The following is a 144179-nucleotide window of genomic DNA, read 5'->3' as shown; positions in this document are numbered from 1 at the left end:
AAACTGACCAAAGTTTCCCTACTTCTTCTTGATTAACTTACTTCAACTTTTCTAAAATCTTTTGCCATCACCGTAAGGGGGGACAAACCAAAATTGCCAACAGTGAGACGGGCAATGCTGCAATTCTGCATCCTCTAAGTCGGTGGGGGTTCTCATTTGCAAAGCACCGAGCTACCTCCCTTTTACGCAGCTGGTTATGTGAGTTATGCTAAATATGCAGACATATACTTGCAACACTATTTCAAACTTTTGAGTATATTATGCAATAAAAAAAAATTGATCATATCAAACATCAGCTAAAACATCAGCTATCCAACGATGCAATGCAATGAAAAATTCAGGTGGTCTAGAACCTGTAGTGATTCAACGATAGAACAAGTCTTGATGAGAGCAATGAGCTATACAACAATAGAATGCTAAATATTTACAGCTTTTTGTCTCCCAGTTTGGAAATCACAATCCGTTTCTAAAGCCCCCAAAAGTTTTCTAAATCTCAAGTTGGTAGTGGGTATTGATCGCTGATTATAAGGTGGAGTTGCGATGAGAACTTTAACGTTCGGGTAGTAACATCAAAGGATATTGAAGGCAAACAATTTTGTGGCATTTCTTTGTAAAGGAGGTAAGCAGTTATGTCTTTAGCTTCTGTTACGAGAGTAGTTACTATCTGTAAAGATGGAATAACAAATTGTTAAAAACTTCTGGTGCGAGTTATGCGCTGATCCTCCATCAGTATTCGATGAATCTGGTTTCAGAAGGGAAGAAATCTTGTATCGTTAAAGTGCTATTATCTGAAGCAAAAGGTTCATCCACCATCACAGAACGAACAGCTGGTGTCATATATGAGGCAGGGAGAAGCAAAGGGATGTAAGTGGACATTTTCAAGTTTTGAATAAAACGCGTTTAAAGACAAAATCCTAGATAGGCTTTCATTGATTTTCTTTTCTAAATCATGCTGTATAGAAGCAACTACCAGATCTACTAGTACCATCTCTTGCCCCCAAGATAGAGGAGGGGTTCACCAACCATTTGTACTGGTTATCTCCAAATTTTTAATTTGCCACTTACATCCCTTTGCTTCTCACTGCCTCATATGTAATAGATAGGAGATACCTGCTTGATCATTTTTTTGGTAATGATCTGTAAGCTTCAAGGAAATATGCCAGCAATGCAGGGTCAGGTAACTTGTAAGTATGGGAAAGCTAGTGTCATTTTTGATGGATGCAAAGAAAGCACCACAGAAATATAAAGTACGTCCAATTACAACAGCCAAGCCTTCTGCTCTAGAAGACTTTCTGCGTCTCAAATCTTGTGCTTGCTCTGAGAGGTTCATTGGATATAGTGAATGTTTGAAAAGTCTGAAAGTGCACTGAAGCGCTCAATTATATGCACAAACTGTGTTAGACATATCTGCAACAATAACGATTTTGCTGAGGATCTAGATTCCAAAAAACATCTTGATAACGAAGTCTTTTTGTTACAAGCTTAGAAGAAATCATTTGAAAGCAAAACACAGTTCAGCGTAATTTTTCTGGCCATTTAGTTAAATGTGCACCATCAGAGGGGGCGGGGGGGGGGGATAGTATTTTAGTATATAATTTCGTTTTGGGAGGTGAGCTACTGTTCTTATGAGGTGGACAGTCCTGATTTAATGCATTTTAGATTTGATTGAAATAATACTTCTAATTGAAAAAAGGGGGGGGGGGTGAGGATTTATTTTATTTTGCGGAGGGGGGATGCTGTAGCTTTGAGAGGAGGTGCACCATCGATCTTAGAGGATGGACACACTCGATTTCTAACTTTAACTTAGCATAACATAATGTTTCCATATGAAATTTATGGAGGGGGGTTTCGGGGGGTACTGCTTCGTTTTACCGGGATAAGGGGGCTCTGTAGCACTGGCGAGTTATATCATCCCTCTTGGGGGTCAATCACCTTTAATTTCATGCTTTTAAAGTTAGTATAACATATTATTCTCACTTTAAATTTACTCTAAAAATTCTGGAAAAATACCCAAAACGGCAATTTTTAGATGCCCCCCATTCCAAAACCCGACGCACAATGGGGTGGGACTTTTTACCTGTTCTTATTGGGAGGGTAATAAACAATTTGCACCAGGTTTAGCTTTTTTTTTTTTTTTGAATGTTTGGGTCCGACCCCCTATTTTTACTGTACTATAACGTCCTACATTCGAAATTGCAAGTGTGCTGATGAAAAAAAAAGGGGGAGGGGGACAGGAAAGTTTCATTGCCACACAGACTGTGGTATTGAAATGCTTAAGGGTTGCGTTCTTTTTGAAGACTTAGTATCTCTATCTCCCTCTCTCTTTTCTTGAGGGGGGTAGGTGACTCAGCAGCTCTTAGGGGCTGGATCTTTGATGCATCTGTATGGATTGTACGAAATTTGAGATCATATAAAGTGGGTATACAGTCAGTAGATCTACAGTAGCAGTTACTTTTAAAAAATGCTGAAAACATTATTCAAACAAAAGTTGCCCCCCCCCCCCCCAAAAAGAAAAAAAAACTGGTTGAAACCAAAGGCGGGGACTGGCCAATTGTTCCAGAAAGGATTCACATGTGAGAAATAAAAGTAAATAAGAAAAACAATAAAAAATCAATCTGAACTATATTAATGCAATTGACTATTAAAATCAAGATTATTTATCTAAGTATTGCATGAATGTTAATGTTTAGAAATATGTAATAATTTTCGGTGCGTTATAAAAAATGTCTTTGGTTGGAATACTGTTTTAAAATTAAAGGTTCATCGGTAGGGCCATCTTAAGAGATGACAACTACCCCGAGGCCGAGTATTTGCCAGCGCGGGGGGGGGGGGGGGAGGCTAACCAACTTCGTTTCTTGGGGGGGGGGGGCTCCCCTCGTCACATCTCACGCAATGTTCGATGAACATGTTGCTATAACGAACACTTTTATTTGGACCAAAATGTGTGAAATCACATTTCTTGTAATCCCCTCCTTCCCCCTTGAGATTAACTGTCAAAAGTTCATGAACCCCGAACCCTCCCTCCCTACCCCTTTCAAGGGTGACATCATTTGTAAACTTGTAAACGGCTCCTTAGGTTTGCTCTAAATCACCAAAAAAACCGCACTAACAATTGTTTTATGAGAAAGGACCGACTCCCCCCCCCCCTCCCCCCTGGATAGCGCTAGTCACAATTTTTTTATGATCATGTAGGTTTTTAACAAACAATCATATCGCACCCGGCAGGGAAAGTGACACAATTCAAAACTTGGGAAAACCGTACCGGCTATTGATTTAAAATCTAAATTTAATGCTCTTTCTCGACACAAAAATCGCAAAGTTAGCTCGCCTAAATGGTGCGGGGGGGGGGGGGCAATGTGCGATATGTTGAACAACTGAATAAGTTGACTATAGCAAAGTTTCTTGCTAAAAATTACGCCTTTTACATTCAGAGTCAAGGACGGATCCAGAGACTATTCAAGGAGAGGGCGATTGATTTCACACCCATACTCTTTTCTAAATTCGCAAACCTCTGCCCCCCCCTTCCAAACACCATGAAAGATCGTCACATTTCAGTTATTTTAGGAGGGGGGGGGGAGGACTTCCTTTTCTACAAAATTGCGGAGAGGTGTACCAAACCCCATCAAAGGTGTCCAATAAAAAAAAGTCTAATAAATTTCTCTTCTTTTCTTGGGGGGGGGGGAGGAGGGGGGAGGGGACTTCAATTTTCGAAACTTTCCTGAGAAGAGCCCTTGAACCATAACCCTATTTAATATCACTAAAATCGTCTAAAATTGAGTTTTTGGAACTTTGAAATACTTCCTATATAAAGTTCGGATCCCTATCACTAAAGTGTTAAGATATGTGCTACAATTTCATTTTCCAGACAGCAAGAGCTTCGTAAAACTATTGAAGATAGGCTAAAATAATTTTCAACTTCAGTATCAGAAATATAAGGTGGAAGAGTTCTGCATCTCGACTCAAGGAAGGGACGATCGCCCCTCCCTTGTATCCGTCCTTGTTCGAAGCTGTACTAGAATACGGGCAACAAACTTTTGCCTATTTTATGATCCTTACACGTAACGCTGTTCCGTAAAAGTACCGGAAGAACTGAATTACTTTTAGAGTAATCGAAAAAAACTTGAAAAAAAAAATATATATATATATACTTTTTTCTTATTTACAAAAATAAATAGGTCAAAACTGCAACATCAAACGTTGTTTCAGGCACTTATTCAACTATTCTGTAGATAATCATATTGGCATGTGAAAAGCTTTAATTTTTGTTTTGTTCCTTTTTTCATTTCTGAAGAATAAAAGCCATATTGAAAAAAAAAAAAATAATACTAAAGTATTGAAATGTGTCACACAAAGTGCAGTTTACCTACTGTGGCTTCTAAAATTGTTGGTTCGATTCAAATGCGTGTGGTTTAAAATGAAGTGCCTAGGAATTGAAATAGTAGTTCAATACTTTTTTATACTGTCTCTACATAATTACATCAACCCAACATTTTTTTTACAAAATATTGATTGTTTGAAATGGGCCAAAAATGAGATGACAGAGAAATACTTTCAGAAAAATTCGAAATTAAAGTCGTCTGTCGTTTTCTTCGTTGATTATTTTTTCAATGCAATGATAGTTAAAAAATCGTTTAGTATTAATTTTTGCTTGTTTACTTCACAAATTCTACGTAATTATTTTCAAAATGGCTCGAATTCACAAAGTAACAACAAACGCAATTCGAAAATGTATTAATTCTTCATTATATTCGAAGTAAAACAGTTCGAAATATTGCAAAAGTAGTTCATTTATTCCATACTACTGTGTAGTACTTAAAAAAACACTTTAAAGAAGAAAATTGGATCGAAAATAAGGTGATAAATGGTTGACCAACAAAGTTAACAAAATGCGATCAGAGATTTATAATTAGAAAATGCGTGAAAAACCCACGTTTGAGTTCTGTGAAAGTTTCAGCGTAATGAAATGAAACATTTTCGTTCCAATTTCACCCGTAACTGTTCACCTTGTGTGCAGAAAATGTTTAGTTAGTGTGAAAAACAGAAACTTTAGGATTTCCTTTGCAAAATCAATGTTAAATTAACCCGAAACGTATAGATATACACTGCAAATCTTAAAATACTTTTAAGTCGAACAATTGTCTTTGTAGCACACCTTTTTTTCGAGAGAGAAAGTGGGAGATGATTTCTTAGAAAATTATAGAACACTCATCTTCTTCCAGTGCGATAACGATGGCCAACTGGCAACCTTTCTCAGTGTTGGTCTGAAGCCTCATCCCCAAAAGACGCATATGGAATCTTCCGATACCACGTGTTGGGGGCGTGGCCAAGTCTCAACTGCTGAAAAACGGACAATAACTCTATTCCCTCCCTCGTTTCCTAACTTTTCTCATTCCCATTTACAGTGCCATGTTGTTATGGTTCGAGAAATCATCGTTTCTTCTGTTGTTGTTCTCAATTTTTCGTGCTTCCAAAACGTAAGTACAACTATTTCATGTCTACTTTTCGTATTTTTAAAGCTGAGATTCATTATTTTTTACTTTAAAATCAATTAATTTTAGGGCTGCACTTGCCCCAGAAAATTATACGACTGGGAAAGTGCGGCCCGAAAAAAAAGGGGCAAGTGCAGCCTCGCATTTTTTGGGGCTGCACTTTCCCATTAATCTGGCAATGTTCTTTTATGACAGGATATAATTTGCATGTAACGATTTAATGAAGCAATGTAATTAATTTTTAAACCCTGCATCATTGTCTAACTAACAATAAGTGTCACTAGTCTATATTGCTCCAATTTTTTTATATTTTTAGTAAAAATGGTGCGGAATTACAAAAGAATAACGTCAAAAGTTGGCTCCTGCCCGTCGGGAGGAACTTTCTGCTGCTTTAGAAGCGATACGTTCAGGTACCCTAACCTGTAAAGGTGCGAGCCGGCATTTCAAAATATCGCGGGCAACATTACAGGATCATCTGAAAGGTCGGCGTGGAGTGAAGTCCAAAACGATGGGCCGGCTACCTGCAATATCTGTTGCAATAGAACACATGATTGCCGACAATCTGAGGCACTGACGTTAGCGAGATCCAAGACGACGACATTGTATCAATCCTTCCAAATCCCTCTTCAGATCGTAGAGGAAATTTGGTATTCCAAGTAACGTTTTCAGAATATAATATAAATTAAATTGTTAATTACTATACCAAGTGTACTTGTACAAAAAAATATGTTCAAGTTCGCCAAAGACATGTTACCTTTTGTCATTTGTATAGTTTCCTTTTGTATTATTAAGTTAATATTTTATAAGTTCGTTGATATTCAAGTTTTAAAGATTATTCCTTGATATGCAAGTTTTGTTTTTGTTTTTTTTTAAGCTTATTAACATAATAAAAGCTATCTTTCATGTTCCTTATTTAATTTAAAATAAAAACTTCATAATTTTGTGTAATAATCCATTGTTCCTTGAACGTTCTTCATTTTACATTGACAGGCTTCGTTAGGAAAAATGTAATTACTTCCCAATGAATAGGTGAAAATAAAAATAAAAAAATCGTTTTTAATTAGGAAAAAATACTCTATTGATTGCACTTGCCCCTTATTTCCTCAAACGGTTTAAAAAAAAAAATTCAGATAGGTGATGCCCCACTTTTTATTGAGAAAGTGCGGCCCTAGAGCACAATAGTTTAAGAAAAAAAATTCATTTTTTTTACCTGCAATGATTTTAACAGCTTCATGTCTTGGGAAACACACTAAAACAGGTAATATACGAAATAAAAATTAAAAAATCTGTATCAAGTCTTGTAATGTCTAGGCCTTAATAAAGTCGAACTGTACAATTTAAGGGCTGCACTTCCCCCAACTCACCTTAATTGCGTTATGAGGGCGGAAAATTCACGTCAGAGAATTTACAATTTAAAAATATCAATTTTTTTAAGAAAAAAAAAACACTTTTTGTGAAGATATTTCTGAAATGAAACGTTTATTTGAGTTTTAAACGTTAACAAATACAATTAACATCAAAAGAGTAATACAACCAATGATTTTAAAAAATATAACAAATTTAAAAAAAAATGCCATTTTTGGTGTAGGACCAAAAATGGCAGCCAGGGGGGTTTGGGGGGGGGATTTTGGAATGTCTCCCCTTTCTAAAATAATTGTATATACAGTAAAACCTGTAAAGTTGACCACCCTTGTAAGTTGACCACCTGTCTATGTTGACCGCTTTTGTCAGGAACGGAATTAGCCCTATCTCATATAATGAAGGAAAACCTCTGTAACTTGACCACCTCTCTATCTTGACCACTAATGTACGCCAAATTTGGTCTGGAGTATTGTAAAAAACCCTTTGTAAGTTGACCACTTGGTTTATTTTTTTTAACTTTCTTCAGCATATTATTTTATTATTTATTTATTTATAATAATAATAATAATAATATATATATATATATATATTTTATAGCTTTCAAAGAATGTTTTTAATGCTTTGATGACATACTAGCATTTTACTAACTAAACAGCAGCATAAAGCTTATGCTGCTTTTTATTCTCCAAACTTGTTTTTCATTTGTTGTTCTATTTGAGATAACTTTTTGTACTCTGTTCAATGAAAATAGGTGTCAGTAGAAAAGTTCAAAGTCTTTTCTTTCGGTTTCAATACATTGCGGCAACACAGGAATTCTGCTAAAAAGAGCAGGCCCGGATCTATACATTTTGGGCCCCCTGGCAACAAAATATGTAGGGCCTTTCCCTAGTGGCCAGCAGTGTCTATTTGAAAAGCGAATAAACCTCAGTGCTAGTTTTTTTTTTTTTTTTTCTATTTTTTCATCAATTTCTAGGGCCCCTCGCACTGCGGGTACGCAGATCTGGGCCTGCTAATGAGTAAAGTTACATGTTTCTGGTGCAAGGGATTAAGAGATAAGACATTTTAATTTTGCCTTTATGAACTGGGAGAGTTGAGCTCTTTGCGCTATAAGTTTTACGTAAAAAGGCTTCAAAAAGAAAGTTAGTGGAACTTGAGATTAATAAAAAGTATGAAATATTAAAAGTAATTGAAAATGGAGAAATCCAGAGAAAATTAGCTGGCATATATGGAATTTCTAAAACTACAGTGTCTAATATAGTTAAAAACAAGGGAAAAATAACAAAAGTATTTGAATAGTATTTTTAATTATTGTTTCACTTTCAATAATGTTAAACAATGAAAGTGGAGCTGAACAGAAAGAGTAAGGGTGAATTCCTCAGAAAATGAATACATGGTGCAAGAAATGACAAAAAAAAAAAAAAAAAAAACATTACCGCCCTTTATAAGTTGACCACCAAAGTACTGCACCGCGGGTGGTCAACTTACACAGGTTTCACTGTATAATGTCTGCAAACATGCCAAGTTTCAAAATTTTATCACAAAATGCAGTTTTTCCCCCCGTATCCCCCTGACTACAAGCATTTTAACTGCATCAACTCCGCTACAAAGTTACTGATATAACTCTTTTGGCTACCAGTGTCGTAGATAGTTCTCACAAAATACCTTTTATTATTGTTATTAACACATACGATTTAAGTTTGCAAATATACTCCTTTTGAACATGAATTATTCGCTAACATACTGTTTTCAACCGTTTTATCAGAAGCATTGTGTTTTGTTTTATCTTCATCGTTAGCCTTCTTATAAATTACACATAACCAATGAATGTCCCTTTTTACATAATGTGCACACAATTTTTGCTTTGCAAAACTTGGATAAGTGTGATCCTTTAAGACATTTAAAACAACACTCTCTTTTCATTAAAATATGTTTCTTGTCATCTAAATCTAAATTATAAGCATATTCGCAATCATTCGGGTCGTGTTCTTTACTGCAAAAAACGTAAATCAATGGCTTTTTTCGTGTTTTCATCTCTGAATTAATCAATTCCGACACCGTTGAGAATCTTGGTTTTTCCTGTCGTAATTTATTGCTCTTTTCTTCCACGTTATATTTACGAGATGTAAATGAGTCCCTTTTGGGCCCCAAGTTACGAGTAGACACTTCAGGCTTACTCGTGTATACATTTGCACTTTCCAACGCACGTAATTGCTCTCCCAAAAATTCCGTTAAGTCTTTGATATTGTAATTGCTACTCGTAACTTTTTTCTTGAAATCAAAAACTAAGTCATGAGAAAATTATTTCAAAAGCATTGGGCACATCATGGCACTATAATTCTCGGAACAAATTCCCAGCGATTCTAAACTTCTTATTTGGGTCTGAAAATCATCGTTCAGCTTTCGAAAAGCTTTCTTTCGTTGGTACGCTTTAAAGACGGCAAATTCATAAGATTATTAATGTGCGCGTTTATCAAAATATCTTTTAGGGCGAAGCGATCACTTAATAATTTTACGGCTTTACCGTAATTTTCTGCTGATATAGAAAATCCTTCAATAGTTCTTAATGCTGTTCCTCCAAGATGGGTCTTTAAGTAATTAAATTTGTCTATTTCGTCCAAATGTTTATTCGCGTGAATTGCGGTTTCGAAAGAGTTACAAAACGTTAGCCATTGGCTTACGTCAATAAAAAATTTCGATATTGTAATTTTTGGCAGCTTAACAGTTTCACGATAGCGAAAACCTGTTCTAAATTCTTTGTTATGTACGGGTGCTATTTCTGTTTTTGATATGTTTTTAGCATTACTGTATAACGTGCCCAAAAACTTATTTGCTCTAAATTACCACAAGACAATTTTTTCTCGATATTCTTTAGTTGTTGGAAATTCCTTTTCCAAGTCCTCACTGCTGAAAACAGTTTCAAGTTCGTTGTCTACTTTGTCGGGCCTGATTACAAAATAGGCCTTGGCCTAGGGCCCCCAATTTTAAGGGGGCCCCCAAATGGCCAATTTTTTTTAACCAATAGCTGAAACTGTTTTCGCCAATGGCTAAAATTGTAATGGTTGACTACACAGGGGCCCCGAAAAAGCATATGGCCTAGGGCCCCCTGATATCTTAATTGGGCCCTGGTTGCCTACTGTTTTTAGAGAGAATCCCATTTTTCATTCAATTGTTCGAGCATTTCTTCTATTTCATTTTCATCGGTTGCCGTTTGACGAAGTTCCGCTTCTAATTTGTTTATGTACTTCCTAACCGATGCCTTTAGAAAACCCCTCTTACTTTTTAATGTAGATAGTCCTTCTGCCATTGTTGCGATTCAGAGTTACATGTATAATCAATTACCAAGTATGTTTTTCAATAATATTCCTCAAATATATCATTTAATTTTCTAATAAATATTATTATTTCATATATTTCAAATTTTATTCAAGCGTATCCCGGCAGGGAGGCCATAATTTTTTGTCGGACCAAATTATAATTCAAAAGGAAAAGCAAAAGCTCACCTTTTCATTCCTGTGTCCAACTTCCTTTTGAACCCGGGGCGCTTGAAACTCCTTTGAAACCGTTCTGTAACACACATATTAGTTATGTAATAGTGGAAAATCACTAACGCCTTTAATTAACTAAGTAATTTATTCTATTAACACACAAACTAACACACAACTACAAATGAAATCACAACACTTAACTAAACAAATATTACAGACAAGACATTTTGCTGCTACACTAGAGCGTTCCTTTTGATACTCTGGAAGTTCTTTGTCTATATGTTCACTAGTGGTGCCACAGAGAGTCTGGCCTTGACCCTGCGATTGCGCAATTGCATGTGAGAGATCGCTTTCGCAATACCGATCATTTGGATAGACTTTATAAGTGCTCAACTTACCCCATCAATGGGATACGCTGAAAAATTTTGACTTTTTGCATTCCGACAGCCGTAGCTCTTAAACGTGTTTTATTAGCAATAAGTTACTTGTTCACTTTTGAATATGGATACATTACTAAGCCATCAGGTTGCGTAACAATTAATTGAGACTAGGACTGGGCGATATCAGAATTTTAATACCGCCATATATCGCCCTTTAAATACAGATATTTTCGATATATCAATATATTCACGGAAGAATTCAAAATTTTTCGGGGGAGGGGAGTGCAAAGGTAACTTAAGCAAAGGTTCTGTGTATATTATATCGAAAAATGACAAAAAAGCATTTCCAAATATAATAAATACAATTGTTTCTCTAATTCAAAATTCTTTTTTTTTTTTGGGGGGGGGGGGTGCAAATAGTATATTTCAATGCACGACAAAACGAAACAATTGTTTCTCTAATTCAGCGGTTCCCAACCTTTTTCTCTTCGCGAACCCCTTGGAACAGGCAAGAAAGTTCGCGAACCCTCTGATGTTGAAATTAGTAACATGTAAGAAACAAAAAAACAGCATGTTTGCTTTCCATTTTTTGCAGCATTTGATTGCAATAAACAAAAATATAATTGTAAAATATCATTAAGTGCAAACATTGATAAAAAGTTAAAACTACATCTACAAGAAAAATTATAAACAAGAAGTTTTATAAACCAACTATTTTTTTAAGCATACTTTAAATTGGGGAAAAAATCCTTAATGCGAAATTTGTGGCTGTTTGACGGAACAAAGAAACTGAAAGTTTGGTTCAATGTCTGACAGTTTGAGTCTTAAATCAGGCTCTGCATTCAATCTGCTTCGGTATTTATCTTTGAGATAAGTATAGGAGGAAAATCCTTTCTCGCGCAGATATGTTGTACAAAATGGTAATAAAATCGAATTGCTTTTTTGGACAAAACGGTATAGTCATTTCTTACACTGAGCCAGAAGTCAATTAACGAGAGCTCTTTAAAGGTAGTTTTCAATGAATTATCACAGGATAACTCGATAAGCATTTCCTTTTCAAGTAATGTCAGGGTGTTCTCTAAGCATGGGTTTCCTTCAAAAGGATTGCGTATCCAGTTGTTTGAGAGAGGGACGTTACGCCTATTAGGAAAATACTCGTCAAAAGTTCACATAAATTTCTTTTAACGCTTTCATCAAGTTTCATTGAGTTTTCTGATAAAAAACTACTAAGAGAAGTGAAACAAGAAAACTCACCCATTTCCAGGCATTGGATCCAGAAATTCAATTTTTTTACCATAGCTTCAATTTAATCATATACAACGAAAATATTAACAACTGCACCTTGCAAGGATAGATTTAATTCAATTAATTTTGAAAAGATGTCAGCTAAATATGCAAGCCTTTGCATCCAAAGAGGATCGAATATGCAAGTGGACAAGTGAAATGGATGATCAACAAAAAATGCTTGGACTTCTGACTTCAATTCAAATAAGCGTGTCAAAATTTTGCCACGGGAAAGCCATCTAACTTCTGTGTGAAGAAGTAAAGTAACATGAAGGCTTCTCAATTCCTCACAAAGCGCGTGAAATAGACGGCAGTTTGTGGCACGTGATTTTATGAAATTTACAATTTTTACCGCATCATCCAAAGTAGCGGATAATTCTGCGGGAATACGCTTACATGCTAATGCTTGTCTATGAATGCAGCAATGAGTCCATTCAATTTTCTCGTTGATCTTCTTTACTCGCACCACAAAGCCAACAAATTTTCCTGTCATTGATTTTGCACCATCCGTGCACACACCCACACACAAAGACAAATCTATTCCATTTTCTTCAAAGTAACTGTTGACCAGTTCGAAAATTGCTTCTCCAGTTGTGTTGGTTTTCAAAGGTTTTGCAAATAGTACATCTTCTTTAATTATATCGTTAAAAATATACCTAACATAGACAAGTAATATTGCAGCGTTTGCTACATCAGTCGACTCATCAAGCTGGATCGCAAAATTATTCTCTTTTATTCTATTCACAAGTTCTTTCTCCGCATTGCTTGCCAAATCAGTAATTCTGCGTGATACTGTGTTGTTTGATAGCGGAACCAGGTCAATTTTTTTTGCTGACTTTTCTCCCAGCATACACTTAACAATATCTTTAGCACACGGTCCAATTAAATTTTCTGCAATTGTATGTGGCTGTCCAGATCTTGCAATTCTATAACTGACTCGATATGAAGCTTCCAAGGGCCATTTTACTATTTTGGTTGCATTCTAACAGGAACGTAGAGACGCTACACTTTTTATTATATTCGATAGGTTTGTCCTTGTGTGTCGGATGCTTTGTTTCGAGGTGTCTTCTCAGAAGTGACGGTTTCAAACTGCTGTTCGCTAGAACTTCGTTGCAGAGAAGACAAAGCGGTCTAGGTTCCGACTCTTCTCCAGTAAAATAAAAGCCCATTTGTAAATAGTCACTGTCATATTTTCGCTTTTTTCCTTTTTTCTCCCCTAGTTCACTTTTCTGTTTAGTCGAAGGGAGGCGGCAGTTCATTACAGCTATCTATTTCAATATCCTGTGTTGATTCGAAAGTTACTGCTGATGTTGAGGGTTGATCGATTGACTGCTTGTCCATTTGTCGCTCAACCAAACTACCAGTTTTCAACCATCGATCCATAACAGCAGAAAGTTATTAAATCATAAAAATTACCAACACGATTATAACTTCACAAACAGAGTAGCAAGTTCACGTAGCAAAACAAATTGCAAACAAAATCACTTGTTTTCAAGCATCTCTAAAGTATCTCTAAATACGTCTGTTAACAACTATTTCCCCAGAACTATGAGCATGCTGATGTTATATATTTTTGAAAACGAACAGATGGGTAAAATCCAGTAATAAATTTTAAGTTTGGAGCCTTTTGCTTTTATGTCTGCTATTCGATGACTGAATTCGACGGAAATTCCCGAGTTATACTTCAACCAGATTAGAAATAATACCCTATGATGCATTGTTTGAGAATTCTTTATTTTTTTCGACATATGTATATTATGTATATTGTTTGATTGACTCCACGCGATGGCGCCTTTTTAAGGTCATCGTGATCCCCGCCACAGCTTAATACAACGTTTCTGCATGGCGACTCGCAATAAAGGAAGGATATCTCTTTTTGTTGTCTATCGAAAAAAAAAATGAGAAAATTTCTTTTTAACCAAGATTATAACACTGCTGAAAGATTTTTTTTTTTTTTTTTTTTTTTGAGTTTAATACAAGAGTCTGGCGCGTTTTCAAATTCAAAAAAAAAAGTAACTATGTGTGCAAATTGAATATTTTATAATTTTTTACCAAACTAGGAAAAATCCGCCATTGCACCGAAATTTTCGCGAACCCCCTTCCTGCACCTCGCGAACCCCTGGGGGTTCGCGAACCACCGGTTGGGAACCTCTGCTCTAATTCATAACTTTCCTAGAGGGGAGGGGGGAGGGTGTGCAAATAGCATAGTTCAATGCACGACAAAAGTATTTCGCAACGAAAATCTTTCAATTTGAGCAGTCTCAATAATTTGAATATATACTTTGAACTACATTTCGTATTGACTTCTTAAATAGTTTATTTTTAGTCATTTAATAGCTCTTGCTTTAAGACTTTTTACTTCTTAGTTGAGTAAAATTGAGTAAAATACTAATAATAAATCTTCAAAGAATGCAGCTATAAATTTTGGAAAACAATGAAATATACCTTTAAATTAATTAAATGTAATTAGCTGCATTACCCGGCGTTGCACGGTCTACCTCGAAAATAAAAGTTTTTTTCTAGTGACACATATTTAATAATCAGGTTTAAAAAAGAAGGAAAAAAATAGCATAAACATTTCCCGTCAATGTGTAGAAAGCACAATTTTGTGACTCAAAATTTAAATTTTAGACATCAATGGATTTTTCTAATACTTCTGGATTTACTGGCGAAACCTCCCAAGGTGGTCTCCACACACCTCATTGGGACGAAAAAAATGTATGTGAATTTCTGAGCATCAAAGGACCGCTGTTGCCATGTTTGGAAAAAATCCGACGAAAACTGGATTTGCATAAGGAACCCCCCTCCCCGTGGGGTGTATTTGCACCCTCCCCCCTTTCCTCATAAGTAGGCGAAAAACCCTATAACAATTCCTGACCATCAAAGAACCGCTGCACAGAGGGGTATTTCAGATAAAAAGCTGGCCAAAAGTCAAAATGTCAACTTTACCGTTTGGTGGTGGGCTTAAGTCTCGAAACAAGTGAATAAACATGCCATCATGTGGAAGCGTTCTTTTTTCATTGAAACTATCCATAAAAATTTGCCAGCAGTCGGAACTTAGCACTTTGATGATTCGTTTGTCTTTGTGTACGACGTTCGAGATTTTTAATAAACCTTCACCGCCTTATTTTTCACGTTAAAATTATGTTAGAAGAAAAAAAATATTATGTTTTGGCTGGGTGAAGGTTTGTATTGTATTATTTATCAATTTTTACTTTTAAAGACTTAATATTTTTTAATGCAATTTCTTAAGCCTCACAAAAATGTCATCCATTTTTTTTGAAATTTTTTATGTAAATGGTTTTAAACATTTTGTACACATTTGTACTGCTTCTAAGTTATACTCTATGTTGCTTTTGAATGTCTAATTTGATAGTCTGCAACACAAGTTTGCCCGAAAAAATAATAAAGCTATAAAAATAGCACATTATTGTTTTCATAATTTTGAGCTTATTCGATTACTTTTAGGTTCTTTGGTTTCAGTCATGTGTACGACTCAAAATTAACTAGAAAATATAATAAAAGACAGTACACAAAGGCTGTTTGATGCAAAGTTTAAGCAAATAGAAATGAAACTAGCTGAAATTATATATTTCTCTTATAAAAATAATATCGAAATTGAAAAATATCACCCCGTTTTACAGGTATTTCTGGGTCTGACTTTGAAGTCAGTCCGTAGCATCAAATTGTCTTTCTGTAGTCAAATTTTCAATATCCTGTAGTTGCTTTCAATTTATGCACCTAACTGAAACTTGTGAACTCGAAAATAACCGAAAAAAAAAGAAAATTTATGAAACTCATTGTTTGCTCTATTTACAGCTTTATTATTTTTTTGTGCAAACTTTTGCTGCATATTGTCAAAATAGACAGTATTATAGGAAAACTTGGAAGTAGTACGAATGAGAGCAGAATGTTTAAAAACAGTCACTTACCAAAAAAAGTAAAAAAAGGGGGTAGGATGTGTCTTTGTAAGGCTTGAAGAAAGGCATTAAAAGAAATAATAAAAATATATATATACATATAAATTGATGAATAATGGAGTACAAACCTTGCTCAAGCCTTTCCATAGTAAATGTTTCTTCTAATATCACTTTTAACGCGAAAAATAAGACAATGACGGTTAGTTAAAAAATTTTAATGTCCCAAACAAAGACAACCGAATAATTAAAGTGTTAAGTTCCGACTACTGGTGTAAATGTTTATGGTTAGTTTCAATGAAAAAAGAACGCTTTCACATACTGTCATGTTTATTTACCTGTTTTGATACTCAAGACCGACAATAACCAGTAAAGTAGACAATTTCGAGTTTTGGCCAGCTTTTTATCTTAAATACCCGTCTGTGCGCTGCGCCAAATTTGACAAAGATCCGACGAAAACTGGATTTGTATAAAGAAGTCCCCTGTGGGAGGGAGAGTTGCCCCCATTGCGAACGAAAACTACCCTAAATGAATTCTTGAGCATCAAAGGAGTCTGCAAAAGAGTTGAGCCTGCAAAAGTGCAACTTCAGTCTGCAAATTTTTTGCAAACATCCGAATTAAACAGGATTTGCATAAGGAAAATCTCCTTGGGGTGTTTTCGCACCCCACCCCCATCCCTCATAGGTATGCGAAAAACTCCCTATGAAAATTCCTAAGCATCAAAGAATCGCTGATCCAAATTTGGCAAAGATCCGAAGAAAACTGTGGATTCGTAAAAGGAAACAGTGCCGGATCTAGGAAGTTTCCGTGGTGGGAGAAAACTTTAAAATGCCGCCCCCACACACACATATCCATCTTGCTTTAGATGTTTCTATCAAGTTGTATTTTAGTATTTTTAACCGACTTCAAAAAGGAGGCGGTTATCAGTTCATACCGTATGTATGTTTTTTTTTTTTTTTTTGTTTGTCCACTCATAGCGTCTCACCCAGTGAACCGATTTTGATGATTATTTTTTTAATGGATAGAGGATGGCTCAACTTAGGTCCCATTACTTTGTCTGACCATATTTGTTCTTTAGATAAAAAGTTATGGGCAAAAAACAGTAAATTTCCCTATTAAATGATTAAAATCATATTGTAACGAAGTTCGCTCTTTTCATCCGTGGATAACGGTGGCTCAGTGGTAGAATTCTCGTCTCCCACACGAGCAACCCGGGTTCAAATCCCGACTAGGACAAAGTGAATTTTACTAAAATTTCGTTTCTACTGTTTCCCGTATTTTCTCGAATGTTCTATTAATTTCTGTATCTTTTCAAGTTTGGAAAGTTCCAACACTTTTTCAAGTTGTATATAAGGAGATGTAACGTTCATTCGTGGTTCTGAATAAAGATCTCGAGTTGAGAGTAACGAGTATTCGCTTCATTTGGCTTTCACATTGTCTTCGCTATCTTCATCTACGCGACAATATGAACTCATTGTTATAAAAGTTTGGTGCCATATAACTGTAACATTAATAGTAATTGTAATGATGATTTTGAATAAAGGCTTTTCTAAAGCAATACAGTGATATAGAGCCGCACTTCTTACTAGGTAACTTCTTACTTTTACTGAAATATCTACATTTACACTAAAAAGAATGAAGTAAAAAAATTTTGAAAAAAAAATAGAACCGACTTCAAAATTACTCTAAAAAGTGAAAAATAATTAAACACCATCGATAATACTTTTAAACATAATTTTTGAAGTTGGCGCAAAAACAAAAAGTAAAATCCATCGTAACCAAGCTTCGTTCATATTTTTATCAAAAAATCACCCAAACTTAGGAACGAAACATTTATATCGTTACTCAAATATGCTGTCATCAATGCGTAATGCATGTGGTAGTGAAGAAACTGGACCTGGTTAAATTTATACTTGTAGTTGAGTTATGGCTGTGAATGATTTTATCGATCGTTTTTGCGCCAACTTCAAAACTTATGTTTAAAAGTATTATCGATGGTGTTTAGTTATTTTTCACTTTTTAGAGCAATTTTGAAGTCGGTTCTATTTTTTTTTTCAAAATTTTTTTATTAATAAACTGTAAAGTACGAAAGGATATGATTAAAAATTTACTTGATACTTAGCATGTCAGTATGAAAATTATTTTTGTTAAAACGGAAATATACCGTAACACAAATTGCAATTAAACTCCCACTCCCCTTTTTCCCGAAAACGAGTTCAATATTCAGATACGGGTGTTTTACTTTTAATCTTCTAGTTTTCTTCCCTTAGTCCAGGATCTCTGACAGCTCATGTGTAGGAAAATTTGAGTAGGGAGATTCTTTTCAAAATGTGTAATTGGTGTCCTATGAAGTATTTTGGACATCTGCCCCCTCCCCCCCCCCATCTGTTAGATTTTCCAACGTCATCAAAGATAGCGGCAGTCCGCTGTCATAAATGCTCGTATGCCGTATCTGTTATTTCTTAACCGATTTGATCGAAAATTTAGTCAGTATGTTACAATTAGTGTTTTTAAGGTGAATTGCAACGCGTTTTAACTATTGCTATAAATTAATGACTATTTATTTGTTTTTTTGTATAACACTTCTTTTTTTACAAATAGTAAAAAAAAAAAAGAATGCAGATACACTCAGGAACATTGAAAATAGTGCCCCTAGAAAGAAGAAAGATACAAGCCCTTTGGGAGTCCAGGTTTGTGCGAAACGCCGAAGACGCACAGGTTCTAGACCGCAAAAAAAGAAAATAAAGGGGAGAAAAAAAAATTAATTTGAATTTTGACATCTTGAGTTCAAATTATGTTTTTCGCAATCACGAGTGTGTGTATGTAGGCGTGTGTGTTTGTGTGTGGGGGTATGTGTTTGTGTGTACGGGTTATGTGTATGTGTGTATGAATGTGTGTGTGGGGGGGGGGGTATGTGTATGTGTGTGTAGGCATATGTGTTTGTGTCTGTGTGCAGGCATGAACGTGTGGGTAGTTGTGTGTATGTGTGTGTGTGTATGTTTTTGTGTGTGTATGTGTGGCTGTCTGTATGTATGTATGTGTGTATGTGTTTGTGTAGGTGTGTGTATGTGTTTGTGTAGGTGTGTGTGTGTTTTTGTGTGTGTATGTGTCGGTGTCTGTATGTATGTTTTTGTGTGTGTATGCGTGTGTGTGTTTGTATGTGTGTATGTGTTTGTGTAGGTGTGTGTAGGTGTATGTGTGTGTATGTGTTTGTGTGTGTGTAGTTGTGTATGTATGCGCGTGTGTGTAGGACATTGATGCAACCTGGAGACGGCTTTCGCTATAGGAGCAGCATCGTGAGGAGCCCATCGACGGGTGATGGTGCGGAGGGTGGCGGTGGGAAAAATCAAAGGAACGCCAAAAACAGTCAAGTGAGAACGATAAGCAATCGTGATTGCTCAACAAAAGATAAAGAAACCGAAGTCGCAAGGGCGCACAGAAGGGGGAGGGGGCGCACCGGCCTGTGGGTCGGAATTTTGCTTAGGCGGCGGTTACCGGCCTGCGGGTCGATTAGCTAGTCCGCCCCTTGAAGCACCACTCGAATTTGCCGCTCCCTGAAGTTGCCGCCCGGGGCAAGAACCCCGGCTTGCCGCCCATAGATCTGGCTCTTAAAAGAAACCCCCGGTGAGAGGGGCGGGGTCCGATTGCGAATGAAAACTTCTCTATGTGAATTATTGAGTATCAAAGGACCTCTCTGCCATATTTGGCAAAAATCTGAAGTAAACTGTGTAGAAACACCATGTGATATGAAGTATGCCTGTATACAGATACGCTAGTCACCACACAATAAGATTACTTAGACAATAATTTTGATAATTTATTAAATTTTCAGAAAATTTTTCAGGGGTCGATCCAAGTTATATATTTTTGGGTCCCCATTTTGTTAAAAAACAAAATAGTTTTCTAAATTTTCTTTATTTTTAAAAATGAAATTATTGTGAATTGCCAGGTTGTATATGGGCATGGCAAAATGATGCTTGTGCAACCTTTAATTACACAATATGTAGTATAAGAAGGCAATTGTTAATGTCCAAGTGATAGAATCACAAAAACCGTTTTTTTTTTTTTTTTTTGTCACACTGGATCGCCATGTGGCTAATCGCCATGTGGCCCTAAATCTTGAATTTTATTTCATGGTGCGAATTTTTGTGAATGAGCCGCTTTTACGGTGTGGAATTTTGTGAACCAGCCGCTTTTACAATGCAGATTTTTGTGAAGGGGCCGCAAAGCGGATCCAACTCGATTCGACCCTCTTTTGGCGAGCGCAGGTCCGCATAGAGCCGATGCGGGTCCCCCTTGTCAGCTTGTTCGCCAGGTCTCCCTCTTCTCATAAAACTTGTAACACTTATACGTCTCAGATTCCAAGCTGGGCCCCTAGTTCCCGACTAGGCTGATATGGCCTCTGAGCCAGCAACAAATGTTGTTCGCTAATTTTGTGTTTCTCCCAATTAATAATGTTGAAAAAAGGGCAAATACAATTAAAAAACACATGCTGATATCATTGTTGTACTCTACTCACTGACATTTTTGCTGTTGGTTATGATATGAGAATCAAGACTCTGGAGAAATGCAGCGGTTTTTTGCAGAAATTTTTTAAGAGAATTTAAATTCACAGTTTGAAATTTTATCAATATCTTGGTTGAGGTTGTACTGTACTGTAAATGTGTAAATTGTTGTTTCTGAATTCAACAAAATCCATCAACTTGAAACTGCAAAACATGCAAAAAAAAAAAAAAAATCAATTAAATTCAATTGTTAATGGAGTTTTTTACTATAACAACAAACAATATCAATACATCCTGATCATTACATTACGCAAGCAAATGAAACCAATGTAAAAATTTGAACATCAAAACACCATAATTGAAATAACATAGAACAAGAACTATTCTTACCTACCTGTCACAATCCAAAAAAAGTCAGCAATAGAGTATGGTAGATTTTAAAGTATACTAGCACTTTCTTTTGCTGCCCACTTTGCTATCGATGTTTCCATTATAAAATTCGTTTGATGCAGTAGCGTATTATACTGACTTAACTTAATATTCAAAAGAACAATGCAGGAATGACAACAAAAAAAGCTTGCAAACAGTTTTTTTTTTTCTAACTTTCTTTTATTCTGACACTTTTAGTGCACATTCACTAAAATCAAAAATGAGAACTAAATAGAAGACCACGGAATTCTTAAGACGAATTCGGTTGACTTTTTACATGCTTTTTCATAAGACTATGGATCGAGCAAATGACAGGTATGGAAACTTCTACATTTTACGCTACAACATGATCTTACAAATACAAATACAAATGTGACGACCAGCAACAGACTCTGGGCCCAGCTAGGCTGGTCCTAGTCAATTAATTAGTCCCCAATGAAGATCAATGGCCCTCTTAAAGCTATCCACTCCTTTGCTCATTACCGCCTCTTCCGGTAAGCTATTCCAAGTGCCCACGACCCTGCTAAAGTAGTAGTTTTTCCTGATTTCCAAGTTAGCCTGAGATTTAAATAGCTTAAAACAATGACCCCTTGTCCTGCTTTCCCCGCAAAAATTTAATCCATTTACATCTTTCATTTTGATAAATTTAAATAACTGAATCATGTCCCCTCTGAGTCTCCTTTGCGCCAGGCTATACATGTTAAGCCTATTAAGTCTGGTATCATAATCTAAATCTGAGAGTCCCCTTACTAATTTAGTTACCCTTCTTTGAACCCTTTCCAATATAAAAATATCTTTCTTCAGATAAGGCGACCAAAACTGAACAGCATACTCCAAATGAGGTCTTACTAAACTCCTATATAAAGGCAGAAGAACTTTCTTAGATTTGTTTGAAAGAGATCTATTGATGAACCCAAGCATTTTGTTTCCTTTGTTACTAGCAATACTGCACTGTTGACTAAACTTGAAGTCCTGATTTATAAAGATACCTAGATCCATAACATTTTCTGCCTGATTTATGACTGAACCCTGTAAACGATATCTCATACGCTTATTTCCATGACCTAAGTGTAGCACTTGACATTTCCCTACATTAACTGCCATACCCCATTTATCTGCCCACTTAGTAATATGATCTAAATCCTCTTGCAGCTGTTTTACTTGTTCTTCATTTTCGACAATCCCCATAACTTTTACATCGTCAGCAAAACAATTCATGCTTCCAGAAATATTTTCATTGATGTCATTCATAAATATAATAAACAAAAGAGGCCCTAAAACTGATCCCTGAGGAACCCCACTTAAAACATCACTCCAATTAGAATGATTTCCTCTCACAACTACTCTTTGCTTCCTACCAGTAAGCCAATTTCTAACCCAAAGTAAAGTTTTTCCTCCTATTCCAATGTCAGCTAACTTGCTGAGAAGAGCAACATGCGGTACCTTGTCAAAAGCTTTTTGAAAATCAATATAAACAACATCCACACATTTTTTGTTATCTAAAGCTGATGTAACCTTGTCGTAGAAATGCGATAAATTAGTAGTACAGGATTTACCTTTCCTGAAACCATACTGCAAACTAGTCAACAGACCATTAGTCTCTAAGAACTTCATGATCTTAATTTTGATCAAAGTTTCGAAAATCTTACAAATCACCGAAGTCAAACTTACAGATCTATAATTCCCAGCAATACCTTTAGACCCCTTCTTGAAGAGTGGCGTTATGTTAGCCAGCTTCCTTTCCCCTTGATTCACTATTCCCACATTCGAGTGCCGAACAGAAGCGCCCCCCCCCCCCCAGACAATGTAATCTTTCTCCCAAACCAAAAATATAATGAAAACAACAAAAACATAATTTTAATCCTGAATTTTAACGGCGAACTTTTCCAGTACTTAGCATTGATATTTAAAATGTAAACTCGCACGAATCACGTGGTTTCCCCAAACCTCGAACCCAAATCGTGAACTGACCCCATTCTAGTGATGAGCATAATCGAGTTCTCATAATCGAATCACTCGATTATTCAAGATCATTCGAGAACTCAATTACCACGAGTTCTCGATTATCGCGTCTCGAGTTACCGATTATCACTTCTCGAGTACCCGATTATCACTCTTCGAGTTCTCCAGCGATGAACTTCTCGAGTTTTCGATTATCACTTTCCGAGTTCTCGAGCGATCAACTGCTCGAGTTCTCGCTTTGAACTTCTCGAGATGTTGAGTTTTCGTTGATAGTGGAATGAATTTCTCAAGATAGGTGACTTCTGACAGGGGTGCCCACCTAGGAAGGGGGGGGGGGGGGTCATGGTGCAGACTGCGCCATTGACATTTTTAGGGGAGGTGTTTTAAGGGGTATTTTTCTCATTTTTTGGGGGACTCTGTGATATTGAGGGGGTGCGCCCTTAACCTCAGTGAGGCACCCCTGCTTCTGAAGTGATTCAGTTGCAGGGCCGGATTAGGGGGTCAGAGGGCTGGCTTTGAAAAGTTAATTATTTTACTTATGAATGGGTCATGGTTTTCGTTGTCTTCCGAAAAGATTTGCATTGAGACCCTTTAACCCTTCCCCCAGAAAAATTTTGAGTGACTGGCTGCGCTGAGGTGCCCACAGGGAAGGTGGGTCACAGCGCACACTGCGCCATTGAAATTCTTAATGGACGTTAGTCTTTTTAGGGAGTATCTTTCTTAAAGGGGAAAGGGTGTTTTAAGGGGTATTTCTCTCATTTTGGTGGGGGGGGGGGGTGCCCTTGACCTCAGGGCGGGTGGGCACCTCTGCTTCTGAAGTGTTTCCGTTGCGGGGGCGGATCTGTCATTTAAGGGTCAGAGGGCTGGCTTTTAAAAATTAATGATTTTACTTATGAATGGGCATGGTTTTCGTTGTCTTCCAAAAAAAATTGCATTGAAACCCTTTAACCCTTCCCCCAGAGAAATTTGGAGTGACGGGCTGCGCTGCGGTGCCCACAGGGGAGGTGGGTCATAGCGCAGACTGCGTCGTTGAAATTCTTAATGGAGGTTAGTCCTTTTCAGGGAGTATCTTTCTTGAGGGTGGGGGGGGGGGGGGTCCTCTAATTTTAAAAGGTGTGCCAGCACGCTTGAGGAATAGATACCCTTGCGATCTAAATGGTGTTATGATCGAATAATTGCCTCTCAAATGTTTCATTCGAATAGTGTTATAATTGAATGTATGCTGTCGAATGCTTGATTATCAAATGATTCTTTGGGCTGCTTTGGTAGTCTAATGATATGTTTTGAGCGAAAGGTGTTAATGAATGAACACATGGACGGGTCGGTGGGAGAAATGTGTTTCGTGCTCCGGTGGTGAAAGTAAAGATTGTGGGCGCTAATAAGGTTCTAACTTGAGAGGCATTAACATTAAAATTTTATTTCAGGTAAAGAGGGGGAATACTTAAGTTGAAAACCTAAGGGGACGTCTTCCCCCTTACGGTCACTTTCGACTATACCATTGGGTAATGATACAAGTGTAACAGGCAATAACAAACGTTTTAGAGCTCAAATATACAAATTACTACAGACACGTGTTTTGGGGTTTCAAGGAGCCGTTTTTTCAACGGAAAATAGTGAGTTTGTGGATGTTAGGACATTACTGGATGTCTTTAGGGACCGTTCATGAATTACGTAAGGGTTCCGAGGGGGGATGAGGAATTGGAAAAATGTCTACATACTTTGGGGGTGGAGGGGGTCAAACTTATTCTTATGCAATATTTTCCAAGTCGATGTTTTACATTTGAAACCGCGCGGTCAAGTGGTTTGATAGGGATTACATATTTCACTTGCGTCTGGGAAATAAATAATGTATTAGGATGAGGTGTTTTTTATTTGTGTTACAAAGAATGAATAATGTAAAATATAATAAAAGAATCGCTCTACGTATGGCATGTTTTATTTTTAACTAGTATCGCATCATATACAAAAAAATGTCAAAAAAACATTCAGTCTAGATTCCAACTTTTTAATAAATATTTCACTACACAAAAAGGTTTAATTTAATAACAGGGAATTTAATTTAGATTCCAGTGATGTTAGATTCGTTATTTTATTATTTTTAAAAACGAAATGGAATCTTACGTAAGAATAGGAGGAGGGATTTGAAAATCTTATGAACCCTTTACATGGGGGAGGGGTGTTAAAAATTGCCAAAATCATCCTTTGTGTCACTAATGAATGGCCCCTTACATGCAAAAGCTTACTATTTTGTAGAAAAAAGGTTACCTTAAAACTCCAAAATACGTTTCTGCAGTACTCTGTATGTTTGGGATACAAAACGTTTGTTATTTCATGTTACTTCTCGGCACAAAGGTATTTATTTATTTCTTAATAAAACACGTGGTTTACTTCTCGTGTAATTCATTCGTATTGGTGCAAATAAGAGGAAAGGGGGGGGGGGGGCGGGGAGTTTTGACACAAACTGAGGGATTGTAATTTTTAGGGGATTTTATCTCTTTTGGGGGTATTGCTCTTGGGGAAGAGCTTCATAGATGGTGTGCCTTCGCTCTTGGGATGGATAGATTTGGAATGATTTTAAAATCGAAAAGATTGCTTTTCGCTTGCTTTATTCGAATTCGAGTTATAGTTGAATGTTTGGCGTGAAATTTTCGATAGTTGAGAAATTCCTTAATAATCGAACGATATTTTTCGAACGAAAATTGTTAATTATCATTTGAGGGGATTTATGGAGGGGCATGTGTTGTGTGAGTGGCAGATAAAATGGGAGGGTCATGAGGGTCATGACCCCCTCCCCTAAACCGTCGAAAACAGTATCCGTACACATTGTGTTCAAACAATTTATACAACGATGACAGTATCTTTTCAATTCATTAATCTTTTTCAAAGCAAATATTTGAACACATTGACAAAGAAGCATTGCTTCTCGAGTGCTTTCTTTCGAATGGGGTTACTCAGAGAGCACACTTCGTTGGGTAAACGGTTTAAAACGATTGTTAACGATGTGATAACCATGTTAAAAGTTTATGAAACGTTTAAACACAATGTGTTTATCATACAGTGGTGCCCCCCCCCCCCATGGCGATGACACTCATCCCTCAAATGCGACGGAGAACTCCCAGAACGAGAGCCCCTTAAAATAAGACTAATAGCCTTCTTAAGTTACCCTCTCCTTTTCAAAACTTCGGTGGCGCCGCTCTTTCTCTCTTTCTCGTGGGGACCCTTGTGTGATTGCTTGTTGTCGAATGTTCGGTTATTGAGCGTCTCGGATGATTTGAAAAACGAATACGTAATCTGCTTTTCAGAGAAAGTTGGTAACAAATTTAAACCTTTTTGAGGAAAATGAAGCGTAGCTACGGAACCTTAAGTTCCGAAATAAGACCGTCGCGAGCCTAAGCATTTTCAGCAGTTTTGCCACAACTTTACGAAAAAAAAAAAAATCTCATAAAAATCAGCACATCAATTGACTTCAAATTTTTAAGTTGAGTAAATAATATGTTAATCAAAATTTACGAAAATATGAGGAATATGGCATTGAAAATGTAAGGAATATGACACAAACAGAAGCGAGTGAAACAAGCAAAACACTTAAATTTAACTATGCACGCGAAAATAAATGATACGCACCCAAGAAGTCACAAATATCTTGCGCATGGAATTTGAAAAAAAAAAAAGGATAATAATGATAATCTGTATAATATGTTTTTTTATTAAAAAATTGGGCCAAAGAGTGGAAGCTAAAATTAATCCCACACGACAGACTTCAACATTTCTTTTTAATGCACTCAGAAACTTTTCAACTTCACTCCCTGCACTTTTACAGTTAGTATTACATATTCCCCAAGTGAGCGAATGAAAAATAAAAATAAAAAAGAGCAAATCAAGGGGGAAAGAAAAAACGATCATAAACTTCGCCGGGAATCGCAATCCGCTTTAAAACACAGCAAGAAATATTTTACCCTCCCTCCTGATGTATTAGTCAGATAAATATAAATCCACTACTCTCAACAAGAACACCAAAAAAAAAAAAAAAAAAGCAATAAACAAGAATAAATGAGTCCTTTTGTGCAGAGCAACGATTCCCCTACTTGTTTACATTATTAACTTCGTGTTTGAGAGCACAAAATCGTTCGAAATAATCACGTGATAACTGAGAACCATTAGTTTAAATGTATAACCGTTCGAATAAATAACTCAAAATGTAAAAAAACTAAAAATAGAGAAATCAACCCGTTTCACAAATTCAGATGGAAGGGGAGGGGAGGGGGGGGGGGGGTGATAGCGCACCACTTCAATCGCTACGGAGCACCCCCTGAGGGCCACCAAGGGTCAAGGCGGGCCCATTGCCAGTTTTCTAGCCGCTACCCATAAACCTATAAAAATTTATACTACTCTGATCCGAGTCGCCCAAATGCCGCGGGCTCCTAGTTTCTGACAAGCTAACAGGGAATCTCGTCAAACCTGGATACCACAAGGATTGCGATCCCTGAATGAAAACTAAAATCTATCAAATCGACCCCTTAAAATAGGCTTGCATTTCGAACTTTTCCGGAGGGTGGGGGTGGGGGGGGGGCAAAGGGTGTGTTTGCTCCTGTTATTGGAAAACAACAAAAAGCTAGACCCACTTAATTATAAAAATTAGAATTTTTCTAGGAGTATCCAACGCGTTGCATATTATGCCGAATAACAGTAAAAACTTCATTATATGAGTACAATAACTTCTAAAAGTCAGGAGGGTTCGCCCCTTATTATACCCCTAAATGATAGGCTTAATGGCACATTCCTATCTCGAGCGCACCCTTGCCAAAACAACTCGGGAATTCAACTGTTCCAAAATTCAAGGGTGTCCAACCCCCCCCCCCCCCTTTCGTAGGACGAAGGCGAACCATCTCAAATGTTACGGAGCATCCGTCTAGAAATAACTCTCCCCCCCTCCCGAAATGAGATTTAAAAAAAAACCTCTCAAAAAACTACTTCTAAAAATTTTTTGTTTCGCAGGCTGCGCCATTGACCCCCTCCCCCTCCCAAAAATGAGATTAAAAAAACCTTCTCAAAAAACTGTCCCTAAAAATTTTAGCGGCACAGGCTGCGCCGTGCCCCCACTCCTCCCGAAAATGAGGTAAAAAACACTCTGAAAAACTCTGAAAAACCCCGACCAACGGCCCAGGCTGCACCATGCCCCTGCCCCCTTTTAGTGGGCACTGTAGCAGTTAATTCAATTCTGTAAAAGCTCAGAAAATGAAATACTTGAGTACTCGATTCAAACGTTTCGAAATCTCGATTTGAAACATTTCGACATCTCCATTTGAAACATCTCGAGATCTCGATTTAAAACATTTCGAGATCCCGATTCAAAAGACCTTGAGAAGTCATTTGCTCGAGTAATCGATTCAAAAGATCTCGAGAAGTCAATCGCTCGAGTACTCGATTCGGAAGATCTCGAAAAGTCAATCGCTCGAGTACTCGATTCGGAAGATCTCGAAAAGTCAATCGCTCGAGTACTCGATTCGGAAGATCTCGATTATCAATCAATCGAGTAATCGACTTAAAAAGATCTCGATTATCAATCACTCGATTATCAGAAGTACTCGATTCTTGAGATCTCGATTATCAAAAGATCTCGATCCATCACTACCCCATTCCTCCGTTAAATACATGGAAACGATGGTATATTCGAGACTTCAACCTACCTAGTATTGAAATTATTCGTTCTCATAGCTAGAAAATATTCCAACCGCGTTGTGAATCTGTCCCTTGAGCCTCTTGAGCCAGAGCTAGAGTTCCTTAGCGAAAATGCTTAGGAATGACGTCAGTGGTATCACCGTCTGTCATATCAAAGAGGAGAAACTCTTAGTAAAAATCTCTCAACTGTTTTTTTCTCAGTCAGCCTAATGTAATACAAACTAAGCTGCGAATTTGGTTGTGTATTCAAAATTACGTAAAATGATATGAACCTTTTCTAAACCATTTTTTTTTGTCAAAAAAGCATTTTCTTCTAAAAAGTGTATGTGCAGTTTTTGACTGATTGCTGTCTTTCTGCCGAGTAAAAACTAAAAAACGCCGTTATGACTGCAATGTTTGTCAACAAACTTAACATGGGAATAGTTAACCGAGCTATCAATAATGTTCGTTTAATCTGTTCTGCTCATGGACTTGATTTACACCCTGGTAAAATTTTAAAACAACTACTTAAATGCAATGATTGAATAGTTTCATAGACAAAGATAGTTTTGTCATTTTTCTTAATTTTTGTTTTAATTATTTTTAGTGTATGAGTGTGGTAATAATTTCTTGCATAGTTTTTTGAAAGCAGAGAAAATTTTACTTTACATTTTGTATTTAGAAAAGGAAGAGCCTTCGTTGCATGGGAAAATGCAGAGGACGGCATTATACCCGAGTCATATTCCTACTACACTCATCCAGAAGATTCTCCTTACCCTGGGGTCGTCTGTAGTTTCAATAAGTGATCCATATCGTCATGGTGAGTATCATTATCCCCTTTAAATGAAGCTACTAAAAAAAAAAAAACGAATTTTGTGCATTTCTGCTATTTTTATAATGGCTTTCTGAATGTTCAATCAGGCAATTGATTTTTCAAATCACTTTCCTTGGGTTCGCAATTGGTAAATAAGCAAAACAAGGTGAGTATTAGGGTGTATGTATGTTTGAAACCAGTTGCAAAAGGTGATTAAAGTTAAAAAAATTTTTAATGAACAAAGCATTCAAGTTCAGTGGGGAACGAAAATCCAGCTTTAAGCATGTTAAAATAGCTAACAAAACTAAAGCTTGGATTTTGAAACACGGCTTTGGTCAAAATTGCACACCAATGATTTCATAAGAATTTATTCAGTTTGTAATTCTTTTTTCATCAAAAAGCCTTTTTGAGAAACGGATGATGAATAGAGAAAACTAAAAGGTTGGTTCATTTATTCAGAAAGTAAAAGTGCTGTCTTTTGTGTGTGTGCAGCATGCCTAGCAATCGATAAAATCTCCCTTACTGCTTGTTTTTTCATTTTATATCAATAAATTTTTCCCATGTAGGCAGCATCGCTTAATTTGCATGAATCTCCCACTATGGAATGCAGACTATTTATACATGGAAAGAGGCTTTGAAGATTATATTGGGCTTTGGCACTTCGTTTTTCAGAAATTAAGCCTTGCATATAAAGTCGAGTTTCATATTTTTTAGCATATCTTTTTAATTGTTTTTGAAAATGCTCACCATCAGTTATTTATTATTAAGTTTTATTTAAATAAATGAAATAAATTTTTTTTTTTTCTAGATATGGTAGCTGTATTAGGTGAAACTACCGGATATTTATCGGCTAAGAAAATCAGAGATATAATGCTTCAAGACGTTGAAGGTAGTGCCATTTTAAGGTTTGTTACTTGCTTATTTTCTGTTCAGAAAAAGTGCTTCCACCTTTCCTTTATTTTCAGTTCAATTTTATGCATGATTTATGTATTATAATTGTAACAAATGTGATTCACACATAAAAAACTCCTATTTTTTCCCATACTACAGTTAAAACTCACTATGACATACTTTCAACAGACTGACTTGAGAGATGGCTATAGCCAAGGGTTCGCTATATCTGATTTAAAAAAAAAAAGTCAGAATTTGCTAAGATACTTCCATAAGGAACTTCTTATTAACACAATGTTTCCATTAGTAATAAGGGATAGAGTGAAATGTGTCAATTATATTATACTGAATTATAAGGTAACTATAAAAGTTTATTAATTTGAAAAAAATTCTGTATAGCATTTAAGAAAAATGTTATTTTCCGTTGCAAGCTTTTGGATTTTATATGCGTTCACCAATTTTTTAGTCAACTACTGCAAACAAATACACAACATGCTGATCTATAGTTTCAGTTGTAAAGAAAAAAAAAGCTCAAAACATTGCCATTGACATTGATTTCTGACTTAGGAGCAGAAACTGAAGGTCTAGGACCAGTGGCGGCTCATGGGAGGGGCCAGAGGGGGCCCGGGCCCCCTCACTTTTTTTAGAAGACAGTAATTTATAACTTATTTATTTTCCTTTTTTTTTGTGCGTACGTGCTTGAAATTTCAAAACAAGAAAGGATTGTACCTTATTATCCTGCATATAATCCACAGATTATCTGTTAACCCATTAAGCGCCGCTATGTGAACCACATTGAAATTACTTAAGTTTTCATGTGTTTTGATATTCAATACACATCTCTAATCATATGTAGCTGAAATTTCGCAAAAATATTTATTAGGTTAGGAGATATGGTATGGTCCCAAAATGGGAGACTTGGCGTTTAATGGGGACAACATACATATCCCTTCCACTATGTGGATACTTGAATAATTTCTGGCTAAATCCAATTAGAAAGCCCTAAAATCGTTTTTATGTAATTAATATGGCTAGGTATTGGTACTTTATGTACATATTTTACATATTCAAGCTTTAAAATGTAAAACTTTTAAGTTTTCATGACACCCAAAGCTATACATTTTGGGCTCCCTTGCAACAAAAGCCGTGGAGGCCAGCCGTAGAGGCTAGCAGTGTATATTTTCAACATTAATAAGTATTAGTATGCTAGTTATTTCCAATTTCTTGAGCCGTTGGGGCCCTTAAGAACGTCTCCCCCCCCCTATGCCCTTACATCACTCTGCGTCTGGTTTTCATTCGTGTTGAATTCCTTTTTCTTATACATTTTTTGTACAAAACGGAATTTTTCCCACACATTTTACTACTTTTTAGCAAAAAGCCTTAGGATTTTCATACACAAAAAGAGAAGAGGTAGCTTTTTTCTATTAACCATGTAAAGGGATCGAGCAATGGTAAATGACAAGGACATGAAGCACTATATAAAATGTATCTTATAAAATGGAACTAAGATATTTTTGGGTTCCCTGATGGTCTAATTGTGTTATTATAGGCAAGGTTTTTTTTGCAGTTAACATTTCGGTTGCTTCACAACATGTTTGATGACATGATTTATTCATTATCATAATGTTTTTAGAGATAAATGTCTAGCATGCTTCGCATTGAGGAATTATCAAAGGTCATAGTTTCTCCGATTTCATCCAACAAATTACGATAAATGGTAAAAATATAAAGTGAGACAGTTATCGCATTATATCTGTGATCTAAACGATTTCGATTAAAGTTTTTTTTCTCAACTATCTGAAAAGAATTTGGCGATTCACAAACAAGTGATCCTGCACTCATCTTCTTGTTTTAAGCTAAAATATATTATTTTAATAGTGTTTGAAGCTCGTAGCAAAGTCAAAAATTCTTACTACATTTTTGATTTAAAAAAAAAGAAAAAAAAATAGTGAAGAAATTTCTCTATTGAAATTCAACCTCCCTAATTGAAGGGGGAGCGCCCTCAAAGGGGAGGGGAGCATGGAGCTGACTGAGCTATAAAATTATTTTATGGTGGGGGGAGGAATAGTTTTAAAGGAAATTTGAACTTATTTTACGGAAATCTCTTTCATGATCTGGAGAAATTCAGAGAGATGCGTCATCCTCCTTAGGGAGTATTGGCACCCCTGTTTCTCCAGAACTTTCTTCTAAACGAATGAAATGTTACTTCTTTTGATAAAAGCACCTGCTCTTGACCTTGAACAATAAAAGAGTGTTTACAATGAGAAACTACAAAGGGGGCTGTGGCTTCAACAGGAAAAAAAGGGAGAGTTCATTAATGCAAAATGGGTGAAGACGATTTCTACTGGGCATGACTTGCCCTGCTAATCAGAAGACGCCAAGTCTCCCATTTTGGGACTTCAGTAAATAAAGTCCCCTAAAACTACTTTAAATTATTTTTCTTGGGCCCTGTTTGTTGTGATTTGAAAAAAGGTCTATTGAACTTCATATTCCATGTTCCTAATTTCCTGCATTTGCATTTATTATTTTTAGGGAATTTTTTCCCCGTGTAATGCAAAAACAAGAATTTTTTGCAAAATTTAAAAAATTTTCAAGAAGGAATTTACATTCCAAACCTTTTTGAAAAAATTACTAGTGAAGTTTGGTTCTCTATCATTCATTTTAAAAAATTTCAAAATGATATCTTAATTACTTGATGAAGAAAAAAATCTTAATTGAAGGTTCCCAAAATGGGAGACTTGGCGCTTAATGGGTTAAAAAGTGTAAAATCAATGAGGTGTGGATTATATGTTGTCGCGGGTTATCTGAACATGTGTGTGTGTTTCTTTCCCTCAACACCAATGCATTGAACTTCAATATTTACAGCAGGATTTGCAGTGACCATTACCCTACCTGTATGCTGTTTATTTTACATAGCTTGACTGTTCTTAAGCGATTCAAGCTATGTAAAATAAACAACAGTAAAGGAAGAAGCCTTCATGTGCACAAGCTTAAACCGTTTGCTTCTTTCTTGACTCTTTGTCTTCAAGTAATTAGTTTACTATAACGACAATTTAGAGAAGCAATCATTATTTTTTAGATTATTTTCACATTAGTTTTGAATATACCTTAAGAGTTATTGCTTCTTCACATTTTTAATTTAGTTGCGAAAATAAATTTAATTTTATTAATTTAACAGCAACAACACAAAAAAAGTTTAAATATTAAAAAAATATTTTTTCAATTCGTTTTTTTCAAAAACCAAGGGAGGTGGGGGGAGTGGAGGCGAGTGCACCCATGATCTGGCTCCCTCACTTTTTCAAGGCACGAGCCGCCACTATCCAGAACTAAAATCTACTGTTTCTTCATCAATATCAGAAAATGAATATGCAGTCAAGTTTTTCTTGTCAAAGGCTTTTAAGAGGACTCATCAGACAGAAATTTTCTAGCTTTCGGAAGAGAGAGAGAAAGCTGTAGCGTTTTTCTTCCCCCTCTATGTGAAGCGGCTGAGAGGTTTTGGGGGACGTCTTCCCCTCTACACTGTCAACGCTCAAAATTTATTGGCCGGGGAAGAGGGTCAGTGTAGTATTTGATGACCACATACAATTTTTGCATTGACTCTTTTAGCACATTTTAGTTTTGACCCCAAATCTTCTACACAATCGGTGTTTTGTGCCTAACTTTCCTTTCCTTATGCACTGAAACTCGAAATTTTGTTAATTTTATATTCGTTATTTGTTTTCTAAATTTGATTTATTAAAATGCTTTCACATGGTTATCTCAAAATTCCTTTTTTGAAACCCTTCATATGCCAAAAATTTCCTTCCAAAAAAGTTTTAATTGCCATTTCTCCTCTGCAATTTTTGTAGTAGAACCAATTCTGGAGACATTGGCTTGTAGTCACCCTTTTTCTTGGAAATTTTAAGAATAGAGGATTGATGCGAGATATTAAGGGAGTCTCGGTATGAGTTGGCTCTGTAGTCTTTTTTATCTCAGTGTTTTACCCAGAGTTCAGATTCTTAGTGCTTTTCTTGGGAACACATTGCCTATTTTGAGAACAGGGGGTTCATTTTTCATCAATTTTCAATCAAAAAGCTTTTGAATGTGCTATTAGTTGAAGGTAAAATAAGAATTTTTAAGTTTGTAACCTAGAAAAAAAAATGACATTGCTGTCCATTTCAAACACCTTTCCAAAACATTTTTTACAATAACAAAATACCATCAAGCTATTGAGAAAAACTATGATGACTGACATGATTGAAAAATGAAAAATTGGTAGTCTGCTTATTCAGAAGCAGCTAACGATCCAGTTTAACAATGTCTAGTAATCAGTCAAAAAATGAATACTAGATCTTGTTGCATCAAAATAAGGATATAAATAAATTTAAAATCTAGCAAAATGTTAAAGAATAACTTGTTAATTGTTATGCAAAGTGGTTGCATAGTACATAGATAAATGTACATAATTGTAGAAATTACCTACTTTTTTTTTTCTTTAAAAACCTTGTTAACTCAATATCTCAATTTTTTTTCTCTTCCCGAGAGATCCGAGATGTTGAGGTTGTATTGTATATTGTTAGAATAGTAAAGAATATGAAAATAGTTTGACCCAAAGCAAAATTTTAAAACTTTTCATACTTCTTGAAATGCTCAAAACTTGAGTCCGAATAATTGGCTATTTTTCTCAAGAAAAAAAAAGAAAAATATTTTTAAACTAAATGCTGAAATGAGTCTGCAATGACTCATTTTCTTCTTCACAGGCTGAATGTTTTCAGCGATGCTTGAAATTTTGCACATTTATAATTTTAAAGTAAACAAAAATACACTGTATAAGTACATTTGTTACTAATTTTAGTTTATTTAAAATTAAATATTATACTTGTAGTTCTGAAATGATGGTTTAGAGATTCACATTCCGCTATACCTTTAGTTTTTCAGAAAGGATTGACTGATTTATTGCTAGTACTTTACACATTTGTTAAAATCATAAGTTGCTTTTTTTTTTTTTTTTTTTTTTTTTTTTTTTTTTTTTTTTTTTTTTTTTTTTTTTTTTTTTTTTTTTTTAGTGACCGACCAAGAATAAGCTCTGAAACCATTGATTTTCAATACTTGAAATCACTCCCAGCAGGAACATTTGGTCATGCATACATGAAATTTCTGAATGATAATGTAAGTTCAAATTGGTTTATCTTTATTTTTGATTGTTTGCTTTTATAAGTTCTTTTTCAGAATGGAATGTGTTAAATGTTTAAATGTTACTTTTGATTCAAATGTTCTTTGTAGGTATTGATACATTAATATAGAAAAGTTTATCTTTTTAAAAATTAGTGTTAATAGTGCATTGTTTTAAGTAATGTAATATTATAGTAGTTTTGTCTTGTACGCCTGTGAGGATACAAAGATTACATGACTAGAATTCTGTATGATAAAAATAATAAAATGATTTAGTTAAATATGATGTTCAAATATTTCTTTCTTGAAGGAGAAAAGGAAATTAAACTTCTCTAAACTTGGATATACTTTTTTACTACTGCTCTGTTTTTTGGTTAGTGCATCTTTTATAAAATTCAATGCCACAACAAAACATTTTGCAGAATAAGGTACCAAAAAATAAATTTTCAAGCTCAATTTATCCAACTCAGTCATTATATCTATACAAATAATAAATAACTCTGCTTATTTCTGTATTTAAAACATAGGCTATACATCAGTCGCTTTCATTAACAATATCTTTTTTTTTTGTGTATTTAAAATGTTTGCATTGAATTTTTCTGCATTCTATAGAAACTTTTTTTTATACTTCTCCGATCTTTGTTCATGGTGTAACTTATATTGTAAACATTTATAGTAAATATATGTAAAAATTGAAGCACTTTAGTTCAATTTAGTACATTCAAAACTGAACAGACATTGACAACTTTAACAATGGAATAAAAAAAAGTCTTAGTTTCTGAAAAAAGTATATATTAAAGCAGAAACTACTTATATTCAACACCAGATGATGAAAAAATGGAGGTATGTGATAAAAATAGAGAAAGGTGAATTTTTCTCATCTGGGATTGCATGAAGAAAATTTAAAATGTTAGTAAAAAACATGTGTACCTCAGGAAACAGTTGATTAAACACAACTGTAATTAAATAATTAATGGTTTAAAAAATAGTGCAGTAAATCAATGTCCAAATTTACTTCTTTTTTAAAAGTTAATTTCTTTCATTATTGTTATAATTATCCTACCTATTTTAATGCTCATTTACTGTACCTGAGGCAAATAAATATCCACAAGCTCTTATTTTTAATCTAAATATCCAGAGTATCCTGACTTCAGTGCAGTTGGTTATCATGCCTAGCTCCTATACCTCTTTGATATGAACTTAGTTATATCTCATTTGTGACTTCTGATATAGATTATCTGTTCATAATTATTAACATTATGTATGAAAAGCTCAATTAGCTAATATCAATTAACACAAATAGCAGACTGAATAGACATTGTAAATTAGTCAATTTCAAAAGTTCTCATTTCCTACACCTTTTAACTCCTGTTTTATGTTTGCTGTTTAAGCTTATGTTTTCATTCAAAGTTAATATTTTCCTTCTATACATTATTTGAATTACTTTAACATTGTAAATTCTGATAGTAGGATTGCTTTCATTATCTGAACAAAACAATGTTTTGGAATTCTCTTGAAGAAAGAAAGAAACTGTTCTGAGAAATAAGAGATGTAAATGCTGCAGATTATTCAGTGTTGTTTTAGCTTTTACCACATTTGATTTATATTTCTATGAAATTGTATGAAAATAACCTAATTAGTTTTAGATAGCTTTACGAAGCCAGCCATGCTTAAAGAACATGCCTGATTTGTTTATGATATCATTTGAAGTATATTTCTTGCAAATTAGGCAGTTTTTTTTGTACTTTTTATTTAATACTTCAAATTGTCCCTTTTTTGAACTAAATGTACATTTTATGTAAATTTGTTTGCACATTTGTTTTTAAATCACTAAATGCAGTAACTAATGATCTATTTTTACTTTCTTCTATATCCAAAATGTAAAGTGTCTTTCAATTGGAGTGGGTAGATGTTGACAGCCTTTTGTGGTGGCTTTGTTGTTTTGGTGATTTTTTTCTAATCTGCTGTTTATTTTTCAGTCACTCATGCCTAATCACCGTGACAAGTTTCATGATTGAGCAGCACATTAAGGGGAAACTAGGGAGGTTTGACTCATAGGGAGACATAACACATGAGTATCTTTTCCATGAAAAGGATATTTAGGGAAAATTTTAGTCATGTTATTGGCTGACCAGTCACACAACAGTATTTTGCAGGGAAATGCCATTTCAGAATTATCAGTGGTTTTTAAGAAATTCAGTGTTAAATGATACTGCACTGTAAAAGTGAAGTTTGAAGATTTTGTAATTTTTTAGATTTTAACTACCATTTTAGAGGGATTGAATTTTAAATGTATACATTTTTTAGCTACTTTTCTTGATATCTATTGATTACAGCAGTTTTATCTAACTTTAATCTAAGTTGCTAAAAATATTAGGAAAACAAAAGAAAGCTACCTAAGGAGCTTTGACCCAAGCTAACTAGGGAGACGTGACCTTGTTTAATTTGATGTTTTTTCAATGAATTTTTATTTTTGAATAGATAAAATATTGTAAGTTAGGATTTTATTAATGATTTTATTTTATTAAAAAAAATTTCACTCAAAAATCAGCCTTAATTTCCATTTTGCTCACCCCCGAATGAATGTTGAGTTTATTTTTCAACCCGACCACACTTGGATATATGCCTAGGAAAGTACAGACACCCGAAATATAAATTTTTATGATCCCCGAGTTAATTACAACAAGTTTTCTCATGACGTCTGTATGTACGTATGTATGTGCGTATGTGTATATGTATGTCGCATAACTCAAGAACGGAATGTCCTAGAAAGTTGAAATTTGGTACTTAGAGTCCTAGTGGGGTCTAGTTGTGAACCTTCCTTTTTGGTTGCATTCGGATGCTCCAACAGGGGGTGTACAGAGTCTTTTGCCCCTTTTTGGGGGGAAATCATTTTTATTTTCAATGTAAACTCAAGTGGTGTTATAATTTGGCAGACACTTGGCAATATATCACCAGTCTTTTGGTCGCCAACTTGGCGACAAATTCGATGATTTTTTTAAAAATTTATTTTATTTTTTTATTTTTAAATCTGGTTTTAATTTGGCCACTGTTGGTGATATTTAGAGAGTAAACTTTTGAATCACATTAAAACTGCCAATAATGAGAAAATGACATTGAATTAGAGTAAAAGGAAGTCATGTGATGCACACATCAGCTCGTTTATGCAATAACTCTAACATTGTGAATATGAAGGCCTGATTTTTTTTTTTAAATTAATTTCTGATACATAACATTTTGGCATAAAAATGTTTTTATTTGACAAATAACTAAAATACTAATAATCTTTGAGCCTAGTGGGTTATTAGTTAGTAAAATAACCAAAATAATGCTTTGGTCTGACCTGATAAAGTTTTGAATTCGACTTCTGCTTTCCTGCTGATATGGAGTAAGATTAATTTAAAAAAATGTACCCCTTCACCTAAAGAGTGAACATGATGTATATTCACTTCAAGTATCACTTATTTAAACAAAAAACATCATCAAACCTGCATTTTTGATTTCAATATCTATGAGTCATCTTACATTCAGGAGGGGGGTCATGTCTCCCTAAGTGTTGGGTCAAGTGTCCTTAGCTCTAAGGACACTTGACCCTGATGCAGACTTTAAGAATATAATTTTTTGTACCATTTCTACCTAAAATTATGCTATTATTTTCAGCCATAACAATGTGCTAAATGGCAAAGTATTTATGTATATTTTTTTGATATTGTTCTAACACTTCTACAAAAAAAAAAAAAAAAAAAAAAAAAAGAAAAAGAAAAGAAAGAAAAAACCAAAAATTTGGTCCAGTCTCCCTAGTTTTCCAAGCATTGTACTCCTTGAGTTCCTTTTACAGTAGATGTGGTAGCCCTTCACAGCCGCATATTAGACAACGCCATTCAACATGAGGTTCACCAGGTGACGATGAATCGATAAGAAGTTACTGTTTATTGTGGATTTTAGGCGGAGGATGTCAATGGTCTGTACTTTTTGAAAAAAGAGTTGATGAGGTCATCACCGTAAACAGTGAGCAATGAAGAACGATGACAACTAATTTCCTTTTGGCCCAAATTGAATGATTTGGACATAGACGACATGGTATTCCAATAGGTTGATGCTATGTCCCAATGAACAATTTGAGAGAATGGTTATCTTTGCAGAGGTGATGTTAATTGGTCCCAAATATTGTGCAGTTTGACCTAGCTATACGTTTTCTTGTGGGATTTCCTGAAGTCACTGGGCTATACAAATAAGCTGCAATCGACCAATGCCCTTAAAGCTCAAATAACAGAAGTTATCGCTCAATACCCGCTAGATCTATGCAGGATACTCATTGAAAATTGGACCACTCAGACCTGAGCCACCGTGAGAAGCTGGGGTAGACATTTTAACGATGTTATATGCCATACAAAAAGGTCTGCATGGGCCTTTTAATTAAAAAGAAATTTTTGTTAATACCTCACATACAACTTGTTTCATTCCATTTCAACATCTACCCACTCTTATTGAAAGATCCTTTTGAAGAAAGTATTGAAATTCGGGAAAAATTGAAGGATTTGCACCTTTTGAGGTGTGCTGAGTCCCTTTTGACCACACACATTTTTAGAAAATGTCTCTCTGTATATCTATGTTTGTTTGTCAAAAGTTGATAAGTCAAATTTGATATAGCAAAACATGATAAGTAGAGTTATCTTTTGGTGAAGAATTATATGAAAGTTTTCAATTATAGCATGTTTGGTAGTTCATATTTTTTCTGCTTAACTTGATCTTTCGACATATCAAATTCTGGATCAACTTTTGGCAAATAACCACAGATATGTGTGACCCGTTTTTGTAGCTGCTCTAGAGCAGCTCCAATTCCTCCAAGAGGGGTGAAACAATCGAATGTTTATTCCATTATGTGTGCCTGCTATAGTTCAAGAAGTAATGGGCAGAATCAAACAATATTTGGTCCATATGTTGACCTTAGAGGGTACAGGTGTTGATTTAATTTTGGTGCCAATAGCTTAGAAGGGAGTTGAGCAATGAAATGTTTTTTCTCATTAATTGCGACTGCTATATCTCAAGAAGAAATGAAGAGAATAAAACAAAAAGAGATGGACGTGTAGACCTTAGAGGGTTCTATTGCTGATTGGATTTTCACACCAATAGCTCAAAAGGGTGTTGTGCAATCAAATGTTCTTTCTTGTTTATTGTGAGTGCTATAGCTCAAAAAGTAATGCTACGTTTTAAATGGAATTTTGCACAAATGTAGGCCTACACGGAAATGGGCGCTGATTCAATTTTAGCAATAATCACTCCAAAGGGGCTGATATTTTCTCTCATTTGCTCGAATAAAAGTAACTTAATTAATACAGCAATGTGAAAGATAATTCATATTAAACTCTCGTCTGCACGAGAAAGCCCTTCATTCCATATAATTAAAGACAGATGATCAAAAAAATCTCAATGATTTAAAATTTTATCAGTTGCCATCTTCTAATTGTTCACAAATGAAATGCTTATAATTCAAATAAGCAAAACGTTTGAAATGAACTTTTAATTTTTGCTCTTTGCAATTAATAAAACAATATGAAAGATAATTCATATTAAAATGTCATCTGCTCGTGAAAGCCTTTTGCAAGATTTAATTAAAGACAAATGAGCTTTTGCCAGGACATTATGATGATTGGGAAATCGGCCCAGTCATCAAATTTTTGTGCAAGAAATTTCATTTTAATAACCCTGTTATTTTATGGTAGCATGATGCAAGTAGATATTTCCCTACTCTTTGTTTTTTGCATGCAAAAGAAAAATATGCCCCCCACTGGCATTAGTGCCAGAAATTTAAGTCTAATGAATTAAGATTGCCAATTTCCTAATTATTGGAATCCTCTCGCTTTTGCAAGTAGCAGAATTTTGTAGTAGCGATTATATAATAGATTCAAAAATTCATGAAATAGTTATAGAAGAAAGTTTGCTATGGCCACAACATACTAGTTTAAATTGGTTTGTTGCAGAAGTTGTTTTGTTAAGTGTGGTATAATAAAGCAATGTTGCGTTAATTAAAAACCTATTAGCATTTTTACTATAATGCTGGTTTTTTTGCACTACTTCATTTGCCATGTATATTGTTGCAAATTTTGCAAATAAGTTAAACAGCAAAACTATGAATTGTGTAACTAACTATTTATTTTTGTTTGATTGAGACTGCATGCATTGTTTTTTTCAATAGAAAGTTACTCCTGATACAAGGCAACCTGTACATTTTGTTGACGATGTTGATTTAGCCTACATTATTCAGCGCTATAGAGAAGTTCATGACTTTGTTCATACATTACTCTGTATGCCAACAAATATACTTGGTGAAGTTGCAGTGAAATGGGTTGAAGCGATTCAGACTGGTCTTCCAATGTGTGCTGCAGGAGCTCTTTTTGGTCCTCTTCAATTGCGGCCAAAGTATATGTACCTTTGTGTTCGTCTAATTTATTGAAATATTTATTAAGCATAAATGAATCTTTTTTTTTATCCTTTTAGAGCAACATAAAAGGTAAAACTGTTTATGTAAAATTTCAGTTTATCAGGATTCATGAAACAGGTTTAGGGTAACAGCACCAGTAAGAGATATGCTTAAGACATCGCTCTCCGGTTAACTTAATTTTCTGAGACTTTTAATGCATTTAGACTTTTTAAATTTTTTCTGTCATGCAACTACATCTTATCTAATGTTTGGCTGCTTCTGAATCATCTGAAGTAGTTAATTCTATTTTTATTTGCTCAAATTCTAAAAAAGATCCGATCCCCAGTTACAGACACCAATAAATCTGATGATAGCAAGTAATAGATAGGATGAGGAAAGGATAATAGATCCATTCGTTTTATCGACTGGAATGAACACTGACTTGTGGGACATGGTACTGAGCTCTCACCTGGAATATTTGGTAAGACCTTTGAACTTCTGCTGGTGGTACGGTGGAGGACTATTATTGATAGCCATTAGCTTCTAATAGTCGAGATGAAACCCCAGTGTATAGTTTTCAGTCCTAGTTCCAGGAAATCTGTGTTCATTTTTTGAATACGGTGTGTTTAGCCCTATGTATTACTGAATGCTAGCGTTTTCGGAACTGAACATCCTCACTTTAGTTTTTAGTTTAAAGTTTTGGGTCTGTTGACCTTAGGATGAAGGTTCCACTGCTAAGGAGTTCTGGCTTCATCAACTTGGTCTTATTATTAGTTTTAGTATTCTTATTTGTTTAATTTTGTAAATCCCTTATGTGTTTACTGGTTGCATTTTGTAATATTTACCTGGCTGTTTGTTTGACTGCTTTGTGCAACATTGGGCTTGTGACTTACTCCATTTTATTTAATTTTATTCTTTTCTGATTTTCTTTTATTTAGTTATATATATATATATATATATATATATATATATATATATATATATATATATATATATATATATATATATATATATAATAGCTAAAATGATGTAGGGGCGCTAATATCAAAAACTGAAAATAGCACCTGAGAAAAAAAAGCTCAGTGCTTTCTTGTACTTATGATGTTTTGTCAATGCATACTGGTCCTCAACATTGACAAATTAAAGGAAATAATAATGAATTCGATATCATGGGTTACAACAGATGAGGGCAACTTCAAGGGTACCACAAAGGATATTTTGAGGGTCAACCTCCCAGAACCCTTGACTTAAATACGTATTGCCCATCCTAGTATAAAAGTTTAGACCTACATAAGGACCGCAATGGTAAAACCTCATCACCCAGAGGTTAAACTTAGGTTGTACTAATGACTGGCACAAAATTGAAAATCATCGGAATCTTCTCAAAACTTAAAAAGTTGCACTCATAAAAGTGTATTTAGATTCAGAAAAAAAAAACTTTTTAAAATAAGGATCAAAGTACAAAAAGAAGTATGTTTAAATCTGAAATATTTTTTTATAAGATACTTCTTTATTAGTGCAAGGCACCTTGTGTAATTGACTGTACCTTGTCAACCTTGACATGCATTGTATAAGTAACTGTAAACATCTTGTATAATAACACCTTGTATAATTGCACCTTGTATAATAGACTGTAAAAAAATGATAACAATGTTCAATATTAAAGTTTTAATTTAATTTCTAGACAAAGAAAACTCTATGTAGAAACATACCTTCCTTGGGCACTGGAATGCGGACATAAAGCCAAGTTTCTGATGAATGTTTATTTTGAAAAGAGATGGGAACAAAATATAACCACTTTAAGAACTGAATTAAATATTCCTGAGCCCCCTCTCTGAAACGCCACTCTCATTAGGATCTAGGTGAATATTGAGTCGTAAATAAATTATGTTTTAATTTTTGTGCTTTATTGTGTAAACGTGTGATTGTTTTTTCTTTTAGCAATTAATAATGAAACTATTTTTTGCCAATTGTGTTTTGAAGTTCAAATTTTGCTGAACTAGCTTTACATCAGTTTAAATTTTGATATAGTTTTTTAAAATATAATTGAAGTTATTTGTTGTTGTGGGACATAGTTTTAAGGGTTTGTTTTGTACTTTTTGGCAGTGGTGCATTGAAAGAAAATTTTGAAGTTTCAGTTTAGTTTTCCATTTTCACTAGCACAAAAACATTGTTGTTGCTCATAAGATTTAACTTGACTGAAAATTAGTTTTTCAGTTAGTTTATATTAGTGTTAGTAAAGAAAGCAAAAGCTACACAGAAAGCACTGTTAGTTTCTGATTTCCTTAATACCACAAATCTACTCAGCTTTCTATTGTGTTTGATTTCAAGATTAAGATGTCATAACCATGTGCTCAAAATCATTTCACCTGAATAAATAACATTAACAATTGAGAGAGAAAGCAAAGGAAAATAGATGAAAATATTTATATTAAAAAGCAATCTCATTAGATTTTTGATTCTTTTGAAACAGCAGGTTATGTTTATTGAATGAGAAAGAATTAAAGAAGTTTTAATTTTAAAGAAATAAATTTAAGCTTTTTAGACATCTTCACCTCATAGTAATAGTAAGATATCTAACATGGGTAAGACATTTGCTGATATTCTACTGTTGCCCTGAGGCAACAATAATTTTTTTTTTTATGTAGTGGAAACAATGTCCTGTTAACGTGTTTGCTAATTTGCATTTGATTGTAAATTGTTATCTTAACTAAAATAACTCATCCTAGTAGCAGAAATGTTTTTAGTATTCTGAAAAGTAGTTTAAAAATCCAAAAATAGCTTGCATGCAGATATATTTTTAGTTTCTTCATTCTGGTTCAAAAACAGTGTAGACTTTTCAAGAATCTGCTATGCCTGTAGAGTGTCGTGGTATTTCTGCTACTTTGATTAGTATATCTAACGTCTTATGACTTTCATTTATTGGGTTTATTCACTTAAGTAGATTGATAAAAAGTTCTTATGGTGTTTATTTTAGTAATTTTTTTTTAAAGTAAAAGTGAGATATATTTTTAAATATTTTAATGGGAATGAATTGTTATAAAAATCTACAAAAGATGTGATCGCGTCTTACAATATATATTCATTGCATCTAAATTTTTAGCATATTTAAATAACAAAAAATAGCACCATTATTAATACAAACAAATGCCTCAAGTGGCAATTTCACCAATTTAGCACAGCAGTTACATTAATAGCATCAAATTTCCACTTTTGAGTCTTTTTGCTTCGCTCACATGTGTCCATAAAAATTTCTTGAGTAATAATGTCACAATCTAAACAATTATCTGTAATTAAATGAACCAAGTTTTGCTGTACCTGGAAGAAAATAGTTAAAAATTAATCCTTCTCATTAATTTTATTGCATAACATTTGGTACAAGAATTAATTATGAAGATCATTGTTTGACTGAAATTAATTTTAACAATTGGCCTTTTTCTGATCTTGGAGTTAATTTTTAACCATAATTTAGGATTTATGTTAAGTTCAATTTGAATTTCATCAGTTGTTTCTTAAACAAATTTAAATAGTATTATATCATTAGAAATATTCAGTGTTTGATGTAGAATGTTAATAGATTATAATTTTTAATTTGATTAAGTAACCAATTGAAATTATTGGACTTCATGAAAAATTAATAATTTTAAACATTTTCCAATTCTGATTGAAGCTATACAACTTACCATACTTAAAATAATCCATAATACAGAACAGTCACAATTTTTCTTTAACTTGTCTTAGAATGTTGTCTAAGAATTTTCTGAAAAATTTCTTCAGCTCTTTCATGGCTGGGAGAAAAAATATATCATGACAATGTGCTTGTGTCATCACTACTTTTCAGTGTCACTGTCATTTTACTCACTTTAACTGAATTATCTGCACTTTATACTTGTTTAGTAGGAGAAATGCCTATGAATGATTACATACTGTTCAAATTTCTTGGAATTTAATCCCTGTAGCACTAAACTACTCAAAAAAAAAAAAAAAAAAAATCAGACAAAAATAATTTTATAAACCATTATAGTATTAAGACCATATATCCAACTCTTTATAACATAGAATTCGGATTCAATGATCAGGGACTCGTGAAAAGTGACCTTATATGCAGGAGGACCTTATGTCAAGGTCAGACTGTGTGTATATACCATAGTACCCCACATTATCCAGCATGCCGCAAAATTTGGGGGTCACCAGATTTTCAATAACACTTGCCTGCTCCTTTTCAGAATGCCGAGAAAAATCGCGGTCAGGAAAAAAAATTGATGCTATAAAAAATATGTTCAGCTTAAAAATGAATTAAAGTTCTATACATATCTCCTTAGTATTAATAAACAGTTTAATTTGTAAAATTATTTAACAACAATGTCATTTGTTATATTAACAAGAAACGCATCATTTAATAACGAATAATTTTATAAGACTAAATTAAAACTAAGTAAGCAAACATTTAAGCAGTAAGTTACCGCCGCTAAACCAATGCTAAAGAATTCGGCGCAACTAATTCAATAAATAAAAATTAATCTTACCTCTCTGAAAGGAATCTAAAATAATTTATTTAAAAAATTATGAACAAATTGCATGCATAATAACAATGATTGCTTCTGAGTTGATTACTATATAGGAATATAATCAAATCAATTAATAATGACCTACTATAAGTAACAAGCACATATTATATGCAATACACATTTTTTTTTAAAAAGAAAGTTACTTTCGGGATTTTTCCCCCCTTACAGTGGTTTGCTTTTTGATTGGAACTGATTGGGGAAATTTACTTTTGTTTTGTTGAAAAATAAACCTTGAATTATCCGGCATGCCGGAAAATTAGAATTTTCTGGCATGCTGGTCAAGCTTGCTTTTTTTCCGGCATGCCAGATAATGCAGGGTAATACAGTATATATATACTATATGACCAAAAGTATTGGGGCACTTTTAAAAATTCACATTTTTAAGGATCTCTCAAGAAATAAGAGACCAATTGCTTTGTAACTTTTGTCACATAAAAGATACGCTCCAGCTGTCATTTTCCAATAAAAGTTATATCACCTTTGCATTTCGGGGATCAGTAACAAATAGAGGAAAACAAAAATGTTTTTCAATCATCATTCATCCTAAATAGCTGAGAATAAGGTTTAAATTTTAGGAATTAGTTAGCTTACTATGTACAATTATTGCACATACTTTCGAGGAAGTATCATTGATATTTACGAAGGTATAAACATTGTAGTAGATAAGTAAAAATTAACAAACATGCTTGAAATGATGTGGGGTTTTATTGTCGCCACGAAAAAAAAATCACAGGATTTTAATGCAGGATAACGACACACTCGGTACTGCTAAATTTGCAAAAGATCTCTTCCTCACTTCCCTTCATGATGACTGCATGCCAAGCTAGCTCTTACATCATACTCTTGCCCGGACTGATCTCCAAATCTTACTCTATGTGATTATTGGCTCTTGGGAAACCTGAAGTTAACTGTGATCAACAGACATTAGTAGGGATGTTAAAAGATAAAATCCAACTGTAATGTCTTAACATATATTTTTTTTCCTTTTACATGAAAACCCTATGTTATTTCAAGCATTTGTTTCAATTTTATCCTATCTACACATTATAAGCTCCCGATTTTCTGTGAGCGTATTATCTGCGAGTTATTTAACAATCAGGAACAGCAAAAAGCAAATACCAATGACTGTCTCTTTGCAAAAAATTGTAAATTAACTCAGTTGTTTTTGTTTTATTTATTTATTGCACTTCATTGTACATACACTTTTTCTTTATTGATATTAAGTTCTGTTGTGCAAAAATACAAAACATTTTTACCGTGCTTTACAAATTTTCACTATTTGAAGACAGTATTATGCATCAATATATACACAGTTAAGTTTTTGAGAACAGACAACTTTTACCATATTTGTCCCTCATTTTAGCCTTTTTGAGGTTTATTCGCAATTTTTATTATTCACGGCATTTGAACCATCCAATTCCACTGATAATCAGGAGTTTACTGTACATTATTCCGTGCATTATTAATTTTTTAAATGTATACTCAGTTTCTTATCACCCGGTATATATATGCACAGTATAATTTTATTGTAAAATTGCAAAAGTAACTGAGAATTACCAGATCATATTTCCATAGCTGGTTGCCTTGCATTCCATGGCAATTCCATAATACTACTGGAGCATGCTTTACTGAACTAGAAACATCAAAACATAAACCTCTCTTCATAGGACGGATATCTTTGTGCCAAGTTAGAACAAATTGCTACAATGAAATGAAAAACATTTACTATTGTAGAATTTTCTCTTAAGATTAGAAAATATCCCTGAAAACAAAAACGTTTCATATTTTTCATTTCTACTATGTAGAAATACGTAGGAAAAAACACCATTGATCTTATAAGTGATTAAATTTTCATTGGAGGCAACTTTGGCCATGCCTTATAAAACTTCTGGGTCAAAGAATCGAGTTTTCTTTTGCTTTAATATCCAATTCCAGATTTAAACTGGATGGATATGTGTATGGCCGAAATTATATTGACTGAATGATGTTAATGCAACCTTTTTTTAGAAACACAAGAGTAGAAATATCTTTTCTTCTCGTTTGTATTGTCCTTATAATAGTAAAATAAAACCTGCATATATTAGTTTTCAAATTAAATGATTTGTTATCATTACCGTTTAAAAAGTTTTTGTGCAAGCTGCAGTCTCTTAATGTCATAACAAGCTGTTTGGTATCTGCTTGTTAGTTCTCTTTTAGCTCTGCCAATTGGGAGTTTTACGCTTATTTGCATGCAATTGTTTGGAAAATTTTCATGAACAGTAACAGACATTATTTTGAATACATTCAATTACACTAAAATTTGATACAAAAAATAAATCTTCAGTTTTTTTAGAAAGCTCAATGCTGATCTCAACAACACAAGTCACCTTGACATATATGCATCTGGACAGCTTGACAAATTTGCTCCATGTAAATTTGGGATCATGACTTGACTTCATCACAAGACATTGGGCAGACTGAAACAGTGAGATGAAAGGGATGTTTTTTTCCAATGCTGTGCTATGAGGCAATTAATCTCTCTCCCCCCCCCAAAAAAAAACATTTTAATGTAGTGTTTTTAATTTTCTGTGTCTTTCTATTTTTCATCAAAGTTTCAAATTGTTCAAATGTTCATAAAATGCTCAGTATTCAAGTTAAAAATAATTTTACAGTAAAAACCTGTTGATCTGGCCACTCTTCTTCAGTTGCCAGTTTCACCTTTTATGCTGGATTCTTTTAAAGATTTTAGAAAACATATTTTTCCTTTTCATCCAAAAAAAATTTTTGGGGACCTGTAAACCTTTATAAAGTGGAGCCCCACGTAGCGGTTTTTCCAAATCGTTTTAAAAATTCAATTATTTCTGTGTATTGAGCATCAGCCAAAAAAAAAATCTTGTGTTGACAAAATGAAATTTATTACCTCAATTGAAATGCACCGTAAATTTTGTGGTTGAGCTTCAGTACAGCCTTTCAGGGGTCGGCAAACTTTGTCAAAAAAAAAATAAATAAATAAATAAAAAGTGCCATGTTTGAGGCCATCTGGTTCCCAGCATTGATGCTTAACCATGGTTTTTGTAAGTAATTTGTGTAATAATATATATAAATTATTCAATACCCTCATTAGTTGCATGGCTCACGCTCTACGCTGGCAAAAATTGGCAGTTTTTGTATCAAAAAATGCTAAAAAAGTGCAGTTTTCATAAGCCTGCATTTCAAACTAGAGTATGTATTTTCACAAACAAGTGACAGAACTATGGGCAAATTCTTTTCAAGAACACAATACGCATTTCGAAACAAATGTACTTTTCAGTTTTCAATTCAATCAACATATCCGGGTTTAAACTTTCGCTCAGGGTTGGCACTATGGTGATTATTGAGATTTAATTTGAAAGGGGTATAACAGAATGCACAAGGTTCATGCAAATTTGTATTTTTCACATTATATTTCATTTCAAAAGTAGTTGTATAAGTATTTGATAAGACTTATTTTATACAATTTGTACCAGAAATCGCTCATCATTTCGAATATCGTTCATAATTTTATGATCAAAAAAAAGAGTATAGACTTTTAAAAGAGTTATAAACTTGCAAGTAGACTGATTATGCTTACTCGCATACTTTATAACATTATAACTGGAAGCAAAGTAAAAAAAAGGTTATTATAGTGGTAAAAACAAGAAATTTGTAATGCTTTTTTGAAGGTGTTTTAGGTATATTTTTAAATATTTTAGTTAAGATAGCTTTTTGCATTTGATAATGACTTATTTTTTTCCATTTTAGGCTGTAGTGACAAAAACTGTTTTCTCTGCACTTAACTACCATGATAGCAAACAATTACTAAGTCATATTTTATTACTTATGATAAAAGCAATAATTGACACTATAAAACAAGGGTATGGTTGCCTAACTAACTAGTGGGACAGTAAAAAAATGCAAGACAAAGTATATACCTAGAGTACAACTAACTGGATGCGTCGTTAACTCCTGTGCAGTTTCCTCATCTTGATGAGCATTTTATGAACCTGCAAGACCATTGCCCATAGTTCTGTTACTTGTTTGGGAAAAAACATACACTCTAGTTTGAAATGCAGGTGTCAAGTTCTATACTGACCCTCTGCACTGAGATACAGGCCTCTAAAAGTACACTTTATCATATTTTGATGACAAAACTGCTATTTTTTGCAGCAGTGAGCCTTAACCATGTATTTAATGAGCCTACTTAATAATTTATATATATTATTACACAAATTGCACCCAGAAACTATGGTTGGACCTCAGTGCTTGGAACCAAGAGACCTCAAACATGACATTTTCACTTACTTCTGCACAGTTTCGCCATCCCTGCCAGATTCCACTGAAGGTCAGCCATAAAATTTACAATATATTTCATTTGATGACCTAAATATCATGTTGTAATCACAAAGATTACTTTTGCTGATGCTCAATGTGCGGAGATAATTAAATATTAAAAAATGTCGGTTTGAGAAAAACCTTAAGTCAGGACCGACTTTCGGTATTTTTGTGGGTCACAAAAATTTTTTTGGAAGAAAAGAAAAAAAATCTTTTAAAGTCATCCAAAGAAACCACTGTAAAATTTTTAGCGAAATCAAAAATGGCATGTATGTATATTTTAAAAACTAATTTCCCTTCACCTTCCCACAGCAGTATAAGAAAGAGACCTTTGGTCCATACTGACAACTAGGGAACTTTTTGTAACCAAGATTGAAATTCAGCTCTCACCAGCTTGTTAGTTTTAAATTATCTGTTTGTCTACTGCTACTACAGTACATTTCAAAATACATTAAGATTTGGTAACTTTGAGACACTTTTCAAAGTTTTACTCTTTTCCCACCTTTATTTTCAAAAAAAAAGAGGCTTAAAATGCGTTAATATGTCAGATGAATATTCCTCTTACTAGATATGGCAAAAGAATAACTCTAGTTGCTATGGTATTTGATGAAAATAATAATAATAATTTGTCCCAATCTTACCCCATTGATTGGGGTAATGTTGGAACAGTGCTTTATCCCTATCAAAAACAGTAGGAAACTTGATTTTGTACCCAATGTTACTCTACTATTCTCATATAGGTGCATTATCTACATTAGAAACAACAAGGGAAATGAGTTTATATCAATCCTGGAATATTATATTTAGCATGTCATTAAGAACAATACATTCTACTTAATTGGTAAAACTCAAGATTACAGATGTTATTTCAAACTGCTTTTAAATGTTACTAAACAAACAGATAGTGAAACAAATATTATATAAACATTTTGTATAGTTAGGTTTTTGTCAACCAAAGCCAAAAGATAGCTGTAAACTTGCTTCTTAACATTGAAAATTTCTCATTCCCAAAGTTACTCCGTAAAAAGATGAAAATTTGTAATGTAGAGGTTATAAAACATAGAATTATAATAACTATACTATAATAAAGCTGCATACTGTTCCATAACCTAACCTATATCTTGCTTTCCTTTTCAGACGTGGGCTATTGAGATTAGATGTTCCTTTCTTTGGAGTATGTTATGATCTTAAAGGCAACATGCTCCAATCCATATGTACAAATAATAATGTAAAAACGAGTAGTATATTTTCGTTTTTGCAGAATGTGGATGGATACCCGACACAAGGATCTGTAGCACAGGAGTTGATGCAAAGAGCTGCAAATGTTGTTATTAAAGATGATACAGCAATAAAAAACTTGCCAAAGAATAAGATATTTGTCATTTGATTTTTTAATTTTTGTAAAGAAATTGAAATAGGGAATAAAAAACATTGCAGTTATTTACGAAAAAGTAAGACTGGTGTTTTAAAGAAAAACAGTAAAATAAGTTGGTTGAGTTGAAATGTGCTGCAATTATTTTTGATCTTTTACCAGAGGAAGTCTACCAAAAACATTCAGCTTTAAAAGGCTTTATCAGTGCTATTTTGCCTAGAATTCTGTGTTTAATAGTGAATTATTTCTTGCTCATTTAATTAATATGCCTTCTTGCGTTGCGTACGGGTGTACAAACAGACCGGGAAAGAAGATCCGGGAATATCTTTCCATAAGTAAGTTTCAAATTTTTGTTTTAATACTTATTACAACCTTTTGATTGATTTCACATACCAACAAAGATATGTGGCTGAAATGCTCTTGAAATTATTACTTAGCTTCATATTCTTATATAATTTTTTGCTGTACAACAAACTTGTAGCAAATTTATTACAATTACAGCGTTTAGTGATCCTAGTACATTACTGTTAATATTCCTGTGCTGCTGAAAAATGCACAAATGACAATGCTATAGGAGCTTCCGATTTTAGCAGTATTTGTGACTTAGATTTATTTTATACACAGCACTAATAACGTATGTAAATAGGACTTTTTTTTTGCATTGACATATTTTTTGAATTTTATATTGTGTTTTTTCATTGAAAAAAATCGCTAAAATAAATCTAAGTGAAATGCATATAATTCAATTTGATCAGAAAATTACTTTTTATATTATGTTTTATAATGTGAAATTTTTAATGCATGCTTTGTTTTTGTTGGAATTTTCAGAATGCTTTTTTTCATTTATTTTATTTAATTATTAACTTTTATTTATTATTAATTACTAATATTGCAACTGTTGAAAGAACTGCTACAATCTTTTCAAATTGATTATTTTCACTATTAGAACTGCTACTTGGCATCCTCGTGTTTTAGAAAAGCATTCCTTAATTTAGTAACAATAAAGTGAATAGTTTAGAGCAGCAATTCTTAACCAGGTGACCAGCACTGGTTTACAGAAAAATCTAACTGGTCCTCAAAGATTTTTGCTTGTCTACTTCAAAAAAAATTCTCCTTACTTAAAACAAAAGATAGAGAGAACATACCATAACAATATTTATAATAATAATATCCTATATGAGGTCTATTATGAATTTTGTGATTAATTTTTGTAGTTTTCTATGCTTTTGTAGTAATGTTTATTACTTATGTACAGTTATTACAATATTTACTTATTCTCTTCTTAACATTAAAACATTTTCAAAGCAGTTCTTTAATCCCAAGTTTTTTTTTTTCCTTACTTGCATTCTATTCTTATAACTATTTTGTGAAAAAGAAAAAACCTCAGTTGTTCTCGAAAAATGTTCACGAATGTTTCATGATCATCTCTGTGTTTTTTTTTTAATGAAAAAAGGGGAGGGGAGACCCTCACCGATAACATAACAAATTAATTTAAAAGTTCTCAAATGTATGGATTTTTGTTAGCAAAAAATAAATAAAAGAAAAATAAAATACAAGAGAAAAACCACAACTAGTGCATGATTTTAAAAAAAAAAAGCCAGGGTTTGCGGGTCAATAAATGTTGAGATACGCTGATTTAGAATATGTAATTGCTTTTTTTTCTATAACCATTTAGATAAGTTTTGCTTAAGATACTTAAAAGTTATAAATTCTTTCGAATTTCCCAAAAATCTTGGTGTAAAAGAAGCCTGGATTGCTGCATGTAGAAGAGAAAACTGGCAGCATTCATTTTGCTGAAGATCAGATCGATCGTAGCTATCCTGTTCTTCTCCATATAAAGAAAAAGCAGTACCAAACGTCTTTTCAGCTTTTCCATCTTACCTTCATAAAGTAAGATTGTTTTTCCTTAAACTATTTATTAAAAAGGTCAGTTCTTGAGTATCAAAAGATATTTAATCAAACATGTATCATAGAATCCATTAACTTAATAATAAATTTAAAATATACAGACAATGATCACAAATATTCGGATAGTTGTACATTATGCTTTCTAATTTTTTTTTCTTGTGGGTCAACCAAAATAACTATTTTGTTCGAACTGCAGTAATTGCATCGTAGGGCTAGGCGATGTAGGAATTTCTACATTGTGATGCTTCGCCAACATTACATTGCGATGTTGTGATGCATCATGTTTTATTTACTTACGTATTTATTTTTTAAAGCTTTACTAAAACTTACTTGTTAAAATTTTACAAAACAGATACTATGCCCTGTTCTTATATACAGATTCTAGCACCAGCAAGAAATTATTAGACAAAAAATAAATAAATAAGCAATCAGCGTGAAAAGTGCAAAGAAAGAATAATCTTTGCAAATATGTGCTTTGGGATTACAAGCAGCCTATTTTTATAATGCAAAAAGATGTTTAATTTATCAAAGCAGTCATGTCTTCTATTTACTGGCTCACATATTCTTGCATTTAAAAAGAGATTCCTTGTAACATCATAGTATGTAAGAAAAAGTCTGAGAGTGAAACAGCAAGAATCGGGGATCTGTGTTTTTTCACACCAGTGCTTGGTAGTCGGTGCATCCCAAAACTATTTTAAGCTATCGGGGTCGATCCAGACACAAATTGGATTCAGTTAAAAAAAAATCGGTCTAAATTTTTTTTAAACAAAAAAGTATTTATGATTCTCTCCTTGCCAATAAACTTATTTCTATCATTATTGACACAAATTTAAAGAGTCTTTTAATCTGGGAATCCATTTTTTACATCCTTTTACAAAAAAGGAAGTTTTGTATTCGGGAAAAAATTTTCACTCAAAAATCGACCTTAATTTCCATTTTGCTCACCCCCCCCCCCAATGAATGTTAAGATTTTTTTCGACCTGACCATACAAGCATATATACCTGAGAATGTACAGATGCCCGAAATATCCATTTTGATGTTTCCCGAGTTAATTACAACGAGAATTCTTGTGACGTCTGTATGTACCTATGTGCGTCACATAACACAAGAATAGTATGTCCTAGAAAGTTGAAATTTGGTATGTAGACTCCTAGTAGGGTATAGTTGTGCACCTACCTTTTTGGTTGCATTCGGGTGTTTCTAAAGGGGTCTTTTGTACCTTTTTGGGGTAAATCATTGTTAATTTCGATGCAAACTCAAGTGGTGTTATAATTTGGCGGACACATGGCAACATATCGCCAGTCTTTTGGATGCCAAGTTTTGTCGCCAACTTGGCGACAAATTTGGCGATTTAAAAAAAAATCTGGTTTCTATTTGGCCATTGTTGGTGATATTTAAAGAGTTAACTATTGAATCACATTAAAATTGCAATAATGGGGAAATAACACCAAAGTGGTGTAAAAGGAAGTCATGTGATGCAGACATCAGCTCGTTAGTAAATACCTTTTTTCCATGTTTTCAGTGATTTAAAAAAATTAGAGATTTTTCTGACAAAAAACAACATTCTGTACATTTAAATTTTCAACTGTTAAACACATTTACATTTTTACCTGATATAACTTTTTTCCAGGGAAAAAAGGGAGAAAAATCACAATAATTTCTTCTGTCCAATTTTTTTTAATTCATACATTTATTTTGCTGTTTTTATTTCAGAAATTGAAAAAAAAGAAAATCTCATGTGAAAAGGAACAATGAATTACAGATCAATCACTTTGAGCAAGGTGTTTCTTCCTCTATGTCATGTGATATAGTGCCATTACTCATTGATGCTGAAGAAGTAGTTCTAGATGCAGTGGAAGCAGTTGAAAATACTTTCATAAATAAAATTGATTACCCATTAAATTACCAACATTACCCATTAAAGATGTGGATGCTGTGTTTCATTAGGAAAAAAACATAAAAGGGTTGAAACGTCGACTTGAAGAATCCTTAATTAGCGAGTATAGGAAAAAAATGAAAACCTTACAACATCATAGAAGAAGACAGAAAATCAACTCGATGAAAGATGTACTCAAAGCAATTCAGAAGAAACATTTTTTGGATGAAGATTCTCTGGAAACTCTGCTTAGGACTGTCAGCCCAGGTTTAGAACTAATGAAGAATGAAGTAGCAAAATGTAGTGGAGAGCCAACACAGAAGAAGTACTCCAAAGAGCTTCGTTCATTTGCCCTTACTTTACATTTTTTCTCACCATGTGCATATGAATGAGGAACTTTTCACTCTTGTTTACCACACACTAGAATAATATCTAAATGGTATGCAAAAGTAGATGCATCACCAGGCTTCTTTGAGGAATTTATTAATGCTTTAGAAGAACAGATGAAAGTTAATAATGAACTCATATTTTCCTTAACATATGGTGAAATGTCTATCCGGAAACATGTTGAATTTGATGGTCACTCATTTCATGGGTATGTTGATATAGGTACTTTTCTGCAGCATGACCTTTCAGATGATGACTCCTTGCCCCTTGCTAAGGAAGTATTATTGTTAATGGTTGTTGCTGTTAATGCCCATTTTAAACTCCCAGTGGGGTATTTCCTTACTGATGGATTATCAGCTAAAGTGAAGAAAAATCTTTTGCTTCAGTGCTTCAAAATCTTACATTCTGTAAAAGTGAATGTTGTGTCTGTAACGTTTGATGAAATGTCAACAAATTTTAGCACTGTGTCACATTTAGGGTGCAGTTTTGAGCCTGGATCTTTAACACTATATTTTAAGCATCCTGAAACAGGCAAAAATGTTTATGCATTTCTTGACCCTGATCACATGCTAAAATTAGTGCAGAATACTTTGGGGGACAAGGGAAGCCTTGTTGATGGGGACAATAATATTGTTGACTGGAAATATGTGAAACACTTGAATGATGTTCAGGAAGATGAGGGGTTGAATCTTGGTAATAAGTTGAGACCAGCTCATATTAATTATGTTAAACAGAAAATGAAGGTAAGGTTGGTAGCCCAAAACATTCAGCAAATCTGTTGCAGATGCTATAGATTTCTGCAATAAAGAATTGGATTTTGAAGAGTTCAGTGTTTCTGAAGCAACCATTAAATTTATCAATATTTTTAATGATTTATTTGATATTTTAAACTCTCACAATACTTCACAATTTCGGCTCAAAAAACCTGTTTCTTCTGTCAATTTTGAAATGATAAACAACAGTTTGGAATACATCAAAAACTATATCTTAGGTTTAAAAAATGCTAAAAATGGCTGTAAGCTTCTCGAAAGCAACAGAAAAACTGGTTTTCTTGGCGTTTTAGTATGTATTTAAAGTCTACAGCAATTGTACAACTCTCTTGTTCATGTAAAACAAACCTTAAAATATATTCCCATGTGCAAATTCAGCCAGGATCATTTAGAGCTGTTCTTCCTTTGAGTAAGGTCACAAGGAGAGCGCTGTTATAATCCAACATCACGTCAATTTAAAGCTGCATATAAAAAATTAATGATAATTTCTGATATAAAAAGTACTACAAGAGGAAATTCTTTTCCACTTGCAAGTGTAACTATTCTTTCAATTTCAAGTTCTCAAGCACCCCAGGGGATAATAAATGCTACATCCGCTAGGAGTCGTCTAGTGGATGAGGAAGAAGAGTCTCTCCCAAATGAGCCTTTAGATCATGATTACATATTTGATCCTGCATCCTTAACCAAATTTTCTGAGCATATAGTCTATTACATAGCAGGGTTTGTTTCGAAAAAGCTGTCTCACGAGTGGCATCGCGTTTGCGAGCGATGGATATTTGACAGGTGTCGACCTCTCCAGATAAGCAGACATCCTGGTGAGCTATACGCTAGAGCACTGAGGGGCGGTATATGCATTCTTTGGTATATGCATGTGGAATGGTTGACATAGATACAAGATTATTTCATACACCTGTATCGCATCCCCGAACCCCGAACCAACTGAAGTTGTCAACTCATCAACGTTATCTTGCACAGATTTGGCAAAAGAAATAGCTTTCTATTTCTTTGTTGTAAGACTAGGGGTGGAGGAAGGAATGCATTTCTAGTTTATTCTGGTTAATTCTCAGAATTCTAAAGAAAGGGTAGGAATATTATATACAAAAGAGAACACGTGACTTATCAGCTTCTCTGATGCTCAGGTCAAGACAGAACACTACTTGCAAAATTATTTGTGATTTGATATTTGGAGAAACAAGTAGCCATTTTTCGTTTGTGTGCATTTCAATATATATGAAATTGAATTCATTTCAAGTAAAAGAAAAAAGCAATTGCATTATATAAAGGTTTCCAACACAGAGTTCGGTGTGAAAAGGAAAACGGTTGCATAATGTGGGTTTGCATCAAAGATAAAGAAGAAAGATGCTGTGGAATGATTTCCACTCGCGACAAAATTGTTGTGAGTGAAAGCCAGCACAAGTGCAAGCCCGATTTTGCAGAAATTCAAGTCAAGAAAAAAATGGAGAAGGCTAAAAAAAGGGCACGTGAAGAAGACACCACGTTACCAACAATTTTCAAGCAGAAAATTAAAGAGTTAATGCAAGGTAGATCTGAAATAATTCGCAAGATACCTTTGTATTCATCAGCAAAACATTCAATATGTAGAACACGATGGCGATATCACGGAGTACAGAAAGATCCGCCAACTGCATCCGAAATCCATCTAACACCTGAAATGCTGCATATATTATCATCAGATCAAGAAAACGTTTTGTTGGCTGACAATACTGTTAATGGAGAAAGAATTTTAATTTTCGCCACTCAGAAAGGAAGAGAAGCATTAATACAATATCCATCATGTTTCATGGATGGAACATTTAAAAACTGCCCAAAGCAGTTCCATCAAATTTATACAGTTCACGTGGACATGAACAGCACAGATGAAACAACAAACGTTATTGCAATTGTTTTTGCATTATTACCGAACAAATCAAAAAGAACCTACAACAGGTTTTTTAAATTAATCATATAAAGAGTCCCACGCTGTAAGCTCAAAAATATTATGAAGGATTCTGAAGATGCTGCAATAACTTCTGCCCGATAATGCTTTCTATCTGCAAATATCAAAGGCTACAATTATCATTTTAATCTGTGCATTTACAGAAAAGTTCAAGAACTTGGGCTTGCAACTGATTACATTCACAATAAAGAGATAAAACTTCATGTCCGAATGTGCGCAGCATTGACTCACATCCCTGAAGATGAAATTGACAAAGGTTGATTGTTAATTCAAGAGACAACACCGCAAGATGATTTTTTACAGCATTTTTATGGTTACTTTGTAATACAATGGTTAGAGAAAGAAATATGGAACTGTTTTGAAACCTATCATAGGACAAATAATGATGTTGAAGGGTGGAATTTTAGATTAAATTATAATGTGCACACTAAGCGTTTGAGCTTCTGGAATTTACTTAAGAGCTTGAAAGAAGAGGCCATTTATAATGACTACCTTAGTGACCAAATAAGCTTAGGTTTACATTCGAAGAAAAGAAAGCCTCAGTACATTAAAATTGATAACAGAATAAGAAAAGCTCGTCAGACTTATAAAACTGACAAGGATTTGCGCCACTATTTAGAAGTTCTTGCTTTCATACAGAAGTTAGAATAAGAAATCTGAACACATGCTCTGTTTTACTATTTCAATTAATTTTTTTTTCTCATGCAAGAGTAGAAATGTCTTAACTTAAAAATGAAGAAAACAAAGAGAAAAGAGCAAAATAAAGATCAAAAGAAAAAAAATCAAATAAAAATTTAAAAAAAATTTAAAAAAAAAGAGAGAGAGGGGAACCAACAAAAAATGTAAAAAAAAAAAAAGGTAAAATTTTTAAACACGCCAGCAGTAATGCTGCCAGTCCTAAGCCTGGAAAAAGTGTGAAGGGATATTTCCACTCAAAGAAAGAAATTTGGCCCAGAACTGAATCGTACTACTTTACTGTTAACCAACTAATGGTGGAAAGGAAATGTATATGTACAGCAATAAATAAATTATTTCAAGATACTTTTGAAAGGTATATTTTAAATTCAAGCACTTTTTCCCTATGTTTCCCTGAGAGAAAGCCGTTAAACACAGCCGTTAACACAGAGAAAGACGTTAAATAGAGCATCATTAACAGAGATCCAACTGGAATGTTCGTTGCAATAGGGAAGTTGCAACCTATTAAATGTTCATATTTTGGCTATTGGATATTGGTAATTGACCCTCAAAACTAAAAAATTCACCATCGCCGAATTTTAAAACACCGTGGTTGATTTTTAAGGAATTTTTAAAAATCCACACGCAAAAGTGCGCGCTTCTGAAACGTCACGAAACTACGAAACAGGGCGCGAATGGGCAGCCTTCCGCCGAAGATCCCTTGTTTTCGCTAGGGACATTTTGAGCGCGCTGATATTTATATTTTTTAGAAATTCAATAATCCTTTTGAACACACTATGGAGACCGGATTCGTTAAAGCACAATCTAAATAATCTTCCTCATGTAACATCAATGATGATATTCGAATATTTCCGAGAGGATGAGAGATTTAATGTTCCAGAAACGCGAGGAGTTAAATGCGAGGAGAAAGTCTTTTACGTTTCGTCTTTGAAGTCGAATGCGTGACCTCCGCTTCTCCCCTATCGGAAGAGGGGATGACGTCACTTCCTATGCCATTTGACGTCACAAGAGCTTGAACTTTAAAAATTAATTAAAAAAAACTACTTATCGTATCGCAAAATTTTTTTCACCTATGATGTTCATACATGTTACTTTATCATATAAAAATAAAATTGAAAAATCGAAAACTTCCCTATTCTCTTTGCGTGGACAATAAAATTTCTCGCAAGTTCCCATTCCTTGTTTTTTCAAAGGAACATTGGGGCAATATTCGGTTAGTAACAATGTTATAATTTTCTTTTCGAGCAGAAACATTTTTATTAGTTTCATATCTGAATTTCAATATTTAGCCACGAGCACAACTTTCTTTCTCTTTTCATCATTTTCCCTTTATTTTCATGTACTTTTTTTCCCTAATTATTTGATTTGTTTACTTCAACACCAAAAGTTTTTGAGACAAATTTTGTTTGAACCCATGCCACACTTGTCAATCAAGAGTAAGACAAAATTAAATTAAAAAAAAAAGATGTTTCGAGAGAAAAAATGCTGTTTCTAATAGATAAGTGGCTCAAAAATAAGAAATTACAGGTAAAAGAAAAACCAATCAACACGCATTTTTCCATCTCTAATCATCAGTTTCAATTTACTAATGAGAAATTCCATAGGAAATAGTCAAAATTTTTAACTAATTTTTCCCCCCACAAATTTGTTATCAATGGAAAGATGATTGTTTAAAGTGTATGGGGGTTGGAGGGTTTTTTAATTCTAAGGACTATTTTTTATGAGCTTGGTTCACGCTAAAAAGTATGAACTAAGATAAGCAAATGATTTTTTTTTTCATTAAAACACTGAAAAATTGCAGTTTATCTGAAGATCTTTATATTTATGGTAATTCCAAAGCAGCCAATAAAATTTAAATTTTAAATTGAGAGAAAAAGAAATATGCGGTGTACAGCTTTTTACGAAGAGCTTTTACTATACCGGCTCTATTTCTTCTCCCAAGTTTCAATTAATTTATTTTGACTGCTTTAGAATTACTCTAAATATAAAGATATTAAGAGCAACTGATTTTTTAGCGTTTTAATCCAGAAACGATATACTTAATTTATTTCATACTTGTTAGCGCCCATTAAGTTTATAGAAATAAGTCTTTAAAATTAAAAAAACATTTTTTTATATTTCATTTTAAAGTTTTTACTTCCTTTTACAAAAAAAGGAAGTATTGTATTCGCGAAAAAATTTTCACTGAAAAATCAGCCTTAATTTCCATTTTTCTCGACCCCAAAGGAATGTTGAGTTTTTTTTTTCGATCCGACCACATGTGGATATATGCCTAGAAACGTACAGACACCCCAAATATTCATTTTTACGACTCCCGAGTTAATTACAGCGAATTTTCTCGTGACGTCTGTATGTACATATGTAAATGCGTATGTGTGTATGTATCTCGCATAACTCAAAAACGGTACGTCCTAGAAAGTTGAAATTTGGTACGTAGACTCCTAGTGCGATCTAGTTGTGCACCTTCCGTTTTGGTAAAGGGGTCTTTTGCCCGTTTTTGGTGGGAAATAATTGTTAATTTCGATTTAAACTCAAGTGGTGTTATAATTTGTCGAACACTTGGCGATATATCGCCAGTCTTTTGGTCGCCAAGTTTTGTTGCCAACTTGGTGACAAATTTAGCGATTTTTTTTTAAAATTTGGTTTCAATTTGGCCATTGTTGGTGATATTTAGAGAGTAAACAATTGAATCACATTAAAATTGCCAAAGATGGGGAAATGATATGGTTTTAAAATTTATTTCAGGTGAAAAATTTTTTGAAAGTTCAAACTTCACTCATGATATAATTTAGTCACCTCAACCATACTTTAGCATTTTATTTATATCTTTTACTCTTGATTTGTGATAAAAAAGTTTTCGGGTATACATGAGGCAGTTATCGGGGGGCGGGGGGGGGACTAAAATACTGTTTCAAAAAGAGCCATTTAGGGTTGTGGGCATTCAACCCTAACACGTTTTGTTTATTCACACGATGAAGGTAGGTCAGCCTAAGTGTAGGATCTTAGTCTATTGACAATACTGTTTTTAAAAGACTGCAATCAAAATTAAAAATTTATTATATGAGATATTATGCTATTTTTCAAATGTAATAATTCCTAATATTCACTTTTGCGAGCACTGTTATACCTAGATATGTGTGCATTAGGTTTTCTTTTGCTCCTCTCACTTTCAAACTGAATTAAACTCTTTAAAATATATTATAGAGTTACATTCTTTTACAAAAAAGGAAGTATTGTATTCGCGAAAAAATTTTCAAACAAAATTCGACCTTGATTTCCATTTTGCTCACCCCCGAATGAATGTTGAGTTTTTTTTTCGACTCGACCACACGTGGATAAGTGCCTAAGAACGTATAGACACACGAAATATCCATTTTAACGATTCCCGAGTTAGTTACAGCGAGTTTTCTCGTGACGTGTGTATGTATATGTGTTTGTGCGTATGTATGTCGAATATCTCAAGAACGGTTTGTCCTAGTAAGTTGAAATTTGGTACGTAGACTCCTAGTGGGGTCTAGTTGTGCACCTCCCCTTTTGGTTGCATTCGGTTGTTTTTAAGGGTGCCTTTTGCCCCTTTTTTGGGGGAAATCATTGTTAATTTCGATGTAAACTCAAGTGGTGTTACAATTTGGCTGACATTTGGCGATATATTGCCAGTCTTTTAGTCGCCAAGTTTTGTCGCCAACTTGGCGACAAATTTGGCGATTTCTTTTAAAAATCTAGTTTTAATTTGGTCACTGTTGGTGATATTTAGAGAGTAAACTATTGAATCACATTAAAATTACCAATAATGGGAAAATGACATTAATTTGGAGTAAAAGGAAGTCATGTGAGGCACACATCAGCTCGTTAAACATTACATCGCAATATTCAAGTTTTAAATCATTATCTATTTCCCCTAGCATTACTTAAAATAGTTTTAAATATAAATTTATATTAATGAACAATCTAGTTTAGTCTTTTTCTACTTTAATTTAAGTTTCAATTGAGTTGTACAACTGTGCTTTTGTTTTCCCAGTTTTTGCCACTATCCTGGCAAAAATAACCCTTTGTTGGCAGGACAACCAACCTTATCAAAAATTTAAATTATTTTTTTTTCCAGATTTCATTTAGATTTTCAAGCTATTTAATCTTGACAGAAGGTAGTCAAATAATATAGAAAATTATCAAGACTTTTCTTTTTTCTCTAAAGAAATAATGCGTTTTTTCTCCTAAGTAGGGAAATTGATATCCGAGGGAAAGTAGTTGAGGAAGGCAGAAAAACAATCTGTAAATGTCTAGTCTTTTTAGACCATCATCTTTGCATTTATTTTCCTGTCCCAAATACAAATTGTAAATTTATTTTTTTTTCAGAAAAAAAAAATCTTTGAAGCATTCGTTTAAGCAAGTTAAATATTACATTTATTTTAAGCTAAAAGTCAAATAAAACCAAAACTACATTTTTATCAAAGCATGTTTAATATATTTTGTTGATTTGCTGAGGGGAAAAATAAAAAACAACCTAAGTTGTCTGTAAAAATTCCATTTTTTGTTCTCTTGTACTGGCAAAAAATCTGTTTTTGCTTTATGGGGAAAACCGTGGGTTTTTAAACTGGTGACAAAATACTTGCCAACCCTGGCAACAAAACTTGAATAACTTATTTCTTGTTCGAAATATCTCTACGAGGACCATAGAAAAATGGGGATAGGGCATCCTATTCTCTCTCTCTTTTTAATGGTTCAAAATGATGTAAACACCTATGCAGATAGTGAAAGGCATATTGGTCAATGCTCAATTCATTTACAGGGGTGTGATGTTTTAGGCATACATTTGCACTTTATTTCTAGAATTTTAAACTTAGGCTTTTATTGTGATGTACAAATCACAATGTTTTAAGTGCAAGAAAATTTTCTATAAATTTGCTACTTCATATTATGATAGATAATGATGATTCATCATATTTTAACTGTCACAATTAAAAACAAAAGTTTAAAATTCCAGAAATAAAGTGCATAAAAATGTCCCATTTGTGCAAATAGCTTAAACAATACATAAATCTTGAACTACATGGCAGATTTTTTTTTTTTTTTTGAACTAAACTTATTGAAGATAGCTCTTGAAGAAAATGTAATAGAAAAACTATTTAAATTTATTTTTCTTTCTTTTTTTTTTTTGGCTATTTTAAGGGTATTTTTTGAGAAATTAAAATTTTTGTCATACATTTGTTTTACTTTCAATGTATCAATATTTATTGTGTATAATAAAGACATTTTCTGTACTTGGTACATTCTCTAGTTCTTTCAAACTATGTTCAAAATTTAAGACTAAAAGCATCCACATTTTTAAGTATAATTTATTTGTTACATGTTTATACTCGAATTCTAACTAAGCACTGTTTTAGACATACTTTTTCATTAATTAAGAGCATTTAAGCTTCTGAAATTGTGTGGTAATCCGGGGAAATAAATAACTACTCTACATTATAAAAATGCATTCACTAACAACAAAAATAAATAAAAAAAGGAAAGCAAAAAAAAAAAAAAAAAACCCGAAATATATGGCCTTTTACATTGTTGTTTGTGATAAATAAAGCATATTTTTTGCTCCGACAATAAAAATTATGAAAGTGCCGCACATTTATTTCTTTCTGAACGTTTTCCCTTTCGCTCTACATAGAATACCATTGCTTTTCTTTGGTAGACTTTTCCCCTTCTCCTCTCCTTTACCCGCCTCTGTCCGCGGCGACAAGTGCGCGCTGCAGATATAAGGCTTTGGGCGTCCCCTCCCCTTTCTTCTATCCTTGATTAGATTCAAGTATTGCAATATTAGTTTTAAAAAAATCTTACAACTCAAAATACTGTTAACATTAAAGTTACAACTATCATTCGGCTTTACTATTACAATACAATGTAAAAACTAAGTTTCCTAAACAAAATTTGGCTCGGGCCTTTTTGGAATTAAGAGTTTCCGATACTACCCTTCCCTAAGTAACAGTATAACTAATCATTACTATCAGGCAAAAATAAATGAAACTGGTATATTTTCATTGCATTGTCCTTATGTACACTGCAAGAGTGCTGCAAAGTATTACCTAAGTTTCATAATTAATAAGTCTAATTTCTGTTTTTATTAATGCCACTTAGGATACTCAAGCCCTGCGAGTATGGATTTAAAGCAAAAATTAGTATCACTTGAGGAAGTGAGACCCCCAAACAGGGGGAGTCCTTTTTTAGCCTCATGAAATGGCTGCATCGCTTCCCCGATTTAGGCATAGTAGTAACTTTTTTTAATTAAAAAAAATATTTTCCTCAGCCTCAGAGTACAGTTTAGTACACTAGCTAAACTTATTGGACCCTTTTCCGAAGTCTCTAACTATGTTATTTAGAAGAGCTTTAAATAAATAATTTTATTGGTTCGTTATCGATAACTTCAAAGGTAGTTAGTTATACAACAGATTGGCCAAACTAAATGCAGCCAAGAAAATATCCTATATTTTCCGGGCCTCTATAAGTTTCGCTGACAAAATCCTTCTTTACAAATGCACTTTTTTTTTCTTTCACCTTTCCGCTGGAGCATTTTGAATAACTGATTAATTAGAGGGATTTTCTGTTTCTTAGCTAATATTTACTTTTTATAGCAATTATTAGTAGGGCACTCTGTTTGTCAGTGGCGGCAATTCGGCTTATAAATGGACGGGGGCGGGGGCAGAAAAAAAAAAGACAAAATAAAGTCATGGGACTTTTAGCGGCAGCAAAAAAATGAAAAAGACAAAAGTATAAAATTTTGTTATGGTTGGTTTTAAGAGTATTGAAGCAGATAAGAAGTGGAAATTGACGTAAGTCTAACAATCTAACTCACGTTTTTCTTAAGATTTTGAGGAATTTTGTACACAATAACTTGCCCCGAAGAAACAGTTTGACATGAATTAGGTTTACATTATTTAACCCGAAGTATTTCGAGATGTTGCAAACACTTGGTAATAATTTCATTAAACCAGTAAGGCTTATCTAAGTAAAACAAATGATTTACTAATATCTAAACAATGAATACATGAACTAAAAGCTATTGCTTGTGCTAAATAATGTTTCGTAAACAGATATTCAAAGCAAAACAAATAATTATGTTCTGAATGTTATTAATTAAATATTACCATTTTAAAATAATGTTAAGCGCCTGTTCTTTCGCCTGGAATAGACTTCTACACAATGATCCAAGTTGATTTCTGTTTTTTCTATTGCCAACATTCCCAAGTGTCACAACCGTTCTTACTGCATAGCATCTCTCAAGTAGTTTTTTACTCTTTTCAAAACACTGAAGGATCGTTTTCCGGATTACCCTAATAAATAACTTTTTATTTATTTTGGCAATTCTGTTTTTTTTTTACTTCCTTTTACAAAAAAGGAAGTATTGTATTCGCGAAAACATTTTCACTAAAAAATCGGCCTTAATTTCCATTTTTCTCACCCCCGAATGAATGTTGAGTTTTTTTTCCGACCCGAACACACGTGGATATATGCCTAGGAACGTACACACACCCGAAAAATCCATTTTGACGACCCTCCAGTTAATTACAACGAATTTTCTCGTGACGTCCGCATGTACGTATGTATGTGCGTATGTGTGTATGTATTTCGCATAACTGAAAAACGGTATGTCCTAGAAAGTTGAAATTTGTTACGTAGACTCCTAGTGGGGTCTAGTTCGCCACCTTCTTTTTTGGTTGCAAGCGGATGTTCCTAAAGGGGTCTTTTGCCCCTTTTTGGGGGAAATCATTGTTAACTTCGATGTAAATTCAAGTTGCGTTATAATTTGTCGGACACTTGGCGATATGTCGCCAGTCTTTTGGTTGCCGAAGTTTTGTTGCCAACTTGGCGAATTTTTTTTTAGACTTGGTTTCAATTTGGCCACTGTTGGTGATATTTAGAGAGTAAACAATTGAATTACATTAAAATTGCCAATAATGGGGGAAATGACATTAAATTGGAGTAAAAGGAAGTCATGTGATGCACACATCAGCTCGTTTTTTTTACAACTTCTAGTTTTAATTCTAATATTGGGAAATAAAATTAATTAATTAACCATAAAAAGGGAGAGGGGGGATTGCCTCTCTTGTCCCCCCCCCTTCCCGAATCCCCGCCACTGCTGCTTGTGTAGTAGGATTTGTTTTCTTAACGTGAAAGTCCTTTTTAAAAATCAGAAGCTTACCTGTTCCCCAGTTAGATGAGGATAGTTTCTAATGCACTTATCAAGACCGAATCTTTCTCCTTGTTTTCGGAATTTTGTATCAATACATAAGTCCCCTGCCATATTCCTTATCTGTGAAAAATAAAAATAAATAAATAAATAAACCGTCATGGGAAGTGCTCTAGGCAATGAGCAAAATGGATATGAAATAAACCATTGTCTAAGGATGATATATTAAAATATTTGTGAAATTTCAGTATAAAAATTTAATTTTCTGACTTACATATTTATAGCATTATAAAGGAAATACCAAATTATTATATTTTTAATCTTTGGTCAGGTATAATATTACAAAAGAGTAATTGTGCTTTCTTTCTTTTCTTTCTTTTTTTTTTTTTTTTTGCTTCCTGACTTCTCCTATTTTAAAATCCAAACTGATTGAGTGCTTATTTATTTTCCCTAATCAAAGTACATTGGTAATCGCCGTATCATCACAATTAAAAAAACTAACATCACCTGAGGTGTTTAATCATTTTATGAAACAGAAAGCAATATCTTTCATTACTAGAATTCAATGTGTGCGCTAGGGTGGAGCTAAAAATATGAGAAATTTTTTGTTTCCAATTTTATGTCTCACTCTTTTATTTGGTTCCACTTACCATAAAAATGCTACATGGAACGTTTGAACAGTACTAAAATATTAAGAGGTAGCTCAAAGTTTGGAAAATGTAGTGAAAAGTACGATTTCTCTAAATCTAACAAATGCGTTTGAAATTATCGCATTAATTTTTTAAGCATTTTTTAATTAGTTAAGCATAGTTTTTAAGCATTATTATACACATTGACTGTTTATTTGAAATTAAAAATTTATTGTCTTTGCAAAAACTAAAACTTTTGTCTGTGCTAGCACTTTGACTTTCAATAGCTTGTAATAGGAATTGCTGCTGGTTTTCATCACGGGTAAACCCACTGTTTTCCATGAAAGCAATTTCGCACTTGGTATGATCATTTACTACTTCTGAGGCTTTAATTATATCCATTATTTTATACAATTATTTTTAGTATGGTTTTGCTGCTGTAGATTTTTGAGGTTAAGATTACTTTTAATAATCTTACCTCCCCCTTCGCATAATCAGGAGGCTCAATAGGAGGATACTTTTTCGGTTGGTCAAAAGCCACGTTTTCCATGAACCATCTGAAAGATTTGCAGTTCAGTTTTTTTCTCAAGTTCTTTTGCTCAGTTAAACTCCCGGCATCAAGATTTCTGTAATGAGGCTTTCTCATATACAAATATTCTTTGTATTCATCCATCCAAACTTCTGCAACTCTCTTATAATTCTGAAAAGAACCATTCCTTGTTAAAAGAAAAAAAATTCATATGATTCACACACTTTTGAAATAAAAGATGATATCCTTGTGTATAAGAGTTCGAAAATAGGTATGTAGCATTATATTCCTGCCTTTTCTTCGTTCTTTTTAAATGTGTTGAATGTATTAGCGTCACTGAATAAAGTTTAAAATTGAAAATCTAGCAAAAACATTTATTGGTGAGTTAATTCAAAATCATCTGACCATGTTGCAGTCAAGGAGAACGACTCTATACCTTAGAATTAGTGATGCCCAACCTTTTTTTACCCGCGGGACTAGGACCGTGCCTCATATTAAAATGATTGTCTCGGGCAGAGTATATATAAAATTTTAAAATTGTTCTACTTAGCAAGGAAAAGCATGGAAAAGAAAAGAAAATTACGAACCAAGAATTGTTATCATTACTAGAGGCTAATTTTACTAAAGCGAAGTTTGAACCTGTGTTTCAGAAACAGATATTTGAGTATTTGTCTCTAAATTTTCCATTTTGTGACAAATTGGGATTTTCGTTTTGTCAAGTTAAACAAATCAACGGCCACGACCACATTGGTCAGCTTCGCGGACCAGATGTGGCCCGCGGGTCGTAGGCTGGGCACCACTGTTTTTGATCATAAACAATTTAGCTCAAACTATATTACCAAAGAAGTGCGTGGTTCAACACGTGGGGATTGTGTGGCAATGTGAGATAGTTACGATAACTTACCCTTTTCATAATGAGCAAATTGGATATTTGCTTTGAAAATTATAGTATCATACAGAAAGAACAATGTATTTTTATTATAAAATTTGCATTTAAACATTATTTTTATTTTTTACAGTAAATTTGTACCTTCAAAAACCAAGTGGAAAAAATTTCACTTGTTTTTAAAGTGAAAAATAATTTTTTTTCTAATGAAATATTTTCGACTAGATTATTAAAAATATTTATGATTAAATGAACTAGTAAATAAAAGAAAGAATGAATAAATGAATAGATGATGAAACAATAAAAGTACAAATAAGAAAATTATTTGTTTAATATGTGAGACTGAAGAAACTATCGAATAAAATAGTGAATGAATAAGAAAATAAGTGAATGATAGAATAAATACTGGAGTTATTAAACGAGGGAATGTAAATTAATTAATTAATCAATGAATACATAAATAAATTATTGAGTAAGTTGACAAAATGAAATATTTCACTTTGCCTCGCAGTCACTTGATTAAATGTATAAAAAACCTAAAAATAAGTTTAATCTATACGTATAAAAATGGCTTTATGTGTGTGAACGTTCTTTTTACAAATGCAGTTTAGGTTGGAACTTTGCAAAATTTGGTAGTTTGGCCCTTTGATGCTCAAGAATTCACAAACAGGTGGTGGGGTTTCTTACACAAATGCTCAGTTTACGTGGGATCTATGCAAAATTTTTCGCAGAGGTTCATTTAGTATTCAGAAACTCACACAGGTGGGTTTTCGCCAGAAAATATATGAAACAGAATGTTTACGCCTGTTAGGAACACTGACTGAATTTTTGGAATCCGAAAAAGGCCAAGAAGGTCCAAATTTAAATCTTAAATAATAAAATTGCTCTTTTCTACAGGCTAACGGGAAATTTTACACTATGTTTTTCTTTTATTTAAGCCTGTTTGTAGAACATACGTCATTTGACACGACTTTTATTTTCTAGGTAGACCATACAAAGCCGGGCAACGCAGATAGTATTAAATAAATACTGCAACGAATATTAGCAGGTCTCAGTAAATATTCAAAATGTATATAAACATGAACTTTATCATTTTATAATAACAAAAATAATTTTTGACATACAAGAAAATATTGCAATATGATTAACAATTTTTGAAAACTGCTAGTATTAAATATGCTTTGATCTTCAGAGGTAACTTTTTCTTGACTGAAGTAGACTACATAAGTTACAACACAGATCAAATATTAGCTGATAATTGGCATTAAAAGTAGACTAAATATTCAGCCATTTGACTTTGTCCCGCTATTTCACTTAGCCCCACATTCTCTTACAATCTATACTAATATTATAAAGAGAGAGGGCGGATTTTTGTGTGTTTATATGTTCAAGGTAATCCTATTGAAACCTATTGCACCTATTTCAAAAATTCCTTCACTATATGAAAGGTGCTTTCTTACTGAATAACATAGGCTATAATTCGAAAATAATCCGATAAATAGTTCTTTTTTTATTCCAATTTAGGCCCTAATTTCACGTAAATTGCCTATTATTGGCTATTAAAGGGGTGAAAAATTACTTGCACATATTAATATTATGTATCGTTGAAAAGGGTAGAATTTTCCGCGTTCTAAACAATTTGTTTCAATGCTCTAACTTAATTACGGCGGGAGTAATTTGCGTTTCTAGCTGGAACTTTTTTAGGCTTAGCTGAAATTTAGGCACTACTTTCTTTATTAAATCTATCAATAAAAAGTAAAGGAATTGACCCACAGTTTCCTTTTTGACACCATTGGAAAAAGCGACATTTTTTACTCCAGATCTCTCTCGACCTGGTCGAAAAAATTAGCTTCTATCTTGAAAGGAAAAAAAAGTTACAAGTGTTTTTAAATCAATTTCGAAATATGTCATTTTGATTCAAGTTGTCAACCATTTCATTTTCGCGTTTCCACGGTTACTCTTTTTGAATCCATTGTGTATTTCCATATTTTGCATTTAATTTCTCAAACGTATTTTATTTCATGTTTCCATAGTTACGCTTTTGAAATCCATCTTTCGCATTTTAATTTCTTAAAAGTATTTTAATATCTGTCGTCATTGTTTGGAAGGGTAATTTTGCATGGTGTATTTTTTTTTTCTTTTATTTAAGCCTGATTGTTGAATATATGTCACTTGACGCAATTTTTTAATCTCAAGGTAGACCGCGCAAAGCCGGGCAACACAGCTCTTAATATATAAAGATTTGAAAGCTATACTGTTGATGTGATTTTATACCTTTTTGTTTGTTTGGCGAAACATTTATTATTGCCAAAGAAAAAACATCCGCTTCACTCGCAAAAGGGCTGGGGTCCGGTAGCTTGGTGCGTTAGGCGCTAAGCAGTTCAGTTTAGGATTATTGTTTTGGCGATTTGTTTTGGAAGAAAATAAACTTTTGATTTGTTTTAATCCGAGTGAAATGTAAGAACATTTTCTTTTTTTTTTTCTGACGACGATTTTTGAATGTTCAACGGGATGTTTTATTTTTTCGTTAGACGGATCGATTATGATAGCGTGGTTGCTGGGCAAGTTTCGCGATAATCAATAGAGCTACGGAATTATTTTTACATATGAAAGATATCATTTGATGTTTTTTTTTTTTTTTTTGTTTATTTGGCGAAATATTTTAAATTGCAGTAAAAACCCGCTTTACTCGCTAAACAGTTTTAAAGCAACTGCAAATATAATTTAATGATTTGACGAAAAGTTTTGAATTCCAAAGAAACTTAAATAGTTTTTTTTTTTTTTTTTGGAAAGGTGTGTACGCATTTTATACAAAGAAAAATGACCATTTCACATTAGAGGGGGCGTCAATTTTTTTCATTCAACGGACTTCCATTAAATTTTTAGCACGGGCATCGCTGTGCGGGTACTGCTAGTATTTTATATTTTAGTATATTTCATTTAAAAAGAAGCTAGTTTAACTTGATTAAAGACCAGCTGATGTATACTTAAAATGTGTTCAGATGAACTCTGTATTTCGTCAAATGAAGTTACATCTTTTATTAGCCAAAAAAAAAAAAAAAAAAGGTCAAATTGATTCATAATTAAAAATTCTGAAATTAGAATCCTAGTTCGGATTTTAAAGTTTTGTTCCCAAATTGCAATAATAAGAATGACAATATCTTACCCTTCCCACAAAATCACCTATTCCAGGATTTGAAAATGGAGCAAATTTTCTGTAGATATGTCCGACTCTGGAGCAAGGCACATCAAACATTTGTCCTCCACACTGCCAGATTTTGAAGGATAGCTCATACTGCTCACCACCCCACACATCCAACCCTTCGTCGTACCCTCCAAGTTGCCAGAAAAAGGATTTGTCTATTGCAAACAAGCCTCCTGCCATGACTGGACTCCTAGAATAAAACAACAAGTTTGAAATGATTTTTATTACACAATTAAACGTTTGTGAAGATTTTATCTACTGTCATATCATTAACTTTATTCAGGGTTATAAAAAACTTAATAAAAACGGTGACAAATGAATTTTGAGACATTTAACATTTAAGTAAATTTCCTTTTAAATATAACTCTGCTGCTCGTTGTTCAGGCGTTTAGATGTAAACTGTTTTTAGCACAAAAACAATAATGTTTTTACAGGGGTGCCCATCCCCCCTAGAGCATTGGTGCACTCCCCCCAATACCACGGGGACCCCCAAAAACGATAGCCCCCCAAGTTAAATCCCCCTGAAAACACCCCCCTAAAAATTGAATGTCGCAATCTGCATCATGACACCCCTCCTCCTTTTGGCTTTTAGATGTGTTAAGTTAGTAACAATGGGAATACTAAAAATAAAAAATTAAAATTAACAATTTATATGAAGCACATTCAACTAGCACCCGTTAGCATTTACTTAATTTAATGTTATCAAACATAAATGACAAGCCTTCAGAATACAGTCGAACTCGGTTATAACGATCGCAAAGGGACCGCAATATTTGCTCGTTATAACCGAGTGCTCTTAAAAAACGAGTTCATGAAAAAAATCGTAAAAATTCATCACAGTTGCTTTTTTTTTCTTCTTTTTAATCACTACAGTACCAAAGAAGTTGGTTACTTTGCTTTGAACTGTCTGAATGTCTCCTGTGTCATTGTTTTTGAGAAATGCACATTATACAATTTTTAAATGTTTCTTTACTCCACAAATTAAAAAAAAGTGCTGTCATCTCTTGTTCTGCGGACTTATGATTCATTACTAACTTTGGTTGACTAAGGAATGTTATGGAAAATTTACCAAAAAAAGGGTAAGCTGAGCTGGAAGCAATAGAAATTTTATGAATAAAAAAATATTGCTCGCTTTAAGCGGGATTTGCTCGTTAAAAGCGAGTTATGCTCCCATAGACTTAACATTGTACGAACCAAGTATTTTTAATTTCCTTGGTAAATTCGGATTCTAGTTAAATAAGTGCTCGTTATAAGCGAGTTCGACAAAAAGACACAAAATATTTTTGTTTAATTAAAAACTGAAATTTAAAATCATTTTAAAGTGCATTATCATACTCCGTATGAAGCTTATAAGTCTGAAGTCTGATAAGAATTTTCGTTATGTATCCAGTAATCAGAACCACGGTTAATAAAAATAAATCACCATTCAAAAGTAAATAAATAAATAAATAAATAAGTATCGGATTTTCAAACATTTGAATCAGTTTTTTTAATATTTAAATTGTTTTTTTATTTAATTAGAATTCTTGAAGTTTAAATGTATATAAGTAACATTTGATACTAACAAATTAAACTATTCAAGTTAGATGTCTAAATCAGATTTTTTTTTTTTTATTTATAATGAATAGTAAATACGACTAAAGTTGTCCAGATAGGATAATTTTAGCCACATTAATGAATTTTCCCACATCTGGCAACCATGAACTGCAGGTGCAATCTGAGTTTGACAAAAACGTACTAAAATATAAAATCCCTTATCCAAATGAGTATATTTCCCAGACATTTTTTAAGAGTCAAAATAAACGTTTCCCCCTTTTCTAAAAAAATAAATAAATTCATTTAAAAATAATATATAGTTATATCAATTGCGTATCTAGCATGGGTGACAACTAGGGCGGTAATCTGGGAGGTCACCCCCCCCCACCCCCCACAAAAAAAAAAAAAAAAAGGTTTCATATTATATGCAAACAGGAAAAAAAGGAATTCATACAATTTTCAGAAATAAATACATTTTTCTTGTTACGACATTTTAAATGGGATAATGAACAAAAATATAAATAAAAACTATAAATTGATGGCTAAGGTGTGATTCTTCGTAACTCAATATTAAAGAGTATAAGTATCGAGGTATCACATCTTAGCCATCGAAATGCTTCTCAAATAACTTACACTAGACGCAAGCGTGCAGACCGTCGATAAGTAAAGAAAGTAAGATGGTGTATCAAAGTGATAGCCCCTTAATTATTTCAAACATATCTCGAGCACAGGTGCATTGAAAATATGAACCCAATCCTAAGTAGTATTCACTCCATGATGTGGGGTGGAAAAGAGGGGGCCGTGAGTTTTCCCCGGGAAATTATCAAATTTAAAAAATTGTATCAAAAATGCATTTTAGCTTCATATTTTTCAAAAACTTGCAATGCCACTTTGGGTGTCCCACCCCACGGGTGACACCCGGGACGGGCCGGTCCCCCTGCCCCCTAACGATGCAACTGATTATATTAACAGTGGAAATAAAGAACAAAAATTACATGGAGCATTGAATTATTTTCCTCAAATAATGATTTTTTTTTTTTTTGAAAAAATAACCCTTAAATAAAATGAATATCAAAAAAAAAAAAGAAAAGAAAAAAACCTGCCTCCTTACTTTTGAATCTTTTAATGAAATTAATTAAAGACTGAAAAGAAGACTTTTTTTTTTTGAATTCTTGACTTATTACTATGCATTTTTCGTTTCACTCTTTTGATTTAATTGAAGTTGAAAGGATTGTATGATAAGTATATTTTTAAATGAATAATTAAATAGCTTAATTTCTAGCAGATAGATATCCAATCTAATTTATTATGCTTAATTTCATTGAAAAGAAACATCTTGTTTTGTATCCTTTGCAAGATCTTTTCTTTTTAATTTCATTGCTATAATGATTTTTTAACCTTCAGTTTCAATTTACTTCATTTAACAACAATATGAATAATTATTTTTTCTTCTGGTGAGATCGTTTATAACTAATATTTGTTTGTATATGATTTTTTTCTAATAAAAATACTCTGAATTTCATGCCCATCAAATTCATTCTTCTGAACTTTTAAAATTTTATGCTAAAAAAATCATGATTTGATTCAATGATTTTTTAAATAAAAATCAACAGATTTAAGTCATGATTTAAATCTTAATATAAATCAGGTTCATTTAAATCGCTCAACCCTGACCAGAACATGCTCAAAAACTTCAAAATTCGACAGTGAGAAGAGTTATAAATTTGGAGGGAAAAAAAAAATTCTTAGTCACATAATTGCTGTACAATATAAACTGACACAGTACAGTTTACAAATCCTTCAATGTAATTGTTAGATTCGTATGTGTTAAATATTACAGAGTTTTTTGTTGACATATATGGTGCTTGTCCTGCATTTTTAAATCGTGTTCATATTTGCCTCAGGTTTTTCCACATGTACCCCCTATAGGGGTACAGGTGAAACAATTCACGTGTAAACAATTAAAGACATCTTTTTAAGTACCCTAAAGTTTAGAAATGTTTTTAAAAAATATCTGAAAAAACTCCATGACCAAGAAAAAACTATTCAATCAGGAGTACATTTTTGCTTTGAGAAATTAGTAATATTGTTTTAAAAATAATGGAATGAAAAATATTGTTCCCCATGTGCCTCCATTTTCCCTATATACATACACTGAAAAATATACTTAATAATATACTTCATAATACTTTAACTCAAAATTTAATTCTTTTTTTTTTTTGCATTAATATTTTGACTTCGATTTTTGCGTGTGAAATTTTGAGGAATATTCGCAATTGGAGGAGATTGGGACGATAAATTGCATTATAAATAATTCACATATCGAAGAGGACAAGATCCCCAACAGTTGTTTCTAAGAAAGATCTCAGTGGGCCACCATACAAATGGAAATTATTATGCAGGAGACCAGTTCTTTATTCAACGCACTATTGTTAAAACATCATTGAAAAGTTAGGCATGCAGTTCATTGAGGTGATAATTTGTCGTCTTTATGTCAAATAAAACTGTTTAATAAATGGCACAAAGATTCTCGTCTATCATTAAACCTCTTAAGTATTCATTAATGTGTGCTAGGAAAGGTAACAAAATAAGGCAATCAAAAGTAATTTTTTTCTTCTCATTTATTAATTAGTGTTTGATTTGACGCGAATTAGTTAGCTCTTTTCGAAGGCTATTTCAAACATCAGCACGATCATTTAGGGCTTCTATGAAAATTGGGTTTATAAACTATGAACAGAGCATGTGCAGTTACAATAAAAACCGTAACTGAAGGAACATTTTTTAGTTTAAAAATGAAGCACGTAGTTGTTTCTGTAAGCTCGACAAATAACGTGTATTTTCTAATATTTCAGCTATTTTAATCTCTTTTTATCCATGTTGCGCTATAGATAATGGTTCTAATTCAGTACACGGAAGTACTGCGTGAAAGAAGGAGCTGATCTGGAAGCATTTAGAGACGCAGTTTATTCCTTCACGTTTATCAGTAAAAAGCAACATAAATGGAGTAACTTTTTTAGCTGAGCCTCTTTCAGATCGGAAAAAGAGCATTTCGTCAGCTGCAAAATGAAATTTTGATAGCATTACAACGTTGGAAAGGTTTTCTTTTTTAGGCTGAAGTTTCGAAAATTGTTCTTTTACAAGAATGAAGACTGATGGAACAGGCTGAAAATTTTATGCGGAACAGGAAGAGTTTTGATGAGATTTAAGACTTTTTTTGTTTTATACTTTGAAATTACTGAAAAACGTTAGAGGAAAGTGTTGAAAGTTATTTTCCTTTGCTTTGAAGAAATCCCCAATTTTTTTTCGTCAAGGAGAATTTATCGGTAAAACATGAAATTCTCTTGCTCTGTGCTCAGTTTTGATCCTGGGTTTTGCTGTGCTCATTTCGAAACTTGTAAAAAAGATGTTAAATGTAAAATAAAAATAAAATGAAGAGAGTTTCGGAATATAGTTTCTGAAAGAGACATAGGCTGCTCTAAAGAGATTTTTTAAGACAGAAAACGTTCAATGCTGTAATTTTTACGAGAAAAGTATTCTTGAGTCACTAATTAACACCAACAAATTATTCTTTTGTCCAAAGTGCCCCTATGAGGTGTTGTACTTTACTGCAGCAAAAGCAAATGTAAAAGAAAATTACTCGAAAATATTAAAAGAAAAACCTGCTAGCTAAAGACTTTCTTTTATTTGAAGATCGTTATATTATCGCTATTAAATATAGAAAAATGCTACGATATCTATGTTTCAAATGATTTTTCGTGTAATTTCATAAGGCTCTCAATTGCAGTTGCTATATAAAGCGGGACTAAAAAAGTAAAACATTAAAGAGAGGGTGATGTTCACAGCGATCTCACTAGGTAAGCATCAACATTCACGATCTAGTATCACGATACTAGAACTAGCAAAAAAGAATCAATTATTCCTGAAAAAAGACAAAATGAATATTATTGTAAAACATATTTATATGAAAACTATCCCAAATCAATCATCAAATCAAGTTTTTTTTTTGTCCCCGAAAACACTTCAACAACAGTAACTGCTTACTATTCTAAGATAGATAATTAAAAAAAAATGACAATGAAGCTGTCAAATCTCATGAAACGGACAGTACTATAAATAAGAATTAGTATTTTAATGTAAAAAAATCAACTCAAATACAGCACAAAATTGCAATGAATATTTATTCACTGGTTTCAGGTTTTCAAAGAACCCGGTCCTTAGTGGAAGAATATTTTTATATGAGGTTTCCGATGCAATACTTTTAAATATTTACAGCTTATATTAATCCGCTAAGCGGAGCACTTCAGCGGCAATTTAAGAATTGGAGACAGACTTCAACAACATCCAATGTCAGAATTGCATTAAAATGCCGTTTTAAACAGCCTTTGAAGATTTTTTGAAAATCTTATGAGTTGTCCTGTTTTCAAAAATTCTTTCCTATCACATTTAAATGGTCATTTCTACAATTTTATGAGAAAATTCCCAGACGCAATTAGTTTAGCGTCTATACAGTAAAAATTTCCTAAAACCGCATGAAATTTTAAAATAAACTTAACATTTAGTTTATCAAAAGTAGAAACGAAAGAGCACAATTTATCCTAACTTCATAAGTCTAGGTCTTGTCGCTTTCCTGTGAGTCACAAACGACAGGCACGTCACAAACAAACTTATTATTTTATCATTAAAAAAAAAGAAAAAAAAAAGCTGAATTGAAAACGTGATATAAAAAAAAGCAAGCATTTATAAGAAGATAGTCATTTAATTTTTTTCCCTCTATGTCCGACGAGAACTGCTTTTTTCCCTTCTAATAGGAAAATAAAATCGATTTCAGATAAATGTCAACATTGAATTTAAATTACTTAAACAAGTAATTAACTTTACAATACAAAAAAAAAGAGCTTGTATATCATTGAAAAATCAAGCTGAATTCTTTCAGTTCGTATGAGCTAATCTTACGTAACATATTTCGTAACGATAAATATTTAATCTAACAATACAAAGAAATATGAAGAATAAAACTTCAGCTGACGATCACTTCGTTTTGATTCGTTCACTTTCTTTTATTGAATATAATTTTTTCCCCGAGGAAGGAAAGAAAAATTGAAAGTGCAGCAATTTTATTCTTTTTTCTATTTCAGTTAAAAGTTGTAGTGTTCTTTTGTTTTTATGAGCGTTTTTTAGAGAAAATCGCAGTACCATTTTGCGATACAAAGTAAAATTTGCGTCGTAGTTCTTTTTGAATACGAATTTATCTTTTAATTCAAAGTACATGAAACTAGTGCTTTCTGAAGCACTTTAATGAAAGTGTTTTTCAGATTATTTATGTTTTTAAATGTGATAACGATTAGTTTAAAGAATGGCTTAATTTGTAGTATATTTAAAGTTTTTATTGTACAGATTTTATCATAGAGCCCATTTATGACTGTTAATGTAGTCAATTATTTCATTTTTTTTTGCCACATTATCAAAAAAAAAAAATGTATTACTCTGATGAATGGTAATGGTAATGGACCCCTGACCAATGGTAAATATGTTAGCCTGTTCAATTGCCAAAAAAAAAAAAAAGAGTTTATTCACATACAGTGTAAGTATGATTAACCTTTCGTGATAAAAAAAAATTAAAAAATGTTAATAAATAGAAGGCTTACTAAATAGTATATAGGGAAATAGTAATAGGAAATTATAGGAACGAAGTCGTTTATTGATTTCTTTAAACAAAGTAACTAAATCTTAAAACATCAAATTTGTTTACAAATAGTTAAAATTAAACAATTTAATTTTAAAGTTATAACATTGCTTTTGATATTTGTTATTAGATTTAAATTAGCAGTCCTTCAATAAAACTTATACATTTGCGTTTTGAAATGTTTCTTCATATTCCATCTAAATCCCCTCGCAATTTTTCCTTTTCCTCTGCTATTCGGACCGAGTCATCTTAACTGACCGTTTGCCAATTTTCCATTAACAACAATGTCGAACAATAACTTTCTCCTCAATGGATCTCAGTTCATGGGTACTATCTCCATACTAATCTAGAGCATGAAGAGTAAGCGATTAAAAGAAGGAATCCTAAGTAAAACTGCCAATCCAAGTTTTTATAGTAAAACTGCAAAAATAGGCTTTATCGAAGGATTTCTTACACTAAAATTTGTCACAAGAGTAGCATCACAATATCAGATAATGCCAACCATTTTTTTAAAGCAATGATTCTCCCAATTCCATTTTTTGCATATCCCTCAAATATATACAAGGTGATCTAAAAGTAATCCCTCTTATATACGAAGCTGTAGCGCAACCAGAAAATAATCCATCTTGAAAATTTCACCAACTGATAGGGTTACTCGGAAATTTTTTGAAATTGTATTACTAAGAACGCAGTTTTAGACGGTTTCTGGTGATGTTACGGGGAGTAAAGGTTGAGGGGGGGGGGAGAGCTTCTGCGGACATTTTCAAAAATTTAAGTCTTAATGTTTTGATGTTAGAGTAAGGAATGGTACTTTTTGGGGCTGCCCCCGATCGATTTTTTTTTTTTTTTTGAAATATAGAGCTAAATCCATCACCCCTCAAATTTTTCGAAATTCAAGTTCCCGAAACGCACTTACAGACAAACTTTGATGATGTTACGGGCTCTTCCAAAAAATATTTCGGAATTGATGGCCTAAAACTTCTTACGCGATATTCAGTGATTATAGGTGGTAGGATTAAAACGCTCTACACCTTAAATTTTTCTAAATTGTAGTTTTTCATTTTTAGATTTCGTACAGGAGCATTCGAGCCTTTAACTGAACCGTTTTCCTAATTGAACCCTCAAAAAACGCCACTGTAGACCATGCTTTATGGTAATGTTAGGGGTTCGGCAAATTTTCAAAATTGAAGCTCAAAAAAAAAAAAAAAAAAAAAAAAAAAAAAAGCGATCTTAAACGATTCTCGATGTAGTTAGAAAGCGAGGTGATTGGTAGTTCTCTCCTGGAAATATTTCGAAATTGAAGTCCTGAAAATGAGATATGAGGCTGTCCTTAATGGTTTTGGAGGGGGGGGGGGGGCTTCCGTAGCGTAGCATTTTGTAGACTTTCTTATTTTTAGACCGACATAGGAAAAATACGAAAAAATGGGGGGGGGGGGGAGGAATAGGAAGTAGGGGACGTACTGATTAATAATCCGCAACTATTGAAAAATTTTATTTTAAGGCTCATTTAAAAAAAGATTTTTTCCCAACATTCTTTTTTTCTTATTAAAATTACTGCGTTCTTTCCTTTCCTTTAATAAAAAGGAATGTTTTTCAAAAATATTATACTCAGCCGTCGGGTGGGGGGGGGGGGGGGGCATGACACCGGTACCCCCTCCCCCCTTGGTTGCGCCACTGGTACGAAGCCCTAGCGGTCCATCTATTAAGCCAATCAAGCCAAAATTTTTGATGCGCTCGAGATTGTCATGATTTTAAAACAACGCAGAGCTCATGGTTACGGTTACAGTGAAGGAATCTTGAAATTTTCGAATGGCGAAACCTCTTTTTTCCTTGCGCAAATTGATCGGCGTATTGAAAAGCCATAAACGGCGTTGGCAAGTAGCAACGTTGAGTCCCAGGCTAAAGAAACATGCTTTCCACACTGCAGTTTGAAACTCTCGACTTGAAACCAAAGTAAAACTTAGTTATAAGTCAAAGTTCAAACTTTGATACAAGCGTACAAACTTTTTAAAACCGTATAGTAATTGCCTATATAAATATATTGCATAGATAAATCTTGTAAATAACTATCATTTTTGGATGGGTGGATCGGAAGAACAGGGTGGAGCTCGTGATGGGATCTGGATTTTTTATGTAACAAAATATAATTGCATTTAAAGCAAAGAGCTTCATAGTAATTTATTGCGATAACTGGACTGTGAAAAAGGAAATATTGGAATGTGCTGAAAAATCTTAAAGACTCGAGTTTTCGGTTAATTTTACGAACATTTTGCGGTTTACGCATGAACTAAAAACTAAACGAATGTGAGTAAACTTTTAGTTGTATGAAAACAGTGTTTGAATGATATTAAGGGAAAAAAAGTCATAAAAATGTTGCAATTTGACCTTTTTTCACTTTTTTTTTCTTTCAAAATTTGAAGCTCATCCAGAACGTATTTTTTTTTATTTTATCCCCCCCTCCCTCCGTAATGCCAACACATAACTTTTTTTTGCTATTAGAAGTTGATGGTTGAAACTTATCCATTTTTTGGTCCACCAGAGTGTCTGAATTGATTAATACAAGAATTTTGGCTGTTAATAATAAAGTTTCGTCTAGATTAGAATAAAAATCTTGTGCAACATTTTAATAGCCGATTTAAAGGTGAATACTAATCATGAAATTTTTTTATTGAGTTTTACATTTGAAGTACTGATAATAAATTGTACTAAAATGCAGCTCTAAATAATCGAACGAAGCAGACATAAAAATAAAACAGCTGATGCTCACATCATTTTGATCCTCTCACATTCTTTTTTATCTAGCTTCTTCCCCAGCAAGAAAAACAAAATTGGAAGCAAAGAATTTTTCTTCTGCTTCAACTGAACTTTCTTTGGTTTGAACTAAACGTACTGACATTTTGCTCTGCTTTTTGTGGACTGTATCTGACAGGCTGAATCATATTAAATTTTGTGATATATCTCCGAATTCTTTTGGAGGTTTCTGGAGTATGTATATTTGATGATTAATGCTGTTTTCACACCTAAAGAATAAAATTTCTGTTTTCGGAATAGATCTCAAAACTAATGGAAGTATATTTCGATATTGGTTGATATTTTCTGCGTAGACGTTTTGGTTCAATAAATATTTTATTGCCACAGCATAGAAGCTAGTTCTTTAAGAATTACGGTTTTATTCAACATATTCTCGAAAAAGTAAGTGACTTGTTTTGGAGAATTATTTTTACTGCTTGTAAAACTACACTTTTTATGAATGCTGAAAAAAAAAATGCATCAACATAAAAAAACAGTAATCTTTTTGTACTTCTGAAAGCAAAGTTAATTTGATTACTCGTACTGTTTAATTACATTTTAATGGGCTTTGGGACTCATAAAAGACCGACACTAGATGATATAAAAAAATGATTTAAAAAATTCTTTGATATCGAGAATAGGAAAAACCTGGATAGAAAGATGGCAGAATGGAAGAATGCTTTGGTATAGTTTTGATATGTATCGATTGTAAGTAGTTTTCCTGTGTTTAGAGAGAAAAAATGGTTAAAATCCATAAATGACTGTATTGTAATCCGTAATACCTCCCCTAACCCCCCACCCCCCCATTTTTTAACAAGAAAATAGCTCTTTTTTGAAGAGTACAAACAATTTCCTTACCTTTTGTGACACAAAGACAAAAATTTAACTTAGAAAGAACATATACAATAGCTTGCAAAAGGTTTGAGATGATATGCTTTTTTGTCCTAAATTTTGCTGTAAGCAAAATTTCTTTAGGAAATATATTACTAATTTATAACCCTTTTAAAAAAGCTAAAATGCACCGTTATAATAATTGATTTATGCATTAAAAATTCCTAAATTCACAAAAGTACTCAGAAAAAGGTTTGAGATCGTTCAGTTCTTCAGGATTTTCATGAAATTAGTCGTCTTAATCAAACGCAACACAACAATATTCAATATTTAGTTGCATATCCCTTAACTTTGAGGACTGCAAGCTTATCGTCTGGGCATACAACTAACAATGCATTCTAATCTGGACACAGATATTTTTGCCCAGTCTGATCTTGAAGGAGTGCTGACTTTAAAAAATTCTTCCAAGTCCCGACGTTTCTTCCGATGTGTTTCTAAAGTTGTTAAATGGACTAAGGTCATGTGACTTACTCACAGTCAGTCCAAAATTTGAAGCTCTTCCAATTTGTCACAATTTGGAGGCGTGCTTGGGATCATTATCCTGTTGAAATATCCATACAGGTGGCTTCTTTTTATGAACCTTTCGAATCATTTTTATGAGCATTTTTATTTATGATCTCGTCGATGTGTGAGAAAGGAACGATGCCATCCTGATGGAATGCTCCCGATACTATTGCTGATATTTTTCCTTTTACCATCATTAAACTTCTTAACTATGTTGCCAGCAGTTGATTTTGAAATTAAAAATAGTTCTTATGGAATTCAAGGAACTAAATTTTAATTTCACAGCCAGAAAAGGTATTCGAACTCACATAATCCCTCAGTGATAGGAGCAGAGGAACTTCTCTTTTCCAACCTCTGATTTAGCGAAGCCTTTATGTGTGCGTGTGTATGACCACATAAAATTAGGTCAATCACTAGAAACATGAATTTAATCAGATCGTCTCAAAACATTTTTTAAACACTAATAAGTTAAGCACTTAACATTAGTTGTGCACAATGCCAAGGGCAGATCTTTTAAGCATGAGCATAGCTGTCCGGCTAAAGCACCAAAATACTAAATTCTTAAAAATAAAAATAAATAAATAGATAAATAAAAATCCCGTTAATTAGGTTAAAACTAAGAAACCTTATAGCACAAAATTCTTATTACCAAACCCTGCAGAATGTACTTTACAATCTTTAAGAATAAGAAAGCTAGAGTGAGAGTAAAAGTTTTAGTACCATCGGAATATTTAAAATTTATGTTCGATAAACCGAATTTTTGTCCGCAATGATAATATGTCCCTCGGGTGACCGAATGATTTGTAATGTAAATAAAAATAAAAAAATCATGGGGTAATAAAGAAATGCGCAATTGTTCTACCTGAATGGTTCTGCTGTATTCTTCAGATCTTCTGGCAAAAGAGGCAAACGTTTATAGTACAATTCCCAATCAAACGCACCTCTAGCTCCTTCATCTTGGGCCCGATAAGACAACGTTTCAAAATCAATTACATCTATGAAGGGACAAGTTACGTACGTTCTGTCTTTCGCAATAGGATCTGAAAATACATAATGACAAGTGTTACAGAAGTAAAGATGAAAAAAAAATGTCATGGCAACAAAATAGAAATTAATTTTTTTTCTCATGAATTCAGCCAAATGCTGCTGCATTAATTTAATGTCAACTATGTATCATTTGACGAAATATGAATCCCTCGCTTTTCACTCGGTGCCGGCGCCGCTATATCACGTCTATTATTTAGTGAGAAGTGAGGGAATTCACTGTTATGCGATTGGGAGAGATTTGGTATACAAATATTTCTGTGAAAATGCAAAAGATACCGATCAATTAGTATTTCGAGAATGAAATAAATACCAGAAAAGTAAATACGGATTTAACACGTTTTATCGCACGGAATTGGTAGATTACTGCAGACACGTGTTTCGAGGTTTCAAGGAACCTTGTTTTCAATGCAACGAAGTGTGAGCTTTAGGGATAAAAGTCACCCGAAAAAAGCGAATGATTTTTCATCCTAAAAGTCGCTTTTCTCGGATGAGTGTTCACCCTGAAGCTCACTATTCGCTGCATTCAAAAGGAATTCCTTGAAACCCCGCAACACGTGTCAGCAGTAATCTGCAAGTTTTGTGAGATAAAACGTTGTTATATCTTATTTTACAATAATTATTGCGTTTAATTTTAGCGGAAAATAGTCAATTTTTTTTTACAATAAAATATATATTTAATAAGAGCTTTTTCGTAAGTAATGGTACAGAATCTGATTGATAAAACAAATAAATTACAATTTTAATGAATTTGCACCTAAAATTAAAAAAAAAGGTAATGAAAACCATGGTTGTTTTTATTATCTTTAGTACTGTGTGATTTATTTTGCAATTTGTATTAACTAGATTTTAAACTAAAACCCAGTTATTGTATTTTTATAAGCGTTAAAAATGAAAAGAAATCACATTGCGAAGTTTTCTAGCATATTGTCTTAGATTACTTTATTATCATTCAAAATTGAAACTTACCAAGTAAAGGGGGCAACCAATTAACATTGGCTTCTGTGTGAGAATCAAGGAACAAAAGAACTTCACTTTTTGCTGCTTTTGCACCAAGTAGTCTCGCTCTTATTAAACCTTCCCTCTTTGAAGCTCGAATGATTTTCACTTTTGAAAAATGTTGTGCCACATATTGATCAAGAGGCGTTTTTAGTTGAGCTGAAATCATTGGAATCACTCTATTAAACGAATTTTATAGAAAAATATTGTGACACATTTTTAGCAAACTTAAAGACAGCAGAAGATATTATTAATATCAATTAAATTATCATTAATATCGTCTTAGTGGATGCTGAAAAATGTTCTGCGTAGAAAACATTTCACAGCCCAGGAGAGAGAAGTGAATTTTATAATAGTACTTTTCTTGAAATCTTATTTTGATGTTTTTTTCTCCTGAATATTAATAGTATAAAGTATTAATAGGAAATTAAAATGAAAAAAAGAAACAAAATTTTTCTTTAAATGAACTACTGAAATATTTAAAAAATATTTTTAAACAACAAAGTGCTTCCTATTTCTTGGAAATTTCTTTGAAAACAGTCAATTAAGAGAAAATCGCAATTATTAATTTCGCAAAATTTAACTTGTCCAGTACGAAGTGAAACTTCATCTTCTTAAGAAAAGTTGTTATGCAGGATCTCTTAATATTTTTCTGTTTTATTGTTATTGTGACAAAAATATTTTACACTAGTAAACTGTAGGATCAAAGCAAAATAAAATATTTCACGTCGTCCCATTCACTTTGCGCATGTATAGTCCATCTCACACTATTGTTGGTGCTCGGCAAACTACAAAAACCGATTATACACGTTTCTTGCAAAATTGTAAACAAACAACGAAGCTTCACGAAGAAAACTTGTTTCTACAATGCTTGATTTTAGCAAATCTGGCTTTTATTATTTTTAATCAGTTTTGAAGTATATTTGTTCGCAAACGCCAACAATCGTGATGTGCATAACAAATGTTTATATAAATTGAAATAAAGATAATCCTTTAAAAAAAACTACTGTTCTGAAGAGCAGTAGGACGCAGTTAATATTTGCATTATTTAAACAAGACATTTTAAAATGTACAATAACAAGAAATATATATTCCAGACCAGCTCAACAATATTATACAATGAGCAGTCAATATTGGAATTTTTTTTCTTATCATGCAGTTCAGTCTTTAGAGGTGACTGCTATATGGCTGGAATCAGCTACACATGCAATTTTATAATTAAAATATTACCAAATAGGTGGAACTGCAGACAAAGTATACTATTTTACCATTTTCCTCTGCTACTCTATCTCACTTTACCCCAAGTTCACCAAAATTTTAATGTCTTTTGCTTATTTCTGAAGGCAATATATAAAAATATGTTTCAATATTAGGGGGTTATTCTTCTTACCTTTATTGCTAAAATCATCCACTAAAATTATTTCTTTTATCAGTTCATCAGGTGACCTGTTCACTATGCTTGTAACAGTTCTAAGAAGGGCAGTCCAATGTTCATTATGAAAAGGGATTACTATGCTAACTTTCGGTAATTTTGAGAGGTATTCCTTAGATTTGCAGCTGAAAAATTTGTAAAGAAAGCACGAAGTTAAAGTGATGTCTCAAAAGGACTAATATTGAGATTCAATAAAATATTTTTTTTCAGTGATTGAAAATTATTTGAGTTTGGGGGGAAGGAGTTGTCATTCGGGAATTCAAAGCAGCGGGGCTCCAACAAACATTCTTGAAAAATTATTTTATTTACACAAATGTTTTTTGCTTAATTTCAAATTTGCCACGAATTATCACTTTGCATAAAACAAATATCATTGAAGATGAATTTTGTTAGTCGTTGTTTTAAATCAAATCTTGAAACTTAAAAGAAAGGTAATACATAACATAATGCATTTCAATAAAAAAAAATTGCATGATTTAAATTTCTTATGAAATAATCATATTTTTCTAACTTATAAATGAATAATTTCTCGTTTATTTTGTATAGATAATCATAATCAGGCTTGACATTATTGGAGATGTTGGGTTTATTTCAGCCCTGTGCTTATTAAAAACCAGTAACAGTATTACGTGCTGATAGTTTCTTCTATTTTTACGGAATAATCACACAAATCCTGCTTCAAGAGGATTGTAGCATTTAAATTTATCGTCAAAACTTAATTGCCTCGCGAGCAATATAAATAAATATAAGTCATTAATCTCAAAAAGATAAATGTTTTAAAGCATTGTGAGTTTGGAATACACGCAATGTAATAAAAGAGTTGTTTTACAAACAATTGTTCTAGAGACTTAAAAGCTCCAATGATAGTGAAACGTAAATTGAGTGAGCATGAGCAATGTTTGCTGGACGGGAAAAATTTTTTTCAAGTATCCAGGACAGTAGCTGATCATGTGCTTCATGAAAACAAAGTCAACTCGGACAAGACAGCTTATAGACCGTAGAAAAGTTAGCTTATATAGTTAGAAAGAGAGAGAGAGATAGAGAGAGAAAACGAGATAGAGAGAGAAAGAGAGATAAAGAGAGAGGGATAGAGAGATAGAGTGAGAAAGAGAGAGAGAGAGAGATACAGATAAAAAGAGAGAGAGATAGAGAGAAAGAGAGATAGATAGAGAGATATATAGAGATAGAGAGATACATAGAGATAGAGAGGTAGAGAGAGATAGATCGAGAGAGAGAGAGAGAGAGAGGAATTTTAAGGCTACTGCTGGTTATAATTTATTAAGTTCTGATTATTGAGGTGCCAAAAATAAAAATTTCGAGATAATCTGTTAGATGGTAGGAGAACCCCTCTTCTGCGTTGGTGCTAGGGATAGTACTATTAGCCTTGATAGGTTCTGCTATACAGCTCGATTTAGAAAATGAATTCAACGAAAGCCTACCAAGGATCTGAACTTCAGATGCGTTTATCTCAAAACTTTAAAAAGTTCTTTTATATACCTTTGCTTCTCACTGCCAAAATTTCAGAAAAGTAGAAAATAGTATGTTTCATTATACTATTGTAAACTGTGCAGATGAAAAGTTGGTAAGGATTTTCTAAAGTATAATTCGTTTTCTAAAAGCCTTCTATTTACATTTAGCAAACTTTCGATCACAGGAATTAGTTTTACAAAAATATATCTTCTTCTGAGCAAATTAGTAAAATATTAATATTATCTTACCCTTTTCAATGATGAGGGTTCTCTTTTGTACATAAAAATGACTGAATCAGACATAAAACAGGAGTACGAGGAGGAAAGGGGGTCATGGCGCAGACAGTATTGTTGAAATGTTTTGGGTGGTTCATTTTACAGGGTTTGTACTTCATTGCCGGGGGGGGGGGGGTGTTCTGGCTCTTGGGGGAATTTATTGAATTTTAGGGGTTCTTTTCGAATAATTTAGACTGTTATTGGAAATAAAAGTATAATTTTTTAATTTCTTATTTTACTGTTAGATTCAAACGATTTGCAACCATTTCATTAATTTTTTTAAAGCATGCGTTTTACAAAGTCAATATAGTAAATTATTTACTCAGTGAACTTTTCTTAAAATTGTAAGAAAAATAAGTGATGTGATTTAATGTAAGTGGAATAAATATCTGAAACAAAATATCCTTTTCTGACGCAAATAAGGTTTATTCATGATGCCACAGTCAGCTTTCAGGTAAATTGATATTTTAAATTACTCCCTATAGCATCACAGGAAAATATGGTCGACACATAAAATATTCAGAAAAATAAATTTCAGTTACATGAGCACTATTTTATTCAGTTTCTCATTGCTTATTATTTCATTTCAAAGTCATGTTTATTCATTTTATACCATTACTATAAAAACAAGATAGATATTCAAATTGCTGTTTGCTTGAATAAATTAAAAAAACTGCTCGCTCGGAACTAACTTAAACCGAGCGTATAAAACTTGTTCCAGACTGTTTCCCGAATTCGGTTTATGCTATTATACTTAATAGTGGGCAAACTGAATTTTAAATTCAAATACACTTTCTGATAATAAAGTCTACATTCAGCATTTTTGCAATAAGCTAGTAGCTTAAGGTAAAAAAAATCGCCAAGTTATACGCTTTTTATGCAAAGCTCATCCACGAAGAAGACCGTTTAGAAACACCCCACGTCTTTAATATTCTAGACGGGAGTCGAATACGCATTCAAAAAAGTCGCTTTAAAAGAAAAGCCACTCATTCAGCAAAGTCGAAAGACGATCATATGGCTTTTAAAGGAAATGAAACGGCGAAAGTAAAAAAAAAGTCTTTAAAAGAATGGAGCAACTAAACCATAAGAATCAAGAACACATACGTGATCTAAGGGCCGCTTAGGTAGGTTATTTTCCTTCCTGTTGTAGTAGCCTTCGTTTAGATGGAGCCTCTTTAATTTTATTTTTCTCTCTCTCTTTCGAAGCACGTTACTTTAAAAGCATTATTTTTGTCGCAGGAATTCAGAATTTTGTATCTACTTAGGGACTTAGACAATACTTTTTATACGCATTTTAACAAACTTTCACAAAGGTAAAAATTGCAGAACAACATGCAATTAACTTTTTGTCTCATAGTTGAAAACTTTAAAAACAGTCGTTAAAGTTGCGTGCATTCCATTACTAGCAGCAACATTTTGGAAAAAAATTAATTTTGCACGGAAGTCCCTTTCAGACATATTTGCAGAGAAAAGCGTTTTTAATTAAGAAAAAATCCTCTAAAAGCTTACTGCTAACATACTTCATACTTAAAAAACAATGCAGGCAATCTTAAGAAATCTTTTCTTCTTCAACATAAGGTACATTTCATAAAGGATTAAAACTATAAGTATTAATAAAGTAAATAAACACATAAATCAAAGCAGTTTCTTTCTATAAATTTTATAATTATTTTAATACTTATATTTTTGATGAGTAATCAAGAACATGTTGGGAAATAAAGAGAAAAAAATTGTAGATTGAATTATTACCATAGAGAGTGAAAATAACGTTTAGAGAAAAAGTTTTGTGGGTTGATGTACTGTTGGAACAAGTTGTGATACACAATCTTGAATCTTAAAAATGAAGACTTTTAGCGTTGTTCAACTTGAAAGTCAGAAAACTTCCTAGGATCAAGCATCTCTCAGTAAAGTATTATGGTTGTAGGTAGCATAGGGGAGGGTGGCCCAAAGCGGGTAGGTTTTCGAAGAATGCTCAAAAATTGTAGTTTTTGGATTTTTATCGCAACAATTTTGTTTTCATTTCCTAGCAGGGTTCTTGAACTTCAAAATAAAAAGTGGTTTTTGTATTATTCCAAACCCAATACTTTTATTTATCATCAAACATTACAAACACTTGAAAAACCCGCTTTGCCCTACAAGGGGGCTCAAAGCGAGTGAGCTTAACTAATTGCGATTTGATATATTTGCCAATCAAATATGAAGTTATAAATTATTAAATTAATTGACTAGCTACCAGTCATTATACAAAAAAATACATAAAAGTGCAATACTTATCCAATTTAAAGTCAAGACATTTGTTTTTAAAACATAAAGAAATAACTGATTAAATTAATAGACTAATTCATTGACATCATAAAAAATAACTTTTTGAAGTTATACTTATCCAATTGAAATCGAAAATCTAAGTCAGCACATGTGACAAGAAATTATAAATAAATACATGATTAAATCCTATACCCGGTTTGCCCGACCCGCTTTGCCCAAAAGCACGTTTTTTATTTCAATAATTATAACCTTAAACTTAATTAAATTTTAACTTAATTTACCCTTGAAATTAACCTTTAAATTAATTTACCCTTGAAATTAACCTTTAAATTAATTTACCTTTAAATAACCTTAAACTTAATTTTTAATTATTCATTAATTAAAAAAAAAACGAATTGACCATCGTAGTTTGTAGGTGGATGGTGTCAGAATAATGTAATATTATTGGCAATTAAAAAATAAGCTGGTCTTCGATTAATCACAAGTTACAAAAATTCATTTTTTTTTTTAGAAATGTATCTTTTTTTTTTCAGCCTGGTTGCGCCATGCCGCTTTACTGCTGCTTTACTGGGACTGATTAAAACTCTGGGGTATTCGGGAAAACACGACATACATATGCAACGCCGCTGACACAACATGCGGGGGCATACGAAGGCCTACCCGCTTTGGGCGACTTACTCACTTTAAGCTACTCTCCCCCATATGCTTTACCCTTTTTTTTATTACTGTGCATGATCTTGAATTTTGCAATAATAGAAGATGCATTCCCAAATTTGTTTTTACTTGGTGACTTTTCTGTTTGTGATGAACATCTTAGCTAACTAACTATGACAAGTTCAATTTATTGAAGCTTGAAATTCATACATGAAAGTTGAATCTCATCCTCCTTTTCCTCCCCCCCCCCAAAAAAAGAGGACCTCATTCGTCACTACAGTAAAACCTGTTAATTTGACCACCCTTGTTAGTTGACCGCCTGCCTAAGTTGACCGCTTTTGTCAGGCACAAAATTTGTCCTTTAACCATATATATCAACCTCTATAAGTTGATCTCTTTTCTAAGTTGAGCACTAAAGTACTGCACCGCATGTGATCAACTTAAACAGGTTTTACTGTATTCGAAAACCAGATAAGTGAATGATCAAGCATTCTTTACAAACAACCAAAAATCCATTAAATAATGGTAATCATGTTTAAGTAAATAATCAGTACTATTGCTCTGCACTTACCTTGGATGTCTGATATCGGGAAGTGTTCTATTCAAAGCAATGAAATCGCTGACTAGAGCGTTAAATCCATTTGATTTGTACAATTCGTCTTTGGTTCTGTCTAACCCAGGTGGTAAGGAAAACGCAGTCCCATGTTCTCCTGGACCAATAGGAATACTGACATTTCTTGGTTCAAACCACGACTTTCTCACTGGCACCTTCGATTAAGAAGAAAGCACATAGAATTTTTTAATTTAGAGGGAAAACAAAATTTCTGAACGTATGTTTTTTTTAAAAACATTTCTCGATTTCAAGAAAGCTACACACAATACTTGTCGCAAAAAGAAATATTTTCAGTCACATCTATAAACCCGGCGGAAAGGTACAATGTACTTAGTTGAGTGAAGTTATCCTTTCTGGAGCGCTTGTCTGCAATTTTTTTTTAAAAGCATGAAAAAAAGCTTTACGTATAGTAAAAATGTCACTAAAAATAACTAAATAAAATAAAGATTGAAAAACAGAACACATGAAATATATGTATTAAGATAGGAAAATATGGGAGTCAGTTTGTCGGTCTGTCTGTACTCCTCTCTCCTTGCCCGCCAAAAACAATAACCTTTTGAAGAATTAATCTAATTCAACAAACGGTTTTGTTCAGTTCTAAAGATGCCTGTCATGTCATTTCATTTTTATGTTCAGATTTGAGCACTGTTTCGTTTAATTTTCAATGCCCAAAAAATTTACACATTAGTACATACAGTGTAATGTAAACAGAACTTTAATGAAACTATGGAAAATTTTAAAGGTGGCTTTACTTCAAATCGCCTTAGCCTAGCGCTTCGCGCTCCCACGCTACAGGACCGGGTTCTGTTCCAGGGTTGAGCATGGTTGACTCAGCCGTTCATCCCTTCAGTGGGTCGATAAAATGAGTATCAAGCGTACTTGGGAACCCAAAACTGGGGGTTCCACGTTAGGCTGACCACCTAAACAGAATATCTCCCTTGCACCCCAGAGCTCCTGGTCAGGAAAACTTAGTTGAGCAAAGTAGGCCTTGGCCTTCACGGGTTGTCGTGCCACAGGGTTTGGTTTTTTACTTCAAATAAAACTTTATTTGAATTATGTTCCTGAAATCATTTTAAATGTTTTTTTCAGTTATATTTTGAACATTTCGAAAAGTTTTCAATCATTTTTGCCTGCATTAGAAATTTGAACTTATTCAGAGTTGCCAACTGCAACGAAAAAAATCGTAGTTGCTATGAATTACAGCTTTAAACTACGACGCTACGAATCCGGATCCAAAAACTACGATTTTCTGTTTTTTGAATTAAAAATCCCAAGAACGCAAAGGAAAAAAAAATCATAAACTGCATGAAAACTAAACTGGTAAGTTCAGAAAATCAAACTTCTACACGTGTGCTGCCGGTAAAAAGCGGAAAAACTGCCAAAAATATCGTGAAGAATATAAAAGCACGTGACCATTCCTTATTTCGTTTTTAAAGACGGGTTATATAAGAAGTACTATTTGCAATAGCAATTTTTCAGTTGAACATGGTGGTGCAAAGCAATTGCCGCGAGCATGTTACATCACAAAGACATGCCGACCGGGTAAAAGGTACAGCTAATATAATCAAGAATTTATCATCTTAAAATATTCAGTACAAAATCTTTTATTCCGTATTTATATTTTCTGTATCATTTGAAATTCATTGAGTATCATTGTTTTGTTCGTTATACTGTTGACAATTCATCAATGTTTGATTCCTGAAGCAGCGGCCTCCCCCCCCCCTCGCCGCAAAATGCAGCTACGATTTCGAATTTTCAAAGATTGGCAGCTCTGCCTATTCCCCTTCCAAAAAAGAACCTTATCTGAAACAATGAAGAGATTTGGAACATGTTATTAAATGCTTTGGTTCCAACAAAAAAGTTATTACAAGAGGAAGAAATGCAATTTCCCGTAGACATGCAATGGACCCAAGTTCGAGATTGAATGATAGAATCAAAGTGAAGTGAACTCAAAGCGTAAATGATTTTATTGCGTACATAATTATTGATATGAATTGTTTTTATTTTATCTTTCAATATTCTTTTTATGTTTGTCTGGAATCTTTTCATGGTTTGTCATCGGGGAGGGAAAAAAAGAACGCGATTGGATGCGTTTTTTATATTTTTCTTATCGAAAAGAAAGTGCTGAAAAGATTTTTTGATATGAATACACTTTAAATTTTTTACTATTTTTTTAAATTAAAACTTAAGCTACGATTAAAGACAATTTCTCATGGCAAACTTGAAAAACTATCTCACTTTGTAGCTGATAAACATTGTTTTTACGTCATTTATTTATTTATTTGTACTTTTGAGACTCATAATTTTGAACTGGCAGAAATAGTTCGAAATTCAGTCCTACAATTTGTTGCTCCTACGGTCGTACGCTTGAATGTCAGAAAAAAAGTGCCTGGGTAAATAAAAAGGGTTTCTAGTAAAAAGTTCATTTAAAAATGAAATTTACTTAAGCATATCGTCTAACAGTTTTTATATTAAAAAATAGTTTTATTTTAAAAAAAAAGAAAAAAAAATGTTTTTAAAAAATCCGTTTTCAGTTATAAGAAAAGTATCAAATATGCTCACCTAATATCTCTTTCATCTACGATTCAATTGACTACAAATTTTGCGCTAGGAAAACTTTGAAATAATTCCAAAAAGTACTTCAAACTAAAAAAAAGAACTTCTTTATTCTCGGTATAAAAACAAACTAAGCCACAGTTGATAAGTTCAAAAACATTGTCAAAAATTCACCTTTTACTTCAATAGAAAGGAGCAAGATCAATCGACACATTCGGGGCACTATTAAGTCGTTATTTTTTAGTTATTGGTCACTCTGAGCATAGTTCGTGCAAATATGTAGCACAAGACCATATCCTCCATCCGATATTTCGATTTCGTAATAAAGATACCGGATTCCCAATAAAGCCAAACATGGCCTTATTGAGCTACACTCAACTTTTCCAGATTTATCGAATCACAGGGAAAAAAAAACGTCAGTACACAGCGATATTTTCCTTTCTGTATAAGTCAACTGCATACATTCGGATTTCTATTACAATTAACAACCTTTTTTATCTAGTAAACCACATTGAATCATGAAGAAACAAAATTTACTGTAAAATGAGTTCAGACATTTTTGACAAGACTCTTTTGTAAAAACGGTTGCTACACATTTACCTGTTGATAGCAAACTGCACATTTATAACGCTTTATCACCAGTTAAGGGCAGATCACTTATCGGCCATCTGTCCCGTCCATCCCGTTTTTTGATGTGATGGACTGAGGACAAAATTAGAGTAGCATTCACATAGGATCACCGCACATCAATCACGTGGCTAAACTCACCCACCAGAGAAAAGAGCGCGCTGCTTGGCGGGAATCAATGAAATCCTGTCCTACTTTTGACGGACGTCAGACATCAAGGTTCATCTGATCGAAACCGGTTCCGCCCAAGAAGCCTTGCTGTCATGACAACCAGCAAAGAAAACCTGTTTCGGGAGGAAAAAAACGTGATGGACGGAACGGACGGCCGATATGTGAACAGGCCCTTAATCTTTCTGATGGCTATAAGACCACGTTGGCTCGTGTTCTTATTATCCCACATAGAAATTTGGGGGATTGGCCTTACTGATATACATGGCATTACTTGGCTCACCCATTTTATTTAAAACAACTTTCAGTCTTTGCAAATTCAGAAAGATATGTACATTTCTTACGTTGGAAAAATCGATGTTGTGTATCGGAAAGTACAGGCTCGTTTAGTTCATGGAGCTTGTTAAATACAGTTTCTTTGTCTTCAACGTAATATTTTCTTCTCTTCATTTTAGGTAAGTTATTTAAGGGCCTTAGTATTGAATTTAGAAGAAACATTAAACTAGAAAGCAAGTTATTTTCAATACATTAAGTGCTTTCTTTAAGTTCAACAATCGTTTAGCGCTGTATAACCTACTAAGGCTCTTACGCCAAAAAACCAATCAAACGAACCCACTTCCTTTAAGTAGCAATTTTTGAACTAATCTGCAGAACAATCATGTTAAACATTGTAGGTAAAAAAAAATATGTATTAGTATTTTAAATAGAAATATTGAACTATTTAATTTGTACGAGAAACATACACGAAGCCCAAACTACGTCATTTAAAACAAATGTATTATTAGCATATATTGAAAGCATTACGCTTGCTTAGTCTTATGCATTTCTCATTATTTTGCGATTGAACAATTTTGTGTGATGTAAAAATTGAGGCAAATGATTCGCAACCAATGCTTTTCCTGGTTTCTAGAAAGACACGCAATGCATCAATAACTGTTTCGGCTTCTTTATAGTCATTTTTCTCAAGAAAGTAACTACCTCCTCCCAAGAAAAAAAAAGAACATCAATATAAATTTCAGAATCCAATGCATTTTGCTGATACTGAGAATTTACATTTATAGATTGAAAACATTTTAAAAATGTTTCTAGTGATATGTAACATTATATTTATAATAAAAATGAAGAAAGAAGAAGGAAAATAAATGCAAAGATTGTTTCAAAACTCAGTAAATTTAAAATGAAAATCTTATTTCTGTAGAAGTTCGACAAAAGTATGCTCCTATTTTTATTATTTAAACGTAATTGCTAGCTTACATCTGAAAATTTATTCTCTTAATGCTTAATCTGATAACTGATCATTAGATCAAATATTATTATTATTTTCCGAGAAAAAGGGATTACTACTAATTTTCTTCAACACTTTCAATAAAACTTTATGAAAAAAGGTAAAAAAAGTTAGAGAGATTAATACAACTGAAATATTGAGGCAAAAAATACAAACCTTGGCTTCTTTTTGAGAATTTTTTCCGGAAAAATTTACTCTTGTTGCAGAGCTTTTTTCGGGATCTTCAGCAATGATAATGAAAGATTGTAATTCTAATGTTGTGAAGAACGTTCTTAGTAGCATGCACGCACAAAACATTACTGCACATACAGTCAAAATAAGTTTTAACAGTCTCTTCCTTTTCCGACGAAACATTGCAGCATACGGTGGTCAGGAAGACATATGTAGTAAAATGACTCGGCAGAAAATGTTTTTTTTTTGCTAAAAAGTACGTTCAGTAAAATAATTCGGTATCAAAAGCAGCTTACACGCAAACATCATTTTTATTAGATCTTTTGTAACAGTACCGATGACAAGCTTTTTGCTTTGATGAATTGCTTCAGAAAATAGTCTTCAATCTTTAAATTCTAGTAATACTTCAAGTAGCATATGTTGTTCCCAAATTTCGTTATCTTATTTTAGAAATGTTCAAAAGTGTCTTTCCTTTCAATAATATATCTCTTATAAGAAATACAAGCATTTTTCAACTGCGCACATAAAAAATGTAAACTTCTTTCATTCTTAACCAAACGTGAATTCAAAAATTGCAAGTCTTCTGCTATGGCAGCACCTAAAATAAAAACGCGATGCATTTAGAACAAGGTGTTAAATTAAATAGTAGTTAATTAAACAGTAGTTTACAGTTTATTTATTTTTCAAGAATAAGCTAAAAAAAAATAACCGAATTTTCAAAATTAATTTTAATTCTGAAATCTTGAATTCAAATTATGTTTTTCGCAATCACGAGTTGCGACAGAACCCTACTCATTGGTTACTACCCCACTAGCTTGTTTTTAGAAACGGTTTCTGCCCCTCCTCTTGGGCGGTTACGTGTGTATAGTTGTGTATGTGTAGGCTTGTGTGTGTGCATGTGTGTAAAGGCATGTGTGTGAGTGTGTATGAGCGTGCGTGTGTCTAGGACATGGACGCCACCGACCAGGAGCAGCGGCTACCGAAAGACAGAGCTCAGGACCAGAGGAGTAGCGCCTGCAGAGGGCGGTGGGGTTGAAAAAGGAACCGGACATCAAGGACGGTCAAGTGAAAGCAATTAGCAATCGTGATTGCTCAATAATGGGGGGAATTTTTTTACTGCATTTCACTTTCTGAATTAATAACAATCTATCTTATCATCTGCTGATTTTAAATTAACCTTGGTGTTATTGAGAGCTCGTATTTTTTTTCATTATGTAGGATGTTTTTCATTTTATTTATTCACAAAACTTTTTTATTTGCCATTATGGCATTTTTGGTTCAACGCAAAATTTTATTTAATGTTTTGCGTATGAAAGATAAATAGCTAAAATTACTTTAATGCATCTGTTATAATTAGTTTCAGGAACAGAAAAAAGTTTAAGTAACACACACATAAAGTTTACAACTTAAAACTTGTGTTATATGAACGTAATAATTTAAAAGCATTTTCTTGTATTCAAATACGGAGAAACATTTGAGCCAACCGTCTGCAACCCACATTTATTACATTTGTTGACAGCAAGTTGAATAAAGTTTTTCAAAATGCACTGAATCAAGTTGAATAAATATCTATATGCTGGAAACGTAAAAAAGAGAAAAAAAACGTTAAATTGCAGATTACTGCAGACACGTGTTTTGGGGTTACAAGAAATCCCGTTTTAATGCAAAATAAAATAGACGAAACATCCAATTTTTGTCGGATGTCTTTTCATGCATAAGCTGCCTTTTCTGGAATTAAAAAGGGGTTTCTTGTAACCTCGAAACACGTGTCTGCAGTAATCTGTAATTTGAACAATTTAACGTTGATTTTCTTTTTTTACTTTTTTTTTGCATTGAATCATTATGACAAAAAACACAACATAAATTTTTAAGTCAGAATATAAAAGGAAAACAATCCTTCAAATCAACGTTCCAATAAGTTCTGAATAAATTCTTCTTGAGCAGGTTCAATCCAAATTTATTATTTATGTTATAGAATTAATAATCAAATTTTTTTAACTTATTCTTACTCTCATTTATGTAATATTTATAATGTTTCCACTCTTAAATCACGCCGTGAACTTTTGTGTCTTCTTTTTTTCTACAAGGTCCTACATAATTAAGTTGACTGCTCAGATATCGTCAATACGATACAACTTACTGTCCCAAGTAGGACTCTTAGGAGTCATTCCTCTTTTAAAAATATTTTTACCAGACGGAACTATGTTGATAATTTTTGTATTTTTAAATTTTACAAACTTTTTAACATTCATTGTCATGATTTAGATATTTTTAACTTGTCATTTTACAATTTTAAGTTTTTATGTTTTAATGTTTTTAATGTATAGTTTGTTTTAATTGCTTTTTTTTATATTGTTGCCACTGTAACTAGATTCTTTCTGTAGTGTGCAATGCTTTTAATAAATAATAATGAAATAAATTGCTAATACATGAATTAAAAGACAAACACCGATCTAAAAAGATAACTACCTCCGCGCTATCTCGCTATCTAAAGCAAATTTATACTCACCAAACAAATCAAATTTATTTTCATTGAACAAATCCTATGTCTTTAAAGTAAAAAAAGTAAAAGAACAGATTGATTGCAATTTATAACCTGCTATTTTAATAATATAATGGCGCGAAATTCAAACAATGGTTAAAAACAGGAAAACCTATTATTAATTTATTACACTTTTTCGAAGATTTCACGCAAATATCTGGTAATGAGTGTTGAAATGCCCACTACAATAAATATGCACTTAGCAATTATACTCTCAGCTTTCATTTGCGGTGTAAGATCACTTTGGGTCTAACGTGACTTGCCTATTATAGAAATCTAAATAGGGTTCCTGATCACGATTCACGTAAACGCCCATTGGTAACTTTCCCAACTGAGTAAAAGTGTACAAATTTCTCCAGAAAAAGAAACTAACGTTGGAAGTTACGTGCCACTACGTAATTTAGGGAATGAGGTTGTGTGTCACAACAACATTAAGAATTAACAATAAAGTAGTGTAATTGGCTGAAAGCGTTTTTTATCCCCGGGAAAAGAACTTTCTATTTCCTTTGAACTGCCCAAAAGACCAATAAAGTACTCTGTAATTTGGTTTTTGTTAATTGATGTTGCCTCGCTTCGTGTGAGCGGATATTCCGCCAAAAAGGTGTGAAGTAAAAATATGGCCGTGAAGCTGAAGTTGAAAGCAGTTTTCAAATCTTACATCGAAATACTTATTATTCAAGGGGCTCAATCTTAAATGTTTTGTTGCTAATGGAACGTTTTCCGATTAGTTTCATTTTTTTATGCATAAATATTTAAAATACTCTTTTTCTCATTAGTCGAATTGGTGGAGCTAATAATAAAGAAAAAAAATTACACATTGTAAAATGACTGCCCATTATTGATAAAATAAAATCATTATTGTTAATACTGATGTTGCTTCACTTTGTATCAGCGGATATTCGATCAAAAGGTGTGAAGTAAAAATATGGCCGTGAAGCTGAAGTTGAAAGCAATTTTTAAATCTTACATCGAAATACTTGTTATTCAAGGGGCTGAATCTTAAATGTTTCGTTGCTAATGGAAAGTTTTCCGATTAGTTTTATTTTTTTATGCATAAATATTTGAAATACTCTTTTTCTCATTAGTCGAATTGGTGGAGCTAATAATAAAGAAAAAAAATTACACATTTTGAAATGACTGCCCATTATTGATAAAATAAAATCATTATTATGAATACTGATGTTGCTTCACTTTGTGTCAGCGGATATTCGATCAAAAGGTGTGAAGTAAAATATGGCCGTGAAGCTGAAATTGAAAGCAATTTTTAAATCTTACATCAAAATACTTGTTATTCAAGGGGGGCTGAATCTTAAATGTTTCGTTGCTAATGGAAAGTTTTTGCGATTAGTTTTATTTTTTTATGCATAAATATTTGAAATACTCTTTTTCTCATTAGTCGAATTGGTGGAGCTAATAATAAAGAAAAAAAAATTACACATTTTGAAATGACTGCCCATTATTGATAAAATAAAATCATTATTGTTAATACTGATGTTGCTTCACTTTGTGTCAGCGGATATTCGATCAAAAGGTGTGAAGTAAAAATATGGCCGTGAAGCTGAAGTTGAAAGCAATTTTTAAATCCTACATCGAAATACTTGTTATTCAAGGGGCTGAATCTTAAATGTTTCGTTGCTAATGGGAAGTTTTCCGATTAGTTTTATTTTTTTGTACATAAATATTTGAAATACTCTTTTTCTCATTAGTCGAATTGGTGGAGCTAATAATAAAGAAAAAAAAATACACATTTTGAAATGACTGCCCATTATTAATAAAAAAAAATCATTATTGTTAATTTTGATGTTGTTTCACTTCGTGTGAGCGAATATTCGGTCAAAAGGTGTGAAGTAAAAATATGGTCGTGAAGCTGAAGTTGAAAGCAATTTTTAATTCTTATATCGAAATACTTATTATTCAAGGGCTGAATCTTAAATGTTTCGTTGCTAATGGAAAGTTTTCTTGTTAGTTATATTTTTTTGTGATAGTTATTCAAAATACTCTTTTCCTCATTAGTCAAATTGGTGGAGCTAATAATAATAAAAAAATTACACGTTTTAAAATGACTGCCCATTATTAATAAAATAAAATCATTATTGTTAATATTGATGTTGTTTCACTTCGTGTCAGCGGATATTCGATCAAAAGTTGTGAAGTAAAAATAAGACTGTGAAGCTGAAGTCGAAAAATAAATAAATAAATCAATTCTTACATCGAAATACTTATTATTCAAGGGGTTGAATCTTAGATTGTTTTTCTGCGAAAGATAAGCTTGTTGAATAGTATTGTTTTTTTTTTATGTGTTACTATTTCAAAAATTCTTTTCTGATTAATTGAATTGTTAGAGTTTATAAGAAAGGAAAAACATGTTTTAAAATGACTGTCTAGTAATAGAAATAATTAAAATCGTATTTGCTGAATGATGTTGCTTTTCTTCGTGTGAGTGGATATTCGGCCATAAGGTGTGAAGAAAACGCATGACTATGAAGCAGAAGTAGAAAACAATTTACAAACCTTACATCGAAATACTTATTATTCAATTTGCTGAATCTGAAATGTTTTGTTACTAATATTAACTTTGTCGAACAGTTTTGTTTTTTCATGTATTAATATTTCAAAAACTCATTTTTTCATTAGCTGAACTGGTAGAGTTACGCAAGAACAAAGGAGTAAAGAATAACACGTAAGGAGTATAGAACACTAAGGAGTATAGAATAACACGTTATTTGAAATTATTGTTTATTAATAAAAATAAATAAACTTGTTGATTGATGTTGTTTCGCTTCGTGTCAGCGGATATTTGGTCAAAAAGTGTGAAATAAAAATATAACTGAAGCTGGAGTAGAAACCAGTTTTAAAATTTTATATCGTAATACTTACTATTCAAGGGGTTGAATCAAAAATGTTCTGTTGATAATGTTAAATGTGTGGAATAGTTTTGTTTTTTATATCTTACTATTTAAAAACTCGTTTTCTGATCATTTGAATTAGTGGAGTTAATATTAAGGGAAACACATATTTGAAATTAGTTTATTAATCGAAATTAATGAATAAAATTTTTGCTATTTTTTAATGGTAGCTACAAATGAATAAGCTTATATTGACATTACTTGCAAAACAAAAAATATCGAAACGCAATTTAAAACAACCAGATGCACTGTTTCAACCGGTACTGGGGAGGTTGAAACTGACTCAGTCAGTTAAAACACTGGAAAATTAATTTGAATCGTGAAATTACATGATTCTTTTAATGAAAAAAATTACAGATAATGGTCTTGTATCGGTAGTATGAAAGGCAGAAACATCATTAACCTTTTTTAAAGAAACAGTCAAAATAAAATTTAACTACATTTTGTTTTAATTATTACTTCTTTTGCCTTTTCTTTCTTTATCGTCTGCTAGTTTTCGTATTGCCTCTTTTTCTGCCTTGTTTGTTATCAGTCGTAAAGGTGGTGCTTTGGTTAAAACTTTGGTGGTTTAACATGAAAATGTTCCAGCTCTTATGAAATCTATAGATGTCGGTTTAAACGTTTTAGCCGATCCCCCCCCCTCGCAGAAAAAAAAATCTTTCAACCATATCCGAAACACCTCTTTTGAATTTCGTCACCATTTCATCTAATACAAACAAATTATTAGATAGAAAATAATTGCGCTGAGTTGAAGCCCATTAACCGTATTTCGTATGTAAAAACGGCAGTAGTTATAATTAGTATATTTCTGGTTTAAAATGCCAGCTTACATTAACAAAATATCAACATTCACAACTCTTTTGGCGCTCCCATGATGCAATCAAAGTTTATACCATAATGAGTTATATTCTGACATGAAACCAAATAAATCCATTTAGTCATCAGACAATAGCAACCCAAATTAAAGAAGTAGAATTCAAAAAGAACATTGATGCACAACTGAAACAAACAGTTGAAGAAACGAGCTGATATGTGCATCACATGACTTCCTTTTACTCCAATTTAATGTCATTTTCTCATTATTGGCAGTTTTAATATGATTCAATAGTTTACTCTCTAAATATCATCAACAGTGGCCAAATTGAAACCAGATTTAAAAAAAATAATAATAATAAAAAAATCACTAAATTTGTCACCAAGTTGGCGACAAAACTTGGCGACCAAAAGACTAGTGATATACCGCCAAATGTCCGCCAAATTATAACACCACTTGAGTTTAATCGAAATTAACAATGATTTCCTACCAAAAAGGGGCATAAGACCCCCTTTGGTACATCCGAATGCAACCAAAAAGGAAGGTGCGCAACTAGACCCCACTAGGAGTCTACGTACCAAATTTCAACTTTCTAGGACATTCCGTTCTTGAGTTATGCGACATACATACACACATACGCACATACATACGTACATACAGACGTCACGAAAAAACTCGTTGTAATTAACTCGGGTATCATCAAAATGGATATTTCGGGTGTCTGTAAGTTCCTAGGCACGTATCCACATGTGGTCGGGTTGAAAAAAAAAACTCAACATTCATCTGAGGGTGAGCAAAATGGAAATTAAGGTCGATTTTTGGGTGAACATTTTTTCGCGAATACAATACTTCCTTTTTTGTAAAAGGAATTAAAAAGTATCAGAAACAACTTCCTCATTATGAACACAGCATCCAACTCAACCCCCCCCCCGTGCCGAAAAATCCCGATTCCGTAAACTAAGGGAGAAAAATAGCTAGACAAAACCAAAAACATTAAAGCCAATTTCCTCGGATTCACTTATGTGTCACTTAAATGTTCTTCCCCAAAGCTCTTCTTCAATTAACGAAGATACGACTCTCAATGTCACACAAAATGTTCAGTTGAGTAACAGCCTTTATCTATTGTACCACCTCCTTCGTCATTTTCATGAGTTTTTCGTTCACTTATGTTTAATGGAATCTACGTAATTTTTGTATCTTATTTCTAAGTATTGTCTTATCATTTTATGAATCAAAAGTTGAAGGCAGAAAATTATCTTCATTTTAAAAATTGGCTTAAGTTTTAAAGATTTTACTTAAATTATCCTACATACTTTTCCTTTCATATTTTTTCCTTCGTTGCGGGATCTCGGTTCAAAAAGTGAGAAACTACGCATTTCAAACTTAAATTTTTTTAAAGATTTATTTCGCATAATGTTTTGCTCTTTAATTTTGTTTCTACTGTGCCTTTAAATTGCGTTTATTGTTGACGTTAACAAAAATGAATTGCCGCTTTACAGTTACCACGCGTACTTAGTTCATCTATGTTTTAAAAAAAAAGATTTAAAAATAATTAACACACAAGTTTCACAAATGTGTCATTTTGTTTCTAAACATCTAGCTACCAAGACAGAAAATGCACATAATTTTATTTATGAAAATTCCAGAACATTTAAGATTTTATGATGAAAAATTGTTGCACGCAGTTATTATTGTTAAAAGTAATTTATCATACATACCCTACTACTTTATGAGAGTTTCAAAAAATTATTTTACAGCGATATATTTTAAAATGCTGTGTGTTTCGTCTAGTGAGATTTCGAGAACATCAAACGCAAAAAGAAAAGCTTTTTAGGCTGGTTATGAAAGATTAGTTTTACGACAGCGGAGCACAAAAACAGAGATTGAAGTTGGGTAAAATGGGTTAGCCATTAAAGTTAACCGAGAGGAAGTTTCGAAGATAACATTTTTCGAAATGGGAAATAGTTTTAGAACGAAAAAACAGTTTCTACGCATTTACGCTCATAATAACAGCAAAAATAACGCTAAAATTGGTGTTAAGTTTCAATGAGATTATCAGTATTCAACAAAATATTGATTTTTTTCGCGTAAGTTTGCATTTTACAAGTTTGTATCGCTTATAGATATATTACCCATATATATTGAAAAATATGGGCGATTTTCTAGAAAGTGTTATTTTGCATCTATCCTAAACTTTTCAACTTTTCACTGGGGATGCAGTTTGGCAACTTTTAGAAAGACAATTTTTTTTGGCTGCAAAAGTTCTCCCACAAAAAACTTTTATTTTAGTGATATTGAGGGTTAAATTTCTGTACCTCAGAGCTGGAACAACGGAACTCACATAATCGCTACTTTACAGGAGAGAGAGAGAGAGTAAACGTTTGTCTGGTGCATGCAAAGGATGGGACACACGCTCTTTTAACACTGGTAAAATATTAAAGGATTTGTTTAGAATCAAGTTCACATGGCTCGATACGGAACAGGATTCTACATACAATACACTAATAAACGAAAATCGCAATTTTTTGATATACTCTCTGTGAGGTACCGATTTGTTAGGCTGACATAGTACAATCGTTCTTTAATATTTATTCATGAATCAATTAAGCAATACTTAATCAAATTTATTAACAAGAATTAAAATTTAAAAATGCTTTACAACTGAAATAATTTTTAGCTAATTATCAACGAATTTTTCTGATGAGTTTCAATTATACTTATCTAATAAAACATCCAGAGTTTAAAAAAATAGGCATCAAAAATATTAGAAATAATGCATTCAGTATCATTTTGTCCTCAGTCTATCATTCGAATGAAATGTTTGTAACTTTTAGGCTGGATGGTAATGGCATTTTAATGTATTTCGGTTGACACAAAATAAAAATATGGTTACCTTCATGAAAGTTTTACTTGTTTTGAACAAAGGTTCACTTAATAAAAGCATAAAATGAACAAAATTACACAGTAATGTTAAGGGTCACGTCAGCCGGTAGTAAAGTAACTCATTATGAACCCGGTAGCAGAAACAGCGTGACGCTACGACGCCCGTCGCAGATTCTTGAAAAGATTTGCTACAGTGGCGTAACAACGTACCCCAAGACTCTGCAACGCGGAGGGGCCCGAAATATTTTGAACTTTGTTTTCATTCAATTCAATTAAATTTCTCCAAAAATCAAATTTGGTTTAAAAAGCTTAAATATTGGTTCTGGGGCCCCCTAGAACCCCAAAACTTTATCGAGGGTCCTAGGCTTTTTTCGGGGTACTCTTGTAGCCAAACATTACTATTTTTGCTATTTGCTAAAACAGTTTTAGTCATTTTGGGCCCCCAAATAGCAGGGGCTCTAGGTCATGACCTAGTTGGTCTATTCAGTAAACAAGCACTGAGTAGAGAGAAGGGGGCCCAAGACCCAACTTCCTTTCGCGAAAACCAAACCTTGGCTCGGTGAAAAAGATATATTGCCCTCCGTATGCCACCTGGCACGGAAAGAAGGGAAAATTCCTGGAAGAAAAGGAAAAAGTCCTGACAGTACCGGAGCCTGGAAAAAGACAGCCAAGATAACGTTTTAAGTAGGATCTGGGTTGAAGAGGGTGGGGGGGGGGGGGGGGGATCGGAAGGAGCCCGAAAATTTTTGGCTTTGTTTTCATTCGATTTTATTAAATTTTTCCGTAATGCTTCTGGGCCTCCTCTAGGGTCCCGGAACTTATTGGCCTACTGCCCCCGATTAATTCATCAGAGGTCGTAGGCCAAACACTTTTTCGGGGCCCTCTTGTAGCCAAACATTAAAATTTTTGCCATTTGCTAAAACAGTTTCTGCCATTTGGGGGCCCCCAAATAGCAGGGTCTCTAGGCCACGACCTATTCAGTAAACAGGCCCTTACATTAGGTGGGGGAATAGCCCCACACTCCAGACCTCCCAATTTAAAGAAAAGAAGTGCAATAGATACTTTAAACGTTTTTTTGGGGCAATTGCTAATTTTTTACTTACTAAGATTTCTTACATTTTTTTCTAATACAAACAAAAGATAGGGACTTAGCCAAGCAGATGGGAAAGAAGGGATCTTAAAACTAAATAATATCCTATTACTTCACCAAAGACAGCCTGCATGTTTTTAAACCTCAATCTCGGAAACATTCTAGGAGACAGTCCAAAAAACTTTCTTCTCCCTTATATGTCCAAAAATCGCTTGATATTACTTTTTTGGAACTTCGATCTCAAAAAATTCCGGAGCAAAGTTCCGAACCTTATCCCTTCCCAAATTTGTGGTATTAAAATTTTGATTTTGAAAAAATGCCGGGAGAACCCAGAAACCCCATTCATTCTTCTCCGAACACTCGCTCCCTTTAAAATTACCGAAGATCATCTAAAATTGCGTTTTAAGAACTTCAATATGAAATTTTTTTCCGGAAGTCTCATCTTTGAACAGCTTTTTCTTACATAAAATCCTAAAAACGCATTTGTGGACCACTTTTGATGAAGTTAGGGGAAAGGATTAGAGTATTTGAAACTTTGCACCTTAATTTTTCGACATCGAAGTTTCAAAGACAATTTAAGGATGGCTGACAATCTCATTTTTAAAACTTCAATTTCGAAAAATTTACAAAGAAGTTCCCCAGAACTTGCCCTCTTCAAAATATTTTCTAAATTCGTCTAAGATTGCGTTTTTGGAATTTCAATTTCAAAAATTCTGTGGCATAGTCCACAATTCAATCCCTCATTGTAACGTCATCAAAAGTGGACTACAATTGCGTTTTTAAGAGTTCCATGAAGATTGCCTAAAATTACGTTTTTTGAAACTTTAATATCGAGAGATTTTCCGAACTGTGGCCCATTGCATTTTTAGATGTTCCATTTCGCAAAATTTCCGAGGATAACTCCCGAACCCGAACTTTGTTGTTTTAACATCATCGTAGGTAAATTGCGTTTTTCAAACTTAAAACATTTTTAGAAGAGAGTCACTGACCCCTTACGTTACAAAAATGTCTTGCAATCGCGCTTTTAAAATTTCAATTTCGAAAAATTTACGACGAATTGAACCTTTCTTCTTCCACATATAGTCCGAAATTCCGTTTTTAAACTAGAATTTCAGAAGAATTTTAGAAATTCACAATGAAACCCTATTTTTGTACACATAGTATCTTTGCAATTAAATTCAAATTGCTAATTCTTTTTATCCTCATTGTGACGAATTCTCCGGTAGCTAATGATCCCTTTCTAAACTTAAAAGCTCAACCTCACCCCTATCTCTTTATATATATTGTGGGTGTATGTTTGAAAAAAATTGTGGGGCCGACAAAGTCGAAGAATTGTACAAAAAATATAAATTAATACGATTTTTAGTAGGGGGCTCAAAATCAGATTTTGCAAGTTGGGAAGGGGGGTCAAATTTGAAGTTACGCTACTGGGTCTGTAGTCAATAACTGAATAGAAAAAGTTATATTTCGCTTTCTGTCCATCCAATCTGTTCTAATCAGCAACATTAAGAGCAGAAAAATACAGTTTAGAATGAAATAGAAATAAAAAAAAGTAACACGGAGGGGGGTGGGGGGGGGGGGAGCACGCTAAAATCTATGAAGGAATCCTCTGTGGCTTAGAGATCAATAGCGTTTGCTCCAGTAGCTACCTGCGTCTCAGTACTCCACAAGGACGTAGCCAAGGGGGGGGGGTCCATGGGGTCCGGACCCCCCCCTTCCCGAAAGACCACTGTCTGCTTTTTCTCGGTTGTTGCACCTCACGACAACAAAAATTTTCCAAAGAGAGAAATTTTATGAAACCCGGTATTTTACCCTTAAATATTCCCATTTATCGACAATTTTCCCGCGTCCGAGTCAATTCAGAACACGAGAACCTCGTGAAATAACTGCGGGTTCCGAGTTGCCGCCGGTCTCTTCCTGTGTCGCGAAGAATCCGTCCGAAAACGACGAATTTCCAATTCAACCCAACTGGGTTATGACCTTGAAATTCGGCCCCTCTCCCTCAGCCCACCAAATTGCCATCGGCAAAGTAATTGAAAACAAACATTCCCCAGTCTCATTGGGGTGGTTTTCTTTCTTTCTTCTTTTCGTTTTGATTCTTTTCCCGTTTGGACTTGATTTCCTAGACACATGCTGCACGAAGGACAGCCAGAGTGAGGTGCATCCCTGGTGAATTAGTAATTGAAATTCCTATTATTTTCTGTTTTAACACACAGTTTTTTTCTACCACGCGCTTATAGGAAACATATCTTGAACAAAATTGTAATCAGAAGAAAATTAAGTGTACATAAACTAGGTAAGTTGTAGTGTTTCCTTTTAAAGTTTTCTTAACAATACGAGCAATTTATGTGTTAATATGTTTTCCCATTTAAAAACTAAGTTCCGACAGCAATGAAAAAAAAATTCTACACATTTCATGTGATTGAGGATGAGAAAAAATAAATATTAATTATTAATTTATTTTTGAACTTTATATTTTTGGTATGATTTATTTCAGATTCATTTTATATTTTGATTAATAATCTTATTTAAACTTTTAGTTTATTTTTAACAATAATAGATTACTTATCTCCCCGGAAGCTTACAACTTTTAAACTGTAATCCTGAAAAGTTCGTTTTTTTTTTTTTTTTGAACATAAGTGAATAAATAAATTTGAAGTTGATGCAACGAAATTACTTTTCGCTGTATCAAAATTTTATGAAGCGAAGAATGAAATTGAATATTACTTGAATATTTTACTGTAATCAGTTTATGAAATTGCAAGTTCGGTCATATTAACACATGTAATTTAAAAGTAATTATTAGAAATTCGTACTTTTAAATCTTACTGAAATGTGAGTCTATGGTCCCAAGAGAAGAGCAGCTAGTCATTTTTAACTGAAGAAAAAAATCTTTCTTCGATGTTGTTCCGGTTTTCAAGAAAAGCATATTTGTATTTGTTTCATTGGAATAAATTTTCTGATTGATATTTACCGCCTTTTTACTGAGGAATTATTTAATAAGCGTCTATGCATCCATCATTAGTAAATTGCGAAGGTAGCATTAAACGTAACAAAAAACGGACATGTGCATTTAACTATAAAATTACTAGGTGAAAGTTTCTGCTATTTACTACGCATATAATTAAAAAAAGGTCAATGCGAGTTACATTTTCTTGTGTTTTTCAAGTCTATATTAGATTTTTTTTTTAACTCTTAATTTCTTCAAGTTAAAATTATTTGCTATTTCCTGCAATAGAATATCTTTTACTAACATCACATAAAAGAAAGAAAAAAAAATAGTCAATACCTACGTTATAAAATATGATATGCTTTCGAGAATACATGATGATTACAAAATCGCTCCTAGAATGGGAGTTATACCAATTTGAAAATGAAAGAATCAGAAGTGTTATTATTGTTAGATGAATTTTGGAAGGTAGATTTAAATCATTACTGGATTTTTAACCACAATCATTCTAAGATTTTTTTTTTACAAAAGATAGTCTTTAGGCTGTTGAACATCAGATGACTGTTGAGCAAAAAATTTACAAACTGAGGCTATAAGAAACCTATAAGTTTTGATTTCAAAGTTATGCTAGCTTTATGCATATTACATATTGTTGAAAATGTATCTAATTTAATGCTACTGTATTATCGCAATCGCAAACGGGACGAAGATTACCTTAATGATCAAAATTTGACGTTTGACTCCAAATCATGGAATTTTCGAGTCGAACACTTGCTTACTGCTAATAAAGACAGTAAAGTAACCAAGTTATAATCAAATATTGACACGATAATTCGTAATAGAGTATATTGCCATTTTCCCTGTAGTTGTTTACAATTATATTTTTAATTTGAAAAAGACTGATTTGTACAGAAGTTTTTTTTGTATTGGCAGAATAAACTGAACTCGTGTTTGGTGGTGAGATAGGTGGGTGCGATGTCTCCTCTTGATCTTTTAAATGAAACATCAAATTGAAAACATCAGAGGAAAATCGCCAATAATGTTTAAATCATTCATGACCTTATAAAAAACATTTATAAAAAGCGATCATTTGCATTTTTTCCAAAATGTTGTTAAAATAAAAATACATAGATGCTTAATTTCATTCACCATACATTCCACTACTCGACAGGTAAAAGATCTCTCAGGTATTCGTTTGGCTTGACAAAATTAAACCCCTAGTGCAGTTTCGCACCGAAGAGAGCTCAAGTGTCTCCATCTGGTGGAAACTCGGCATCGAAATTTCCTGTGCAGTCACATCCGCGCCTTAATGGTAGCATTTGAAAGACTAGATGCCATATCGGTGGTTCGCACTAGGTCCGAAAAGGCTAAAGCTTCTAACGAAGCCCCATTAGAAAGAAAAAAAAATACCATAACGGATCCTAAGATAGCTTATTTTACCAATTCGTTTTGCAAAAAAATAATAATAACGATTTAAAAAAAACGGCAATACGCATTTTTTTTTTTTTTTTTTAATGATTGCAACAAAGGAAGTCTCCATCCATCAAAGAGTTAATAATTTGTTCAAGTTTTTAAATGATGTTTAGAAATGATAATTAGAAAACGGATAAAATTAGAAACTTCATTCAATTTCGTATAATCAAAAGAATGTTATAAAGTAGATAAATAAAGAACTAGATAACAAATAAATACCTTTGTGCTGAAACTTGGATTACTGATTATTTGAAATAAAGAACTAGCTCCAGCTTTTTAAATGAAACCTTGCTAATATTTTCGTCGAGAGAGTGGTTGAATTTTGCCAGAAATCTTGTTCAAATCGGACAGGGTGGCGGAATTACGTTATATTGCATTCATAATTATACATTCGACTCGCTAGATATAGATTTCTTTATTTTTTTCAAATAAAATGACTTGTACATATTTTGTTGAAATATATTACAAAGCTTTAATATTTTATTAAACTATTACCTGCGTTTTCCAAGTAATCCATAGAACAGTTTTCGTTTTCCGATTTTCTTTTATTGTGAACTTTTTATTAATAGGAATTATATCACTCATTTTCAAAGCATCAGAACAGAGGAAGCTTATGTGATGGAATTTTTCTATCCATGTATGAAAACTTAGTATGGGAAAACTTTTAGTTTAATGTTAATTTTATAAACTGAGTAATTTTTTTGCCACTTAATGTAAAATTTTTGTTAAATAATTTTTTATCAAATGCTCTATCAATTTCAATTATTTAATTAATTTTAGTTAATTATCATATTTTAATAATTAGTTTTAATTGGATTTATTTTTTAACGTAAATATAAGCTACTAATTTTGCTTTAGCATGCCTCCTCTTTTGAAGTTCGTGAAACCTTGGACCCCCCCCCCCCTTAACAAAGTTCTAGCTACGTGCCTGTACTCCATTTGATTTTGAATTTTTTTAGCCTATATTTCACTCATAATTTTAAAATTTAACATTTTATTTTCAGGAATTCATTGGAGATGATTTAGCCAATTAAGTTAGTTAGGTTAGTTTAAGAAGTGTTACGATTAATCTAATGCTGATTAACCTTGCAGATTATTTTTCAGTTTTTTAATCAGCATCCCAGACTGCTGAAAAAGATTCTACTACCGAAATTGTGAGTAAAGATGGTAATAACAGTCGCATTTGTTTTCTATTTACTTTGGTGTTAAATAAACTTTTTCAGAAAGCGTAGAAATTTCCACACACAAAATTCTCATTTTATTAACAAAGTTCAGATGACTGATACAAAAAGTGAAAGTTATTTCAGCTGCCAGTTGCACGTAGTGTTCATGAAAGCCAGTAAAAACTGTTGGATGGTAATGATGCAAAATGCTAGGAACAAGTTTTAACTTTGCAAGAAACATACTAATGTAGGCAATGTATGGTACATTATCAAATAATAAAAACAAATAATATTTAATGGTTGAAAGTAAACATAATTTAAGGGATATTAAAATTTGTAGAAATAGTTTAACAAATTTTAGATCTAAACGTTCGGAATGAACCATCAAAATTATACATACACTAAAAAAAAATGTGTAACTTACTCCGTAAAAGCGGTGGCAGCTTAGTTGCCTCCATAGCAATGGAGTAACTTAACTGATAAAACTGTTGTAACGCTGCGACGTTACACCAGTTTTATCAGTTAAGTTACTTCATTGCTATGGCGGAAGCTAGCCGTCGGAATAAGGTTACACAAAGTGCAAAATGCTGCCACCGTATTTACCGAGTAAAGTTACACATTTTTTACAGTGTACATCGATGTATGCAGTTTATATGAGAAGCACAGAATTGGTAGTAAAATTTTCCAATGATTTAAATTTTATCAATTTAGTAGGAAGGCGTTGACTAGTTCCAGTAAACAAGTCCACATTGAGGAAATATTTCTATTGTGCTCTAAATATATACGTTAATATCTTTAACATATGTATGTTTATATCTTTAACATACAATTCGTTTGTGTTCAAAAAAAAAAAAAAAAGGTAACATGAAGAACTATTAATAAGAAATGTAAATGAGAAAACAAGACAGAATTAATGGAAACATTGCATTTTGAAAATCAGAATCTGTTTTTGCTTAGGGTAAAGATTTGACATTAAATGTGTTATAGAAATGACACTCCATTCTTTGAAAAGTATGGGTAATAAACTCAAACAGTTCATGATTAAATGTCTTTCGAGAGAAGATGAAGTTCACATACGCTGTGCTAAGAGTTAATTCTTCTGAGTCCAGATGCCAAGCCTACGCAATATGCTTAATGGTAAGCGTAATATTCTTTTGACAATAATTGCGCGAGTTCTCGTCATTTTATTTGAGCCTTAAATACCTTTATTTCATCTAAGATTTAGAAAGAACTATGTAGGGTCAGTTGGGGTAAAATGAAGTGTGGGGAAAATTGAAACTTACTTTATTACCCACTTGTGTTAAAATAACTGTTGATGGGAAAAGACTAGGTAACGTATAGAAGAGTTTTTAAAAATTCTGCGTGCTTCCAAACTTTTCCGTGGACATCATCATTGTTTGAAAATAACACTGAGAAAAGCATGCCTGTGTGTGAAAGTGTCAAGTAGCTAGTTTTACTTATTAATCTTTGATCTTGATCATTCCTTTATTATTTCGCAACCAAAATCTCTGTTATTAGAAGAAAACCAGAAATTTAGAATTTCATTTGTAAGAAGATATTATTTTCGATACATGTTTTGCTTGCGTTCGACGAACCTCACCGGTCGTCCGGTAAGTAACTGGGTACAAACCGTAGCGTTCTATCATCTATTGGTTACCTCACCGGTTACCATTTTAAGCTGTTAATTGGAGCACGTGATCATTAGCTGTCACGTGATTAACTAACCGATCGCTACCGGTCGAGCTTGTCGAACGTAAGCTTTTATTACCTATCGTTAATTTTGAAAAATAAAGACACTAAAAATAATTTATGGCAACATTAAATGATTTTAAGGTTAGGTGGATTTATTCCAGCGGAATTTTCTTGTAAACCAGGGTTTTTTACTTTAAAATTTATAATTTTGTCTGGGTTTCACGTAATAATGAAATATTTAAGTTAGAAAATTTTAAAAGTAATTTAAATGTTGAATTTAATTAATAAGCTATACTGAATTTCAGACTATTTTTTTCAATTACGCATCTTTATTAGTCAAACGAAATTGGGTTAAATCATGATTAAAATGAACTTAAAAAACACGAGTCTGTAATTTCGTTTGCATGTTTTAAGAGATTATTCTTATTGCCAACATTTTAGTTGACAGATTGAGGTTCATGAAGTAATAAGCTAATATTAAAGTTGTTTTGATAGTTAAGATAAGAATATTCTGTATAATATTTATGTTTTTTTCTGCTACATTCGTATTAAAAGTTTTAAGTAAATAATTACGGAACAATGGTTTATTTTCTAAGATTTCTTACTTTTACCACAGTGGTCGACATTTATGCATCTAGCAATTATACATTGTTCCTAAAATGGCAGCAAAATGTATTTTCAAGCATAGCAGAAAAACTAGCTAATATTATAAGTTGATATTGTGGGTGTCTTTATGAAAGCATCTCTTATTTTTTCATCAAAATATAATCATTTTTTCAACAAATTTTTGCTCATAGCTCATTACAAAGATGAAATAAATACTTTCAACCACTCAAACATGTTTTACTGTTCTGCTGGTTAATTGTTAAAAACACCGTAGCAATGGTAGTTTCAATATTATTAGCAAAATATATCATAAAACATTTTATCATTACAAGGAGTATTCGCGTTGACCCAAATGACACCAGAATTAGTAGAAAAGGTTAAAACTGAAAGCCTGCTTCTCAAAAACATTCGTAAGAAATATTTTTTTAAAGTGTGTTCAACGTTGATATGTCCTTTTATTTTCTTATGAATTTTAGTTAGTTAACAATAATAGTTGGTGGCTCAAGTAAATGGCAGCCACCTTATGAAAGAATGTAAAGTTGACTTCAGACCAGGGCAACATGAACACAACTTCCATCCCTCAGGTTCTACAATTGCGTACCATTTTCAATATTTCATCCTTGCTGATAGCAAGAAGTATCAAAATATGAACAACGGGATTATGTTGTCGTTATTTCCGGTTTGAAACCGGCTGAAGTGTTTTATGAAGCAATTATTTTTTCTACACCAAACATCAATTCATTCAAAAGTTAAATTAAACTTCCAAAATATGAGGTTAGCTTTTATTTTCTCTATGCTCCTTAAAAGAATTTCCAAGAAAGAACAAGTTAGCGTTAAACTGTTGATTGGAATTTATTGTCGCTGATCTCGCAAACACGTTTTATTCAGAGAAAATCAAAAGAAGCTAGAATAAGAAATCGCAGAAACTGATCCTTTTAAATGCGAAACAAGATTAGCATCGCATGCGTAAATCCAATTAGTTAGGCAAGGTTTAAGTTTTTTTAAATAGGGACTCAGAAACGCTTATTAACATGAGAGAGTCCTTTAAAATGTGCTCTAATTTCTCCTTTTAACGAACTGAAATCTCTAAAAAAAACTAGCTTGACATTATTTCGATTTTTCCTTATATTATTTTATCCTGTATTCAAGTTTAGTCAATAAGTTTTGTTTACAGTCATACGGAGCACGAAATATTTCTCTTAAACCACAAATTTCTTATTTTCGGTTTCCAAACCTCCTTTTTAGCGTCGCCTATATAATTTTAAAATAATTTAAAAATGTGCCTTTTTCAGGTGCATGGAGTGAGAAAATGAGTAATATTTTAAAAGAAAAGACAAGAATGAAAATAATCTAAAAATCCAAATTCTGCTTGGTGAAATCTTAAAATTATTTGAAATTTTATACCATAAAATATTTCTTTGCTTATTGTTGGTCATTTTTGATGATGCATACAAATAAATCGATTAAAATTTCTAGTTGTATGATGTTTATTCCAACAGGAAGATTACGCATTAACACTATAACTATTGAACTTTATAGAGTACATTATTCCTGAAAAAATGATACATTTTATGTGTCTCTAGTACAAATAGTTTTCAAACACGCTCGTTTTTAAGACAGTGCATTGTTAATTGCATGCAAGCATTTCAACATGTACATTTTTTTGCCTTTAAGTTAATACCAAGACCCCTATCACAAAGTTACAAACGTGTTTTCTCAATTGAAAGACCACTTGATATTATAATAATTGAGAGACAGATTCATTATATGACTGTGTAACCGAGTCTTGCTCGATATTAGTTTTAGCAGCTACACGACGTTAGGTATTCTAATTGATATTTCTTGCTATCATCCATATTACGTTGCTGGGAATCATTAGTTACTTAGTGTTTAATATAATCCGAGAGCCATTTATTGACTTGTTGATCCTACAGGCGATTACCCAGTATACGACCCAATGTTCCTCCATTTGTCGCTATGGTAACATGACTCTCGAAATGTCATTAATCTTGATGGTCATTACCCTTGTCTAAGGTAGTAATATCCTTCTAAGAACAATGTGAAATCAGGCTATTTTCTGGTACAAGTGAGATAATTATTTTTCTCTAATTTGCTCAATAAGTGCCTTGATATTGCTTAATCTTATGTGGTGCGAGTTGTACTAACTCGCTAAAAAAAGTTATAGAGGATTTATTTAACATTACAATTTGTAAAAAAGCAGTCGAAACCTTTGTACTTTGGAATGAGTAAAAATGACAACAACGTGCATAAAGTACAAATAAAGTAGTAAAATAGAATTAAAAACTCAGCAAAGAGCTGTTTCGGGGCTGTCATATGCAAGCCCCTTCATCAGTGCAAAAAAGAAGAACGAAAAGTCCACAAATGTAGACCAAACGATTAATATATATATATATATATATATATATATATATATATATATATATATATATATATATATATATATATATAGAAAGATAAATGTAGACCAAACTATTAAATATATATATATATATATATATATATATATATATATATATATATATCGTTTGGTCTACATTTGTGGACTTTTCGTTCTTTTTTTTTTTGCACTGATGAAGGGGCTTGCATATGACAGCCCCGAAACAGCTGTTTGCTGAGTTTTTAACTCTATTTTACTACTTTTTTTGTACTTTATGCACGTTGTTGTCATTTTTGCTCATTACAATTTGTGTTTCTTAAATTAAGAGTCTGGGTGATATTTCTAAAAAAAAGTATGATGCATAATGTGAAACTCGTAGTAAAAATATTTTTTAGAACACCATGTGAGGTCAATGAAAATTTAATGCCGAGACTGTCTTAGAATTCTCTGATATGAAAAAAAAAATCAAAATTAATGTAGTTTTCAGTGTTATAGGAAATTCAAATAAAGGAAAAAATTAACTTTGATCATTCACAAATAAAGTTAAATAATAACAAAATGCTGTTTTGAGACATAGAATTAAAGATGACTACTGAAAATATTAGAGAATGAATTTTTAGTTTCGAATTTATCATAAATTTCTAAATATATTGGATTATTTTGCTCATAAATTGGCTGCTTGCTGAGGTTTCATTTCTTTTAAATGCTTTGTTATTTTTTTATCAATAATTCAGCACGATATGAACAATACACTTGTTTACAACATTTGATCTTTCTAAAAAAAATTTTTAGCAAAAAGGGAAAACAAGTAGTCTTTTCATTAGGGATTATTTAAAAGGTATAAAAACTAATTTATGAGCGTGAAGCTTTAGTAACATTAATATTTTTTCTCTAAAACTTCCTTAAGTTTTTAAGCTAAATAAGTATAAGAGTAACTTGTACGAGTGTTTAAAGAACGTACGAACAAGAAAAGCATGTAATTGTTTAGTCAATACCGATAGAAAGTATGGAAAAATCCCCCTTCCCTTTATTTCTTCTTTCCTTTTTTACCAAAGAAGTAAAAGTTGTTTGCCGTAAACATCCTTCAGGATAAAAAGAAGAAAATTACTCCTTTAAATATTATCCTGTTTCTTGCTAAAAAAAATTCCCCAAACATTGTTTTACATTTTTACCAAAATTCGATTTGACAACAAAAGATAATGATCTTCGAAAACATAATGATTCAGTTTGACCCAGTTTAATTCAAAATCCATTTTTCTTTATTTCCTCGTACGGTCTCCTTTAAATGCAAGTCATCATTATTCATTATTAATAGATCGATATCCGTGTGACGAAACCTAAGGTTAAGGAAGAAGCAAAAAGTTAATAAAAGAGTGAACTTAACGTACTTTTAACGATCCTAAATGTTCTTTGTTATAGCCACCAGGATGAATATTTAAGCAGAAAAAACTTTCTCTATCATTCCGTATTCTTTAGAAAGAGAAAAGAATTTATCCGTTGAAAGAGGTAGAAATGTGTGGTGTCATTAATATTCATGTTTCCGTTGCTGTTTCCATTAAGTTTCGTCCTAAACGCCAAATAGCTTTTAAGGTAGGCAATGACAACAGAAAATGGCCCCAATATAGGTTATTTACGTAAATACGACGAAAAGCAAAAAGATTTACGATTACTCTTTCCAGTTGAAGTTTTTTTTGGGGGAATTCTAGCTGATATCTTTAACTTTTACCGTTGTTTAAATAATTTTGTTTTTTCTTTCATTACCTTAATTGGTAAAAACTAAATACTTGTCCTCTGATCAAACTTTCGTACTTAACTCTACTTGCTAACTATTTTTGTACGTTTTATTGGCTTAAAGTGCTATAGGCTATGTATGATTATATTCAGTAAATTACCGTCCATTAGCCAGGGCTAAAGCAGAAATACATAAAATACACAGCCAACTCAGTCATTTCCAGCCGAGGACTGCAGTTTCGTGCTTATTAGCACTCATCAGCCCGGCATAGGAAAGTGACTGAGCTGGAGATGGAAAACCTTTTAAGGAAGCCAAGAGTGCCAAACAAACTGGTAGCTAATATAGAATTAGCAGACCAGACGAGTATGTATGATTATGATCATTATTTCAAGTTAAAATTATGCATGGGAATTCTTTCTAAAAAAGACATGTTTTTCAAACTTACAATTGAAACTAAATATGAGGCAGTGAGAAGCAAAGGGATGTAAGTGCCAAAACTAAAAATGTTAGAGATAAACAGTACAAATGGTAGATGAACCTCTCCTCTGTCTTGAGGCAAGAGTAAGTACTACTAGTAGCCAAAGAATATCTTTGTAGTAGCCCTGGTAGGTATTGCTATACAGCATAATTTAGAAAACCTTCTCAATGAAAGTCTACCTAAGATCGCAACTTTAAAAGCATTTTACTCAAAACTTGAAGATGTCTACCCACATCCCTTTGCTTTTCACTGTCTCATATGTTTAATTTTTCTAAGAATTTTGTTTTTTAATTTTTGGTATCATTGCTTTACTTTATCATTCGATTCAAGATTCCTTGCTTGCTAGTTGTTGGTGCTTTCGATGATGGCAAATTCAGAAGAAGGATACTATTCTATGATACCAGAAAAAAATACGGAAGTTACAACTGTCTTCGGAACAAATATTTATATTAATTGCTCAAAGATCAATCATTTAACTGGGGCTGTTTAGTTGTATTATTCAACGGTATATATTTTTTTGCAATTTCCGCAATTAGGATTTGAATTAATCTTTGAAATCTTATTAATATTTCAATAAATGCACGAACGGATTTTGAGTTTCAGTTCAGCACAGTAATCAAAACTACTATCATTTCTTTAACGAAACATTCTCTTTTTTTTTTTTTTTTTTTGATTTCTGAAAGTATTATGTTGAGAATGTGCCTTGGATGACAAATAATTCGGAAATTTCCTGTTGAAAAACGTGTCTGTTTTCACCAAAAAATCTTTTTTTATAAGTGAAAATACAGGAGAAAATAAAATTATTTCGTGTATATATCTCGTTTTGAGACACAATGGTACCACCAGTAGAATATGCTGTTTTTACTTACAATTCCCTCTGTACAATGTGTACAGTACTGAAATCAGGGGATGTCTAATTACATAGAGATATTACTGCCTTTGCTTCATGTTATTAAACTAACTTCAACTTCATGCAATTAATCAATGGTTCTCAGCCCGTGGGGAGTAAACAGAACGAAATTATTTATTCACTGAAAGAAGAGCGAAACAAAATATATTCAGAAAAAATGAACTGTAAAACAACTTTTAACACTGATATAATACACTAAAGATGATACAATATACATTGTTGAAGCAACAATTGCACAATACTTTTTTTCTGCTAACTCTTTTTGAGAAGCAACCAGGAAACAAAAATAATACCAAGATAAAATAAGAAGGAGCATCGTTTAAATTGCACAAAAAATACAGATTACTGCATAAAAGTGTTTTACAAGGGGGGTTTACAAGGAAACCCGTTTTCAAATCAAAATAAGCGATCTTATGAATGAAAAGAACCCCGAAACATGTGTATGTAGTAATCCGCAATCTTTTGTGCAATTTAAACTTTGTTATTTCTTATTTTATTTTCCTCTTCAAAGGTATTTATTCAACTTAAAAATAATACTCTACTCGAAAGAGTAATCCAATATCTACCGATAATATTATCTTATGCAGTCTTGTATTTAAACAGAGTTGCTAACCTCATTGCTTTAAACCTGAGGGTTAAATCTAAGAGCGAATTGTTTTAAATCACTTTCAGCTAAGATCTAGCGAACAACTTACATTTCATATAAGCACAATACACTTTGCGCTAAAAATTTCACTTTTAGAGAATATGCCAAAAACCTGTTTATATCTCTTTTTACGAGCAATGTTTAGTACAGAAAGGAAAGGAAGCAGCTTTACAAACTACAGATACATTACATTGAAGTACAGTATTTTGCTTGTTTTCTGATGAAAACTTTTAGAAATGAGATGTATTGTAATTTATGATCATTAGTGTAATCCAGAAATCATTTAACCGTATACAAGGTTCTGTTTTTCAATTTTTTTAAAATTTAGTTTAGTAAACTAGAAACGTTCTTGAAACTTATATTTTTATTCAAAATATTTAGATGAAACCTATCACTACGATACAACTGTTTTCTGCTTTTTTAAACCACATTCTTATAGAGAATAATTTTGAATCATAACAAATCTGAAACATTATTGCGACTCTGAAATTCAAATACAGTCGAGCCCGCTTAATGGAATAGGCAATTTGCCAGGAAAAGTTATTCTAATAAGCGGGGTATTTCGTTATCCGGGATAAAAATAACACGCATCAATGGTGTAGTACATTGAAATTTTATTACATTAAGCAGGATATTCTATTATCCGATATTCCATTAAGCCGGTATGAACCTAATCCTTTATTTACCTTTGCCCAAAGAAAACCTTTCGACAACTAGTATCACAGATATGCGCCGATTTCTAACGGTCAATAATTATTGAGCAATTCAAAAATATATTGTGGGAAATGGCAGACTTAGGAAAATATTTTTAAAGGGAAAATGTTACAGTTTTAATACTGTTTCAGTCATAACTTTCAAAAGGTTCTTACTAAACATCGTGGGACACATCTTTTTCAAGCAACTCTCTTTCAATACTTTACTTAAATACTTTATATATCGCATGACATATCTAATAATATACGTCGCAATTTTAAGCAGTTTATTCTAATAAAACGCAAGCTGTATGAAAAGATATTCTTGAAAAGATATTGAAGTACTTCAAGTACTGAATTAAACAAAGAAGGTAGAAAGACTCACGTTCTAGGAGCAATAGATTACAGCGATTTCAAGCCGGAGGAGGCTTTCATGTAGCCATATCTATGCAAATGTAGCTTGGATCGTAAACTTTACCAAGCGGATAGACCGTGGCTTAGAATAATGAAACATCTCCAGAGCATTCAGACAATAACTGCTATTATGACCTGTTTCCCCAAGTCCATTTTCTTGAATAAGCTATTCAAGCGAGATATACAAGCGTATATTTTCCTGAAACATTGAAATATGCTTTCGCAGGAGAACAAAATATTATTCAGTAACTATCGATTCATTGTTAATATACTATTTTACGAAACTTCAGTCAATGTTTGCCGAAACATTCTGCGCTAAGCGTTTATGATGCATTGTGAAATTTAGATGCAGCATTTCCTTCATGAAGAAGGGGACGGCATCGAACATTTCCACACTCTCTGGATTCGGATCGTTTAAAAAAAGTGTTTCTGATATAGAGAGAAAGAAATTGCTTTGAGAAGGGGAAGCATTTCATGTAGCCATTTCTATGTAAATTTTCTACACTTTGAAAAAATGCTATCGGAAGGATAAACCGTGACTTGTAAAACGAAGATTTTCTGCAAGGAGGGACAAAAAATTTGTTTCGTTATATTCCTGTTGTATTGTCTATCAATATTGTATTTTCAATTGCCACCATAAAAAAATAGTTAAACACTTCTTTTAAGTAAACCACTTTGTTTTGTTAACAATAAATCAAAAGCGGACACTTAAGGGGTTGCAAGTGTATCAGTAATGGGTCATTAACTAGTTCTGAGTATTAGATAGCAAATTAAAACATGCAGAAAGTCTAACTAAAGGGTGAACTAAAGAGCAAAACATCAAACACAAAATTAGTTTTCGTTAAAGGAATAGGCCACATGCATGTTAATTGAACAATCGATTAAAAAGTGACCCCAAAATGGCCACCATTTAAATACCATAACTATAACTTTTTTATGTTTTATTTACATCTCTTACAGACTATTTGTAAATGTTTTATGATGTATCCATTCCATTGAAAAAATATCGACATTTTTAACAAAATAAAATCTAGGAGAAAACAGAAAAACATTTATTAGAAAGAAATATCTGTTTTCAGCATTATTTAATCTAAACAATTGTCTGCCTCTAACAAGTTTATTTTTTTTCTTCTGTATGTTGCAGGAATGTGTTTCAGCCCATCAGCTATTATTTCATTTGTTTTCATTTATGTCACATGAAACTATTCATCCATTAAAGCAGGAGTCTCATTATAGGTACATGTCCCACTCTTGGTTATCTTGCTTGACCATACTTTAATTTTATGAATTTAATGAAAATTTTCTTTATCTTGTATCGTGTATCGTACTTATTTAATTCACAAATACTTGACACACACTCGAAATAATACTAAAAGGTTTTGACTTACGTGAAGGTACTAATCTATCCTAATCTGGACTTATCCAAATTAATTCAATTCATAGTCAGCGCAGTATTTATATCCCTTTTCTGATGTTAATCAATTATAGGTGTTAATTGTTTTTATATTGAAATACTATTCATGGTTAAGACCTCATTCCAAACTTAATGAATATCTTTTTTGCTTCACATTTTATTAGAAATGGTTAAGATGCATTACAATTTAGTCGGATAAGGAAATTATGATAAATGTTCCTTACTTCTAATATCAGACTTTAATGCATATTTTACTTTCATTTTGTTTCATGATCCGTAATTGAAAGAACAATTTCGCATAAAAACATTGTCTCAAACATTTGAGTGCTTACTTAATCCCCATAATATACAGATAAGGATGTTTTTCAAAACAATACTGACAACTAAATTGTCAAGATAATATTACTTGTCAACATTTCCAAATGTCGTTGGAATTCTAGATTGCGTGCAAATGCTGCCAAGTAAACAGTAACTGTTCCATGACACATATAACGCCAGGTTATTTATTTCGAATGTAGATTAGCACACCAGGTGGGCGAATCCTAGGATGCGAATAGCTCTCGGTGCAAATACTACAGTTAATGCGATAATTTTGCAGTGAGAAAGTGAATATCTGCCTTTCCGAGTGCAGCTTATGTAAACCAAGTAGGTTTGCATTTGATCATTTATTACATTCAGTAGGGTTTCTATTGACTACTTTATAAACAAATAACTGATATCGCAATATCGAATGTAAGTTTGCTAACTAATACTTCACGTAATTGAATGTATCCGATTTGAAGAAGATTTTAACATTTTGGGGTTAGAGAAGGGGGTGCAAAGCTTCATCCTCTAACATAGTTCAAAGTAAAAGATTTCTTTGGTTTATGTAATGAAATATACTAGTATAAAATTTATAAACATACTATTTGGGCATAAAGAATGAAGAGTCTCAATTACAGATAATTTTGACTAATAAATGGGTCATTTTCATGTCCTTGTTATAACTTACGAATATTTTATGACTTAGTCATGTTTTCGGAGGTTTAAATACTTTTCAGATTAGGGTTTAACGAGATAATTAAAGTAAAAGTCTTATATTTTATTTCAGCTATCTTTAATGTAAGTAAAAAATAACCAAATGTGATTCCCTCACTTGTCCCCACTGTTAGTAAAAGAATAGGCAAAAATTATTTCAAAGCAAACAAACAATAAATTCACATTTTTGTATTTTTTATTTCAAAATATTGAATAATTTAAGTTAAAAATGATAAAATTAAAAATTTTTAAATTGAATTTCTCTTGAAAATTAGTTTATGCTATTACTTTTAAGTTATTCCCCAGCTGGTAGTGTTATTCCTTCACAACAGTCAATTTCCTTCCCAAAATCGCAATGAAATAATTTTTTTTGCCAAAAAATCCTAAAATTTAAAGCTGACAACCCAGAAAAATATTGCAGCATATTTGCTCCTTTAAGTTGTTGAAATTTACATATGAAAGCATAAAACCAGACATGGTTGTTTAAACCGATCATTCCCTCATACCTGAATTTAGTTAAATAAAATAAAATAATGCATGACTGCTGAATAATCATAAGTTACTTCTTCGTTTGAGAATATTTGTATGCGAAAAATCTCAAATATCAGTAAGACGTAATCACTAAAATCAAATTTTAATGAATTCGACAACTTTAGTGAAGGTATAATGCTAACTATTCAAAAACTATTTCTATTTATCAGGATCAGTATTTTTTATGAAGCCCTTACATATATCTATCTCTATAAAAGGTTCTCAAAAAGACAGTTAATATCAGAATAACCCAACTACAATCTTTGAAGTAAAAAGTTTGAACATAAAATAAATAAAAATAAATATCACCTGGCTTCGGTAATAACACAGTGCGTTTTTTGAAATCAGGATCGACTACAGTGTAAGTCTTGCTAAAATACATACCTTACGAAATCAATGATCCACTGTAATATGTATAATTAAACAACTCATTGAGAGGTATTTCTAAACGCAAGATTTAATGTCTGGTACTTGAAATATTCACTAGTTTCCTGGGAAAATATACTGGTTATTTTTGTCACCTGCATATCCAATTTGCTACTGAGAGAATCAATCATTATAATTTCTATTCTTACGAAACTTCTCGGAGAAACGTTGTAAGAGAAACACACCAAACCAAAATTAGAGAAGTCCCATAAACGCTTTTCATTAATTTGTTATTAATTAGAATTCCTCTTCGGAAAAATACGTTTCAAAGTGGATATGTTTTAGATGTTGCTTATGATATCAGTAGCATGTTGTGATTCAAGCTCATTCCAACTGAAATCACATGAGGGACTGAAGTAATTGATGTACCAGATGATGGATACTTAAAAAAATGGAAGGCAGTTCTGAAATTACGCTGGCTTATTTTTAAATTTGATGAATAATTATTTGTATTACAGGATAAGTTTTAATTACAACAGAAAAATTATGTAGTTAACAATATTTACTTTTCTTAAATTGTACAATAAAAAACTGCAATGTAACTTTTACTTTTAAATACTTTTTCCCCTTTCGTTATGATGGAATATGAATTTCAATTAACGAAAAAAAAGAATAGATGCACCTGATATTTTAGTTCTATACATGCTGAATATCATCCAATTTCAGTAATACTGCTCAAATGCACGCGTTGCGTCGTTAAGCAATTGTTTTTCTATCTCCCATTATCTCTAATCTCTCAAGAAATGATAATACAGAACCACTGATCATTTACAAGCGCTTCAGTAGCGATACTTCAAATAAGACCCACCAGTTGTACGTAAGCCAACACTTTGAAACTTTGCAAATTCATCTATTCTCCGGAATTTCGGTATCATATTCATTTATCCACTTGTACATAGGGTAAACGACTAGCTATGGGAATGCTTAAAGATTTTCTTTAAATTTGGATACAAATGTTGTAGTTCTAGTTCATGGAAAAAACTAATTCTAACACGGCTAGAACTTAAAAAATTGCGCTTTTATAGCTTTGATATTTTCATTAACTTTCAGTTTTGGTTATATATATATATATATATAGAATGTGCGTGTGTGTGTGTGTAAATTAGATTACACTGGTTTCGCCAGTCATTGTCAAACTCGCTTAGATAACGCAGTACTCAAAATTAGTGATGGCCATGCTAGCTGAATTCAATTTCTTTTTCAGAAATTGAATTTGTTTCTTACAATATAATCAAATTTAAAATATCTTGACTTATCAACGAACAACATTACAATTAAAAAATGGAAAGACTGACAATATTGCTTTTGAAAGGTTTTTCTGAATAACAGCAACAAAAAATAAATAGATAATATAAATAGAACTATTCCTTCTACTGTTGTATTTTTTATTTATAGTTTTACAAACTTAGCTTACGTTTTATCATCAATTCTAAATAACAACTTTGTGTAAGAATGACCATATGTACCCATAACTAAAATACCAACTTTTATTTGGGCACATTAGCTTGAAAGGATCTTAAACATCTTAATTAATGGAAACTATATGATAGAAAAAGGCTAAGGAGTAAGTACATACTAATAAAACAGCGATCTGATAAAAGCAGCAATGTCAAGTCCCTAAGAAAGAAACCCTTCAAAATCTTAAATACGAAGAAAATTCATTATTGGTGACTGAGAAGCACTAACATAATAAATGACCCTGTGAATAAAAACTTATGCTTGGAAAAAAACATGGTGGGGGTGCTCTTTAAAGATGCTACTAACCTACTACAAAAAACTACATAAAACTACATTATGATACCAATTTCCTTGCTTCTGACGATTAATTTAACCAGTCGCCGATGCATTTCCCCTAATATCGTATATAATCGATGAATTTGACCAAGAATGTTTCAAAGTGCTTGTAAATGATTTCAACAGCGATAAATAACTTCATTTATGAATAATCAAGACTTAAATCTGATGTTTAGTAGGTCTCTACGAAAAATGTTGGTAAATATGTTGTATGCCTTATATTTGATCTAAAGATGAAAGTTAATAGTAACTGAAAATAAAATAATTTAATCATAGAGCTATTCCGCGGCATTGGCGAAAACATCTTTAATGACTAAACTCTTCCCCTTCCCCTCAAATTTATTACTTACTTAAAATATTATTTGGTTTTACAATATAGGATGTTTTGAAAAAGAACGATTCACTATAAAAGTAATAACTGTTCAGATTCTAGCCCGCTTGGATAGAATTATGTATCAGAATAGGGGAAAAAACGAGCTGATGTGTGCATCACATGACTTCCTTTTACTCCAATTTTAATGTCACTTTCCCATTATCGGCCATTTTAATGTGATTCAATAGTTTACTTTCGAAATATCACCACTAATGGCCAAATTGAAACCAGATTAAAAAAATTTTTTTTTAAAAATCGCCAAATTTGCCGCCAACTTGGCGACAAAAAGCCTGGCGATATATCGCCAAGTGTCCGCCAAATTATAACACCACCTGAGTATACATCGAAATTAACAATGATTTCCCCCCAAAAAGTGGCAAAATACCCCTTTAGAAACACCCGAATGCAACCAAAAGGGGAGATGCGCAACTAGACCCCACTAGGAGTCTACGTACCAAATTTCAACTTTCTAGGACATACCGTTCTTGAGTTATGGGACATACATACGCACATTCGCACATACGCACATACATACATACGTACGTCACGAGAAAAGTAGTAATTAACTCGGGGAATGTCAAAATGGATACTTCGGGTTTTTATACTTTCTTAGGCACTTATCCGCGTGTGGTCGGGTAGAAAAAAAACTCAACATTAATTCGGAGTTGAGCAAAATGGAAAGTAAGGCCGAATTTTTAGTGAAAATTTTTTTGCGAATACAATACTTCCTTTTTTGTAAAAGGAAGTAAAAATACTGCGTTTCACGCAGTTGTCGTCAAATAGGAACAGCGCTCTTTTTTTCACCCGCCAACTCAGTTTTTGCGAAAATGGCAACTGAACGACATTGTTTGGTGCTGTGCGCTTCGTGAAGTTTAACTCAATATCCAGTGTCAACTGAATTGCTTTTTGCTATAAGGGCGTAAAACCACACTGTTTGCAAGTTCATTTATGTCCTTTCAACAAAAACTGATTCAAGTGTTCTGCATGGTTTAAGTCGAGAACACCTATTTGCTGAAACTGTTGCCGCGCGCGAAGAATTTGATGATGGTATAAACAATTGACATACACGGGTTGTAGACATATTAAGCATCTTTTATTTGTTTTAAAAATACAATCCACTTATTTTTTCACAATAAAGGGTAGGCCATAATACCTTCCAGGGTTTCAAAGCGCCATATGAAAAACTATGACGAATGTAGCAAAAAAAAAAAAAAAAAAAAACTGAAAAAATACAGAAAGAATTCAAGTTTTATTTTCTTATTTTACATTTAAGAACTCTTGATCAAACAGCATAAAAAAAAAGAAAAGAAAAAAAAAACGACAGTCCAGTTCCTTCCGCACTATACTCAACATAGTACAAAAGTTTGACCACTGAGAGATAGCAGTTGAACAGTAAGTGAAAACGGAGCTTCATTTTGTAATAGATAGAATCAGCAAGAACGCGAAAGCAGTTCAATTTCGCGTTATCGCTCATCTTACCTGTTACAAAATGAAGCGGTCCGTTTACGCTTCAAGTTCACGAGTCATCTCTCCGTGGTCAAGCTTTAGCAATGTCATTAACAGCGCATGTTACTCATTCACGCTGTTCTGCTAAATCACTCGGCAAAAGGGGTATGAAAACTTGCGTTTTTTTACTCACGCCCACATGAAAAAGGACACAGGGATGAGACGTGTCTGCAGTAACATTGGAAATAGCACCCTGGCAGGAACTTGTCCATCGTATAGCCGAGTAGAAGTGTAACCAAGAATTTCCTTATAGAATAAATGAGGCAGCGGGAATCAAAGGGATGTAAGTGGACATTTTCAAGTTTTGAGTAAAACGCGCTGAAGATAACATCCTAGGTAGGCTTTCATTGAATATTTTTCAAAATCATACTGTATAGCAGCAACTACCAGGCCTACTAGTACCATCACTTGCCCCAAGACAGAGGAGAGGTTCCCCTACCAGGAGTACTGGTCATCTTCAAATTTTTAATTTTGCCATTTACATCCCTTTGCTTCTCACTGCCTCAAATGCAAAATATATAAATAAAACTTCAACTGTTTCTCCATTCTTTTATATACCCTTTTTTGCTGTATTCGTCATTGTTTTTTTTTTACTATAGCACTTTGAAAAACCGGACGGAATTATGGCCAACCATTTAATAAACATATAGATTTGGGTCATTATTTTTGAAATACCTTGCATAACATAAAAATGGTTCTTGTTGTTTGAAGATTTTTAAATTGATACAGACAGTCCTATACTTGCTTTAAAAATCATGACTTTTTGTTCAGAACACATATCTTATTTTTGTATATTTTCTTCTTCTGAAAACAAAGACAATCATATAACTATACAATTCAATTTTACCTTCTTAATTGCGAAAGTTATTTAGGTCGTTAAAATTGATTTTTTCCTGTTTACAAGCTTTCTCGGGACAACAAAGGTTGCGTGATTGCGCACTATTAACGGAAAAGAGGAAGGTGAAAAGAATAATGCTTGATAACATGAAAAAATAACCGTTTTCGGAAACGTTGGCAGGAAAAGTAAACTAATAACGTATTTTGTACAAAAAAAAAAAAAAAAAAATTAAAGTAAATAAATAAATACTCTGTAAAGATGCTGTTGCATTTCATGGGGTTGTGATATTTTTAGCAAACAATGTAAACGAAAGAAAGTGAAATGATAGCATACAATCAACCAATTTCTGGGAAAACTGAGTGCAGTTCACACTAGTATAGTATGTTTGTATAGAGTAAGATCAGCCAGGATTCCTTTTTCTGAAATAATAAATAATCTGCTTGAGTATACAATTTTGTAAGATTATAGGATTTGATGAATTATACTTGATCTAAAGATGAAAGTTGATAGCTGTTGAGAATAAAGTAGTAAAGTTAAAGATTTTGTCTGTGAAAGTGGCTTGAAACATCATTAAGGGTCTAAAATATTTCGTTACTCAATTTTATTGAGCAATTTTTGATGCTCAAAAGCCGCTGAAGACAAACTGTTCTGGTCAAGTATTGCATGAGCAAGTGCAACAAGCACAAGCACAAGCGGCTGTGGTCAAATATTCTTTGAGCAATTGTGGCGCGCATGTATGGTCAATTTTTCCGATTAATAAACTAAATAAGAACCTGAAGATAAACGAAGAATTATGTTACATTCTCATTTGAAGGTAAAATCAAAAATTGTCTTTCATAAACTGAACGTTGTGAAACTTGAAACCTACTTATTAGAGTTTAGCTGTATATGAAAATTATAGTTCAAGTATTCTTTTGTTTTTTCCTTTTTCTTATGGAAGAATTAGCATTTTACGTAAGTAAACATACTGAATGTTATAAGCTCTATAAATCATAGTTTACCAATTAGCACTTTTCATGCACTAGAAAAAAAATATAAACGCCCTCAAAGCAAAAATGCCAGATAACATATTATTTAAAATTCTTCTGAAAGTTTTGAGGCAGTTTCATATAAACACTTCTGTAAAAAGGTTAAGTTGCTTTTAAAATTCTAAGAATAGAATGCATTTAAAATGCACATTATATTTTTTAAAAACATAATACATTTAAAATTACCATATTTTTTTAAAAGATGAATGCATTTCAAATGCGCGTATAAATTTCTATTTGAATTAAATCAACTTTTAATCAACATCACACTTTTGGTTTTATAAATATTTCTCCTTAAAAATACATTTCTTTCATTAAAAATTCAAACTCTGTGAGACAAGAACCAGTGTTAAGACAAAAAGTAAAAAAAAAAAAAGAAAACGTACACAAATACAAAAACTCTAATAATATACTATTTAAATTTCTTCTAAAAGGGGTTTGAGACTTTCATATTAACACTTCTATAAAAAGATTAATTTGCTTTTTAAAGGATAAAATGTATTTAAAATACGCATTTCTGTTCTCATCAAATCAATATTTAATCAATAGCACACTTTTGCTTTTATAAATATTTCCCTTTAAACACATTTTCCTTCATTAATAATTTAAACACAGTGTGACAAAAACCAATGTTAAGAAAAAAAATATTAAGACAATAAATACAGTGAACTTAACGTCCTTTTAACGACCGTAAATGTTCTTTTGTTACTGTTGCTGTTATGAATATTTAATCAAAAAACTTTGGCCAGCCATTCAGAAAGCCTTTAAGAATACTGAACTTATTCGCTAAAAGCAGCAGAAGTAGCATCGTTAATATTCATGTAAGTTTCCGTTAGAGAATCCATTAAGTTTTACACTAAATGGTTGATGGATTTCTGGAAGACCATAATAATGAGAAAAAAGGTTAAAATGTAATATCAGAACAAAGTGCTGCGACCTAAATTCGATGTCAGATAAGGTTAAGTTTGTTTCAAAATTTTTCCGATTAAATTAAAAATGTTATGGATATAAGTTCGATTGTTTTTATTTCATTCTCTTATGTCTTGATACAAAAAATCAGCGTTAAACCTACTAAAGATACAAAACTAGAGAGTAGGAAGGAAATGACGAGCAACAATTAGTTTAAACTAATTGTTGCTCGTCATTTGACTTTCTCTTTAAATTAACTACACTTGGTAGCTGTGTAAGTTGACCACTTGGGGTGCACTACTTTAGTGGTCAACTTAAACAGGTGGTCAACTTATAGAGGTTGATTTATATGATATAGATCTAATTATGTGCCTGAAAATAGCGGTCAACTTAGGCAGGTGGTCAACTTACAAGGGTGGTCAACTTTACAGGTTTTACTGTATTTTGTTTTTTTACACTGCTTCGAGGGAAACTAAACACATTAATATTTTTCATAGTTTTTGGGGAATGTTAAGACTTGATTTGAACGTTATTAAACTACATTTGCAAATTTTCTTAAATTATAAATATTTATGTTTTCTTTTGAACAACAATTTTTAACAAAAGTGAAAATAGTTTCTCTTTACATGAACTACATTTTGCGGAGAGTATTGCATGTAGGTAGCTACTATTCTGTTTTTTTAATACTGCTCATCGAGGGAAACTCAACAAATTTATATTTTTCCCAATTTTTGGGGAGCGGAACAATCAGATACACGTGTATACAGGGTTATTCAATAAACGTGGACAAAATGACGAGGCAGATCAGTCATAGTGCACGAATAAAAAATTGCAAAGGAACAGAGGGTCACAAACGCAATGCTGACGCGCTACATGCACACAAAGCCAGACACTGAGGAATACATGACATATCACATACTTATTACTCAAAGACGATTTTCACGCAGCATTTTAGTGTTTAAGAGTATTTACAGCGGTTGTCAAAATTTACAGCCAACAGCTCTCATACGCGCGTCGAACGAAAACGTAGCGATCTGTGAAATCTTGTCAGAATGGATCGTTATTACGACGTTCGGTGCGTTGCCGTTGCGACGCGTGTACGACAGCTGAAGGCCGTAAGTGTTAACAACTGCTTTACGCCGTTCTTCAAAATTAAAATGTTGTGTAAAGTCATCTTTGTGTGACAAGCATGTGATACGTCGTGAATCCATCAGTGTCTGGCTTTGTGTGCATATAGCACGGCAGTAATGCGTTTGCGATCCTCTACAATTTTTGATTTACTCTGCATATAGTGCAAATTAAAGTCAACCATTGCGAATTACTTCACTTCACACTATTCATCATTCCCTCTGAAGGTGTCGATATGCCCCCTAAATTACAATAAATAAACAAACAAATAAATAAATAAATAAAATGAAACGTTTTGTTTATACTACAAATATTTTAATGTTGAAAAGAGTTCTTCGCAAAAAGCCTTAGACAATAAATCTTTTACAGTAGCAATTGGAAAATTGATTAGTATTTAAATGTATTAATAATCAGAAAAAGAAAAGCTGCTTTCTTTGAAAATTATTAGCTTTGTTTACAAATATAGCCGTTGTTTTGCTGTAGGAAAATGAACACAGAAAACCTACTCTGTTTTCTATTTTGTTCTCGTTAATATTTAAAACTGGTGAATTACGTAGTTGCGTGATACAAAGAGCGTTGGCAACAAAAACGAGTATGGAATTTATACGACTATACGCAGTTTTCACTTAGCAACTGAAAATCCTGAGCAATAATCAAAAAACGAAAATGACAGTTAGTGGATGATTTTCTAAAGCCACCTGTTAAAAAGAGCTTTTAGGCGTTGTAAAGGGAAGGTGTTCTTTAATATTTAAGGAAAATGTTATCGAGGAATACTAAAAGACATGCAACGGGAAAGGGAAAAATACTACTGTCGGTTTTGTTATGGATTTCTATTTGCAAATTGGTTGTAGAAATGAATGCAATGATAATTAGATCTCTCGAAAGTTGAAAATGTCTTGTTTTAGGCTCGAAGAAGTCTTAGAAAAGCGTTTTCCAAAGTTTTTTTTTCATTATTTATTTGTCCCCTTCTAAGGAACCAAATAATAGACTTTAAATGTGTTAAATAATACTTATGTATGTAGAGGCTAAACATTAGTATGAAAATGCTATTACCTTCCACTCTGTCCCTAGTCAAAATTTCTGTCCTTAATGGTCTGCCAAGACAGTGAGACGTGGATCTTAATTTGAAATCAACGTTATGTTTTGCTTGATTGCATACACTAACGTGTTCAACTTGTCCCCAGCATTTTGCATCATTACTATCGAAAAGTTTTTACAGGCTTTCATGACCGTTATTTGCTTGCGGTAGATCAAATAACTTTCAGTTTTAGTAGTTGTCATCATTTTTTATAGTCAGAATTTTGTGAGTAGAAATTTCTATTCTTCCAGATTAGGTGTATTTAATATCAAAGTAAATAGATAAAATATGCGGCTGTCATAACTATCCTTAACTATAATGAGTTACTTTTAACATTATTGCGCAATTCTATTCTTTTTATGCTTATATTAAGTGAACCTTTGTGCAAAATATGGAAAGTTTTAAGGAAGGTAGCTCCATCTTATGTCCTGTCAGGTAAAATACGTTAAAATGTCCTTACCATCTATATCATTACCCGTATAGCCCAAAAATTCTAAACATGTGGCAGGTGATGATAGACTGAGGATAAAAAGGCACTAAGTGTATTATGTCCAATACTCTAGCTAGATGCTTGATTTTTTAAAAGTCAATTTTACTTTGGAAGTTTAATCGAAAATTATTAGAATAATTAGTTGATGAGTATTTTAAAAATGTTTCAATACTTCAGCACTTTTAGTATATTTATTTTGAGTTAGACGATACATTGAGTGAAGTGCTAATTATTCAATTGATTTATGAATCAAATTTAGAGAAAACTAAGAAAAATGAGTTGATGTGTGCATCACATGATTTCCTTTTACACCAATTTAATGCCATTTCCCCATTATTGGCAATTTTAATGTCATTCAATAGTTTACACTCTAAATATCACCAACAGTGGCCAAATTGAAACCAAATATTAAAAAAATCACCAAATTTGTCTCCAAGTTGGCGACAAAATTTGGCGACCAAAAGACTGGCGATATATCGCCAAGTGTCCGACAAATTATAACACCACTTGAGTTTACACCGAAATTAACAATGATTCCCCCCCCCCCAAATGGCAAAAGACCCCTTTAGAAACACCCGAATGCAACCAAAAGGGGAGGTGCCCAACTAGACCCCACTAGGAGTCTACGTACCAAATTTAACTTTCTAGGACATACTGTTCTTGAGTTATGCGACATACACAGGCACATACGCACGTACCACATACGCATATCCGCACATACATAGATACATACGTACACACAGACGTCACGAGAAAAGTCGTTGTAATTAACTCGGGAATCTTCAAAATGAATAGATCGCGTGTCTATACGTTCTTAGGCACTTATCTACATGTGGTCGAGTCGAAAAAAAACTCAACATACGGGGATGAGCAAAATGGAAATTAAGGTCGATTTTTGAGTGAAAATTTGTTCGCGAATACAATGCTTCCTTTTTTGTAAAAGTAAGTAAAAATGCAAAATGACACTTTCAGTCAAATTTACAAATTTTGTCCTCAATACCTCTAAAATAAATAAAGATGTTTTTGAACTTTTGTTATTTAACGAAAATACTCATGTTATCTTTCTGACAAATGCCTAACTGCACTCCTTGTGAAAAGTTTATTTGAACCGCAAGTGGTCAACTTACACAGGTTTCACTGTATTAGGCATGTTTTTGATTTTGAATGTTTAATACAATTGGTCAAACGCACGTGGGGTAAAATAGATATAGGACAAAGTTAAATAGCTCGTTTCGTTAACTTAATCATTCTTTTATTAACTTACTCATGTAATCATTTATTAATTGATTCACTTACATTCCTTCAATTATTAACTAACTTTCTTATTCATCAATTCACTTATTTTCACGTTCATTTATTCATTTATTAATTCTCATAAATTAATAAATTATTCATTCATTTATTATTTTAAGTTTCATTCCTTTATTAATACTCTTATTTACTTATTAATTTGGTCAAAACGTTTTTTTTTTGTAATCAAATAGAAAATATTTCATTGCAAATTTACTATCAAAAGTGAAAAATAATGCTTCAATGCAAGATTTGTTGTTAAGACATTGCTCCTTCTTTGTGTACTGCAGTTTTCAAAACAAATTTCAAACATGTTCATTTTGAATAAATTAAGTTATTTTAGTTATTTCACTTTGCCCCACTTTCCCCTTTTAATACGACAATACTTCATTCTGGATATTTGTTTCAAAGCAAACTTCTAACACATTGGAATTTCTTCCAATTCTTTGCTTTAAAAACTATCACATGCCTTGGGGTCTTGGTTTCATGAATGAAAGTCTTCACTCCTATTTTATCTCTTCTCAATGGTTTATTTTATTTTAACCAATGGTACCTTTGTGCCTGCCATTTCTGGCTTAACCGGTGAAGGGTACCATGGTGGTTGGGTGGGAGGGAAAGAAACTGAAGGGAAAACTCTTGAAGTACATATACATATTCGTACATACTCACATATGTATGTATATATATATATATATATATATATATATATATATATATATATATATACATACATACATATACATATATATATATATGAGGGGGAAAAGGCTTGAAAAAGAGAGTAGGCTCGAAGTGCTATATTAGGGCCAAGTAACTAGGAATTAATGAGTGAGAATGATGTTACATATATATCCTCGTTTAAAATAAAAATACTAATAGAAAAGTAAATATACAAAAATACTTATAGTGAAAAGACTCTTGATTAGTAAAGTTGTATACATCAATGCTAACATTAGGGGAATGGACACTAGAAGTTCAGGTGAAATTAAATCAGATTTAACGAATATCATAATGAGCTGAACACTTGGCGTTAGCTTAGCAGCGCGCATTTTAAAGAGTAATAAATGGAGAGCAAAATATTTCAAAATGCGTGTCTAGAACGGAAAAGAACACTCATTGCTTAAATTTTCCTGTTAAAAGTATGGTTCTCAAGTATATATTACTAGCATGTGGAATAAAAGAATGCGCAAACTGAAACTGCTCCAGAACTGAAGAGTTCGTTGCAGATAATGAGTGCGTACTTTAAATGTTCATCGAGCGAATTTAAGCGAGAGAAACTTACATCGGAAACTTTCAAGTTGCTGTCAAAACGAGCTTAGCGGTAATAGCTTCCCCATTGAGGATTTGATTATGCTTTGTTATCAGTTATTCATTCGGAAACTCTAAGCGAAACATATGATTAATTTTATACGAAAGCTTTTCCGGAACATTATTTGAGATCCAATTTAAATATCCGGCAATAAGAAATTAGGATGGTAACATACTACGCTAATTATTGATGAGAGCGCTCGTCTTGATTCCCAAATGGAATTCTACGAGCTGTTAAAACACGGAAATAACTCACCTTACATTGCAAGAGAGTTATTAATTGTTAATTCTTCGACAGATTTTCCAGGAATGCTTTTAAACTAAGATAAGGATTTAACATCTATGTGATGAAAACTTCATATAATTTGTACTGTGTTTAGCTAAACATATATACAGTCATATTTCTCAATGAATTGAATTATTTTTGATTCCAGGATTATTTTTTTCTTCTGGGTTCAATGTCAATAATTGGAATTCTGCATGCAGTGTACATTCACTAATGATAAATTTTCATATTAAAAAGGGCAATTTTACATGTAGACTTAGTGCTATGTTCACCCGGGAATTCTGAGTATTTTAAAATTATTATTAAATAAGAAGATTTATTTCGAGAATACTTGATGGCAGCGAACATCCTATGTAGAAGTTGTACTAAAAACATTTTTCTCATTTAATTACGTTTAGGTTTTTTTTTTTTTTAATAGATCAAAAAAATTTAGTATAATCGCTAACGGCAGAATTTAAATCTTTTGATTAAAAAAAACACACACAAAAACGGTGGAAATCTTTTTTTTTTTTTTTTTGCTCATAAAAAAAAACCACACACACACACACACACAAACAAAGGTCAGAGACAGGTTATATCTCCCCCTAAAAGTGGAAGAAAAAGAAATCAGCAAAAATAAACAATATTCACTTTTCTTTGGATTAAACATTGAAGAAGGTAACTGTCTTATTGATCTGACAACCTTTTTTGGTAAATTTGAGTTGTTTATATAAGTAGTAATTCTATTTTTATAGGAAAGGAGAAAAAAAATGCAAAAAAGAACTTTTTTTTTTGCCAAAACGATTATTGAGATGTGAACTTTATGTTTTAATTTCAAGCCATAAGTTTTTTGGTTTATTTTCAAGCATTAAAAATTAAAATTAATCGCATCTTTTGAAAATATTCTTCCAAACTCATTATATTTAGTTAAAGAAATATAAGAAGGTTAAAAAATTTTCATTCTAAAATGAATCCCGCTAAGCATATCACAGAGGTTTTCAATGGCAGGAATCTTGTGCTGTTGTCTGTTTGCAGAATTATATCCAAATCAGAATATCTGCGTCGGTACAGAATAAGATAAAATATAAAATTCATTTGCCATCAATTGCATCAATAAATAAGCATTCGTTTGCCACTACTCTGAAACATTGACATTATTATTCGATAGATTACTTCCCACAAGTTGCTTCTAACGAATGAATAAATGCAAATGATGGCTATATTACATTTATAATTTATTGAAGGATTAAATACAAGCTTTACCCCTTAATTCAAATACATCTATTTTCAGAATGCAATTTAATTATAAAATTGACTATGGTCAGAGCTAGAAATTTTATTGGAGGTTACTAGAACTTTATTTAAAAATGAAAATGTGGTGGTTTCTAAATCACCGATTTAAAGATATTTTCAATGTTATGGCATTAATCTTATTTACTTTGCGAGAATACAACTTCCCAAACTCAGAACTGCTTTGTATTATTTTGTGCTGTAATTCTCTAAGCAGATTACATTTTACAAAAAAAGGAAAAGAAAATAATATAAAAACGTAAAAATACAAAAGTTTTGCTCTTTTTACATTCAAACGAAGCTTTTAAACAGCATTAGTAATTTAAATGTTTGAGAAGAAAAACTTTGAAATCTCCCATTAGCATACTAAAACATGCGCAAATTACTACTTCATATGTCGCTTCTCACATTCCACAGGAGAATTGCCTGAAAATAAACGAGCTTAAGAAATTTAGAAACACTTGATCCTTAACAAGAACGTAAAGAGATTAATGCCACCTGCAACAAATCCGATTATTAGCTTGGAAAGATTTATCTGGGGAATCGCAACGCTTTGATTTGCCCAAACATACATTTTTTTGTTTCTTTCTCTATTCTGTCTTTGTTGAAATGTAATCTCGTTTGCCTCGATGGTAGGAATATTTTTTGTAATAGATGGTGTTTTTTCTCTTTATTGACATCCTTCCTTGTTCAAAGAAGTATTTTTCAAAAAAATGTTTACGTTTAAATCCAGTTGTTTCATGTTTTTGTGCTTTTTGAGAATAGGATTTTTTTTTCAATAAAAATGATTGTTTTGTGCAATGTTAAAGGCGCTTTTCAAAAACAATTTTAGCTTTAATATATAATATTGTGTGTTTGAACACCATATATTATTTTTATCATAACAATGTTGTATGTCGGACTTGCGATTTTTAACGCTTTCTGAAAAGGATGCCATTTTTTTTCTAGGGCTACGGAGTCATAGTCGAATGAATTTTAGGGTAAAGGAGTCGGAGCAGAAAGTCGAAGGTATAAAATTTCAAGAGTCGAAGTAGGAGGAGGTCATTTTCCCACAAAATTCGCAACTCTGTCAGTGCTTGTAGTGTCAAACTGATTTTGAGGTAAAGGAGTCGGAGCCGAGAGTCGAAGGTTTAAAATTCCAAGAGTTGGAGTAGGATTAGGTCATTTTCCCACAAAATTCGCAACTCTGCCAGTGCTTGCGGAGTCAGACTGATTTTGGGGTAAAGGAGTCGGAGCAGAAAGTCGAAGGTTTAAAATTCCAAGAGAGTCGGAGTAGGTCATTTTCCCACAAATTTCGCAACTCTGCCAGTGCTTGCGGAGTCAGACTGATTTTGGGGTAAATGAGTCGGAGTAGAAAGTAGAAGATTCAAAATTCCCAGAGTCGAAGTAGGAGTAGGTCATTTTCCCACAGAGTTCGCAACTCTCCTACTGCTTGCGGAGTCATACTGATTTTGGGGTAAAGGAGTCGGAGTCAAATGCTCAAAAACTTCTGGAGTAGGATTCGGAGCCAGTCATTTTCCCTCCGACTCCACAGTCCGGATTTTTTCCTAATATAAATGATTATTTTGTTCGATGTTTAGGACGCTTTTGAAAATTAATGTGAACCATATTATCTTTATTGCGCATTATGAATAACTATGAACTGTCTTTCTCAAAGTTATGTTGTGTTTTGTATGTTGCACTTTCGAAGCGGTTAGCTTCACCAGTTAAATGAACTGAATGTGGAAAATAACTCAATTCTTGGCTAATAGGACGAAACGAATACCCTGTTGACAATGAAGCAGTGGCGGTAGTATTTAACATTGTAATCTAACTTCTAAAAATCGCTTTTCGTGACTGCACTGAAGACAGTATAGGCGGTATTAAACTCTGTAATGAAACCTCTAGCACTTAGTAACAATAATGATTGCAGTGAACAGGTATTAAATTTATGCAGTCACGCTTTTCACGTGTCATCTTTTATAATGATTTTCACCACGAAAACTTAACTCTTCAGTTAACTCGACTGTGCTAAATGAAAGCATTTCCACGATTTCACATTTAGAGGGTGTGTAAAATATTCGTACAAATCTTTAAGTTTACCTGTGCGCAAGAGGGCTTTCGTTTATGTAAATCAACTTCATTAGATGTCTTTCTATTTTCGCATCGTGGATTCGATAGCTTTGATGTTGATGGTGGTTGTCTCGTGGCAGTTTTGTCGGCAAAGGAACTTGGGAGCCCTTTCGATTGTAGAATTGAAATAAAGTAAATTTATTTTTATAGATTGTTGCCTAGCATTTTCTTTAGAGGGAAAAAGGTTTAACTGTTTATAACCATCTAAAAAAGCGTTTTAACGTTGCTTGACAAATTTCTCAGACTTTTATAATGAATATAAAATCTATGTCACTAAACTACAATCTCTTTGTATAACAAACCACTTTTATCGCTACCGTTTTCTCCTACTTCTTTCAGCATAAAAATTAAAAAAAGATGGCACAGTACTCACACTTGTAACTAAATTCACTGCTTGGTGACTTTTCTAGACGGTGGTATTCCGAACTTCAGCATGTCCGAATTTCGGAATTTTCCGAATTTCAGCTGTCTGAGTTTGGGATCTTCCATTGTAAAAACAATATTGAAGTTATTTTGATTTAATTATGTTATAAAAATCTCTTGTAATATTAACACAGAAAAAATAATAACGTATAAAGTTACAATTTTCAACGTATGAAAAAAATGCAACTTGATTACTGTAGCACTAAAAAAAATCAGGATCTACGGAACAAGCAAAGATCTATAATCTTCACAACTATAGCTCAAACCACTGTTTCTGCTCACAAAACAGAGAATCAACTCTTTGATAACTACTAATTTCGACAATCTCCGTAAATGTAGATTGCATGTATTAAAGAAAAATATGTATCCCATATTCGGAAATACCGTCATATTGGATAGCTTAACTCTATACGAGTTCACGAATGAACAACCATGGTAACTAGTAACAACTTTTATTTAAATTATTAAAAATTTTACATTTTTTATAGGGAAAAGGAAAGTTTCGATAAAGTTCAGAAGAACTCAGAAAATAAAGATGCATTTTAAAACCGTTAATTTTATCGTCCTTTTACCGTGAAATGCCAAGCCACAGAAGTGCAATAAACAACATTATTATTTTGGAAACCGTTTATGTTACCGTGAATATTTCATGTCAATTCAAAAACTACGTTTCAATTTTCAGAAGAAAAAAAATGTCTACGCAATAGGTCTGTAAGATAGGTCTATACGTTTTTTATACAAATACCTGAGCTTATATTTCAAATTCTTAAAACTTGTCTGACCTTTTAATTTTGTCACAAATTCAAACACTATTGCTCTGGTATTCATATTATTTGCAACTTTAATCTAAAAAAAGCCCCTGAAAATGTAAAGATGGAGTCTTAACTGGCGTATTATTTAGACGCACAAAAGCAATAGTACAGATGTCAGTCTAGAATATATTCCAAATATTTTCAGTCGATTGAAAAGCTGGAATGGAGATAAAGTAAATGAAAAAAAAAAGTGTTTTTCTTTCGCTATGGTCAAAGTATAATATGTAGATATACTTTTAAGTTTTCTATTTATGATGGCAATTGTCAGTAAAAATACTTGTCTCTGAATAAGAGATATTTTTTATTCTTTCTAGTATATGCTTTTTGATATGTTTTTCAATCTTTAAAAGAAAAAAATTAAGGAAAAGAGCTGAGTAACAAGGAAACTATGTTATTTTTTACACAGACCAGTTTCACATTAACAAAATATACTAAAGCTTAGAGCAAACTTCCTTTCCTGGTGGAAGGTACACTTCCTGTCGCCACTTCAGACGACATATAATGGTTTTTTTAGTTGCATTTTTGTACATTCTATTCTTCAATATTTACAATTAATATATCACTATTTTTCCATCCCTTGCGAACAGTAAAAATGTTCCCTAACTAAACTTTTAGGCATAGTTTTGATTCTAAAATTTATTGATTAGAGGGTTGAAGATACAGTTGTTTTTTCCTCGAAATAGTTTGAAGACAAAATCAATAGTAATAACTTTACAATGTCCACAAATCTCGCAAAGAGACTGTCTTACGTTTATCCTTTC

General features: G+C 32.8%; 2 protein-coding genes across 3 annotated transcripts; one reads left to right on the top strand and one right to left on the bottom strand.

Moving 5' to 3' along the window:
* The first annotated feature begins 28702 nt into the window (after nt 1-28702).
* Nucleotides 28703-52008, top strand: LOC129231345 (ubiquinone biosynthesis protein COQ4 homolog, mitochondrial-like). Of its 2 annotated transcripts, none has more exons than XM_054865638.1 (7): nt 28703-28978; nt 29154-29291; nt 30094-30190; nt 35222-35324; nt 41524-41747; nt 43433-43610; nt 51907-52008. In XM_054865638.1, the coding sequence occupies exons 1-6, from the start codon at nt 28876-28878 to the stop codon at nt 43584-43586; spliced, it is 819 nt and encodes a 272-aa protein (XP_054721613.1). In that variant the 5' UTR covers nt 28703-28875; the 3' UTR covers nt 43587-43610; nt 51907-52008. The 2 variants fall into 2 exon arrangements, with proteins under 2 accessions (XP_054721613.1, XP_054721612.1); XM_054865637.1 differs by having other exon boundaries at nt 51783-52005.
* LOC129231344 (putative polypeptide N-acetylgalactosaminyltransferase 10) lies at nt 44895-98180 on the bottom strand. Its single transcript, XM_054865635.1, has 10 exons — nt 98036-98180; nt 93149-93338; nt 87872-88038; nt 86452-86640; nt 85301-85478; nt 72996-73224; nt 68893-69114; nt 67798-67908; nt 47874-48017; nt 44895-45066 (listed from the first exon to the last, which is right to left on the bottom strand). The coding sequence occupies exons 1-10, from the start codon at nt 98178-98180 to the stop codon at nt 44914-44916; spliced, it is 1728 nt and encodes a 575-aa protein (XP_054721610.1). The 3' UTR covers nt 44895-44913.
* Nucleotides 98181-144179: the final 45999 nt, after the last annotated feature.

The sequence above is a fragment of the Uloborus diversus genome, chromosome 10 (assembly GCF_026930045.1).
Source record: "Uloborus diversus isolate 005 chromosome 10, Udiv.v.3.1, whole genome shotgun sequence".
NCBI classification, from domain to species: Eukaryota; Metazoa; Arthropoda; class Arachnida; order Araneae; family Uloboridae; genus Uloborus; species Uloborus diversus.
Note: the sequence above shows the minus strand (reverse complement) of the source record. Positions and strands in the feature narration are given on the sequence as shown.

What these genes read in the sequence shown, in the direction of transcription:
- LOC129231345 (XM_054865638.1), top strand. Translation starts at nt 28,876, where the DNA reads ATGACTGCAATGTTTGTCAACAAACTTAACATGGGAATAGTTAACCGA. An exon ending in TGGACTTGATTTACACCCTG is followed by an intron (nt 28,979 to 29,153) that starts GTAAAATTTTAA and finishes TTTTGTATTTAG; the next exon opens with AAAAGGAAGAGCCTTCGTTG. An exon ending in TGAAATTTCTGAATGATAAT is followed by an intron (nt 35,325 to 41,523) that starts GTAAGTTCAAAT and finishes TTTTTTCAATAG; the next exon opens with AAAGTTACTCCTGATACAAG.
- LOC129231344 (XM_054865635.1), bottom strand. Translation starts at nt 98,180, where the DNA reads ATGTTTCGTCGGAAAAGGAAGAGACTGTTAAAACTTATTTTGACTGTA. An exon ending in CTGATTATGCGAAGGGGGAG is followed by an intron (nt 67,909 to 68,892) that starts GTAAGATTATTA and finishes TATTTTTCACAG; the next exon opens with ATAAGGAATATGGCAGGGGA. An exon ending in AGCTATGGAAATATGATCTG is followed by an intron (nt 45,067 to 47,873) that starts GTAATTCTCAGT and finishes ATTTTCTTCCAG; the next exon opens with GTACAGCAAAACTTGGTTCA.